At 51.2% G+C, this 136,129-nt stretch overlaps 39 protein-coding genes across 39 annotated transcripts in view; 24 read left to right on the top strand and 15 right to left on the bottom strand.

The window, feature by feature from the left end:
- Positions 1–684: 684 nt before the first annotated feature.
- Positions 685–3,048, top strand: VTN00DRAFT_7389 (uncharacterized protein; the record flags this gene model as incomplete). Its single annotated transcript, XM_069434130.1, has 7 exons — positions 685–826; positions 940–1,121; positions 1,198–1,281; positions 1,838–1,931; positions 2,062–2,067; positions 2,171–2,623; positions 2,717–3,048. 7 exons carry the CDS (start codon positions 685–687, stop codon positions 3,046–3,048), a joined length of 1,293 nt encoding a protein of 430 aa, XP_069287443.1.
- Positions 3,049–4,333: 1,285 nt separating this feature from the next.
- VTN00DRAFT_7390 (uncharacterized protein) lies at positions 4,334–6,245 on the bottom strand (the record flags this gene model as incomplete). The annotated part of the gene is made up of 3 exons (XM_069434132.1): positions 4,334–5,529; positions 5,586–5,850; positions 5,961–6,245. The coding sequence occupies 3 exons, from the start codon at positions 6,243–6,245 to the stop codon at positions 4,334–4,336; spliced, it is 1,746 nt and encodes a 581-aa protein (XP_069287444.1).
- A 2,808-nt stretch (positions 6,246–9,053) lies between these two features.
- On the top strand, positions 9,054–10,642 carry VTN00DRAFT_7391 (uncharacterized protein; the record flags this gene model as incomplete). Its single annotated transcript, XM_069434133.1, has 2 exons — positions 9,054–9,238; positions 9,385–10,642. The coding sequence occupies 2 exons, from the start codon at positions 9,054–9,056 to the stop codon at positions 10,640–10,642; spliced, it is 1,443 nt and encodes a 480-aa protein (XP_069287445.1).
- A 1,397-nt stretch (positions 10,643–12,039) lies between these two features.
- VTN00DRAFT_7392 (uncharacterized protein) lies at positions 12,040–15,105 on the bottom strand (the record flags this gene model as incomplete). The annotated part of the gene is made up of 2 exons (XM_069434134.1): positions 12,040–14,991; positions 15,070–15,105. The coding sequence occupies 2 exons, from the start codon at positions 15,103–15,105 to the stop codon at positions 12,040–12,042; spliced, it is 2,988 nt and encodes a 995-aa protein (XP_069287446.1).
- A 787-nt stretch (positions 15,106–15,892) lies between these two features.
- Positions 15,893–20,345, bottom strand: VTN00DRAFT_7393 (uncharacterized protein; the record flags this gene model as incomplete). The annotated part of the gene is made up of 4 exons (XM_069434135.1): positions 15,893–16,143; positions 16,201–19,855; positions 19,911–20,090; positions 20,169–20,345. The coding sequence occupies 4 exons, from the start codon at positions 20,343–20,345 to the stop codon at positions 15,893–15,895; spliced, it is 4,263 nt and encodes a 1,420-aa protein (XP_069287447.1).
- A 1,129-nt stretch (positions 20,346–21,474) lies between these two features.
- Positions 21,475–23,253, top strand: VTN00DRAFT_7394 (uncharacterized protein; the record flags this gene model as incomplete). Its single annotated transcript, XM_069434136.1, has 4 exons — positions 21,475–21,762; positions 21,810–21,967; positions 22,027–22,564; positions 22,627–23,253. The coding sequence occupies 4 exons, from the start codon at positions 21,475–21,477 to the stop codon at positions 23,251–23,253; spliced, it is 1,611 nt and encodes a 536-aa protein (XP_069287448.1).
- A 796-nt stretch (positions 23,254–24,049) lies between these two features.
- Positions 24,050–25,251, bottom strand: VTN00DRAFT_7395 (uncharacterized protein; the record flags this gene model as incomplete). The annotated part of the gene is made up of 2 exons (XM_069434137.1): positions 24,050–24,719; positions 24,902–25,251. The coding sequence occupies 2 exons, from the start codon at positions 25,249–25,251 to the stop codon at positions 24,050–24,052; spliced, it is 1,020 nt and encodes a 339-aa protein (XP_069287449.1).
- Positions 25,252–26,718: 1,467 nt separating this feature from the next.
- VTN00DRAFT_7396 (uncharacterized protein) lies at positions 26,719–29,291 on the top strand (the record flags this gene model as incomplete). Its single annotated transcript, XM_069434138.1, has 5 exons — positions 26,719–27,053; positions 27,132–27,279; positions 28,309–28,602; positions 28,676–29,040; positions 29,066–29,291. 5 exons carry the CDS (start codon positions 26,719–26,721, stop codon positions 29,289–29,291), a joined length of 1,368 nt encoding a protein of 455 aa, XP_069287450.1.
- A 979-nt stretch (positions 29,292–30,270) lies between these two features.
- Positions 30,271–30,850, top strand: VTN00DRAFT_7397 (uncharacterized protein; the record flags this gene model as incomplete). The annotated part of the gene is made up of 3 exons (XM_069434139.1): positions 30,271–30,435; positions 30,534–30,691; positions 30,784–30,850. 3 exons carry the CDS (start codon positions 30,271–30,273, stop codon positions 30,848–30,850), a joined length of 390 nt encoding a protein of 129 aa, XP_069287451.1.
- Positions 30,851–32,022: 1,172 nt separating this feature from the next.
- On the bottom strand, positions 32,023–33,105 carry VTN00DRAFT_7398 (uncharacterized protein; the record flags this gene model as incomplete). Its single annotated transcript, XM_069434140.1, has 3 exons — positions 32,023–32,287; positions 32,347–32,479; positions 32,529–33,105. The coding sequence occupies 3 exons, from the start codon at positions 33,103–33,105 to the stop codon at positions 32,023–32,025; spliced, it is 975 nt and encodes a 324-aa protein (XP_069287452.1).
- A 356-nt stretch (positions 33,106–33,461) lies between these two features.
- Positions 33,462–35,489, top strand: VTN00DRAFT_7399 (uncharacterized protein; the record flags this gene model as incomplete). Its single annotated transcript, XM_069434141.1, has 6 exons — positions 33,462–33,649; positions 33,722–33,969; positions 34,026–34,120; positions 34,174–34,575; positions 34,636–34,898; positions 34,988–35,489. 6 exons carry the CDS (start codon positions 33,462–33,464, stop codon positions 35,487–35,489), a joined length of 1,698 nt encoding a protein of 565 aa, XP_069287453.1.
- A 740-nt stretch (positions 35,490–36,229) lies between these two features.
- Positions 36,230–38,021, bottom strand: VTN00DRAFT_7400 (uncharacterized protein; the record flags this gene model as incomplete). The annotated part of the gene is made up of 4 exons (XM_069434144.1): positions 36,230–36,824; positions 37,287–37,674; positions 37,789–37,862; positions 37,930–38,021. 4 exons carry the CDS (start codon positions 38,019–38,021, stop codon positions 36,230–36,232), a joined length of 1,149 nt encoding a protein of 382 aa, XP_069287454.1.
- Positions 38,022–39,626: 1,605 nt separating this feature from the next.
- On the bottom strand, positions 39,627–40,876 carry VTN00DRAFT_7401 (uncharacterized protein; the record flags this gene model as incomplete). Its single annotated transcript, XM_069434145.1, has 2 exons — positions 39,627–40,572; positions 40,671–40,876. The coding sequence occupies 2 exons, from the start codon at positions 40,874–40,876 to the stop codon at positions 39,627–39,629; spliced, it is 1,152 nt and encodes a 383-aa protein (XP_069287455.1).
- A 2,921-nt stretch (positions 40,877–43,797) lies between these two features.
- VTN00DRAFT_7402 (uncharacterized protein) lies at positions 43,798–44,976 on the bottom strand (the record flags this gene model as incomplete). The annotated part of the gene is made up of 3 exons (XM_069434146.1): positions 43,798–44,632; positions 44,709–44,825; positions 44,882–44,976. 3 exons carry the CDS (start codon positions 44,974–44,976, stop codon positions 43,798–43,800), a joined length of 1,047 nt encoding a protein of 348 aa, XP_069287456.1.
- Positions 44,977–45,315: 339 nt separating this feature from the next.
- Positions 45,316–46,506, top strand: VTN00DRAFT_7403 (uncharacterized protein; the record flags this gene model as incomplete). The annotated part of the gene is made up of 1 exon (XM_069434147.1): positions 45,316–46,506. One exon carries the CDS (start codon positions 45,316–45,318, stop codon positions 46,504–46,506), a length of 1,191 nt encoding a protein of 396 aa, XP_069287457.1.
- Positions 46,507–47,542: 1,036 nt separating this feature from the next.
- On the top strand, positions 47,543–49,674 carry VTN00DRAFT_7404 (uncharacterized protein; the record flags this gene model as incomplete). The annotated part of the gene is made up of 2 exons (XM_069434148.1): positions 47,543–48,195; positions 48,246–49,674. The coding sequence occupies 2 exons, from the start codon at positions 47,543–47,545 to the stop codon at positions 49,672–49,674; spliced, it is 2,082 nt and encodes a 693-aa protein (XP_069287458.1).
- Positions 49,675–50,551: 877 nt separating this feature from the next.
- Positions 50,552–53,703, top strand: VTN00DRAFT_7405 (uncharacterized protein; the record flags this gene model as incomplete). Its single annotated transcript, XM_069434149.1, has 5 exons — positions 50,552–50,753; positions 50,821–50,972; positions 51,154–52,021; positions 52,076–52,287; positions 52,336–53,703. The coding sequence occupies 5 exons, from the start codon at positions 50,552–50,554 to the stop codon at positions 53,701–53,703; spliced, it is 2,802 nt and encodes a 933-aa protein (XP_069287459.1).
- Positions 53,704–55,390: 1,687 nt separating this feature from the next.
- VTN00DRAFT_7406 (uncharacterized protein) lies at positions 55,391–57,467 on the top strand (the record flags this gene model as incomplete). The annotated part of the gene is made up of 5 exons (XM_069434150.1): positions 55,391–55,488; positions 55,566–55,594; positions 55,672–55,857; positions 55,952–57,049; positions 57,109–57,467. 5 exons carry the CDS (start codon positions 55,391–55,393, stop codon positions 57,465–57,467), a joined length of 1,770 nt encoding a protein of 589 aa, XP_069287460.1.
- Positions 57,468–57,875: 408 nt separating this feature from the next.
- On the top strand, positions 57,876–59,692 carry VTN00DRAFT_7407 (uncharacterized protein; the record flags this gene model as incomplete). The annotated part of the gene is made up of 4 exons (XM_069434151.1): positions 57,876–58,636; positions 58,696–58,900; positions 58,984–59,402; positions 59,488–59,692. 4 exons carry the CDS (start codon positions 57,876–57,878, stop codon positions 59,690–59,692), a joined length of 1,590 nt encoding a protein of 529 aa, XP_069287461.1.
- An 839-nt stretch (positions 59,693–60,531) lies between these two features.
- VTN00DRAFT_7408 (uncharacterized protein) lies at positions 60,532–61,936 on the top strand (the record flags this gene model as incomplete). The annotated part of the gene is made up of 2 exons (XM_069434152.1): positions 60,532–60,846; positions 60,959–61,936. The coding sequence occupies 2 exons, from the start codon at positions 60,532–60,534 to the stop codon at positions 61,934–61,936; spliced, it is 1,293 nt and encodes a 430-aa protein (XP_069287462.1).
- A 1,002-nt stretch (positions 61,937–62,938) lies between these two features.
- On the bottom strand, positions 62,939–64,180 carry VTN00DRAFT_7409 (uncharacterized protein; the record flags this gene model as incomplete). The annotated part of the gene is made up of 1 exon (XM_069434153.1): positions 62,939–64,180. One exon carries the CDS (start codon positions 64,178–64,180, stop codon positions 62,939–62,941), a length of 1,242 nt encoding a protein of 413 aa, XP_069287463.1.
- A 4,944-nt stretch (positions 64,181–69,124) lies between these two features.
- On the bottom strand, positions 69,125–72,095 carry VTN00DRAFT_7410 (uncharacterized protein; the record flags this gene model as incomplete). The annotated part of the gene is made up of 3 exons (XM_069434155.1): positions 69,125–69,294; positions 69,358–71,605; positions 71,664–72,095. The coding sequence occupies 3 exons, from the start codon at positions 72,093–72,095 to the stop codon at positions 69,125–69,127; spliced, it is 2,850 nt and encodes a 949-aa protein (XP_069287464.1).
- A 1,124-nt stretch (positions 72,096–73,219) lies between these two features.
- On the top strand, positions 73,220–74,974 carry VTN00DRAFT_7411 (uncharacterized protein; the record flags this gene model as incomplete). Its single annotated transcript, XM_069434156.1, has 1 exon — positions 73,220–74,974. One exon carries the CDS (start codon positions 73,220–73,222, stop codon positions 74,972–74,974), a length of 1,755 nt encoding a protein of 584 aa, XP_069287465.1.
- A 2,649-nt stretch (positions 74,975–77,623) lies between these two features.
- Positions 77,624–79,698, top strand: VTN00DRAFT_7412 (uncharacterized protein; the record flags this gene model as incomplete). Its single annotated transcript, XM_069434157.1, has 6 exons — positions 77,624–77,787; positions 77,852–77,924; positions 78,042–78,369; positions 78,462–78,645; positions 78,756–78,783; positions 78,868–79,698. The coding sequence occupies 6 exons, from the start codon at positions 77,624–77,626 to the stop codon at positions 79,696–79,698; spliced, it is 1,608 nt and encodes a 535-aa protein (XP_069287466.1).
- Positions 79,699–80,835: 1,137 nt separating this feature from the next.
- VTN00DRAFT_7413 (uncharacterized protein) lies at positions 80,836–81,237 on the bottom strand (the record flags this gene model as incomplete). Its single annotated transcript, XM_069434158.1, has 1 exon — positions 80,836–81,237. The coding sequence occupies one exon, from the start codon at positions 81,235–81,237 to the stop codon at positions 80,836–80,838; it is 402 nt and encodes a 133-aa protein (XP_069287467.1).
- Positions 81,238–87,048: 5,811 nt separating this feature from the next.
- VTN00DRAFT_7414 (uncharacterized protein) lies at positions 87,049–88,170 on the top strand (the record flags this gene model as incomplete). The annotated part of the gene is made up of 4 exons (XM_069434159.1): positions 87,049–87,336; positions 87,399–87,519; positions 87,602–87,958; positions 88,031–88,170. The coding sequence occupies 4 exons, from the start codon at positions 87,049–87,051 to the stop codon at positions 88,168–88,170; spliced, it is 906 nt and encodes a 301-aa protein (XP_069287468.1).
- Positions 88,171–91,156: 2,986 nt separating this feature from the next.
- VTN00DRAFT_7415 (uncharacterized protein) lies at positions 91,157–93,139 on the bottom strand (the record flags this gene model as incomplete). The annotated part of the gene is made up of 5 exons (XM_069434160.1): positions 91,157–91,491; positions 91,547–91,876; positions 91,941–92,320; positions 92,379–92,682; positions 92,743–93,139. 5 exons carry the CDS (start codon positions 93,137–93,139, stop codon positions 91,157–91,159), a joined length of 1,746 nt encoding a protein of 581 aa, XP_069287469.1.
- Positions 93,140–94,173: 1,034 nt separating this feature from the next.
- On the bottom strand, positions 94,174–95,547 carry VTN00DRAFT_7416 (uncharacterized protein; the record flags this gene model as incomplete). Its single annotated transcript, XM_069434161.1, has 1 exon — positions 94,174–95,547. The coding sequence occupies one exon, from the start codon at positions 95,545–95,547 to the stop codon at positions 94,174–94,176; it is 1,374 nt and encodes a 457-aa protein (XP_069287470.1).
- A 4,177-nt stretch (positions 95,548–99,724) lies between these two features.
- On the top strand, positions 99,725–100,559 carry VTN00DRAFT_7417 (uncharacterized protein; the record flags this gene model as incomplete). Its single annotated transcript, XM_069434162.1, has 2 exons — positions 99,725–99,861; positions 99,917–100,559. 2 exons carry the CDS (start codon positions 99,725–99,727, stop codon positions 100,557–100,559), a joined length of 780 nt encoding a protein of 259 aa, XP_069287471.1.
- Positions 100,560–100,607: 48 nt separating this feature from the next.
- On the top strand, positions 100,608–101,186 carry VTN00DRAFT_7418 (uncharacterized protein; the record flags this gene model as incomplete). The annotated part of the gene is made up of 1 exon (XM_069434163.1): positions 100,608–101,186. One exon carries the CDS (start codon positions 100,608–100,610, stop codon positions 101,184–101,186), a length of 579 nt encoding a protein of 192 aa, XP_069287472.1.
- Positions 101,187–103,757: 2,571 nt separating this feature from the next.
- VTN00DRAFT_7419 (uncharacterized protein) lies at positions 103,758–105,173 on the top strand (the record flags this gene model as incomplete). The annotated part of the gene is made up of 1 exon (XM_069434164.1): positions 103,758–105,173. The coding sequence occupies one exon, from the start codon at positions 103,758–103,760 to the stop codon at positions 105,171–105,173; it is 1,416 nt and encodes a 471-aa protein (XP_069287473.1).
- Positions 105,174–107,121: 1,948 nt separating this feature from the next.
- VTN00DRAFT_7420 (uncharacterized protein) lies at positions 107,122–108,001 on the top strand (the record flags this gene model as incomplete). The annotated part of the gene is made up of 3 exons (XM_069434166.1): positions 107,122–107,170; positions 107,243–107,310; positions 107,378–108,001. The coding sequence occupies 3 exons, from the start codon at positions 107,122–107,124 to the stop codon at positions 107,999–108,001; spliced, it is 741 nt and encodes a 246-aa protein (XP_069287474.1).
- Positions 108,002–108,476: 475 nt separating this feature from the next.
- Positions 108,477–109,738, top strand: VTN00DRAFT_7421 (uncharacterized protein; the record flags this gene model as incomplete). The annotated part of the gene is made up of 4 exons (XM_069434167.1): positions 108,477–108,586; positions 108,682–108,781; positions 108,950–109,336; positions 109,427–109,738. 4 exons carry the CDS (start codon positions 108,477–108,479, stop codon positions 109,736–109,738), a joined length of 909 nt encoding a protein of 302 aa, XP_069287475.1.
- A 730-nt stretch (positions 109,739–110,468) lies between these two features.
- On the bottom strand, positions 110,469–110,758 carry VTN00DRAFT_7422 (uncharacterized protein; the record flags this gene model as incomplete). The annotated part of the gene is made up of 2 exons (XM_069434168.1): positions 110,469–110,597; positions 110,654–110,758. The coding sequence occupies 2 exons, from the start codon at positions 110,756–110,758 to the stop codon at positions 110,469–110,471; spliced, it is 234 nt and encodes a 77-aa protein (XP_069287476.1).
- Positions 110,759–110,787: 29 nt separating this feature from the next.
- Positions 110,788–111,941, top strand: VTN00DRAFT_7423 (uncharacterized protein; the record flags this gene model as incomplete). Its single annotated transcript, XM_069434169.1, has 2 exons — positions 110,788–111,492; positions 111,543–111,941. 2 exons carry the CDS (start codon positions 110,788–110,790, stop codon positions 111,939–111,941), a joined length of 1,104 nt encoding a protein of 367 aa, XP_069287477.1.
- Positions 111,942–115,759: 3,818 nt separating this feature from the next.
- On the top strand, positions 115,760–118,433 carry VTN00DRAFT_7424 (uncharacterized protein; the record flags this gene model as incomplete). The annotated part of the gene is made up of 8 exons (XM_069434170.1): positions 115,760–115,859; positions 115,933–116,234; positions 116,310–117,375; positions 117,432–117,520; positions 117,580–117,651; positions 117,717–117,834; positions 117,900–118,047; positions 118,160–118,433. The coding sequence occupies 8 exons, from the start codon at positions 115,760–115,762 to the stop codon at positions 118,431–118,433; spliced, it is 2,169 nt and encodes a 722-aa protein (XP_069287478.1).
- A 1,398-nt stretch (positions 118,434–119,831) lies between these two features.
- Positions 119,832–120,152, bottom strand: VTN00DRAFT_7425 (uncharacterized protein; the record flags this gene model as incomplete). The annotated part of the gene is made up of 1 exon (XM_069434171.1): positions 119,832–120,152. One exon carries the CDS (start codon positions 120,150–120,152, stop codon positions 119,832–119,834), a length of 321 nt encoding a protein of 106 aa, XP_069287479.1.
- A 5,887-nt stretch (positions 120,153–126,039) lies between these two features.
- Positions 126,040–130,750, top strand: VTN00DRAFT_7426 (uncharacterized protein; the record flags this gene model as incomplete). The annotated part of the gene is made up of 2 exons (XM_069434172.1): positions 126,040–128,752; positions 128,811–130,750. 2 exons carry the CDS (start codon positions 126,040–126,042, stop codon positions 130,748–130,750), a joined length of 4,653 nt encoding a protein of 1,550 aa, XP_069287480.1.
- A 957-nt stretch (positions 130,751–131,707) lies between these two features.
- The window catches only part of VTN00DRAFT_7427 (uncharacterized protein), a gene marked incomplete at both ends in the record, with an annotated part of 5,093 nt that continues 671 nt past the window's right edge, over positions 131,708–136,129 (top strand). Inside the window, 2 exons of the mRNA XM_069434173.1 lie at positions 131,708–133,894; positions 133,954–136,129. The exon at positions 133,954–136,129 is cut by the window's right edge and continues 671 nt beyond it. Coding sequence (XP_069287481.1) covers positions 131,708–133,894; positions 133,954–136,129 — 4,363 coding nt within the window. The remainder of the gene's footprint in view (positions 133,895–133,953) is intronic.

The following is a 136,129-nucleotide window of genomic DNA, read 5'->3' on the forward strand; positions in this document are numbered from 1 at the left end:
AGATTGATGAGAAAACTGTTGAGCTGTTGAGCCGTCTACCACCCTAAGTATATCCTTGTTTGTATATAAAGCTGTATAGAGCCGTTGTAGGAATCTAGATAGATACCTAGGTACCTAGTCGGTGTCATTGTCGAGCTATCTACTAAGCACCAATGTACTCCATACTCCGTAATCAGGTGGGGACCCTTAGAAAGCTAGTCCAATTCACCAATTTCTGGAGTTTTCCACACCCACCCAAGGTCCCAAATATAGCTTGTAGCGGTGTAGCCAGCACATCTTTATGCGGCTGCCTACCATGGTCCAATTGACGACATACGGATACTCTGTAGAATGATAGGTAGTACTATGAATTGCACCTGACTGACTTGGTGCTAGTTCCTTCGACTGAGAATTCCCCATATGGTTCCACACATTCCGTACACCTCACAGGCCAGCAAAGAACCTCTCTCCTCTCCACTTGAAGCTCCTCTTAGTCATTCTACCTATAGCACTCCATACCATTGTGGGCGGGGGAGGGAGCGGGCAATTGCGAAGCAACCGACTGATTTCAGATGGGAGCTCTGGAGGTTATATAAAGACCCTCGTTCCATCCCCAGCTCTTTTCAGATCAGACATCGATATCACTGACAAGCTCTCACCTTTTTCTTTAACGGTTTACATTACTACCGCCAAGTTACTTCTAAAATGTCTTTCCACGTCACCTCCGAGCTTGTCCGCATCGAAGTCGACAACAACGGTACTTGGCTGTGCTGCTCTGCTCGGGCTGAGGACGGTGAGATGATTCCCAACCGTTTCAGACTTGACGATGGCATTGGCAACAGTGACGGTGAGACTTGAGACTGCCCATTTATACCTAGCCCTTCTATCTATCCGCTTCGTCCTTTCTCCTCGTCCCTTGTTCTGGAAATCAATACTGAACTATGCATGTGTCGATGACAGGCTTCTTCAGCCGGGAAGAGAGCGAGTTCACTCTCAGTGCCAAACACATCGAGCTCGAGCATCGCCCCGACGGCCCGTGGCTCTGTGCCGATCTGCCTATGAGGGACGGCGGCTACCGCCAGCGTCAGGGTATCAACCTGGCACTTCACATCCGGAACGAGAATGGCCAGCTGTGCTTCATCGTAAGTACCCATATGCTAGCATAGGACTGGATGAAAAAGCTAATTGACTGTTTTTCAATTATCACAGTAAACCAAGCTGTCCGGCACCCAGCGCGTGAAGGACGAGCTGGCTCCGTACAGAAATGCGATTACGGCTGAGTACCTCGGACGGAGAGATGATGTGAGGAAATGATACTCACGGATGTCGCAAATGAGTGGACAGAACCGGTGTCGTTGTTGAAGGGTCTGCTGGTCCTTTCCCTTCGAAGGGATTCATCTTGTGTCTATTATGTGGCTTTGGAATAATATCTTTTAGAGAATCTGTTTCAGTTATTATTCTCTTAATTCCCTTCGCAGCTCTTACACATCAGTTTCAACCTGGTTGAAGCATCGCGCATGAAGTATAAGAATTTAAATTTAAGACTACTCCCCTGTGTAGTGGAAGATCTCTTCCATAAAGAATTGGGGGTATATTGATATGCAATCTGGGTACTCTCACTGGAGCCTAACTACTTCGTACTATAAATCAAATCCAATGTAGTTAGGTACATTAGGTAGATATAGCGTATCTGTTCCTCATCTAATAAGAGATGCGCTTTCTTTTTATCTATCTTATTAAACGACCAGTCACATATTGTAGAAGTCAAGCATTGGTTAAAATCAGGCTACCAACTCTTGTACTCTATCAAAACAGGAACAGACCACTCCTCAGCAGTGTTATCCGCGTTCCAAATTAGGATGTACACATCGTCCTGGTCATCTACTGCTGGCTTCGCCCAGAAGTTCTGCAGCACGGGTCGCACTTCGAGACAACTTTCCAGCCGGGCAAGAGTTATCGGCTGCGGTTGATCAATAATGCAAATGATTTGCAGTTTAAGTTCAGCATAGATAACCATACATGACTGTTATTGCGAATGATCTGGTTCCCATCGTTCCGTATGAGGCTGATGTTCTCATATAGCGATAGGTGAGTTTTTAGTGACAATATCTACCTAGATAGATGTATTTCTTGAATTTAGATACGGAAGGCGCTCGAAAACAGTGTTTATTAACCCGATTTTCTGGTCTAGGTCAACGATACGACGTCATCGTCAACGCAACAGCTTCTCCAGGGAACTACTGGATGCGCGCAATTCCTTGCAGTGAAAACGCCAATGAACACAATATCCGCGGAATCATCCGTTATGATTCAAGCAGCACGGATGACCCTGAAAGTACAGCCTGGGACCAGACTGTTTCAGTCTGTGAGGACGAAAACTTCTCCAGTCTTGTTCCGTACCTGTCTCTGGACGCGGGCGAAGAGGATTATCGGGTATTACTAAACGTAATGCTCAAGACGAATCCATTCAGGTGGTACATAAACGACACGACGATGGCTGTGGAGTGGGACAATCTAACTCTCAAGCAGATCTATCTTAACCAGACAGACTGGGAGTCGAGCGAAGCGGTGTACGAGCTCACCACTGCAAATGAATGGGTGTATGTCATCGTCCACAGCTCTGCGCACCCAATACATTTACACGGTTAGAACCCCATCACCACTTCACTGGAATCGACAAGGTTTTATCCTGGCCTGCAATTAAGACCGATTACTAACATAACTGAACTCAATCTAGGCCATGGCTTCTACGTCCTCGCGTCCGGCAACGGGAACTACTCTGACTCGAGACCTCTCCAAACCAGGAACCTTCCCCGTCGCGACGTCGCCTTGCTGCCAGCAAACGGGCACCTAGTCATCGCCTTCAAGGCGGACAACCCGGGCGCGTGGCTCATGCACTGCCATATCGGATGGCATACCGGACAAGGATTTTCGATCCAGATCGTCGAGCGCGCGGCAGAGTTGAGAAACCTGATTGACTACGATGCGTTGAATCAGACGTGCGCGAATTGGGATGCGTTTACTGCGAAGACGGGGCTAGATGACCCCACGGTGCATTCGGGTGTTTGATGCATCTTGTATATGCGGAGTACCGGTTTGTTTTCAGGATATGCATTTTATAGTAGTTTGAAAGTACAGTATGTAAAGTTCGTTTAGATGTTCAAGGTACACAATTTGTGTGCATGCATGTATTATGGGATAAGTGTTATATATAGACTTAATTATGATACTGTCCTCGAACATCAAAAACACCAGGATTGACCAAGATTACTGAATCTCTCTATGGGACGCACCAGTTCTGTAGATATATCTGATGAAGAAAGGAATGATCCTGGCAAAGGATGTCCTATCTACTCTGTACCCTGCCCTGCCCTGTCCTGATTTACTTATACTTCACGTAGCACGAAGGCCTGGCCTGGCTTCTTTGAAAGTTGGAATCTTCTAGGAAGGTACAGTATATGTGCCTTGCATATTTGGCTGATCCATCTTGCTGGGCCAGCTTGCATACTGTACATGTTTTACCTTACTGCAGTGGCCATATCAGAGACCTTCAAGTGAGTCCAATGGAAGAAACAAGTGTTTTGTGAATTAAGCCATCTGCTTTAGATCACAGATTCGGCTCCATACACAGTAGTTAGTATATACTGCCATGCAGCGGACCTACCTCCTACGCAGACAGATGCAGGAGGCCTCACAGTGTGTCAAACTGTGCGAACCTAGTAATCCGAGGGTATGATGAGGAAAGCTCTGATTATTCGAATCTACCTGACTAACTGACTATTTATTCTCATGGAATGAGGGGTTAAAACCTTCCGAATATGATATATCAAGCGATTCCGAAAGATATGATATATCGATGTGGTATATTGATACAATATAAAAGGGTATTGCAGGGGTCTTCGAGATACCCGGATCGGCGTGTGCTGACTAGGCTGATAGGTTTCTTGGCATACCACTAGGTTATAGTGGTAATATTCGGCTGACACAGTGGTTTATGGTTTGAGAACTGGCGCATCTAAATATAACTACTACCTGCCTACCTAAGGTGACCTAAGGTGTATTATGACTGCTTTTAAGGTCAAAAGATCTAATGCTTTTTTTTTTGTTTGTGATGCAGTTGGTGGTTATTAACATGCTACAAGGGAAAGCCACCAACTTCCACGGAGCAGATTGGGCGTGGTTTAGATACGCTAGGTGCGTTTTAGTGGGGATCAATAACTTCCAAGGTTCATAGATTGCAGGACCCGGATCTAGATCTCCTCCCTGCTCGACCTTAGACCTACCTCACTTAGCAACATATCCCTTCTTCTATTCAAATCCATTTAACACGAATCCACCACCTGCGCCCCCCTGTTTATTTGATCCCATCCACACCATGCTGAACCTCCCTCTTCTTCGTCTTCCGCACCTCCTCCCACCGGCGATACATCGCCTCGATCTTCTCCGCGTAGCACCGCTCCACCTCCTTCCGGATGATCGTCATCTTCACGGTACGTGGGAATGGCTTCGCTGGGTCTGCCAGCATCACCGTCTCCCGCGGGATGCAGATCTCGCCGATACCGTTGGCGTTGACGGCGGTTATCGCCTGGTTGTAGATCTCGTCTAGGAGCTCAGTTTGCGATGATGGAGAGGGGTTATTTGTATTATTCTTATTATTATTGTTGATGCCGTTGTTGTTTTCATCAAGGCAGTGACGGTCGTGCAATTCGATGATGATGAACGGGACATCGCGGCCCTCGCCGCCCGTGTAGACGGATCGCACGCGCGGATGCCGCGCGATGGCGTCTTCGATGTCCGTCGCGCTGAACTTGGCCAGCCAGGACAGCTTCACAAGGTCGTCGCTGCGGCTGTGGAAGATCCAGCGCGTCGTGTTGTCCGCGAAGACCCGCGGCGAGTAGAGCTCGTGGGTCGGTATCGAGTCCCGGTCCCGGAAGACGTTGAAACCGCCCTGAAACAGCTCACTCTCCGGATGGCGGTCGAGGTACAGTTCGTAGAGGTCGTCGGAGCCGGAGACGGGCTCGAAACGGGCCCCGGTCTCGGGGATGAAGTCGAAGGTGTTCCAGGCGGAGGGGTCTGCGGATTGGAAGGACGGTTGGGGCCCTGTCTCGGTGGAACCGATTACGGTGTGCAGGTTGGTGAATCTACTGAGGATGTCGCCGACGGCCTGGTCCAGCTGCGCGCCGGCGAACATGACGAAATCGAGACCCTTGAGGACCGAGAAGGCCGTTTCGTCGTGGGAGAAATCCTCGATCAGTGATGGAGGGGTGAAGAGGCCGGTGACGTGGTTCGCTTGTATTATCTTCACGACGTCTTGAACCTTGAGAGGGAAGACCATGTCGGTGGGGAGGGTGACGATGACGGCGCGGTTGAAAGCTGTGAAGAAGAGAGATGCGATACCGGCAATCCATTGGGGCGGGCAGGTGGTCAGCAAACAGGAATCGAAAATGTGATCGTATGTAAGTCTCTTTGGCCAGTGCCTCTGGGCAAGGTACTCATAAGTGCCCCATATACCTATAAATCCGTTTGTATGATAGATGGGCTTTGGACGGCCTGATGACGTGGTCAGTGCTTAGAATTGGAGTTCGGCGGAGTGGTAATTGCTGTACCTGTCGTTCCAGACGTGTGGATGATGTAGGCTATTTCATCTTTTGTTTCGTCCCACGTCTTGGTATATGGATAATGAGGTGTGCTTTCGTTGTCCATGAAGTGTTCCAGAGACGGGATAGTGATTATCTCTAGCTCGGGCCGTACAGCAACCAATTCCTTTGCCTTCTCGATTTGTTCGTCGGCGGTAATCAAAAGGTTGCATTGCGTTTGATCGAGAAGGCTCAGAGTGCCCTCAACCGTGACCCGACCGTCTGGGATTAAGAGCTTTGAAAGGGGTCAGCATGGATCTTCCGGCATGTTACCAGTCGTTTAATGGAAAACAGGCTCATCTCTGCTTCATAGTCGTCAGTTGATTTGCAAGAAAAGCATCTCACCCGTCGTCCCGTCTTAATGGCCCCTCCAAGAAGAAAGTAATACCGCGCATCGTTCGGGCCCAGATAAGCTATAGTATGAGTCCGTCCAATACAAAGACGCGCATCCAACCAGTACGCCGCCTTGTTGATGGCCCCAGCCAGCTGCTTCCACGTTATAGTCTTGTATCCAGCTGTCTCCCAATCCGAGCCGGCGTATCGGATCAAAATGACCTCGGGAGTCCGTTCCGCGTTCTCGTCGATTACCTTAACCAGGAGTCTGTTGTGATGCCGAGCGTCTTTTGCCATATTGAATGAATTTCGATTATCTAGCCTGCTATTAGAAATTCGCTCCTCTGAATTGAGAACCTGTGATTTGTGTCCCTTCCTACGGACTCACTGTCAGCTTGGCTCTCTTTATATCATAACTGTCGTGCTTGAATTGCAACTCGACAAACAGGGCATTATCAATTCTAGGCAAAAGCGCCACTCTGGAGTGATTAATGTGAACCTCATTAAGGTTGACGTACTCCATGCTTATTCCGTCCATTGGGTCAGTTGCTCACGCTGCGCAGTACGCTGTCAATCAACCCTTAAATGGAATGTACACAACCGGCTGATGTCAGGTAGGAAACAGACTCGACTCCATAAGAGAGGGAATCATGGCGCAGGAGGGGTTGTGTAACTGCGTTAGCGATCCTGAAGTCATTTTACTACCGTGGTAGCACTTGAGTAAGCTTCGAATGTCTAGTGCGATCCGCATAGTGAAGGGCGTCATTCCTAAGTAGTCATGCATGTTGCAGGAATTGAAAGTATATAGACTGTAAGTAAGCTTACGTGAGCTGATATAAACCGAGAACCCTTGTTGTCAACTTTCCTACGTAGGTAGGTAGTTGCATAGGTAGGCATATCCGAAATATCCACGTGGACCTCTCACGTCAGCTTGGAATCCTCATCCTCAGCGTCTAAAAGCTTAATCTTTCAGTCATTTGATCTTCAGTAGAAGGTATGGATACGGAGTTTTTATTTATTATTATTATTATTATTATAATCAAGTTTAACGTCCATACCGAGCCTTTCAGCTATGACGGACCCCGATTCTTGGGCAGAAGCCCCTATTAGTCCCTAATCCCGTCTTTGACCATTCTGAGCCTTTTCCTCGCCCCAGGCCGCCTAGTTGCGTAGGGCTTTTGGGCCTTTATAAGCCCTCCTTGTTGCCAGTATCAGTGTGGGTGTCACCTGCCTACTGCAGGTCACCCTCCCCTATTATCCTTCTCCCTCACGTTCTGCCTCCTCTAGGGCCGCCAGCCCCCATTCGTCGTCCTTCCGTATCCTCTCGGCTGCCCGAGCTGTTTCCCCTAAGGGGCATCCAACCGTCGTGTCTGCTAGGAACTGCAGGATGGCCTTGGTGGCCTTAGGGTCTCCTAGTAGCCTTCCCTCTGGGTGACTCTCAGCCGTTGTTGGCAAAGCCACCCTAGCCTTGGTTAGGGCCCTATAGAGGGCCCTTCGCTGCTTCTGCCGCTCTCTACATTCAAATAGGAGGTGGCAGACAGACTCCTTTGGGGCCTGGCACCCCTGGCGTGCCTCTGAGTCTCGTACCTGGATCTTCTGCAGATAGGTCCCTATAGCTGCGTGACCAGTTTTGAGCTGGTAGTACCGACTGGCAATCGATACGGAGTTTTCGCTGTGGCCATTATCAAATCGCACGGTATTGCCTATCCTTTATCCTTTTCGGGAGCAAGAGTGGTGACGGTCACATCGCACACTGGCATATGCACGTACATGGCGATGATGTACGCATACTGAGAAACCTGGAGATTCTCTATACCTTATATCATTGGTAATGTGATGGCTTATATCAAGCCCCGTTTCGTTGTCAGCTCCTGTTTTTCCGAAGGCCCCTAAAATTACCCAGATAGGTATTAGGGTTCAGATGCAGTGGAGAGGTCAATCCGCTGCAGTTACGTTTCTTCGAGCGCACCTCCATAACTAGCAGGATTCGATAAGTTATACTTGCTACTGCATCAGTTTCTTTAAATTATGTCAGTTTCCCATTCCTAACAGCTACCTAGGCAGGTAGGTATTAGCATTGAACCAACTTACCTAGGTATCTACACCGCCAAAACATCAACCAAGCCGTCAGCTCTCGTCACTGAAACACGACTCCATTGACCTTCCTTTCCAAGTTGCGTAGAACCTTACTGCGTAGGACTGCACTAGCTCACGTGCGCCATAGTCACTCTTTGGAGGACTTGATCTTTCCGCAGGGACGACAACCCAACGGCCTCGAGCGTACAGTATCTCCAGTTTCATCAAACTCGGGAATATTTATTTCTATCATTAATCGTCATCAGACATCCATTTCTTTCTCGTGTTAGGCTTAGAGTATTCCGCAGATAACGCTGGTCCATGGCCCAGAGAACCCGACTAGGCATCTTCCAATGCCATTCTCTGCTCAAATTTCTAGACATCGTTGGCTGCATACCAAAGAACTCAAGACTTGAAAGGGCTTAGCATTGGCATGACGGGCAAATGAGGAATCGTTCGATATGCAAGAAAGGTGGATGGCGCGAACCGGCGGGAAGAGCATTGGGCCATTGGGTTTCTTGAACGAGTACCAGGTATCAGCTCGGCTTCTCATGTTATTCTGCATAGTAAATCGCACTGTGGCATGTAAAATCCCTGGGTCCATGAGAGAGTCGATGGCTAAGCGCAGATCTCGATGCTGGAACACGGCGCTCTAAGCCAGATCACGTGGAGATAAGCGGCCCAACGATAGGCGCGACAAAAGGCGTCTTTTCTCTCCGCCTCACCGGTCCCTTATCATCTTCATCCCTCGCGTCTGTCGCTGCATCGCATATTGGCAGACTCCCATGCACGCCCTTATGGAATACTCCATCCTGCATCTCTATCCCAAGTCTATCTACAAATCCTCCGTGCCCATAGGGTAGCATCCGTTGCCAACTCCCCCGGTCCGACATTTTGTGACAGCGCAGAAACATCGACGCATTCCACGTCCTCCCCCTCCCTCTTGCGGGGTTCTGGGGAGATTTTTTCCTGTATATATTCCTCGCATCTTCTTCGCCAATAGTCGCCTCATAGAGCGCAGTCGCCATCATGCACGACCTTCGTCGCCAGGCCCTCGAGAGCGGCAAGACCATCTCGCGCAAGGCCCAGTCCCGCGAGGCTTCGCGCGCAACCTCTCGCGCAAGCTCTGCGCAGAATTCGCGCCCCTCCTCTCGCAATGCCAGCAGACATGCCTCCGAGGATGATGAGGTCGGAAGTCAGAGCGACACTTGGAGGTGAGCTTTTTTCGTCCTTTTTTCATTTTGCGTTTCTCGGAGTTTGGATAGCCGTTCCGCAAGCTCCAGCTCCCCGGGATGATGTCACTGCCACCCCATGGCCAGAGAAAATTTTGAACATCACAACTGATTGTTTCAACGCGCAGTGCTGCTTCCCTGGATGACTTGGCAGATAATCCAGAGGTAGATAACGAAGAATGGGCACAAGAACTCGGAGACCGCATCCAGGAGCTCCTGGATCGCAAGCGCAGCAGTGTTCAGGGCCGCGAGGAGTCCCTGTCTGCCTACTGCCGCCTCTCGAAATTCCACTATGTCGAGGAGGAGATTAGAAGTAAGATTCAGGATCTGCTGGGTGCTTTCACCCGCAGCATCAAGTACCAGACCAGCGTGCGCGAGACGACGCTCGCCCTGAGGGCGCTCGAGCTCCTTGCCATCACCGCGTACGACAACACCATCTACGAGAATGTCGAGCCGCTGCTCACGCGGACCATTCGAGACTCGACCTCGAACATCGTCAAGGCCGCGGCTATCCACTGTCTTGGCGCATGCACATACTTCGGAGGGGCCGGAGAAGACGGCTTTTTTGACCAGATGAACTTCTTCCTCGACATTGTCGCATCTGACGGCCATTCCATCGACGCGCCCGACGACGCGGGCAGCGTGACTGCAGCCCTGCAGGAATGGGGCTTCCTCGCTACTGAGATCGAGGATCTGGAGAACGAAAGCGAAGATGCAGTCGGCATCTTCATCGACCAGCTCGACAGCGGCGAGTCAAGTGTCCAGATCGCAGCAGGCGAGAACATCGCCCTGCTCTACGAGAAGAGCTACACGCCGCAGGAAGACGACGAAGACGTTGACGAGGAGGAAGACCAGTCCGACCTGGATTCATCTGTTCTGTCGGTCGACGGCGAGGACGGCGACGGCCCACGGCTGGTCAAGCGCTACAACGCCTACCACAACACCCCGGAACTCCTACGCCAGCTCCAATCCCTCGCCACCGTCTCCGGCAAACGCATCAACAAGCGCGACAAGAAGTCCCTGCACACCAACTTCGCCTCCATTCTCACGACGGTCGAGAACCCCCGCCGGGGACCCATGTACAGCACCGCCATCGACCAGGACACCAACCGCCACTACGGCAGCAAGTACACCGTCCGGATCGGCCGCGAAGGCGTCATGAGCATTGATCGCTGGTGGAAGTGGATCCGGCTCGCGGCCCTGCGACGGATCCTCCAGGGCGGCTTCGCGGAGCACTACTACCAGGGCAACCGCGCCGTCCTGAACAGCCTGCCCATCATGATGCGCGAGTCGTCGCAGCAGGCTGATCGTCTGGCCGCCAGGAAGGCTGCCAGGGCGAGAAGCAGCGCTATCAGATGGGGGTCTGAAGAACATGATGAAATATAAATAGACCACACAAGACTAGGCGGGTCGATCTATCTACAGCGTCCGGTGGACGTTTCGACCTACATACATTGACTTGGACGACAATTAGAACGATATACCATATACTGATAAACTGACGGAGGACTTTCAACAAGACGATCATTACAGCATGAACAAATAAGATGGGCAAATGGATAAACAGTTAAATACACCCCTTGGAGTTGGCTGAATCAGTTGTTTTGTTGCACCGTTTCTGTTGATTAGTTTGTTGGTTAGCCTCCTGCTACTTTTATACCGCACACTACCTATGTACGTACTTCACTTCCCAAAACAAAAGAGGCCTCTGTCGTCATCATCATCATCACCACCACTCATGCCCATGCCAGTTTAGTTGCTGAACAGAACAACTGAAATCAGGCAGTGGTAGTGGCACTGGCACTGGCTAATAATCCTCATATTATATGACAGTTTTGTATCTATTGGAAAGAAAGAAAGAATGTCTACACTCCTGAGCAGAGCTGCCGAGTCCTGTACGCACTGTATCCTGTACCCTGCACCTAAATAATAGAATAGAAAAAGGACAGACACACACGCACAAAGACACGCAGAAGTATGTATACATTGCATGTATGTATATAAATTGATTTGATTTGATTTAGATTATATCACACCAGACCAGAATGGAGTTATTCAGAATGGGACTTTTTTTTTTAATTTTTCCCTGCCCTGACATAAATTAGGTAGGTAGTATCGACAAGTTTATATAACTCAAACACAAACAACAACTGCAACACTGGGTTCAGCAAGGTAAGGAAGGCTAGGAAAGTATACATATCAGAACTAAGTATCTGTTATCTTTGTCTTTATCTCTTCCTTCCCCGTCTAGGAATATCTATCTATCTAGTAGACTAGGTAAATATATACTACCAACATTAGGTAGTCAGCTATAAGGCCATCTATGTATGTCTGTACACTATACAGCGTATTAACCACTTTCTCACGTTCTCACACAGCGCAGAACACAGCTAGCACAATACAATGGAATCGATAAATAAACAGCCGCGGTATGCAGTGCAATGGAAATAAAATCCACGCATGCATGCAGGTATGCTATGCGATGAGGCAGGACAGGGACAAGGAAACTACCTAGGTGCCTAACTAATAATCAGACAGATGCTGCTATGCTATGCAATAAATGCAATATGCAATACAAGGAAAATGCGAAAACGAAAGATGCAATGCAGTACAATGTAATAGTTGTATATACAATACACACAGACAGAACAGAGTAGAGGAGAGCACTTATGATGAATAAGGAAGTGAAGCCGCAGCACTTCAAGCTGTGCTGCATACCTCTCCAACTACAGACACCCCGGTTTTGTTTCCTCCAAAAATCAAGATGACAAGTCCAGTGTTACTCATTTAAAGACATTCACCACACCACCCCACTCGCCGCGAGCGCGCTCCTCCCAGTATCCATCCTTGCCCGTCTTCAACCGCCACACGACCTCCTCGCCGTCCGCGGCGCCGTCCCCGACGCGCGTGAACCACCGCGGCTTCCACGTCTCGCCGCGGTCCTCCAACTCGCGACGCCGCGTGCGCTGCTTCTCCTCCAGCTGCACCTTGAGCTCCTCGGCGCGGTCGAGGTCGCCGTCCTCGAGGGCGCGCTGGTCCGGACGCAGACGCGAGTCCGTCGGTGGCAGCTTGCCCTGCTCGATTGGGGTGATCTCGTTCAGGGCCGCGGCGAAGGTGGTCAGGCCGTAGTGTTTGGGGGCGTGGTCGACCAAGGGGCCGGCGGACCAGATAGTCTTGTTGGTGCTGGAGCCGTTCTCGGTCAGCTGGAGCGTGGCGGTCCAGGTGCCGCTCAGGCCGAGCGGGAGTTCGTCGCCGTGCGAGTTGTAGGCTTTGACGGTGACTTCTTCGCTGCGGCCGGAGAACATGCCTCCCGTCTTGAACGTGGTGACGGTCTTCTGGCCCGTCGTCTCGTTCAGGACGGACATCTCGCCCACCGGCTCGACGTACTTTTCTCCCGCGATGATGTTGCGCAGGAACGACGTCGCCGTGCTCCAGCTGTACCGCTCGCCGCTGGGGTGCAGGATCAGCCGGATCTTGCCCTCGGTGATGATCTCCGCCGACTTGCCCCAGAACTTCTGCGTCGGCATGGGTGACTGCGTGATGCTCCAGTCCTTGGTGTCCGCCTGGTACGCCAGCTGCACCGGGCGGTGCGACACCTTCTCCGCGATGAAGCGGAACCCGCGGTCCTCGCGGACCAGCTCGTACGTCTCGCCGAGCATGGGGTTGAACGGCTTGCGGATCGAGCGCTCCTTGACCCGGTTGTTCGACAGCGGGGAGAGCGCAAACGCCGTGACGTAGATCAGACGCTCCAGGCTGTCGGTCGCGCTGGCCGCCTTGTCCAGCAGGGTCGAGTATTCCAGAGTCTCGGCCGCCCTCTGCAACAGAGACAATGGCTCGTTGGACGACACCGGCATCGAGATCTGCGACAGATCCTTGCCGACGTTCTTCCGCAGGAAACCGATCAGGCTGGGCGGCATGACCGTAGGGGGCGGTATGTTCGTCCGGCGCTTCACGGCACTCAGGGGCAGAGGTGTCAAAGACCTGGGTTTGGCAGGGAACAGCGACGAGGAACTGTCGAGCCGCAAGCCATTGCGGCCGAAACTTTCGTCCTCGTCCACCTCGCTGCCGGACTCGTCATCCACGACCTCCTCCTCTTCAGGCTTCCTGGCCTCGTCGTCGCTGTCATGCTGGATGGTCAACAGCGGCGACACCTGGCCTCCGTCCGTGGCATCAAAGAACTCCTGCGACATATCCGACTCCATACTCAGCCGGGACTGGACCGACAGCCGCGCCGACAGCCGTGCGGATTTGTTGTTCCGCCGCTGCTTGCTCTCCGCGATCAGCGCCGAAAACTCCGCAACCACATTGTCTAGGTCGCGGAGCACGGCCATCAGATTTTCGTGGATCTCTTCATGATGATCAGGATGGCTCGCCACGCTTTTCGGTTTTTTCTCGCTCATGATGGATGCGGTATCGCCGCCGGCGGTGGGCGGGGGAACCAGCTGGTCAACGCCATCCCGCTTGGGGGGCGCCCGGGGGTTGGGGTTCTGCCTCCGCTTCCAGAACGAGCGCTTCTCCTTGTGGTCGAAGTAGTCCTCGTTGCCGTTTCCCTCGACGGGACTGGGGTGAGGACTCGGCGAGCGGCCGCGGCGCTCTGCTCCTGGCGTCGTCACGGGGGCCGGGGTGATGTACTTGGGATCAGTGTCCTTGGCCAGCCGGCGTATGGCGTCACGGGTGCCGGACACCTTGCCCACCAGGCTCTCGACCTGGGCCCATTCGCGGTCGTCCGCCGGGGTGCTGAAGCCCCCCTTGTGCGACGTGTGCGTCGGGACGACTTGGAGGTGGTCGGACTGCTGGTCGTCCGCGGGTTGCTGCTGCTGCTGCTGCTGCTTGGAGTTGGACGCCTTCTCGAGCGCCCGTTTCCACGACTCGAAGTCCTGGTCATTGCTCGCCCGCAGATGCCAGATCTCTGCACCGGAGTCGATGGAGATCTCCCGCGTCTCCGCATTGGCGGCCACCGCGGCCAAGGAGAGCGGGATGGCACCACGCAGGGCGGACGAGTTGCGGTCATGGTAGTAGGACAGCGTAGAGGACGTAAAGTCGAGCGAGAAGAACCGCCTCGCCCAGCCCTGGTGACGCTTCCGCCGCCGCTTCTGCAGCACACCGGTATGGACGGTGGTCGGGAAGCTGTTGGCCGACCCCGAGCTCCCGGGAGGCCCTCCTCCCTTCGTGTTCGACCGTCCGCGTGTCGGCTGCCTGGGGAGGGATTCGGTCGAGTCAGCGGCCCCGACGGGCTTAAGGCTGGGCGACCCACGACGGGCGCCTGCTGCACCGCCTCCCCCGGGGTTCATCCCCGCGAGGGCCTGGGAGTGATGGACCTGGTGGCCCGAGTGCGGAGGCATTCCCGTCGGGTAGGTCAGCAGCACGAAGGTGGCGGTCTTGGAGATCTGCTTGGAGAAGGTGTTGTCGAAGACGAGGGCGTAGTCACCCCCCTCGTGGGGCGGGACGTCGTAGGTGCCCTGGGAGATCTTGTCGGCGTCGCATCTCCCGATCCACTGGATGGGCTTGAGCCCGATGGCCTTGAGCTTCTCGATGACGATGGACGCATTCTGGCGCGGGTTGGCCAGGGGGTCTTGTTGCTCTCCGGAGTCAGCGGTGCTGTGGGCGTCGGCGGACTGCTGGGCCCTCTGGCCGGGGTGCTTGAAGATGCCGAAGTTGAGGGAGCGCTTGTGGGGGAGGATGCTCCAGGAGATGGTGTGTTCGGCCTTGACATTGATCCATCGGACGAGATAGGACTGTGGTGAATTGCCTGGTGTCAGCTCTGCTGGCCTTATTCCATGTATCCCTCACCCTCTCTCCCTCAGCGGACGTACTTTGCTATGGACCTCGAGCTCTTCCATGCCCGCCATGGCTGCGGGAGATGAGTCGACGCGGGGCCCGGGAGCGACAGCAAGGAATTGCCGTTGGCCTGGGATTGTGAGTGAGATGGGATGGATGGAGGAGAGAGACAGACGATGTCTATGTATAGGAGGCAGCGCTGGCCAGAGCTGCCGACGGCGTTCGCGTAAGCCGCGCCGAGGCTCCAGCGCCGATCACGACGGCGCAGCCTGTAGTCTCAACCAAGAGGCTGGAGGCAGATCTAGAATGTAGCAAAAGACCATGGAGAGAGATGATGAGGGAAAAGAAAAATAACAAGAAAAAGGAAGAAGAAAAGAAAAGGGGAGAAAAGGTACAGAGATAGGGTGGCGTACGAGGTGAGCTTTTTACCCGATACGGCTTCCACCTGCTTCCGGCCAGGCTTTTCAGTGCGCAACATGCACTACTCAGACCGTTCTCGATAGTTTATGCATTTGTCCTGCTCTTCTCTCTAGACTCTTCTACGTCTACAGATCTAAAGTATATACAGTATGTGTGGCAAGGATACCGGAACACATGCACAACAGACTACAAATCGTAAGAAAGCTATGATATTCCTCAATTACAGATGAAATGCAGGTGTATAGTTCACAGTCATCATGCTCCGCTCCGCTGTATGAAATGATCCGCCAACATGTATCGCAGGTGAAATAAACAAAATCAAAAAAAAAAGAAAAAGAAAATAGTGGAGACAGTATAATAATGAAACAAAGCCCATGCCATGCCCGTGCTGCAACATCCAGAGACAAGCAAGATACAGGCAGGATGAAAAGCACCTCTCTACCGCCGCTTCCCGGCCTGCATGTTCGTAAAGAGCAGCTTGAAGCCGTTGCACAGCGCCCGCATGTCCGGATACGCGTTCCGCTGCAGCTCGTAGCCCTGCGGGATCACCTTGACCGGCCAGCTCTGCAGCGACGCGTTCTGGCCCGCCTTGAAGCACAGGTAGAAGTATCCTGGGTACTTGGGGTTGATGCAGAACGCGTACACCGACCGCTTCGGGTTCGCCTCCGTGTACGTCGTCAACCAGCGCTCTGCCGGCGGTCAGCATGCCGTCAGGACAGGAAGAGAAGAGGAAAAAAAGAACTTACCGGTGTCGCTCTTGCTGCCGCTCTGGTACTTTTCGTGCATCATCATCTCGTCCACCTTCTTGGCCATCGCCTGCACGTGGTTCACAATCAACTCGTCCAGGTCGCTGTACGTGTACTTGCCGCCGATCTTCAGCGTCCGACCGACCGAGAACTCGTTCTCCTTGTCCAGCTCCAGCACGTCGATGTGCTGGTAGATACCGTCGGACACCTTCCAGGTGACGGCCAGATGGTCGGGCCCCTTGGACGACGGCCGGATGACCACATCGCCGCGGCCCTGGCTTCCCAGGAATTCCTCCGCCTGCGCAGAGTTGAACGGCCGGAACAGGGGGTGCTTGATGACACGCATCTGGCGACCGCCAACCTGCGTCTTCTCCTGCATCGACTCCCGGTCCTCCTGCTCCTGGCGCTCGTCCCACTCGCCGCGCATGCGGTCGATGACCTTGCGGTACGGACGGCTCACCTGGTCCTCGCGCAGGGACACGTTGGCGGTAAAGTTCTTCCGGTTCAGGTACAGGACCTTCGCCTGCACCGTCTGATGCAGCGTGTACAGGCTCCGGACCGGGATGTCGTACCGATCCGTCAGCTCCATCTCTGGCACAAAGGCATCGATCCCGCAGTCCAGCTTGCCATCGATGTGGTCGTCCGTGATCCGCTTGATGGAGATGGGGACCACCATGCCTTCCGCAAGGGTGTCGGGGGTTTCGCCCGTGAACATGGTGAAGATGTCGTCCGTGCTGAGGAAGACGAACTGCTTCCGCAGTTCCTCGTAGGGCTGCTGTAGTTCCGCACGGATCGTCTCCAGAGTGGCCCGCTTGCGCTGGTTGAGGTTCTTCTCGAGCTGCTCCGCGTACTCCTCCAGGATGAGATCGTTGACACGATCTTGGGCTTCCTCCTTGAACAGCTTGCGGACGATGGCGCCCGGACCGTTCTCATCCGTCTCAGCCTTGATGTCTTCCTCGTCCAACTCAAGCGCATCTGCCGCCATCTTGCGGCCGATATCGTAGTCTTCAGGGTGAACACGGGTGTTGTCGAGGGGATCCGCGTCGGGATCGGCGTTTTCGAAGTCGATGTACAGGAAGCTGGCGCAGTTGTTCCACACCTTCACGCCCATCGCGGGATATTGAGTATTGACACCCAGCAGCTCAGCCCGGCTGTTCACGACGCCACCATTCAAGTTGACAATCTTCAGCAGGTGTGCAGCCTTCCGAGGGCCCAGCCCACAGACATACGGCAGGAGGTTGGCGGTCGAGGTATCAGTAACCGCCTCGTTGATATCGACACCAACAAGGTTGACCATATCCACCAGAGCAGTCTCCAGCTGTTTCAAGATCAGATCCTGCGAGACGAGCTGCTGGCCGGGCTTGAACTGGATGGAAACAATGTCGCGGCCAAGTGAAGCGTACTCCTTCATAGGACTCTGCAGGTAGTGGGCCAGTGCAACACAGTAATGAGTCAAGGGAGCGAAACCAGGATGCTCGTGCCTTGCCCGCTCACTGTGCTGGTAGAGACGTGCAACCTCGTCGTTGACAATGACGACTTCGAGTCGATCGCTGACTTCCTCGTCGCGGTCATCGGTGTACGGTGCGCCGCGCAGATCCTTCTTGTCCACGAGATCGGTGAGCTGCTTGTAGAGTTTCCGCGTCTCAGGAGAGAACCCGGAGATACCGATGACATCCGGCTTTCGACGCCCGACGAGTTCCACGAAGGCCTCCACATCCTTCCCGTCATTGATATTGCGGTCCTTGTCACCGACGGACAGGTCTGTGAACTTGCCGTTCTCCAGCACGCGTCCGTCCTCTTCCACCCACGCCCAGTGGATTGGCTCTCTGCCGACAATGCCAGAGCCGTTTGACAGAGCCAGGACGCGAGGGACAGTACCGAGAACCATGCCCTTGGGCTTGTAGGGCGCCTGGTCCAGCCGCATCGAGAAGGCTTCCCTGCATTCCTTGGCAACGTGATTCTCGCATTCCTGTCGGATGTTCTCCTTCACACTGCGGCTCATCAATTTCTCCAGCTTCGTGAGCGCCATGTTGAGGACTTCTCGGCGTTCTCGGTTCCAGGCGTCAGCGATTTCACTCTGGTTGTCGGACTCGATGTCCGAGTACAGACGCTGCCGGAAGTTGTCGAAGTTCTGGAAACGGACTTTGACCTCAACCAGGCCCTCCTCCTCGGCCTTCAGCATGCGAAGATACAGTTCCGGCCGGCGAGCGATATCGCTGAGCTGCTGGTTCCGCAGGTATTTGAACTCGTAGTACGGGTGCTGCTCATCGATTCTCTTGAGACCCTTCTCAGTCCGGAAACATTCGACGACTCCGTTCATGTAGTACGCCTGTCGGATCACCTTGCGCATCTTGGGGCTCATGACGAGTTCCTCCGCGAACATGCTCCTGGCGGCTTTCAGCGCATGGGAAGCGTTCGAGAAGTCGGAATCCAGCAACGAGTCTGCCATCTCATCCGGTCGCTCGCTGGGATCTTCGGTGTATTGACGACGTCCCTCCTTCAGGGCGTTCTGAGCAAAAGCGTCCGGAGTGATGCCAAAGGCTCGAACGAGACCATAAACCTTGCCATTCCGGACACGCTCAAAGAACGTCTTCGTCGTAGCCTTTCTCCGGTGAGCTGCCTCTCCGTTGCCGTTGGTCTCCCCGTTCGCCGTCAAAGCCATGTCCTTGAGCTGCGATGCATACTGGAAGTGGATGTAGTCCTGCACGTCCTGGAGCTCTTCCATGGTCACAGCCGCAGGAAGCATCTCCTCAAAGACGCTGTCTTCGATATTGAACATGCTGTGTAGGTTATCGTAGGTCTTCTGGATCGTATTCCGCTTGTCAATCAGAGCCCTGAACTTCAGATCGTAGTCGAAGATATCCCACAGATCGGTCATGTTCAGAAGCTTCTCTGCCTTGATCGAGTATTGAGGGGCGTCAGGGTTGGCTGGGTCAGGCGAGACGGGCACCTTGGCGGCATGGATCACGTAGTCCTTCCGGTGCTGGAAGATGAACGGCACTTCCCAGTCCTCCGTGACCATGAACTCCAGCACCTTGGCAACGGAGCGCTGGAACGGCTCCCGCAGGTCGGGCTCGATCCGCTTCTTCAGCAGCATCAGGTTCGATATCCAGGCGGCTTCCTCCCTGAGCTGCTCGTCCGTGAGAAGGACATGTTTGTATGGTTTGCGCGCCAGCTGGTGTCGCTCGGGTTCGTCGGTGAGACGGATCTCATTGTCCTCCTCCGTCAACATCTTCTCCGCCAGCTGCGACGGCTCGAAGACATCCTTCAGATCGAGGTGCTTCTCCTCGTCCTCGTGCTCTTCTTCCTCCTGCTCCTCCATCTCCAGAGCAAACAGGTACTCGTTGCCGTCTCCGAACGCCATGCGCATGTCCTCCAGGGCGTTCTCATCCAACCCGGCCGCATCTGTGACCCCCAGGCCCGAGATGCCCTTCCGGGCCGGGCGCGCGATCTCCTCGTCTTCGCGTTCTCGCTGGATTTCCTCGTCCGAGAAGACATCCTCTTCGATGAAATCGTCCATCTCATCGTGGATACCGCGCCCCCTCCTGCCATATTCGGCCTCTTCCTCGTCGTCGGACCTGAAGATGTCGTCGATGCCTTGGGAGGTGCCACGGTCACGGTCTTTGTGTCCGCGCTTTAGACGCTTGAACTTGGACTGTAGCAGGATAGTTAGACACAGTAGAATCCTCTGGTCTAGGAATGGGACGTACCTCGGCCGCCACGGGGGGCTGGAAACCCGGGTTGTGTTCCCCGATCAGGTACAGATCCTCCTCGTCGAGGCCTTCGTCCTCGCGCTCACGCTCCTCCCTGCGGCGCTTCCGCTTTTCCCGGCGACGCTCCGCGCGCTCCTCGATCTCTTCATCTTCGTCGACGATGAAGCCTTCGCGAACCTGACAGATTGGCGGTCAGCAAACAGCTCCGGTCGTAAACACCGACGGGGGAGCTTCGGGGGGGGGGAGGCAACTTACAGCTCGGGCAGCCTCCTCGTCATCCTCATCTTCATCCTCGTCCTCCTCGCTCGAATCGACGTAGGGGCCAACCGTGCCAGCACCCTGCTTGATCTCACCGGTCACCTCGTCGAACTCCTCCTCGTTCTCCTCCTCGTCCAGCAAGGCCTCACCTTCGATGAGGTCGTGGGTGCTCATGTTGGCTGCGCGTGGTCACGGACGGAAGCAGGCGCAGGAAACACGGCAAGCCAGGTCGACACAGAGCAAGAAATGATGAAGAGAGAAAGCAGAGACAGAAGTCGGCCGCGTCTCGTCGACAGCAGCTCCAGGTCCAGGGACGAAAAAGCGCGGCTCTCGTGGCGAGGGCGCCAGCCCCGAAGCGGTCTAGAGGTGGCTGGTGCGTGAGGCTGGTGCGGAGCTTTGTTGACGCCTCAGGCAGCATCAGGCAGCTTCTGGTACACCGTCTTGGACAGTCTGACAGCACGAGAATCCAAGACGGACTTAACCCAGAGCCCCACCGCTCATCTCCCGCCAAAGATCTGACACTGCCGAGAAGCGAAGCTCGTCGCGATAAAGCCAGGACAAGTATCGGACGAGACGGAGGCCATGGTGAGACAGCCAGGGCGAGGTGGCACAGGGAGAGAGGACAGAACACAGTCTACGAGCTTCTTTGTTCAGGGGCTAGGATGGACAACATCACGAGTATACCGTACAAAGTAGAGGACCCGATCCAAAAGAACAGAGCTCTGTCGTAAGAACACAAAGAGAGCTGTCTCTCGCTTTCTCCAGGCCGCTAGCACACCGGTGGATACGGCGGAGGTACCGGTACCTGGGCAGCGCGCTGTGTGTGCGTGAAGCCCGCGTACTGGTACTCCGTCCGCTCCCCCGCCAGCAACCCCGTGCTCGCCCACGGTTCACCTCCCGTCTCAGGAACAGGCCGACCTTCTTCTCCTCCAGCTCTCCTCCATCTTCTGCTCGACCTGTTCTCGAGCAGCCCTTCACATTCCTCCAATCCGCCTGGCTCTGCAGTGCCAACAGCCGTCGTCGTCCCCAGCGGCTCTCCCTGGGGCTCTGATTGGCGCTGCCTGTCTTCAGTGCCCAACCCACGAGTCCTGTCCGCTCTCCTCGCGCCGCGCTGCCAAAGGGGCCTGGCGCTGGCCCATCCACGATATCCCGGCCCCGCTGTGCTCTAAGAAAAGCTCACGCCAAAATTGAAGACGCACGGTCAAGGGAGCGGTCTCTTCGTCTCGAGACCTCTTCCTTTCCCATCCTCCTCCCCCTCACCGTTCCTCCTGCACCGTAGATCCGCTCCCCGCAGCTGTCGGTCATGGCGGACGCGTTCAAAGCTCGCACCCTGAAACGCAAGAATGTCAAGGGCCTGGCCCTAAATGCGACCCCCAAGACGGCCTCCAAGCCGTCCGACGGCGATTCCCAGATCCCCGGCGCCCTGGGCAACCTCGACAGTCACCGCACCGACACCCTCGAGATCGGCCTCGAGTTCAAGCTCGACCTCCGCAGTGAAGACCTGATCACGCTGAAGGAGGTGGGTGCGGGAAATGGCGGCACCGTGTCCAAGGTCATGCATGCCTCCACCAAGGTCATCATGGCCAGGAAGGTAATTTGCAATTCTTCGGCCTATCCTCGCCCCTGCTGACGTGACAGATCATCCGGGTGGACGCCAAAGAGAATGTCAGGAAGCAGATCTTGCGTGAGCTTCAGGTGGGCCACGACTGCAACTCCCCGTATATTGTCACCTTCTACGGCGCCTTCCAGAACGAGGCCAGAGATATCGTGCTATGCATGGAATACATGGACTGCGGGTGGGTCTCATGAAACGTGGATATGTCTTTTTGCTTATGGCTGACGAGTGCTCCTGCAGCTCTCTCGACCGCATCTCTAAGGACTTCGGCCCGGTCCGAGTCGACGTGCTGGGCAAGATCACAGAGTCCATTCTGGCCGGTCTGGTCTACCTGTACGAGACGCACCGCATCATGCACCGAGACATCAAGCCCTCGAACGTCCTGGTCAATTCCCGAGGAAATATCAAGCTCTGTGACTTCGGTGTCGCGACGGAGACGGTCAACTCTGTCGCGGACACCTTCGTCGGAACATCGACCTACATGGCGCCAGAGCGTATCCAGGGAGGTGCTTACACTGTCCGATCTGACGTGTGGAGTGTGGGTCTGACGGTCATGGAACTGGCCGTTGGACGTTTCCCGTTCGACGCGAGTGATTCCTCCGCGGGAGATCGAGCGAGTGCTGGCCCGATGGGTATCCTCGACTTGCTTCAGCAGATCGTCCACGAGCCAGCTCCTAAGTTGCCCAAGAGTGACGCTTTCCCTCCGATTCTGCACGAGTTTGTTGCCAAGTGTCTGCTGAAGAAGCCTGAGGAACGACCAACCCCGCGGGAGCTCTACGTAAGAATTCTCCGGCTCTTTCGTGTTAGCAGTGGAAGCGTGGATTCTGACATTTATGATAGGACAAAGATGCTTTCCTGCAAGCGGCGAAGAGAACGCCAGTCGACCTGCAGGAATGGGCCATCAGTATGATGGACAAGTCGAACCGCAAGTCGTATCTCGCACCTCCGCCGCCAAAGTCTCTCAATCGCGATGGTTCGAGCTCATCGCCGAAGCCGCCGCCCAAGCCGCCAACCAGTTCCTCGCACTCGTCACAAGGATCTCAGAGGCCGTCTCACCACACTCCGACCTCCGGTGAAATCCCGCTGAACATCTCAAGTGACATTGCCGGACATGGGCATTACAACTCTCACTCCAAGCCTGCGCCCAACCCAATCATGATGGCAAGATCGCCGCCGCCTCCCTCGCTAGAACATCTTTCTCTCGAGACGAGGGATCCCCACGGCAGTGAAAGGGGCCGTAACCGCCTCTACCCTGGTGACCCGTTTTCGGCAGTCGACTCGCCTTCGCGCCCCGGGCTGGGCCAGCGCTCGACGAGCTCACATAACACGACAACACGATCGCAATTGCAGGCCACTTCGACGCTGCCGATTCGTGCCGCGCCTCCTCCAAACCATCCACCGCCTCCGCCGCCAGTGTCCGCTGGAGGATCTCGGGGAGCCTATCCGAATAAGGTGCGCGGCGAATAGACGAGATATGTTTTCATTTAGCGCGATGCGAAGCTGCAGCGATCGAAAAGATATACATGTGATATATATCACGAGACGATTTCCGGGAAGAGCTTGCATACGTCCTCTTTTGACTTTTGTGATCCAGATGTACGGTTTCCCGCAGTTTTCCATGAGTTCGGTTTGTTGTCGAAATGTCCGATCTGGTCAGTGGTTCATCTCTTCCCTTCTTTTCCCTTTTTCCTTTCGTTTAGTCGCAATTCCCACTATGTCGTGTATATGACCTGTTCTGAGGGATATTTCTTTTCCTTCTAACGATTCCTGCATCGCAAGGCGTCTATCTTTCTATTTCATATTCCCCATGTCTGTGGTCTCCTTTTTCATTTTTTCCCCTATTCTCTTCTCCTCTGGCGACGACCTGATGAACGCGATCCAGCGTGCATGCGTTGATTGATTGATATACTGGCCATCCTGCACGGCTGCCTCACGTCATGTAGCAGGAGGGAAGATGTACCGTAGCATCATGTGACGATGATCGAATACCCTCAATCAATGGCTTGTGGAATAGCAGTATTAGTCTTGATCAGACTTTTGGTAGAGTTAATTGCTGGTTTCGGGAAATTTAAGGATTAAGCTTAAATCCAAGCTTTCTTGTATCCGTGGATGAGGGACGTTATCGGCCCGCTTTCGGAAACATATACATTACCCTAACTACTGTATACGCAACGGTATATACATCCATACATATCCTATTTATCCCATCCAATCACAATCTTATACCATACTATCGACATTTCAATATATATACACCTATTACTCACTCCCCCCAAAAAACCCTCTCCAACCTCTCACACATCAGACTTATCGCCCTCCTCCCCGCCTCCAACACCCCATCCATCGCCAGAAACGGATGCGGCATCCCCTCCATCACCACCAGATCCACATCCTTCACACCTGCGGATTGGAGTTTCCGCGCGTAGGCTTCGCCTTCGTGGCGGAGGACGTCGAGTTCGCCGACCATTATCAACGCGGGGGGCAGTTGACTCCAATGGTTGTGGCTGTCCTCGGCAGGGTAGAGGAGAGGACTAGCGTCCGGATTCGCCCAGTCAGATTCGTTAGGGAGGTAGTGTCGTCTATACCAGAGCATCTTGGCCGCGGGAAGGGCGGGGGTGTGTTCGTAGGTTGAGTAAGAGGGGTTTGCGGCTGTCGTGGCGGTGTTGTCTGTGACGGGGACGGAGAGGAGTTGGATTTGTATATTGATCGGTTTTAGGCCTGGTTCTGATTCTGATGGAGAGGGTAGGTTTTGGTTGTGGAGGAGGGCTTTATGCGTCATGACGGCCGCGAGGTTCCCGCCCGCGGAGGAGCCGCCGATGGCGAGTTTGGTTGGGTTCAGGGAGAGTTTGAGTTGGGTGGATGGGGAGGTTAGCCAGAGGAGGGAGGACCAGGCGTCGTGGACGGCGGCGGGGAAGGGGTTTTCGGGGGCTAGTCTATTTGTCTTGTCAGCTTTTTGGGTATAGATACTAGATTATCTACCTAGGTAGAATATGTATATACGGGTTAAAGAAAAAGGGGGGAATACCTATAATCAACAGTAACAACCACACACCTCCCCCTGACACACAAATGACTACACACCGTATTCTCCGTATCGATATTCCCTAGCACCCACCCCCCGCCATGAAAATATAACATGGCCGGCCATCCCCCCTGTGGCGTGTCTCCCTTGGGAGTGAAGACCCGAACCTTGATATCCGGTCCTTCACTCTCACTCTCACCCGGACTGAACCCTTCGATATGTTTCCGCTGGATGAGTATGTCTTCGACATTCCCAACTTCCAGGACGGGTCCGCCCCCGGGGATCAGGACGCCACCGGTCCGCGAGGCCTCGACGGGCTGGTAGTGCACCTGTTGCTTGTCGATGACGTGTTGGTTGTAGAAGGCGACGTAGTCCGGGTGGAGTTTGGATGCGACGGAGGGGTGGAGGGGGTAGGGGGGTTGGGGTGTCTCTTCCGAGGACATTTTGGATGGATTAAGTTGATTATATCGATATCGATATAGGATGTACTGTACTGTAGTGAACGGTGATAACGAACGACTAGGAGGTAGGTTCTTAGTGAATGTTTCAAAAAACTGAAGCAAAGAAAACACAAGAAAGATGTTCAAGCGCACCTTTTCAGTTCAGTTGACCTGCTGGATTTTCGATGGATATAAATAAGTCTGTAGACAAGTCAGTCTTCTTCCTACTTACTAGTCTAGACTAACCAGCGAGTTCGTCCATCTCAGTCAGCATCATCTTTGCCCCGCTCGTTCTGCGGATCAGACCTCCTGGAGATGCGGGGTGAGATGGTATGATATGATATGGTGATATGATACGGTCCGAGAAGATGCTATTTCGGGAAACCTATCACGATCTATATCGTTAGCTTGAACTTTTTACCATCTCGTTGATAGCGGACTGGCTGCTCGGGTTTGTGCTAAACTAAACCTGCCCGCACCAGACGAGGGATGGGAGATAAGGACCGGAGATTGGACCGTCACATTTCTTGGTCCGAGACGGTTCGTGATCGCTCTCGTTGCGAGGAGATCATCAAAGCTAGGTATTCACCTTGACATCGGTGCTGGCAGATTTGTACACGTTGATAAATGTCTAGATCTAACACCGGACCGGTTATTCTGCTATCTGCCCGCGCATCGCGTCCTGGTCTGCCTGCGATGCCAATACGCTGTCCAGCCCGGCGCCATCGCCCGTTATCTCAAGGAAATCCATCACATCCGTCGAACACGACGCCGTGCGTTCCTCGAATACGTGTCCCGGTTCCAACTGGCTGCACTTGAGGACGTGGTCTTGCCAGATGCGACGCAGTTCCCTGTGCCCTCTCTGCCCGTTCAAGATGGGTTCGCGTGCCGGTTTGATGATGGTGGCTGTGGATATCTCTGCGTCACGGAGAAGCGCATGAGGCAGCATTGGATATCGGTGCATCGTGTCCCTGGACGAGAGGGAGTGGACTGGTGTTCGGTGCAGTTGCAGACTTTCTTCAGGGGGAATGCGTTGCGGTATTTCACCAGCCCGTTGGCCATGTCATCTTCGTGCGACAGGCACAATATAGAGTCTTTCAGTACAGTAGGAAAATGCAATTTTTGATTGTGTGCAGAATATCCTCACCTTATTCACATAGGCTTTTCTGTCTCTCGATGCTTGTGACAACAAGGTGGATGGAATCCACAAGACCTTGACCCATTGCCTCTCCCTCAGTGCTACCGATTCTCACCTTCTAGACCATTACGCGAACTGAACGTATCGGACCATATCATGAAGTCCAGAAACCGAAAAGGCATTCAGAGTATTTGTTCCCCAGATCGCATCTGAGTTTCCCTTTTTGATGCACGGCTCCACATCTAGCGTACCTTGATCCTTCGTAACGACCGAAATATGTTGTCGAAGCGTTGAGACATCAAGACCGGGCAATACCCGGTTTTCGACAGGCAATGATAAACGTCGACGAGAAGAACAGCCACGCGGCGCTTGCATTTGGGATTTTCCTCGTGGTGTATTCCCTAGGTAGTTCAGAGGAGGAGGGGGAGAACCTGTTCTTGGTCGCAGATGATGAGGACCGGTTCCCGCATTTGATCCATTTCTTTCGTGGCGGATGCTCCATGCTCTTCCCTGTCTGGGACAAGCTCGCTGATGGCCCGTTGACTCCATTGGCAGCTCTCTGGAGGGACGATTTGGATAGTGATGTACCACATGAGGATCCTCTGCTTCGGTCTCTGCTATCTGCTATGCCTTCTCCAAAGGATGACTTCAACTCCAACCGTTCTTGGTCAAAATGAGGAGTGGGTAATAGATCGCGACGCCGCTGTCCAGCTCTCAAAAGCCTTTGCATTCGCACGTCATTTAGGCCCATCATTGACGGTCTGGGACGCTTTGAACGCATGGCCGATGAGAGTGTCGCCAGGCTATCTGAGCCTGCTCAGGGAGCATCATCCTGGGGCGTTGCTCCTGGTCGCTTATCAAGCTGTCCTACTGAGGAGATTGGGGTCTTGCTGGTATTTTGATGAGGGTCGGGCTAACAGGCTGCTAGATGGTATTGTTCATCGATTACCTGATGGGAGGTGGCGGGAGTTGGCGCCGAATGGATGACTTTTTGTCTCAAGGATCCCCTCTGCGCAAATATTCTGACATCAATGGTTCGCACGCAGAGGCCATGGACAGGTGCCAACCTATCGGATAGAGCTCTGGCCTGGTAGTCGGAACTGACCGAGATAGATAGACCAGACAAACTCTCCTAAAGTGCTTGGAACACACTCTAAAAAAGAACTTCCTACTTACTTCGGCAACACTAAAGCGAAATCCCCGTCCAGCCTTCTAATGCAACACCGAGATGGCCAAAGCAGCGCAGCTCTCCACCCAACCTGAAAGCGTAGGACTCTATGCCATACATTTTTGTCAAGAATACTTACCTATGTACATGTACCATGGCCTGTTTGGCAAGAGGGACTACGACTAGTTGGTAGGTAGCTACAAAGTATGTACCTATCAAAGTCCACTCCCAGATACCTAGTAATATTCCACGAAGGCAGCAATATTAATGATGTGCTTAAAGGGAACGGCACCGGCGTTTTTAAAGTCCCCCTGCAGGGAGCTTTTCAAATCAGGAAAAGCCATTTGCGATAACACAGCAAATCTAACGTTATGATGGCTTTTAGTCGATGTGAATAAATCCAGAAATGAAAAAGAATGGCACCGTCGATCAAACGAGGAGCATTTATACTAAGAAGTATATATAGCGTTGTCGGTCCTCCCTGCGACAACATATCCAAGTCGTCATGTTTTGCTCTCCAACCCTTATCTACAGCGTCACAAGCAATAGAATAAGCAGGTTTTGTTACGTTTAACGCAGTATATTCTCTTCCTTTTTTTATATTATCGATCTGACATGCACTTCTACAACACCCACGCCGGCTTCCTCTACCGCCAGCTTTTTCTCACACCCCTGAAACCCCCGGCCTCTTTCTCCCTCCGAGGGAAGACTGGTCTAGTGACGGGGTCCAACACCGGGTTGGGCCCAATATCAGGCATGCGCCCAACTCCTCTCCCTCGGCCTCACCCATCTCATCCTTGCCGTCCGAAACGTCGCCAAGAGCGAGTCGGCACGGGAGTCCCTTCTAGCATCTCTCCCAACAGGCTCCAAACGAGATGTGGTAATTGAGGTCTGGGTACTAGACCTGTCCGACTACGCCAGCATCATCGCCTTTGTTGAGAAGCTGAAGAAGAAGCGCTTCGATGATGACATACGACTGGACTTTGCCATCCTCAACGCCGGAGTCGCCAGCTTCGAGTTCTACCGGAATCCGCTGACTTCGAACGAAGTCAGCATCCAGACCAACTGGCTGAGCACCGCTCTTCTGACGCTGCTGCTGTTGCCGTAGCTGGATCAAACAGAAACAAGTTGCTGTTGCCGACGACCCCAATCGTAATAATAATGCCAATGATAATAATTATGCACGCCCTGTCCTGTCGATCGTGGGCAGCGAAACGGCCGCTTGGGCCAAGTTCAAGGAAGCCAAAAACGAGGTCGCAGCGACCACGAGCATCCTCGCGGCGCTGAACGACGAGAAAAACTTCGACATGAGAGACCGATACTACACGTCCAAATTACTCTTGGAGCTGTTTTTTCCTCGAGCTAGTCGACCGTCGTCGTCAGAGATCATCCCCTTCCGAAACCGGGTTCACGATTCTCAACCTAGTCAACCCGGGCTTCTGCTACGGTTCAGAGCTCCACCGCAGGGCAACAGGAACAGTGCTCGGTAAGATCCTGGAAACCGTCAAAAGGATCATCGGACGTTCCGTCCAGGTCGGGGCGAGAACGCTGGTCCATGGTGCGGTGTTGGCGGGTCCGGAGTCGAACGGGAGATATCTGAGCCCCTGCCGCGTTGTGCCTTTTGCGGACTATGCAGAAAGTCGCAAGGGGAAGATCATAAAGAGGGAAGTCTGGGATGCGATGGTTGCCGAGGTAGGGAAAGTCGTAGATATTGGAAAGGTGCTGGCGGAGATCTGAAGATTGTTCGAGGGTCCCGTCGAGTCATGCATCTATGTCTTCTGCAGTGCCTGACTTATGTTAGAACGGAGGGCACCTTAAGGAATCTATATCTCCATTGATGCTTTGTTATGTCTGATCTGTGGTTATTTTGAGCCATTGCTTCTGAATGGCTTGAGAAGTGAGTAACTCATTTTGTCCACCGTAATGCCCCCCAAGGACTAAAGGCACATATTTCAGATTAATTTATACAGTTCGATTATAGAAACTCTTTGCAGCTCTATACCTTTGATCCCTTCCATCTCATTTCATGAACCCACCCCTGTTCCATAGCGTGAATAGTCATATAAATGCCTCGTATATATATGTAGATCATGGGTTAGCCAACTTGGGAGAGGAGCTTGAGCAATGATGGAATTGATCTGACTGATTGCGCTTACGCTCTGAAATCCTCCGTATCACAATCAATATCTTCTTCAAATACATCCTTGATGCCTGCTCAGCCAAACCGTATTTGTACTGGTAACGCGTGTTAAGTACCTAGCAGGGACGGGATGGAAAGCCTCAGGCTCCCTTCCCGTTAGAACTGAGCCACCTGATCTCACTCTGCCTAGGCGCGATAAGACGTTCATGTGGGGTTGAGCGGGAAATGCGTAAAACCTATCTCAGCACTATATCCTTAGTCTGGAATAGCTCTGCCCGCAGATTGGCTGCTGAACATGCCCGCTTATGGTGTGGGATGGGAGACAAAGATCGCGGATTGGACGATCATATGTCGGAGCACGCCGCTGCAGCAACATACTGTGCATACTGAGGTAACCATGTTCAAGATGAAAAATGAGGGGTGATGTGATAGATGCGATGGATGGGTTCTCACTTCTCGTGATTTTAAGACGTCTGTTCTTTCTTCTGTATTTGTGCTGTGCTTTTCTGTGTTTCTCTCGATCAGTATCAGTACCTCGGAGTCTCATAGACATCACGTTGCGTTGCATTATTCACCATGGCCTCTGTAAAAACGCCCGTCCTCACCGAAAAGGCTCCCAAGCCGCTCCCCGGTATCTACAACCAGGCTATCATCGCCAACGGCGTCGTGTACTGCTCCGGTGCGGTTGCAATGGACCCGGAGACGGGAAAATTGATCGAGGGCGATATCAAGGCTCATACGGTATGCTACCTATCATATACCCCTACTTAACCTAGGGTGCCTCCTTGACAGTCATGTACCTGTTGCTTTCGTAGAGTGCAGGCTAATTGTGGAACCAGCACCAATGCATCAAGAACCTGACACACATCCTCGAGGCTGCCGGCTCCAACATTGACAAGGTCGTCAAGGTTAATGTCTTCCTGTCCAACATGGATGACTTTGCCGAGATGAACTCGGTCTATATGCAGTATTGGGGGGATGTCAAGCCGTGTCGGACGTACGTGTCCCCCGAAATCCTGTCTTGAATTCCTATTTCGTATTGAATGTGTACTTTACAGAGGTTGGAGATGCTAATGGATATGATGTCAGGTGCGTTGCGGTCAAGACATTGCCTCTCAACACGGACGTCGAGATCGAGTGCATTGCTGTGCTGTAGATGGGATGGGCATTTTTGTATTGATTAAAACGCACAAAAGTAGTAACGGTTGTGATAAACCTTTCAGAAGGCTACCTGTTGCGTGAGGAAATGATTAGTTCGGCTTTTCAATCAACTTCGCAAGAGTCATATAGGCCTCCTGGAGGAGCTCCCATCTGCATCCCTCAAGGCATTCCATGACGGAGTGCAAAAGCCCCTTTGTGTGATTAGCTACCCTTGGAATGTCATTCGGCTCACACTTCAACATCACAGAACTAAGGTAGCATGGTATAGTGACCAAGGCCGGAGCGCGATGTTATCCTCCGCTGAAAGAGCCATTCAATGTCATGATAGAGTTTTGGGGTATTGGATGAAGGATCGAAAAACAATGAGTTGACATTGTCTTCTGTTAGCAAGTTGACCGTGTCCGTCTGGACATCCACGCCGTAGATCGTTTGCTGGTCTTGGTGGACGGTTGGAGACATGGTTTCAGTGCCCTCAGCTTGATCTTCAATCCTATTATGATGGTTGTTGCTCCTGGAATCCATTTGACTGTCCTGAAGCAGTTGGTCGTCGTCGTTGAGCATCGCGGTCGACCCAGGCATCTGAGTCTGCCAAACATCTTCCACGATGGCAGCGACGACTCCGCCCGAGTTTCGAAACCACATCCCCTTTTCATGCCGCTTCTCGTGCCTCTGGAGCAAATCCTTGCGAACAAACCGCTTTGGACAGCAACCACATTGGTAAACATGTTTGGGGCAATCTGTGACAGTTGGATGAATGAGATGCTTGTTTACATTCAAGTTAGCATCCGGGCGTTGACGTATACGATAACCGATGTCTCGAGAGATGCTCTGATCGAAGGAAGGTCTTTTCACCACCAGCTTCTGTACAAGTGAATCCTTTTGGCATTAGGATGAATCTTACTGCAGTTCCATACAAATGCTCTTGAGTTGTCGGACTATCAAGCATCTAAGCCTCGGGCTCGAGATAGTTATAAACTACCGCTTATCTAATCGCAGAGACATCCATATACCTCTTCCAGAATGCCCTTTGATTTAAGACCTTACTGGGTTGTATTATGTCCCTAAGGTACGGATGTATAACTCCGTCTCTTCTTACGTACATCTAGACGTCCTGATCTAAGGCAAGAACATGCTAACTGCATACGTTTGATCGTCCAGGTGCCTCCTCTACCCCGCAAATTCGTACTTTGGCTGTCCTTTGGCATCTTCGGGCTTGTACATGAATATGTGCCCACCTTCATCATCTGGCTTAGCATCTGCGCTCCGGTCCTTCCCAGTCGCGACGTAGATGATGTTGTGATCTTTTCCACCCCATGTTGTGCAAGCGGGATTCTTTGCTGAGAAAATGATGTCCTTGAGGTGTTTCCCTTCCGGGCTGAATACCATCACTCGATTGGACGCAAACACTGCAATCCACAAGTTACCCTCAGTGCTAAGTTTTGGTATCGGTTAGTTTGATGACTGATTCAAGAGGGACGGGGATCTGCTCACTCGAGGACCATCCCATCAGGCTCCCCGTAGGAGCTCCGACGGTCAATCAGAAGACGCTTGTTGGAGATGTTGCCCGTCTCCAAGTCGAAGTCATAGGCGAAAACCATCATGGCCACGGAATCATTGAAATACACTGGTCTGTCTTAGCTGAAATCGATCCAGATGGTCTTGGGGGTGCCCACTTGTCTTGTTATCTGGACTCCATGCCAGACCATTTCCACAGACAACGCCACCGTCAATCATTAGGTGGAGACTTCCATCCGGATCGTACCTCCACAGTCTCCCTTTCGGCTTTCCATAGCTCTCCGGGAGCTTGTTGGGGCCGTACGCCATTGCCTTCTTGTCAATCTCCGCCAGCCAGAAGCGTCCCTTGGCATCGATACCTCCATCGTTAAAGCGGAGTTCGTCCCGTTGATCAGTCGGAATGATCTCCTTGACCACCTCCAATTTTCCCGTTTGCTCATCGAGGAAACAGACACCTTGGTAGTAGGCCGCGATATAGCTTCCTGGCTTATCCTTCCTGAAGAAGGCCACGGTGACACTGTCTTCGAGTTCCAATACTCGTGCATCTTCGACCGGATCGCCGGTCTCTGGGTCGACTTTCAGGATGTGAAGCTCTGGAGGCTCCGCAAGACAGTCAACCCAGTGGAGAGTCGAGTCACTGGCTCTGTATATTGGGGCCTCGCCGAGGACCATGGGCCCTTTGCGGCAGTAGTACCAGGCCTTTCCGCCGTCGATCGTTTCCAATGGCTGTGTCATGTTGTCTGGTTCCGTGTGTTGGTGATTGTCCGCCCCTCCAAGTTTCCCTGTTACATCCTATTTAATTGCTTTCTACGTTGCAATTGCTAATGCACACTGACATCGTGCAGGGATTCGAAATGTGGAACAGAATGTGCAAAAGTCTCCGGTGTCACAACTCCGAGAGGGGGTGCGGGGGTCTCCGCCCACGCAAGACGAGGGATGCCGCGCAGCATACATTCCGCATTGGCTGCGATAACACGTAAGGGCAACACTACGTGCAAAGATGGATTCAATGTTGGATATAAATGGGCCAGGCCCACAGCTGGTAGCTCCAGAGAGCAAACCTTGTTTGTTCTGGCCGCAGCTAGTCCACTATGTTCTCCAAACTGCATGTAACCGCAGGTAGATCTTGCTCCACTCGCTTCAAGAGTATCTTTACATCGGGGCATGTTCTTCATACTGCTATAAAATTGGAAAGTTCTTCTGCCCTAGTCAACGAGGATCTTCTCCCTTCACCGTCAGAACGACGGACTTGGACGGCATGGGATTTCTTCTCGTACTGGTGAGCTAATTGAAATGTTACGCCCATTATGAACCCACCGAAAATGTATAGGCCGTCCTGACCGTAACATAGGTGGAGTGAGTCCTGGGCAATTGCTACATGGTCGATCGGCTCATCCCTGATTGCACTGGGGGCAACGATCAGAGATGCATTGCTGGTCGTTCTTTTTGCGAACGTGCTATCTTCTGTGGTCATTGTCCTCAATGGCAGGGCAGCCGCTACTTATCATATCGGCTATCCGGTATTGTCCCGAGTGTCTTTTGGGATATATGGACAATTCTTCGTGGTCATCCTTCGAGCTCTGCTCAGCATCATATGGGGTTTGCTTACGCCTTCCTTGAAAGGAGTTCTACTTGTTGATATATTCTCTGCGCAGGGGGCGTACAACTCTACTATGAGGGTCAATTTATCTCCATCTGCCTCCGCTGCATCTTTCCAAGCTGGGGTAGAATTCACAATGTGATTCCAGAGGTTCGACGGACGGCTCCAGACTTTACGGGCGCCGCTGACATATGTAAATCCAGAGCCAACACATCACGACGCAGGGAATGGTCGGCTTCTTCCTTGCATTTATCTTTACTATTCCTCTAATGTTTATCCACACAACTAAGATCCGCCATTTGTTCAGCGTCAAGTCTGTCGTCCTTCCTCTGGCGGGGCTAGGCATCGTGTGTTGGGCAACATCAGCAAATGGAGGTGTCTCTGCTGATGGACTCGTCGACGAGTCTGCGAAAGCATCCACTTCGGTCTTCGCATGGGGGATCATCGCGCAGTTCAATTCCGTCATGGGAGCCAATAGCGCGCTACTTGTCACGGTTCCGGATCTCGCCCGGTATTCGAAGACGAAGCAAGCGCAGTTGTATGGGCAAGCTCTGGGACTGCCACTGTCGCAGACCATTTGTGCTGCATGTGGGATTATTACTACAGTAAGCAAAGAGAAGGGAAAAAAATCGAATTCCGAATACTAAGATCTGATATTTCTCCAGTCAGCAGTCATGAACATGTACGGTGAAGCATACTGGAACGCGTACGACCTCCTGAACAGCATCCTCAACCGATCTTACAGCCCTAAAGCCCGAGCAGGAGTATTCTTCGCCTCTGCCTCGTTTGCATTTGCGGCGCTGGGCACGACGATCGCCTGCAACATCGTCCCTTTCGCTGCAGATATTACCTGCTTGGCTCCTCGATATATCAACATCGTACGCGGGCAGATCATCTGTCTCGTCATCGCATTTGCTATCGTCCCTTGGTAAGTTTCTTTCCTCTCCTTCTCTAGCAATAACCGCTCCTCAATTAGCCCTTGCAACAGACAGACACCCTAACATATTGATCTAACAGGAGAATTGTCGCAACAGCAAATGGCTTTCTCCAATTCCTCAGCGGCTACTCTATTTTTCAAGCCCCCGTCGTCGGAATCATGCTGGCCGACTACTTCCTCATCCGCCGGTGCAACATCAACTTGACAGACCTCTTCAACAGTTCTCCGAGCGGTCGCTACTTCTACCTCAAGGGTGTGAACATGCGGGCTTTCGTTGCATTCGTGATCGGCTTTCTCCTCCCGCTCCCGGGGTTCATCGGTAGCTTTGGCCACAATATCAGTGCGGCTGCTACACAGATGTTTGACCTGGGATGGGTGTTGAGTTTCGTGATGGGTGGAGTTGCGTATCTTGTTATCTGCATGGTCTGGAAAGTCCCGTATTACGACGAGGACAGGAGCGTCGCTTTTGAGGGCAAGGCGGTCGATACTAATAATACTTTGCATGGAGCCGTTGTTATCGATTGTGACGGGAGTGTCGTAAGAACAGAGTGTGCTCTGCCTAGGGAGAATGGGGGCAACTGAGGGGAAGAGTCGGCCACCAAAGAAGGAATGAAGTCCAGTGTTTGATTTGATCGTTCCTACACCATGGGATACTCGAGGGATGTTTTATTTGAGAGATATCCTTTTATTAACCCTATTCTTGGTATAGAACATAATAACAATAATCGATTTAGGTGAGTACCTCTTATAGGGCATGCTATATCTGCTACCAATGACCGCAACTAGATGTCATGACACTTTGCTCTGTGGCCAAGCTCTATAACAATGCATGTTACATAGTACTCTACAATTGTTCTACCAAGCCATCTCTCAGCTGCCGTGGACACATTTTTATGATTTTCTCTGCCATGTCATGTCATATTGCGTCATGTTGCACTTTGTACTGTACGTCCAGCGCAGTTGGCAGCACCAGTGTTAAACAGTTTATTAAAATAATATACTAATTATTCTCATGAAATTTTTCACAGATGCCCTGGGCCGATAAACCGCGGTATCAAAGATGCCTAAGAGGTAGCAGAACCTGGAGAGTTTACCATCCACCCATGGATGGATGGAACATCAAACCCGCACGCACCACGTGCCAGGAATCGACTTACATATTCTTCTTGCTGCAAAATTTGGGTTTTTTTTCCACCTATTTTATTGGCAAAGAATAAAAAAAATGCCCCCGCAACCCCCCGCATGGTCTGGTTCGGGAGACATCTCATGGGCCGTGAGATCTCCGTCCCCGAATACCATAAGCATAACCATGACCGTCACCATCATAAGGAATTAATCAATGACTCCGGCCAAGATAGGATCATGAAGGCAGTGAACAGGAACAGAACTAATATGGAAATAGCAGCAACTACTATGAAAATAACCATGGAGTAATCTGAAGCAGCATCAGCAGAACGCCTAACTGTACCAGTACCTATGTCAACGCGCCTCCACTCCACATGCCTCTTAGATCCCAACGCCTGTAGGAGATCAAACTCATATTGAGACGCGTTGTGCCTCAACTGCATCGGAAAGGGCCTCGACACGATTGTGTTCTTCGTTTTGATCTCCAGACCTGCTTCTCTACTAATCTTCGTGAACTCATGCTCACTCATGTACTGGTTGAATAATGTCTCAAAGTCCCGAAACATTTTTGCCGCAAAGGCGATGCGGATAAGGTCCGCGCCTCTGTCGGGGAAGTTGTGTCGAGTGAGTGAGAGGTAACGCTCAAGTCGGGGCGTGTCGTCTCTGAGTGATAAAACGGTGTCGAATTCGGTACAGGTTTCTTCGAGAGCGTTCATGAAGAGACAGAGACGGGTGGCGTGTACGTTTTGCAATTTGGGTTTCAGGAGGGTGCCGAATGTGTTAAGGGTTTTTCTGGGGCCAAAGTAAGCGCCGTCTGAAATGTTGGAGCCTAGCAAGTAAGTGAATAGGATACTGGTTAGATCGTCGAATTTCAAATGTGAAGGGGCAAAAGCGTAAAATCAGATTGGTTTAGTATGTAGGCAGATATGTACTAGGTATCTCACCTCGATTCTATCAAACAAGTAGGGCCTGACGCCGTCGTTTTTAAAGGCACCAGGTAGTTCAACTGCGTCAAGACAGAAAAGATGAAGGTTGATGGCAATAATGCAAGAGCAGATCCTGGAGGTAGAAGAAGAGGCTCCCGTAGATCTCGTTCTTAGCCGGGGGCTTTGGACGTGACTTCGTCTAGGGGCCAGCCCGCAAGAGGATCAGCCGAGTCGTACATTGGCCAGCGATTGTCTATTATATACAGCGTTCTAAGAATTATGTTTGGTCAAAAAGGAAACACCATTCAGATCAGGGGCTGTGGCTCACGGATTAGGGGTATCGAAGTTTTTCTGACTCGCGCCGAATGGCAGTAGAATCCCATACTCGCGGAACTTCATGGCGCAGACACGCCATCCGGGCTTCTTCTGGTAAAAGGTCCGTTCAAGGTAATCTTTTCGATGCGGTGCCAATACCGTCGACTTGCGAATGCGCTGTGCCTCACCTACTGACAAGCCCTCAGGAACCTTGAGGAACTGGCGAAGACGGCACCATTGTTCTTTTGTGAGAACCAGATGCAGCAATCTGGAACCGAATTTCCATGTCTTCCTGACATGGCGCGTGCTGTCCTCCAGGCTTTCGAACTTTGTGCAAACATCTTCGACAAGAGGCAGGATGTTATCGCGTAGAGAGCGCAGTATTTGCTCCGGAATCAGAGCTGAATACCAAATGTGGATCAATATCGGGGTGGCCTCGCAAGCTCATAGTGCAATGAGACCAGGAGAAGAATCACGTTCCTGGCGAGGACGTCAAAGTCAATGTCATTGACTACAAAATTGCACTGTCCGTGGAAGGTCTCCGGCAGCGAGGCCAGCGTCTTCACGATGTTTCGTATATTCCCTGAGGCTAGAATATGATAATCGGTCAGTCACTCATCTCACATTATTTCACGAGGGGAGGGGGGCTTCTCAACATGCCTGCGAAGAGAACATTCAGGGTTCCGGGAAAGTTGGACCCTTCATTTTGCTCCAGGTTGAGCAGGTTGAGCACGTCCAGGGCTGGCATATTACCCCACAGATACTTGTGCGTTCCATGCCCATGATAGTCCCCTGTAGGAGCAATAAAAGCCGGTTCCCGTCTTTCCACGTACCATGACGGTTTCCACGTAGATCTATTTAGCCGTGACCTGCAATCCTTCTCGTGCTAAAGCCGATGCGCAAGCCGGCAGTCTCTACTGCAGTACTAAGGACATTCTATTAGTAGAGTACATATCAAAACGCAGACTTGGTAATTCAGACAAACAACCCTGAACCAAAAAGCAGTTCGAACACGCCTCTGATGCGTGGTTCGGATAGGATAGTGTTCCATATTTCCCAGTATTCGCGCAGAAATGCTTGGGCAACGAAAAGCGATACATCCTGTTGTTTAACAACCCAACGCTAGTGGGCAAAGGGCTTATTCCTAAGATAGAAAACTGATGGTGTATTACAAGGAACGAAAATCACTAATATGATGGGATACTCGCTGGAAGGCTGATATGTGTGAGATAGAGCCTGAGAGTGCCAGCCTTAGGATCTCTGGAGGCAACGCCTCGAGAGTAGGCGATGGCAGTAACCCCGCGAACAAGCGCAGAGACTGGCACCTTTGCACCTAGAAATCTAGATGGATGTCATGTCAGCGAGGAGGCTCAGTTAAATAAGAATGTTGAAATATACCTAGGAGAGCCATGGCCAGGTGTACTTAAGTATGTGGCTTGCTTCTTTGAACGTTAGTGTTTTCTTCGTCTGCGATGGTGAATTACAGCAACCAGCCAAGACAATTAGCTCTTAAAGCCAGACATGCATTAGGGTAGGACTTCTCGATTCCTGCAAGCTCGCTTTCGCCAGAACATTCGTCGACCTGTCACTTCCCACAGCTATCTCCGTAATCCGTATATCTCATAGGATACATGCTATATCTGCAAATGGCGTGTGATATGATACTGTTTCCTGGTTAACAGGCAGGCGAGGGAACTGGGCCTGTTTGTTGTTAACCGTTGGACCATGAGGTCCCGAGTTCTGTTGCTGGTGAGGTAAGGAAGAGGGGGGGGGGGGGTAGTATGGTTGCTTTTAGTTCACTGAGGGTGGGGGAGGGGGCACCGGAGTTGTCTCTCTTGCGTGAGGTAGGCGTTGTATATCTAACTCCTGCATCAGGTACTCGAGTCATAGATTTATTACTTCCTCGGGTGACATCAGTAGGAGTTTTCCCATAGAAGAGAATGGCTATTCTAATAGAGAACGTTTCAAGAATCAGTGTCTTCAAATTTATGACATTCTCAATATTTATCAATGCTCCTGGAGTCATAAGCTGGTGGTCTCCGGTCTCTGTGCGTGAGAAGGGCTTGCTTATATTCTTCGCTTCTGGCAGTTTGCAAAGTAGTGCGTGCCTAGATAGAGAGGTCTCTTTGTGACTTCAGTTCCATAACAGGATGGAGTGATAGTAAAATAATATTGATTCTTCAGACTTTTGGTTCTCATGATATTTTCAATTCCACTACATACAAGCCAAGAGAAGATTCCATAGACAATTCCACAAAGTAATACACACATGACATCCTTTTATTTTATTCGCCAGGGGTATCTCTATCAATTCCTCAAGAAACCATGTTCGTAATGAGAACAACCGGCCCTCTTACTTCTGCAACACATATTCCAGAATCCGTCTCGCCTTCTCCCCGCCCAAATACTCTCTTCCTACTCGTCTCCTCTCGTCTCCTTCCTCTTCGTCGTCTGCCATTTCCAGGTCCACCTGCAGGCTAGCCTCGTACGCCCGCATGACCATCTCCTCGTCGACTCTGACGCCACCTTCAACGAGCACACGGATGCACTGAGCAAGCCTGGCAATCTCACGCCTTGTCTGGGGTGGGATTTCGTCGTTCTGGCTGGAATAGATGGAGCTGGACACCATCTCCTCCATCCGGGTAATCGAAACGGGTTCTGTCGTGGACGATGCGGCGGCGGTGCCGTCCGCATGCTTCGATATCCAGATATATCCATTAACACCCAGGATGACATCAACGTCGCCGCCTCCGTTGGCCGTGTTCACCGTCCAGACCTGTCTCCGGGAACGGACAACTCCTCCAGCACTTCCCGCTGTCGCAGCAGTAGCACCTCCGGAGCCCACGCCTCCCTTGACCATCGTACTCGACGCCCCGCTTCCTCCGGTTCCAGTGACAGCGAGAAAGACACCGTTCCTCAACTTCCCGTACTTCAGGGATCGTGTATGTAGCGACGCTGACCCGTCTGAATGCACGCTCTGCACCTCTGCAACCACCAGATCACCCTCGCTGAAAAATGTCCGGATCTGAAGCTCATCTGCGCTCGTTCGTCGCCGCAAGATACCGCCAGGCAGGTTGATGGCGGATAGCGGTAGTTGTGCAAGTAGGGGAGCAGCAACGTCAACTTTCCATCGCCGCGACTGGACCTCCACAATACGACCGACGACAAGGTCACCGATCTCTGGTGTGTAACGCGCACGCAGCGGGTGGACTGAGAGGAGCTTGTTGGTCTTGTGTACCGTGCCGGCGACGGTAGCGATGATAGAGTTGGTATACGGGGTGGTGTAGGTGCCATGACCTCTGCATAGTCGTCAGTATTAAATACCTTGAAAGCATAATATGGACTCGCTGCATGAGCCGCTCAAAATGTGAAGGGTAGGACGAGATCTAGAACCCACCTCATCCACTGCGGATCATCCGTCACCACCTCGCCGGGCGTGACGATCCCCGTGCCGCGTTTTCTCCTATCCTCAAAGCGCTGTCGTTTACCGGGGCGTGCAGTCGTCATGTCAACGTCCCCTTCTGAGTCCATAGACTCGATATCCGAGTCTTCCTGGTGGACGTCGGCATCCTGCACGACGGGAGGAAGAATGGTGATTGCCATTGTTGGGGCTCGCGCGACGGAAAACAGTACGGAGTACGGGGAGAGAAAAGAAGACCGGTCACAAAGAAGAAGCAATAATCGCTGGGACCAGCTATCTAGGATCGAGTAAGGCCCGGTCTTCTTGTTCCTGTTCTCTCATCCCACCGAAGAAAGCTTCCCGGAGGATCTGAAAGTTCGGAAGCAAACACAGCAAACACGATATAGAGGAGCACGTGAGTGCTTTTGCCCTACTATGTTATGCATGCAATCGGAGTACGGCACATGTAAGGTATCCTACGGATACTGCAGATGCATCTATTCCTATAGAGGAGTCCTTGCTTATTCATTAGTGTAATCCTGTTCACTTTGCACATGACTTGGTGGCCCCATAAGAACGTGGAAAGAAATCTCCTCGAACGTAATGCAAATATATATCTTGCCAAACTAAGGCTCCAGCGCAATCTTACCTCTAACACACCTATTCCAAGATAACAGATTTTGTTGGATTAACTTGGCTTGTGACAGAGCAGGGATTGTTTCAGTTGCTTTCCCAAAATATTTGCTGCCAGTCAGGATCATAAACCAGTTCTGAAAGGACATTAGCTTCATAGACGTAGATTGATATTGTTGCTTTGATATTGTTGCTACTCAGGATCACACTTACGGATTCACCTTGCTGATATACAAACGGAGCAAATGTCAAGCCAAACAGTCCCTCTGTTCCATTTGGTCGAACAAAGATCGCGGGAAGCCTCCTGATGTCGAGTTGTATCCTGTGTACTCGACTCCGTGACAGTTTGGAGAAGCTTGAGGGGCTTGATGATGGTTCGAAAACATGGAATTGTCGGTAGCCTTTAGTTGGACGAGCCCGATGGCAGATTTCTGGGGATTTGGGTGATTTTTTATGTGACTGAAGCTGACAACCTGTGTTTATTGTCATATGAGCCACAGTCCGAATACAACAGACAATGGTGTCCGTATATTGGTTACACCCTAAGCATTACTCCCACCTCCGCAAACAGCGTAGAAGTTGTCCGGATTAGAATAGGTGTTTATTTATCTGTGTTTTCCATCAGCGAGGAGACGATGCTCCTCTCCAGAGGATCTAGAGCAGGTAAGTCATGGATAAATGAAGAAGAATTTTCAACATACATAAACGGGCAGGTACTTACTATCGGCAGCAAGTCCATGGAAATGCGCAAATGGGAATTCCCACCGCAACGGAGGTAAACAACCAGCTGCTCCAACAGTTCGGGCTGCCCCTCCACTACGGTGAAGGCTTGCTCCGCCGCCACGAGGAGCACTTTGGGACGGCACGAGTCATGCTACTCCATTCGTTCAGGCTGTGTGTCCAGACCCTGCTGAACAAAAGGCAACGCTACCTCTGTTTCTCAGGGTTGGTACATTATAATTCAACAGATCGCAAACGGCTCTTTTAGCGCTTGAGCCACTGAGACTGGAGACGAGCGTTGTGCACATCTTATTTCCAACAGAATGGAACTACAAACAATGTAGGGAGCGCTCTCTGGCTAGGCTAGCATTCTGAACCACAAGGTACAGATCCTCCTCATTTGCAAACTTCACAGCTTTCTGGATCCCCTCAACATCTTATCCCGCACAGCAACGGAATGAATGTGGTACTGACCCCCAATCATCAGCGATACCTTCGTCTACCGATATTTTGATTGTATGTGAGGTCTATTTCCTAGAAAGTCCACGATTCACACCGCCTCTCCACCGCGAATCAACAAAACGTTATCCCATCTCTCCTATCTCCCACAAAATAGCAGTATAAGTGCCCGTATGATTCGTTCTCCAGAAACTGTTGGACCGGTTCTCCCTGGCAATGGAAGACTGCTCCGCGTTGTAGTGCTCAGAGTGACAGTAGACTGCTGCTGGAGGAGATGAGATGCTTGGATCAAATGGCCCCAGACGGAGGCGTTAAGGGGCTTGCCATATGTCGTCATCAGGCAAGCGGTCTCCAGAGGAGCATCGATGTTGGGTTCTGGCGTTTACAAAGGAATGTCTCCTAGAAAAGAAACAGTATAGTCTTTACTGTAGATTGTGACTTTGAGTAACGAGATAGGGATAGGGAGACAATCGTATAAAAAGTAGGAGAAGTATAAACTAAGATTATATGCCTTTCGCCGAATCGTCTAAAACTCTATATGCACGCTTACCTTGAATTAACTTAAAGATATATGTACAATACACATTCACCCAGCCTGGCAGACGCGGTCCCAGAAGACCAGACGGGGTTCGGAGGTCGGCTTGTATCCAAGCCGTCAAGTGTAGATAGATCATCATCATCATCATCATCTAGCTAACAAAGCGCATATTCCCGAAAAAAAAAATCCACGACTCCCACCGCCACTTTTGAAAGATACCTAGGAAATATCTCACTTTCGCGGGCCCAAAATGCGAGAGGCCAGTTAGTTATAGATCTCGGATTCTATTTGCGTTAATTGTGGAGTTGTACTCTGTAGGTTGGGAAGAGCTGGAGCAGTACTAAGAACAGTGCCAAATCTGGGATACGGTAGTCAGGCCGATCTTTACTTTGCTTTAGGTGAGTACGAGCAAGGAGGGATGGTAGTGAGTCGGGGAGGACTTGCGTCTGGTGAACGGAATTCCTCAATGATATAACGACGGATGATAATATGACATATTGGATGATTAATTAAAAATAACATCAAGAGCAGCGTGTTAGAGGAGGGCGAAGGACTTTCAGATCCATTGTTATACATAGTAGATAGAAACTGACATTAACAACTAGTCTATCCATATTTAAACTGGTAATCAATAAAGCATTGAACCTCTCAATTTGAGTACCTAATCCCGCCAGCCCCGCTGACACGTTTAGCCGCCAAATGCATCGCACCGGAAAAACACGAAACTAGATAATACATGTGACGTGATGAAACAAAATGCAAGCCCAATGATCTTCAAGAGCCAGCGCCTGAAGACCTCTTCGACACCCGTCTTCCATTGTAGGTGCCATCTTCCTTCTTCTTCCGCCCTCCGCGGCCACTACCTCCCTTAGGTCTATATCCCGTGTCCTCGTCGCGTTTGCGTTTCCCCCTACTGCTGCCCGGTGTAGGCCCAATGTCCAACAGAATACCGTCCTCGTCATACATATCCTGGACTTCTTCTTTCCGCACCTGAGTCGACGCACGTTTCGAGGAGCGTAGATTCGTCGGTCGGGAGCCTGACTTCTCGGAAGCGAGCTCATTGTCCTGCAGGAAAACCTGCGGCTGGTTCCTGCGGAGCCAGTTGTAAACAGAGACGGGGTTCCGGAGTGCAGCCTCCCGTTCCCGATCTGCAAATGTAGGCTTCTCAGGGGCACGACTGAGCTGCAGCGCCGCCTGCGCATCGCCAAGCTTCGCATCCATGGCCAGGTAGTACTCAGTCTCATGTTCTGGAGTGAGATACCCCAGAGTGGTGTCGAGATCGTCATCAGTGGGCTTCTCTGTAGGTGCGGGCGCCGTGTGTGGCACTTGTAGCAAAGAGGTGTACTGCGTGGCAGGTGCGAAAGCCTTGCTCCGTTTCACAGCTTCCTCTAGACGACGGTAGTCATTAGGGGTGATCTCTCCAGATGCCAGCTCTGCTCTGGCTTCTTTCAAAGCTGCCTTCGCTGACGCGACGTCGTACGAAGCCGGGGTTATTTCTTCGTCAGATGAGCGTAGTGCAGTAGGTTCTCCCGGGACGCTCAGGTCGTATCGGAGATGTGGAGGAACGTGAAGGCTCTCGTTGAATTCGAGAAGTACCTCGAGAAGTTGACTGCAGAGCGATAGCACATCAGCAATTTTGCCGCGTCGAAGGAGAAAAAACAAAAGAAGCTTCAAAAGCCACCTACTCATTCTGCTCCTGTATCCTCTTCGACAAGTCCTGTATGCGCAGTTCCTCGCGGATGAGCGCTTCGCTGTCTCTCATAGCCTTTTCGAAGCTTATTTTCATCTTCGCGTACTTCTTTCTGGTAGAAAAATGTCAGTGCCAAGCCGTGAGTAAATACTCGCAGCATGCGCTTACTTGAACGACTTGTACGACTGCTTTGCAGGGGCAGCCGCCGGCGCATCAGGCAAGCTCCCATTCATGGATTGCGACTCATCATACTCCTGCGCCATCGTGAGGGAAGGGCGGTATAAGAGAAGGTGATGAGGATGGCGGGTTGCAGGAGGTAGATGAAGCACGGAGGAGAGCTGAAGCCCAGAGGCTGAGAAAGGTGAGGCTGCGGTCCTCGACTTCGAGTCGCGGCACGTCAGTTGAAGGTCCGGCCCCGATGGAACAAAGGACGCCCGGCTTGCACCCGCACGCGCTTCCGGCCGCCGTAAAAAGTTTCGTCCCCACGCTGAAGAGCTCGAGTTCTTCCGCTCTCCAAGGCGAACATTCACCCATACAATTGACCTCGGGTTTGAATTAATTGCTGGCTTTGCTACATTGCCAGCAGCATATCCACTCGCAAAATGGCTGGCCTCAACGAAGAAAATCACAAAAAGCGCAAACTGCAAGACGTCGAGGAAATCGAGATCGACGTCTCTGCACCGGAACCGCCCTCCAAGAAAGCTCTCCGCAAAGCAAAGAAGAAGCAAAAAGCCGTTGAAGAACAAAAGGAAACCTCTGCAGAACCTCAAGCGCAAACTTCCGACACCCAGTCAAAGCCTGCGAAGAAGAAACGCTCTGACTACGGGATCTGGATCGGAAACTTACCGTTCTCCGTAACCAAAGCTGACCTCCGCAAGTTCCTCACAAGCAATTGCTCTTTCGGCGACAACATGATTACTCGAGTCCATCTCCCGACTGGACCGGGGAAGAACGGAAAGGCTCAGAACAGGGGATTCGCTTACATCGACTTAGCAGACAGCAAGGCTGTGCAGGAGGCGATAGGACTCAGCGAGCAGCTCCTCTCCGGCCGTCCTGTGCTTATCAAAGACGCGAAGAACTTTGACGGTAGGCCGGAAAAGCACCAGGAGGAAGGCGAGACGTCCAATACTGCGGCTGCGGCCGGTAAACCCCCCTCGAGGCGCATATTCATCGGCAATTTGGGCTTTGACGCAACGAAAGAGCTCCTTGAAGAGCATTTTGCACGCTGCGGAGCCATTGCGAATGTACATGTTGCGACATTTGAGGACTCTGGAAAGTGTAAAGGCTACGCTTGGGTTGAGTTTGAGGAGCAAGAAGCCGCCGAAGCGGCTGTGAAGGGCTTCGTAATGGTCAAGGAGGACGAAGAGGAGGAAGAGCAGGAAGAGGATTCCTCCGATGACGAGAGTTCTGGGTCTGACTACGAAGATCGTGGGCCAACCAAAGCCAAACAGCCCAAATTGAAGAGGGTATGGGTCAATCGGTTCCTCGGCCGGAAGCTGAGGATGGAATTTGCGGAAGACCCAGCGACTAGGTACAAAAAGCGCTTCGGGAAGGAAGGAAAAGGCAAGAACAACAGTTCTCAGGAAGAAGCGGTGGTCGAAGCCGAACAGGGCGAAGTAAATGGCGGTGTCGATGGAGACACTGGCGCACAAAAGGCTCGCGCGAAAAAGGAGAAGGGCTCTAAGAAAGCCAAGAAGGAGACGGAGTCGCATTCAAGGTACTCCAAGGAGACTGTACAGAGGCTCACTGGTGCGATCGTCGAGTCACAAGGCAAGAAGACTACGTTTGACTGAGAAACTGTATTTCCCCCCAACGCTGTAGCAGCAACGCTTTACAATGCGGCCTGAAAATATCTTGCCCGAGTCATTGTATGGTGCCGACTGCAAAGAATTCTCGAAAGGCTCTCTGACCTCCACCAGTTACCCTGAAAAGTGTGTTTCACGATAGGATGTCACTTTTTTGAACAACTTGGGTGTTCTGTCGTCTGTTGTTATGCTGAACGCCGATCATGATACCCTGCTATGTGTGGCGCTAAGACGGCCTGAAAGATGGCTGTGCACGCCTGCTAGCAATCTTGAATATTCTTTACCGGCATGAGTAGTGTACATTTTTCTTTATCGGCTGCAGCTGCGTGGCATCAATGCAGAATATATATATAGCTTGATGGATACCCCGAGATGTGGCTGCTATTTGACGGAGATAATCCTACCTAATGCTAGCGTAGATCCCCCAGAGGATATAGAGTTAGTAATCGTAGCAGTCCGCCACAGTGCAGGTTCGGCCCTGTGCGCCTCTGCCAGCAACTGTACTGCGGCATGACAAAAATATTTGTAGGGAAAACACGACAACTCTCTGCTGGAGCATACCTCCTCTGCCTGACGCATTTCTCCTCGTGCATCGCTGCGGCGTTGACCGCCGTCCATGCTGTGAGCTCGAATGGGGAACACGAGCACACTAATCCCGATCGGGGAGGCTGACATCTCGGTCTGGCTGGGAGATGTCATGCCTCATGCTCAAACTTCAAATCTCTAACTCAACCTCGACTTTCCCCTGCACCATCTGCCCTCTCCCTCGACGTGCAGCTCCTCTCGCAGCTCTTCCTCTATCTGGCCATTGTTGATAAAAGAAGATCTTGGCTGATCAGCTTCATTCCCTCGTGGGATCTCCATCCATTCCTCCATCCGCCCTCTCTGTCCATCCACACCCGTGGACTTCCTGCAGCCTTTCCGTGGTTGGTGCGCGTGCGTGTTGACGCTTTCGACGCACGCCAGGGCTGTTTACCATCGATTCCTGTCCTCAACAGGGCGCTACCTGTCCCACACCGTTTAGATGGCTCCTCACCGTCGACACCACATCGGCACCAGCCGACGGAGAAGGCGTGAAGATGAAGGCGAGGACGAAGGCTCGATCGACGGAGCGCTCGAAGACGACTCGCTGAGCGAAGGCTCCGTGGTCAGCAACCAGGACGATGACGATGCGGACGGGGAGGGCAGCGATGCGAGCGAGGATGACACCTCCGTCTCCCCGCAGGCTGACGGGAGCAATGGCCAGGTCAACGGTCGTGTTCATGAGGCGGAGGCGCAGCCGGAGGGCAGGTCCGCTTCGCCGGGGAAGCGACCCTTTGCGTCGACCATGTCCGACACAGAGGCGATGATGAACGGGTTGAAACTCTCGGACCGGGCGAGTGAGGTGGCGGAGATACACTTTGACGACATGAAGGAGGAGCCTGACAGCCAGGCGGGCAGGACGCCGTCGGCGCCTCCGCCTACGGAATCCAAGAGGGAAACCTTTGCTGAGAGAAAACGTCGGGAGCACGAGGAGTATATCAAGGAGCGGGACGAGAATCCAGCCTTTGTTCCCACGCGCGGTGGATTCTTTCTTCACGATAAGCGTTCGACGGAGCCAGATACGAATGGCTACAGGCCGTCCACCAAGCCGAAGTCGAGACCGTATGGCCTCATCGTGGACGGTAACGTGGGAAGGTATGTGACTTCTATGACCTTGGTATCGTTCTTCTGCTCACATTCTCTAGACGTCCTCCCAAGCCGGATGCTAGTGAAGGACAGTGGACGCACGACCTGCACGAGACAGTCGCTCGAGACGAGCCATCAACCTCCAAGTCTCCAGCTGCGGCATCGAATCCTACCGCGCCCAATTCCTCCAAGCCTGTTCCCACCGCTCCTAGGTCCTCGCCGCCAAATAGGTCCTTTTCCAGTACCGTCTTGATTGGAAATGTGCCTGTGGTGGTATTCCTGCCGGGGATGGCCAACCCGATCCCTTATTCTGCGGTTCCAAAGAAACAACACACACGCCTACCTCAGCATCGGCCGCCCCTGCGCCGAGATAAGCCAGTACGGATATCTCTGCCAGGACAGCCCCCTCGATACATTTTCCCCTCGACGGAGCGGTCCTTCATATTTATCCCCCGAGCACTTCGGCCGAACCAGCAAGCCTTCCGTGGCAGAGGGCGTGGCGGCTTCTATGGTAGCCGGAGGCCGAGTCTCTATGCTCCCGGGACATACTCTCCCAGCGTAGCGATGAGTCGAAGGTCCTCGTTGGGACGGGCCGCGTCTCGGGAAGGGGTCAATTCGCCAGCCGGGTCGGTCCTATCGAGACAGACAATGGTTCCGACAGAGAATGGAAAACCAGTTGTCCGTCTGCCACCCCCAGCTCGACCACCTGGTGGTTTCCAGACGACGAATGCCGGCCCCAATGCCGCTCCAGCCAGCGTCCCTCCACCTCAACCATATCCCCAACCTCAGAATCCCACCTACCGGGAGAGCCGGCCTGCTCCCATTCCCATGCATCAGCCCCGTCCTCAAAAGACGGTTTCTGTCGCCGACATCGAGAGTCCTGCCAGTTTCCCCTTCAACCCCCCTCAGCCGCAGCAAGAGCAGCCGTTCCACCAGCAGGTCCCGGTGCCTGTCAACGGATTGGTGTACGGTCCGGACGGCTCTGCCTTCCATCCTCATGCTCGCCACACTTCCCACCCTAGCCAAGCGTCGGGCACACCTCTATCGCATATCCCGGAGCGTGCGATCCACGCACAGCCGTTCCAGCCGTACGGTTTCCAGCAGCCTCACGGGTTTTACCCTGCTCCCGCCTATCCCCCGGGAACGGTGTTCTACCCCGTCTCTGGGGCGGAATATCCACCGTACAGCGCGCCTGTTGCTCCTGGCGGTGCTGCACCACCGTTCGTACCACCGGGGCAGCAAGTTCCGTACGTCATGCCTGCTCCTCCAACGACGGCCGAGCAGCCCGCGCAGCCTGGCACTGTGGCGCACGAGTCGGGCGGGACAGTCTACTACTACGACACCACGCAGATGTACCCCAACCCATCCTTCCCGGTGCCTGCTCCGGCGGCCGGCGGTGTTGTGGGCATGGGTGGGATGATGACGCCTCCGGGCACGACCTACTACTACCCACAACCCCAGGGGGGTGTATATTACACGACGCAGTGAGAGGCTTGCTGGCGTCTTCTCTTCGCTTTTCTTCGCTGCTTTCTTTTTTTTTCCTTCGTGGAGAAGCTATATCTTTGCCATATTTTTATGACTCTGTTTGTCTTTTTCTGCTTCTGGGCTTTTCTTTTCCTTTTTTTTCGTGCCCGCATTTTATTTCGCTTTTCTGCCTTTGTTTTCTTCCGTTGCACGTTCTGGGGCTGCTTCTCTTCCCTGCGGCTTGTGCATCTCTACGTGTGTTAGATTAGGCTCCTTATGCATCTCAGCGGTTTTCCTTCATCTCCTGCTCTCTCTCTGTAGGGTGTTTTCCCCGATTTGCATGGGGAGTCACCCGGCCTTCCCTTTATCTCGTTTCTACGCGTGATGTTTGCATGGGGGTCACCTTGACTGGAGACCCTTACCCTCCCTCTTCCCTGCGCCTTAGTCCTTCTCAGCCTTCCCGTCCCGTGGTCCTTGATGACAGTGTTCACGGCGAACCGTTTTCTTCTCTTCCCTTTTCGATGCGTGGCAAGGTTTTATGTTCTTCCTTATTTTCTCCGGCCATTCTTTCGAATGCGACATGGACGAGTGAATGTACGCTGCAGGTAGGCATAAAATAAAAGTAATTATGCTGCATGTATCTACTGGGGATGAACAAATGTACGGCGTAGGTTGTTGTGGCGTGATGTGAAGCTTTACAGTTGGCGGTTAACTCCGGCCCAGGCCCAGACCCGTAGATGTCTGTGTTGGCGGAAGATCGTCCTGATCGTCTCTTATCGCCGTCTCCGGAGCTCAGCCCCGGACCCTGTGCACACTAGGCCCGAGCCAGCTAGCGGCCTGAAAGGCGGTCGGGACCTGCTGGTGAGGTAGGGTCACGAGCGAGTGCAGAAAGTGACGGCGGATGACCTCCAGGCAGCCCTTGAGACTCCCCCGGAGCCTCTCGTCTCTACCTCATCCTCCATTCTCCCCTCACCTCGCTCTTCTTCATCCCCATCCCCATCCTCGTTCCCATTCTTCCTTCCACCTATCATCTCTGTATCCATCTACCAATCATCTGTCCGTTAGTGTGCGTCTGCGTGCACCTGGGTGTGCCGCTCGTTCTGGTGAGCTGCCCTTATCTACTGAGCTCATCTCCGCGCCTTTGACTGACCGCTCCTACAACCTCAAAAGACACCACCCCTTATACCATGGCTGCACCAGCACCTCCAACCAGCCCTGTTGGCCCAGATACTTTGATCACCGTCAAGGTCCTCTACAATGACACCAATAGGCGTTTCAAGATCCCCTTGAAAGACCTGGGAGCTCGTGTTCTGCCGTACAAGGTATGTCCGTCCCGAAGCTCCGACCGGAGCTCCAGACCGCGTTATCATCGTTCTCCCACAGATCCAGTATACATGATACGTCCAGATACGCATGGGCATTGTCATCAGGGCGCTCCTATTTTCCTCTCAATTTACCTAGATCCAGTTATATTATAGATGCTGATCATCATTGTCGTGGTAGCTCCGTCAACTCCTCGCCATCCCTCCTGATGTCAACGTCATCTTCGAACGCTATTCCGACAGCGTCGCCTCCTACGTCCACCTCGACAGCGAAAACCCTGCTGTTTACAAACAACTCTACCGTGCCGCAAAGGCCAAGCTCAAGCTTCGCATCAAGGTCGTCGTTGTCAATCCGCCCCGTGCGGAGGAGCCTGCGGCTGCACCCGCGCCTACCGCTGGAGAGGAGGCCGAGATCCAGCAGCAGACTTCGTCGAGGCACAGCTACCTTGACACCGTCCTGAGCTCTCCGCTGCCACCTGCACCGGCTGAGAAACAGCCCACTTTTTCTCTGAGCTCGAATCTGAATCTCACCAATGATTCTACCGAGGTGACCGAAGCTGGCAACCAGGTCGCACAGTCGTCACATGTCGGCACCATCCCTCCGCAACCCCGCTACCGGGTATTCACCCTCGGGCAGGACACCCGGAGCCATCCGGTGCTTGTTTCTCCTGATGAGGCCCCCTGTGGATCGTTCCTCATCGACTGCAACCACTGTGGCCGGTCCATTCCCAACGAGCACTACCACTGCAGCATCTGTGACGATGGTGACTACGATCTGTGCCCGGATTGCCTCGACTCGGGCGTTTCCTGCCCCGGCGCTGACCACTGGTTGATCAAGCGCTTCATTATTGACGGCGTTGTGAGCACCAGCACCACTGAGACTGTTGCTCCTCGGAAAATCCAGTCCCAGGACGAGAAGCAGGAAGAGAAGACTCCTGAGGCTCTCCCTGCCGCAGTTTCGGAGACAACTCCTGCTCCCAAGCCTCTCCCCGCTCCATCTGAAGCGGGAGTGAAGGTGAACGAGCGCACATGCAATGCGTGCTTCAGAGGTACTGACCGTTTCCTACCGCAATGCTGTTCATCAGATACTAACCTCTTGGCAGAGTTTGATGAGGCCAAGATGGTCACTTGCACCGACTGCGAGGACTATGATCTGTGCCTGGCGTGCCTCCTCAAGGATGGACACGGTCACCATCCTGCTCACTCCTTCTCTCTCATCCAAGATCGCACATTCTGCCTGAAGAGTCTGGTGCTGTCTCGCTGCCGTCCCGGCCGCCATCATCACCACGCTGCCATCTGTGATGGATGTGACAAGGTAAGATCTCTCCTCAACCAATCTGGAACCTGTGCTGACTGCTTTCAGCGCATCGTGGGTGTCCGTCACAAATGCCTGACATGCCCAGACTGGGACTACTGCTGGGAGTGTATCGAGGGTGCACCCCAGAGTCATCCGGGCCATCGGTTCGTCCCTATCTATGAAGCGATCGCGGAGCAGCCCGTGCGCCAGGAGACTCACTATGGCATTTTCTGTGATGGTCCTCTCTGCAAGAACAAGCCATCGGCCACCTACATCACTGGTGACCGCTACAAGTGTGCAGTCTGCCATGACACCGACTTCTGTGCCAATTGCGAGGCCCTGCCAACTAACCCACACAACCGCACTCACCCTCTGATCAAGTTTAAGACGCCGGTTCGCAATGTCTCTGTCAGCACATATGGTGACAGTGGCAATGGTGCGGTGCTGATCATGGGTGACCGCCCCAAGCAGACGACTGCTCTGCAGAAGACCGCATCGGCTGCCAATAGTGCTCCCGCTCCTACTCCTGCCAATATCGAGGAGAAGGAGACCGAGGAGGCTAAGCCAGAAAACCAGCCTGAAAAGGCTGTTACAAAGGAGGTTGAAAAGGAGACTGAAGATGAGACTCCTAAGGAGGAGCCTGAGTTTGCTACTTCGGGAGAGGAGATCAAATCCGACCTTGTGGCCGCTTCAGCTCAGGTCTCTGGCTACCAGGCTTTCTTCATTCGCGATACCATTCGTGATGGCTCCAAGCTTCCACCAAACAAGGTTGTCCAGCAGACCTGGACTCTGTACAACCCTGGACCCCTTCCCTGGCCTGCGGGCAGCAATGTCCGCTTCGTTGGCGGAGATTCGATGTTCAATGTCGACACCGACCGACCGTCCAGCCTTACCGATATCACGTCTGCCATGGAGAGCAACGAGTTGTCGGCTCCTTTGCTGCCAGGACAGAATGCCGACTTCACTGTGACTCTGAAGACGCCCCAGCGTGAGGGCACCGCCATTTCATACTGGCGTTTGAAGCTTCCCGATGGCACGCCCTTCGGGCACAAGTTGTGGTGTGATATTCAAGTGCGGGCTGATGCTCCCCAGCCTGCTGTTGCTGAGGCGGCTGAAGCCAAGGAGGTCAAGGAGGTCAAGGAAGAGACTCAACAGAACTCTGAGGTCAAGAAGGAGCCTGAGCTCACAGAGAGCGATATGATCTTCCCTAAGCTGGACAAGGAGTCTCCAGTTACAAGCACTCATGAATCCATGCCGGCTGCCCCTACTGCGCCGTCTCTGGCAAACACCGATGAGCGCGATATTCTAGAGGACGTCGAGAGTCTGACTCTTGAGGATGACGACACCGAGGGTGGATTCTTGACTGATGACGAATATGACATCCTTGATGCCAGCGATCAGGAATTCCTCGACGCGAGGCAGTCTGAGAAATAATTTACTATCCGTATCTTCTAACGTAAAAAGCACATCTGCTACGGTGGTACCGGGAGGGGGGTTCGATTTCTGCGCAATTGGCGAGACTGTCCCGGAGGGGCTTGGTGATTCAGAGACAGCGATGGGGGAGTGTCCTGCTGTCAAAGAAGGAATGATTGGGATTGATATCTAAAACTTGCTAGCACGAAAGCTCCTTGGCGTCTTATTGTATTGATTTTTCTACTGCTCTGCATGACGGAAGTGCCTGCGCGCCAACATCCAGCTGTCTGGCTGCGTCTGGTGGTTGCTCACTTTTTCCAGTCTCGGTTGCAAGTTGCTATTTGTTATGTCCCGAGGGATGGCGAAAATTTTGAGTGAAACGGGTAACAGGGCGATGAACTGGCGATGGATATCTCTCTTTGATTTTGGGTTACAATTCACGGACATGTTCGCTCCCTTCGACTACATGCTTGCTTGAGATGGGCTTCTTGCTCCACGGCCCATGGCCCATGGCTTAATGTGCACTTTCCCCTCTGTGCTTTCTTTTGTGTGATTGTAGTTTTCTCTCGTACGATATCTGCTATGCAATGGTGGTATCTATCTATCTAGGAACCTGATCTTTCTCCGCGATTGTACGGTTCCCAGTAAGATGCGTAGATCAGGCAGCGTATGAGGGCGGTCATTGGAAAAGGTTCATCAGCTTAGCGGGTACCTGCTCTATCAGCCTAGATATGTATATGTATATGTAGGTACCCAGCTAAGGCATCTATGCCACGAAGGACATATGCAGATGGTGAAGTTAACAGTGCCGGCACCATCCCATCATCCTAGCTAAAGCAGGCACATACCTAACGTACTAATCAAGATGCTGAAATTGAATCCGGGTACATGGACTGGAGCCGATAGGGTATAGACCAGTAAAGGTAAACAGTGTCCAACCACAAAAGAGGTACCTAGGTACTCGAGTCGTGTGGAATGTCCTCGAGGAACGGTTCGGTTCGTTCGGCTGGCCGGCAGACATTTCCACGCGAGGTCAAGCGAGCATGCATCTCTCTTTGAGAGGACATGGTCATGACATGCAAGGATGCTGCTCCAGGCTATTGTAGATCCGTCCTGACCGGGCCATCTTCCAATAGGTAGGAGTCTCTGTGGGCCTGCGTGACGCTGCTTCTGTCTGCTGTTGATATTGTTAGGGGGGGGGGGGGGGGGGTCGTATGCAGAACTGCCTAGGTGCAGGAGGGAGAGCTGCACAGTTAATGGGTCTTGTGATATCGATGTGGAGGGAGATACCCCCGGGGATAGATGTCTCTAAGCTTTAGGGCCCGGACTCTCTCTCTCTTCCCCGCAAAACCCCAGACTAGGCGCGTGGTCTTTGTCTCCATCTTACCTATGGTCTCGTGGTTACCTATCATGTACGACGGACGCATCTCCGCTCGACTACAATTGCCTGGGTCTATCCCTCCCCGCAGGCAGGGGGCATCTCCCTGTCGTGCTCTTCTTCATCTGCAAGGCCAGCTTATGAATCCCTGGACCTGGCCCATCTTTCCTTGCCCTCAACAGCAATCGAGAGCGTTGATCAGTTGAAATCGATAACGGTCACGGAAATTGCAGACGAAAGATTCAATGTGCTATCTACCTATCTGATTGATGATCTTCATGAAGTAGACGCGTCTAACCGGCCTGGTCCGACAAGGAAGCGCTTGCAGATATGGGGAGTGCTGCTCGTACGAGGGCCGAAACTATCAATTCCACCAAGTCCAAGCCTTGCGCTCTGGTTGTCAAGACGCGCCGCACTAGGACCGGATGGTATGCTTTTCCTTGTACATGATATACACCGTTTCTATAAATCATCTAAGTGGCTAACTTCTGATACTATGTTACAGCTTGACCTGCCGTGATAGACATGTGAAATGTAAGCTCCTCCTCTCCAAACCTCAATCTTGATTCAAGTTCATACTTTTTGACCTAAGGCTGGATCAATACTCGTAGGCGACGAAGGCGCGCCAATCTGCGAAAGATGTCGAAAGGTAGGCAGGGAATGCGTACGGGGGTGGAACGTCAAATTCGTCCACGGCGTGAGAACCGCCCGGGAGACTGTCAACGACGAATGGGACGGATCGGCGGATTACCTGTTCGACGCGAGGCAGAAGTGGGTGCCGATAAGGTCGGTGAATTGTATGTGTTCCGTGAATACTTCTTTTATATAAGAAAATGAGCCGGGAAAAGAGGGCTCGAAGCAGGCTATTCGCTGACGATTACTATATATCAGTGACCTTTGTGGATGAGACGAACGGGACGAGGTCATCGTATACCAGGCCCAATGTCTCCTCGCCTGCAGAATCGTCGTTTATATCACCCATACAGAGCCCGAATGCCCGCCATCCTAGCTCCCCTTCCGCGGTCGGTCCGCCCGGGCACCAGCAGGGAAGTTCCTCCCCGCGTTCTCATGTCGTTACCACCCATCGGGACGACCTGCCACCCCCTGGGGCCTCGTTTCACGGTCCATATCTGTCACACAATATAATACAAAGCGTAGTGGACCATTCTCTTGACCTCCTTGGGAACGCAGCAGGTGGAGAGGAGCTGTCCTCAACACCCCCTGAGACCGTCTTCCATGAACAAGGAAAGCTCTCTTCCGAGGAGGAGACGTATCTGCTCCACCACTTTATCAGAGATAGGGCTCCGCTCCTGGACATATGCGATCCGCATCAACATTTTGCACGATTGGTGCCGGAATTGGCGCTCAAATCCCCCCTCCTTTTCAATGCTGTTCTTGCAGTCTCCGCTCATCATCTGTCTCGGACAGCAGGTTATGACCCGATGATGGCGGAGATGTACCATGAACGGTGCGTCGAGATACTCATCCCGCTGCTCAATGACATGTCTCTTGTCTCAGATGAAGTGGTCGCAGCAACGGTACTCCTGAGATACTACGAACAGATGTCCTCCGCAGTCACAGGGTTTGATTGCGAACGGCATCTGACTGGCACCAGTGCGTTTATGAATTCTGAGAGCACATGTGCCACGACAGGGGGCTTACGGCAGGCGTCCTTTTGGATCTTTGTCCGCCAGGATCTCGACGTCGCGCTGAGCCAGCAACGGCCGCTCAGGCTGAACCTCGAGGCGTACGCGGTGGAGATGGATCTTGATATACCAAGTGACGACTGGGGTTGGGCGAATCGGATCGTCTGGATAACGGCGGAAGTTGTTGCTTTCTCGTTTGGTTGGGACAAGCCACGGATGAAGTATGAGGAGCTCAGGATCAAGACAGAGGCATGGATGCATCGCAAGCCTGAGTCCTTGCGTCCGTTGTGTGTCGGTAGGGGGTCTGCGTTCCCGACTGTGTACTACAGTCAACCGTGTCATGGTAAGCAGAATACCCGTTTCTCAGAATTTGAAATAGGCCCTGACCTTAGAAATTCCAAGCGATCGGTATGCAATACTACCATATTACCACGATCCTCCTGGCACTCGTCGACAGCCAACGGCTGAAGATCGGGTTTGGCCATAAGGAGTCTCGTCGACAGCTTCAGCAAGAGATAGCGCATCATGCAGGCCTTTTGTTCGGGACATGCACCACTGTAGATGACCCTGGAACTCGAATCACAGCTTGTAATGCGCTATCGGTGTGTGCTCCGTGGTTGACGGACCGAGCCCAGCAGGAGAGCCTTATCGCGATGCTGAGAGGCCTAGAACGGGACGTCGCGTGGCCTACCAGGAGGATCGCTCTTGGGGCAATGGCCGAGTGGAATTGGACCGAAGAGCAGAGACGTCGGTTTTTGTGAGCCGGAATCACGGGCTTCAGTGCAGTTGCAGCTTCAATGTTTCCAAAACGGGCAATCTCACTCGGGGGAAGTTGTAAGAGAGCATACGAATCGGGATAGGGCTGCCAAGCCGGCATACGAACAGACAGCAAGCCTCGTGTACAACTTCCTACCAGATATCATGGCTGGACAGGTATCGTGGCCATCCTGCTGACCTGTACATGGGGGATCTCCGGTCGAACGTTGTGGCCATCAATTCGGAAATCGGGATAGTAACGTGGTCCAGGAGGTCTCGATCAAGTATATCCCTGGACAAAAGCGGACAAACAGCTGGTGAAACTGGAAGTCCATAAAAGAAATCAATATACCCATGACTGGTTTCAATGACTGCGTCTAGCAGTGTTTCTTCTTTTTCTTCCTCAAGTCGAGATGATGTATCTTTTGTTGGCAGCTGCAGGCGTCGTGTTCTTCTTTGGCATTGCTCGTCCACTCTTTATTTACTTTAAGGACGAGAAAGACCTTCATCGATTTCCCAGTCCCTCCATCGCTGGTATCAGCAACTGGTGGCTAGCCTACTGCCAATACCATACAAGCCGGTCAAGATGTGTCCACGAGGCCCATCAACGGCTGGGCAAAGTAGTGCGCATCCAGCCTAATCACCTCTCGTTCACCGACCCCAGGGCCATCATCGATATATACTCCTTTCGCTCGGGCATGCTGAAGGACGAATTCTACGAGACCTTCTCGGGCGAGGACTTCAACAAAGTCAACGAACACAGCATCGTCAACACCCGAGACCGGGTTGATCACGGACGCAAGCGCAAATTCATCGCCGCGGCCTTTGCCCAGAAGAACATCGTACAGACCGACCCGATCGTGCACGCTGTGGTTCTGAAGCTCGTCCGCGCGCTGGACAACTTCTGCAAACTCGGTCCTCCGACGTACCCCGATGGCCCTAAACCGGGCTTCATCAACCTCTACAAATGGATCAACCTCTTCACTTACGACGCTATAGGGGAGATCGCGTTTGGGAAGAGTTTTGGGTTTCTGGACATGGGAGATGACATCGCTACGGCAGAGACTGGGGACGGCAAGCGGTATAAGTGCCATGTCATTCCTACGTTTCAGGGCAGCTCTTACTACGATACTTTGATTGCGTCTTGGTCTCCGTTGATTGATCGACTGAAGAAGTATATCCTCCTCTCCCTTGGAGAATCGCATAGAGAAACACTTGCTAATGGAAAGATAGGCTCACCTGGTTCTTGCAGGGCAACAAGAACGGCGGGATGTTCATGGATGTCGTGAACTACAAGGTTCGAGAGCGTCTAAGGAACGGCAAGCCAGACGCGTACCGGGATCTGTTTGAAAACCTGATGACAGATAGGAATGGAGAGATAAATCTCGACTACAGTGAGATCCTTCGAGAGTCGAATATCTTCATTGCTGCGGGTAATGTATGTTGGCAGTGCTGCCATAGGCTGACGCTAGATGTACATATTTCCGGACAGTTTAAAGCTGACAACTGCCCTCATTATAGGACACCTCCGCAACAGGCATGACCAACGCCATGTACCTCCTGATCAGCAACCCCCGCGTGACAGCCAAGCTCCGCGAGGAACTCGAGCCCGTCATGGCCGCCATCGTCGCCAACGGCGAGAGCGACGGCGCCTTCCACTACGACCAGGTCAAAGACCTGAAATACCTCAAAGCCTGCATCGACGAAGCGCTCCGACGCCGTCCGCCCGTCTCCATGGGCCTGTCCCGCGAAGTACCCAAGGGCGGCGCCACCATCGCGGGCCACTTCATCCAGGAAGGCGTCTCCGTCTCGGTCCCGTCGTTCTCTGTCCACCATGATCCGGAGATATTTCCCGATCCGTATGAATATAAACCTGAACGGTGGTTGGAGATGGAAGGGGAGGAGAAGAGGAGGGCGTTGGATAGTTTTATCCCTTTTTCGTAGGTCCCTCCTGAATCTTGAAATCGCCCAGATCAACTTGAAGCGAGTAGATAGGCAACTAACGTGATAATAACGATAATATAGAACCGGTCCCCGCGCCTGCATCGGTCGAAACCTGGCGTACTTTGAGCAGCAGATTCTCATATCGACCCTTGTGCACCGGTATGATTTCGAGATGGTCGCGCCGGACTATGTGCTGCCGACGGTGGAGCGGTTGAATGCGAATCCGGGACAGTTTTGGGTGAGGGTTCGCCGTAGGCGGGCTGTGCCTCCGTCGGTTTCTGCTTGACTTGAGCTGGTAGCTGAGGTCTAATCTGAATGGCTATGATTCGGATGATGAACTGGCTTTTTATTTAGATATATTCACATCTATCTTCGTCTATTTGACGTTTCTGTTCTTCTGAATACAAATCCATATATACTACTAACTATTAGCTATCCCGTATTAATTGAATCATTAGACTCTGTTCCAAACAGAGGCTTCTTGTTGGCTGTCCTTCCATCAAGTTGCATAGATGTCTTGGATTTGATGCCTTATTGCCTGAGTCTTCGGCCTCGGCTCGGAGTTATGCTGCGAGCTCCGTACAAAGAGGACGTCCTATCGACAACAACATCATCCTGTTTCTTTTGCCTTTCCTCTCCTTATTTGTTTTTCTGCTTTTCCGGCGCATCTGCAGCAGGTCACATTGATGCCGTCGATCAGATCGATAAAGTTCCCTCGTGACGATCGCGTGTACCTAGGTGAGTAACCATGGGTGCCGTTCGAGAAGGACACACAAGCTAAAAGACGACCCACCGCCAGAGAGATCTGTGATGCATCAACCAACGCGCTGACCGCCATCGCTGTGGAACCCAGACAGATCGAGGCCATAGGACTACTCGAGCTGCGATCGCCGGTTAACTCGTCGTGCCGCTCGTCTCCGCGCGTGCCTTTCAGCTGAGCTCCAAGCTTTGAGCTCTCAGACTCGCCGGCAACAAACACCTCGGCCTGCACATGCTTTCTTGATACCCCACAAACAGGTCGATCGGAGGGGGAATTCTTGTATGATTTAATTCCTGTGTTCGATGGTCCACGTTCTTTTCTTTTTTACAACTCTCTTGGATCCCCAGTAGCCGTCCGCAATCGCCATGGGTTCCTCTCACAGATGGGTCGGCCTCGCCTTTTTGGCCGCCCTGATTGCGCTGGCCTACGAGCCGCTACATCACCGTCTGAAGGTGCTTGGAGCGCTGCGGGAGCCGGCCAGCATGGAGGTCGCGGAGAGCGACTTTGTCACCATCGAGGATACCATGCAATGCGAGGACCTGCATCACTACGCGCTCACCAACACGCTGTTTACCGCATGCGAGGACTCCATCACGCCGCGCTTCTCGTGGTTCCCTCCGCTGGCTAACTTTAAGACCCCGTCCTACGGACAGGGCTCGATTCATGTTATTGATCCTAAGGTGTGTAGAATGCGGAGATTCCTGAAATCAGTCGATTGAAGCTACACAAGAAAAGGACACCTGTCTCCCGGCACGACAAGGAAAGACGACATGCTAAGACTTGTAACCCCAGACATTCAAATCGCAGAGACTGGCCCTGGAGAACTTCTCCGGCCCTTTGATCACCCACGGGATCGATGTCATCCCCGATCCCGACGCGCCTGAGACGGCCGTGTACATCTTCGTCGTCAACCATCTGCCGAACCCAGAATTCTGGAACGAGGGTAAAAAGGACGCCCCCAAGGCCCGCTCCCAGGTCGAGCTCTTTCACCATGTCCTGGGCTCCAGCGCGGCCACGCATGTGCGCTCCATCTGGCACCCGCTGATCACCACCCCCAACGACATCTACGCGGAGAGCCCGCGCTCGTTCTACGTCACCAACGACCACTACTACCGCGAGGGTCTGCTCCGCCAGGTCGAGGACATCGTCACGGAAGCCAAGTGGTCCACCACCATCCACATGCAGATCTCCGATCTGCAGGCCAAGGGGTCCGACGCCGGCCTCACTGCCTCCGTCGCCCTGACCGGCATCCAGACCAACAACGGCATCGGCCGCGGTGCCTCTCCGGACGAGATCCTCGTCACGAGCTCCCAGTCCGGCCTGCTCTACCTCCTCGAGCCCTCGGCCAAGGAGAGCAAGAACGAGAACGACAAGACCCTCAAACCGCTCGAGGCCGTCTACCTCAACTCCACCATCGACAACCCGTTCTACTACTCGGACCCGTACCGCACAGGCACGGGCCCCGAGAACGACGCCAGCGGATACCTCCTCTCCGGACTTTCTAGGGCTGTCGACGTCCCGCATACCCACACCGACCCGGCCGCCAAGGACGGAGTCTTGGTGTGGCATGTGCAGCTCGGCAGGAACCCAGCCGTGAGGCGGTGGGAGACGCGGCTCCTGTTCGAGGACGATGGGAGTCGGATCCGCTCCGCCAGTGGGGCGGTCATCGTTCCTATCAACCCGGCGTCGGAGGGGGGCAAGAAGAAGGGGTGGTTGTTCGTCACGGGATATTTGGCGGAGAGTATGGTTGCCGTCAAGGTTGACCTGTAGGTAGACTGGTCCAGTCGGCTACTATATTGTCGGATGTGGATATGGATGTGATGGGATCAGTTTGGGTGGATTTATATCATGAGCAATCAATCTTTGGGATCTATGGGTTGTCTTCTATCTATCTACCTCTAGATGCCTAGCTAAGATACGTATAGTATAGTATGGTATGATACGAAGATTTATGTCACTATGTCACTATGTGTTTTTTTTTCCGCAGTTGATATGCACCACCTCGGAGAGTACTACTGTACGGAAATAGTGCATGTCTAGTGCATGATGTTTTCGGTACCGAAAACTATGTAACTGTGAGTAGGTAGGTAGGTAGATAGCTAAGGTATAGATATAAATATAGAGCTACTCCGCGACCGGACTTGTATGCATGTATGTACATGTACTGCAAATTAGACTCATTGTCCATCTACGGGAGTCCACTTATGTAGTAGGTGCCAATGTTTAGGTGGTTTTTTTAGATTGAATCATTTATTCATCTTATAATATAATATAATATAATTATCCTTTACATCACCTTGGTGGTTGGGTAACCGTCAAGCTCTTGAGGTTTTTTTTTTTTCTTTTTCTTCGGATTTGTTCTATGTGTCCATAGACATAGATAGATAGATAGATAGAGCAGGTATAGAAAGAAAGGAAAGGGATCTATCTAGGTAGATGTTCCTGAAGAAACCTAACCTGTGCAGATAGACTGGGGTTCAGAGTTCGTATCTACAGGAATGTCCGGACAGTGTACATATCGAGTTGCCTGATCAGATAGGTCTCCTTCTCCTTTCCCCCCCCCTACGGTATTATATTAGATCAGATCAAATCAGACAATCTATATCTATTTCTGGGCCACGGTGTGATATATAGCAAGGGCCGTTCTAATATCGTACAAGTATAAAACGAAGAGAAAACATGAAAAAAGGCCCGCCATTTTGCAAAATCCTAAACCCAAACGAAGTCGACACCGAATTAAACCGACCCCGTCCATTTTTATCGTGTATTTGTTTATTTATTCTTTTTAGCAATCGTAGTAAACCCCCTCCTCGCAAGCCACCTCTCCAACCACCTCCTCTCCTCCCTCTCCGCGCCCCATCCGTCCCCCATCCCCGCCGCAACACCCACCCCGCCACGCTCGTCCACCGCGATCCGCACCTCGTCCGCACTCATGGCCCCGACGCCCCCGCCGCGCACGATCAACCGGTCATCCAGATCCAGGTACTCGGCCCACCGGCGCAGCCGGGGCCTGTAGAGCAGCGGGACGAGGAAACTCGGCTGGAGATGGGACCGCGCGAGGCCGAAGACGGCACATGCGCGGAGGACCTGTTCTGCGGACAAGGATCCAGGGGATGATGATCGCACGAGGTTGATATCTGCATACTGCCCCGCGAGCAGGTCCATCTCCGTATCGGAACCGGGCGGAATAGGCGTCACGGATCCCAGGGCGGCCTGGTGCGCTGCTAGCGCGGCGTGCCTGCGCTCCGCGCGGGACAGACGGTCCTTGGAGATCTGTTTCGGTACCCGGCAGGTATAGGGGGTGATGGCGTTGCCCAACGCGAGGACCACCAGCGGCGTCATTTCTCCGCAGATGAGCAGGATGAGTGCGAAGGGGATCAGGCGGCGCATGTCGTAGGCGGCGCGGCGGATGAGTTGGAAGTCGGCGCGGGTGAGGTTGAGGGTGTCGATTGCTGTGTCGAAGGCGGTGCCGGAGCCGGTCGTTTTTGAGGAGGATGGTTTCGCGGGAGGAACAGACGAAGGGAGGTAGGTGGGCAGACCCAGGGAGCGTCGCAGCGGGAGGGAGGCGCGGTAGTTGTTGTACACGTTCTTGAGGCCCGTCTTGTAGAAGGAGAGGTAGGCCCGGCCGACGGCGACGTAGCGCTTCAGTCGGACGGCCGCGGAGGCATTGGGCGCTGCTGGAGGAGGGATATCGAGGTCCGCGGGGAGCGTGCTCGGGGGAGGGTTCACCGCGTCGGCGGGGAGAGGGGAGGCTGCTGTCGACGAGGTCGACGGGCTCGCGGAGCGGGTGGCAGGCTGCGCGGCGGTCGGGGGCCGCTTGTGCTTGCTGGACGAGGAGGCATATCGTCTGATGATTTCTGCAGACACAGTCCGCGTCTGTGTCGAGTCGACTCTGAGGACGAGAATGCCATTACCCTGCTGCCGTGAGGAGAACGAGGCCTGCGCGACGAGCGGCGGAGCGTGGAGACGCGCGGCGGAAACGGCGCCGCGGCCGCAGAGGACGGCGGAGATCATCGATGCATATGAATACCGGAGCAATTGAGAGAGAGATAACTGTATCTCCTGGTCAGGAGGCGGGAGACGTGCCGTTGACGTGAAGCTCCGCGGTTTCATCTGGAGATCTGGACTTTTTCGAGGCAAACAGCGCAAACAGCCGTCATTGTCCATGACATCGTCTCAACGTCGTCGGCGGAAGCCGAATTGAATAGCTGCATGGAAATCAGGAAGAGAGGTATCTCAGCAGTTAGTGTATTCAATTGCATGTTAGTCTCATGGAAAAGTATAGGTGCATACAAAACCACGTTATGAGCCTTGTGCGTTGTTTATGTATTTTATATTCTATCCGCGAATCTATATCCGGAGGTCTAGCATCATACGCCACCGGATCACTACACACTACTAGGTACTGCATTTTGCAATGTTGCGGTACAAAAAAAAAATCATAATACATAATCTGATAGATGACAATAGAATCTTGAAATGAGGTTACTTGATTTCATCAAGCAACTGAATTGCACATATCGATATTGAGATCTTCCTCTTTGAAGTCCCATTAGCGACTATTGGTAATGGTTACCCATCTAGATCCTAACCCTGGATACCTAAATCTGTAATATATCTAGCGTTTCCATGTTGTCCCAACTGTAAATCGACAATGGCAACCGCTAATCATCATTTGTCTCCCCTTTCCCAGACCAACACTTAAACTTAGATACTTAGCTACCTTATTCCTAGGCAAGCCAAGACGTACTGTAAGTACTGCCCTCCTGGATACAGGCCAGGCATCATCTGTCTCTCCGACAGGTTTGGCACATTCTGCGGCACATTCTTCCTCTGGGCATACCGATAGGAGGTATCCGGCGCTTGTGTAGAGTCTCCAGGATCAGGAAGGTATGATTTCGGCAACAGAAGACTCGCCGCAGTGACCTGCCCTCGAAACTTTATATAAAGGCTGTAGTGTATCGTCGTCAAGCTGCCCAAATTGACCTGGGACTCTGGTTTTAACGTGTCTCCTTCACGGAACAGGTCGACCAAGATTGGGTGTTTCTCCAACACTGGCTCACCCGGAAGACTTGTCGTGCCTCTGCGTCGCTCTGCAACTATGGCATGATCTTGGGCATTGATCCCTGGCTTCTTGCAGCCTTGGTCTCCATATGTTGTAACTGGCCTTTACTGAAGTCAGTACAATCTTTTTCATAGTGACTCCTTATTTGGAAGAATATTACATACACACAGATACAACAAAATAGTTCCCTTGGATCGACAACAATAACTCGACGCACATTGCTGTAAACTCCATAACTTGTGTCATCGATCGCGGTTACAGTCCCAGCACCACTATAACCATTGCCGTTGCCCACAGGTTCCGACCAGAATACACGGATCAAAAGCCCTGGCCTGAAGCAATGAGCTTGTTTGGATCGGTCCACATAACCAGCAAAGCTGGAAGCTAGAAGTAAGTAGTGGTCAGCTGACAGGCAAGCACATGTGAGAAGGTCTCTATCTTGATATGTAGGGAATATCTGTGATGCACGTCGAGATCCTTGGTCTCTCTGCCAGTTTTGATTCCATTCTGGCAATGGACTGTCATCAGATAAGAAAACGCCGCATGCTTACGAAGTAATTAGAGAGCTTAGACACAGTAGAGTAGCGACATGTCCTTCGACCATATACGGTACGAAGGCAGGATTTATACTGCTATTCCGCGTACGTCGAGCCTCTCTTGGCCCTAGGGGCTCCCCGTCCCTCGAGCTGAGCATATGTGACATGTCGGCCATTCAGCTCAAGTGGCTCCCCAAGGCGATGAAGCAGCGACCCCTGCACGCGGCAGTGCTAAGATACGGGCATATTGCAGGGCGTCCCAGCGGGCTGGCAGCACCGCCAGTAGTCGGGCAATTCGCAAGGCTGTCACTAGCGTCAGCTACCTGGTACGCACGTTCAATTGATCTGCACCGTGGGGCTTTCCATACGACTTTCTCCGTAGCATGCTGTCGCAGCATGAAGTAGTGCCTAAGAGAGTAGGTCCTTGAGATATCGACAATATTCAAACAACCGGTTCAATGGATACCAGGAGGAAATTAAAGAGATAATCCACTCGTTCGCGTTATATTACCAGGTCCTCTAGGATACCGCGGAGGAGAATCAGGATGATAAGATGGAATGGAATGGAGAGGACGAAGAGTTTAATGGATATCCACCCGATCGGGCGCATAATATCAGAATAGGCAGGTATCTACCTCCATTCGCCTCCCATAATGGACAGCGCCCAGCACGAAATCTTCTTCCGCAGCTAGACGACATGCAGGGTGAGGATAAATACTACAAGCCTGCCTAACGTCAAGTTTCATGGGGAGGGACATTCTTCGCGCGTTCGAGGTATTTCCCGACTCCTTTAGAGTGCTGATAATTGCTGTCTTGGATGTAAATACTACTAACCACCTGATTCTGAAGCTACCAACCTATATCAAAAGCAAGAGAGCATACATGAGGCGAATTGGCATCGATAATCTGACTTTTCCCCCCTAACTCTAGACTCCGCGATAACACCAGCTCACGGCGTGAATATCGCAATACCGCATCGCCAGACCAGTAATCTAGATCTTCAGGCCTCTTTAACGCTGCAGCATATGCAAAGGTCATGCAGCCAAGAGACAAGAGGCGCTCCCATGCGACGAGGCTCAATTTAGAGCGGAGAGAGAGAGCGGAGAACACACCACAGAGACGCGCTCAATGCGAAATCGAGGATTTTCATGATCCTTACGGCGCCAGGAGATTTTCACAGCCTGATCATTACATACCTACACTACTATACCATGTCTTTTGGCACCCCCATGTCCAAGCCCACCTTTCCGCTTTTGCTGTATTTTGATTTGAACTGGCTCTTCCCCGAGCTCTGTGACCTATCATACATAATGTCTGGGTAGTGAGTAGGTACCCTCCAATAACTTCAAAATCACATGGGTACAGAATCGCAATCCACCAAGATCCTAGGTGGTAGGGGGGCTTAAAATCTCTCCTGAAGAATACCATGTTCTTCTATTCCATTCCCGCTTTTGCTTGTACCTAGATAATCCTTAAAATGGACGGAGAACTGTCCAGAGGCTTTACCTAGGTACCTCGATTCGAAATAGAAAAATATGATCCTGAGTCGCTTCAGAAATTTGAGAAGCCCGCGGAAGCATTGCACGGGGCAATCGGGGGGTGATGAGTGGCAGTTCAACTGACGATAGGTACGTACTTGTAGCGATAAAAGCTATAGAATCTTAACACTTATAACAATATAGTTTGGCCGAATTAAATACACTTTGGGTTATTCTATGGGACTAGATTCTAAGGAAGAAGACTTAACACCCGCCTCCCCCCTTACCCTAACCGCTGCCCTATCTACCTACCACTCACTGTTGTAGCAACCCATCCACAACACTACAAAATTCCCCCCCTCCCCCGCTCTATGTAGGTAGTAAGCAACTTAAACCTATCCCTGTTTCTGGAACACCAGCACTCTAGTATCCCAAACACCCAGATAACCACCTACAAAATTCCTCCTCCCGCGTAAAATGTCAGTTCAGTTAGTACCTATTTATTTATTTATTTATTTATCTCTGCAGAAGGCAATCAATGATCACACTAACTATCCTATAGTCTGCCTGAGTGAGTTAGTTAGGTACCTACCTAGGTATGCATGTAAAGACCACACAGATTAACGAATGAACACTTTTTTAAAGCTTCTCTCGATCGTACTACTGAGTACAGTGCATTCTTCGGAGCAACGCCGCGTCCCATCCCTGAAGAGTTGAGTTGAGTTGAGCTGCTTGGACCATTGAGTCGAGTAGTCGCGTTGATGTCCTCGTGATCCCTTGGTGTGGTGTGTGGTGTGGTATTGAGAAGAAATGAATATGAATAAATGTCTTGTCAATTGCAACTGGTGACAGTGACAGTGAGTGAAGGTTGTCAACAGGTTTGGAGGATCCTGCAGATAGTCTGGTGAACTCCTAGATACCTGGTACCTCTCTCTATTGCCAATGAAAAAGATTGTTATTATTTGCAAGGTTACCTAGGTATATACATGGAGAAGAAAAAAAAGCATAGTTACATACCAACAAGATCTTCCTCAACAAAAGTTAGGTAGGTAGTTACCCAAGTTAATCCGCATTTGTAAGCAGTAGCAAGCAGCAGCCGCCCCGAGTGAGTGAAAATATCTACACTTGCCAAATGGCACGCCATGGAGGGACCGACGGATTGAAAACATTAAAACGAGGATGTAAGAAAGGACATTATCCTTATCATAACCATAATCGAATAAACATCTCTTTTCCCCCAACATCCTTCAAGATAGAAACACTTATATGATTATCGCGCTCTACAACATCAAGCAAAATAAATGCTGAAACTGAACTGAAACCAACAAATCAAAAAAGAGAGTACAAGTGGGAACACATCACATCACATAACGCTACGCGCGATTCTCATCTAGGACCTCTCTCCCATAGATACCATCCATATAGATATAGTACAATACACACATATGCACAGGTCAAACAAACACCTCTATAAGTCTATGTCTATGTCTACTTTCCTCTAAAAAAATTAACAATACTGTGAGTGTATTATGTCTATGTAATAAAATCAATAATGCAGGAAGCTGGAAGGAAAGGAAAAGGTAAGTAAACGGCGACCCGTTCTGTCACCGGATCCGCGCGTTGAAAACTCTCGGACTTGGGCGCCACCAAGAAGGTCAACAGGCTAACCAACGAAGCAACGAACACAACACGTTCATGCTATTGACATTGTCGAATATCAACTCCGCGTGTATAAGAACCCACCTGTTTTGCGTGCATGCTACCTGACCGCTCTATATCTGTACTCCATAAATACTGGAACAAAAAAACTCGTCTCGCATTCAGATACACGACACATCCGTAAACGGATAGAAAAAAAAGACGCTAAACCGACAGGCCTCTAGTACTCCTGAGAACAAGAGCTGCTGTTCAACATTGCGATCGTAGCAATGACATCCGCAGGCTCCAATAGGTGCCAGCTCGCTAGAGTCTGCTTCGAGCTCGCACCGACGGTGACCGAGAAGACGTGCTCAGGCGGGAGGTCAGAATTACGGAGGGCGCGGAACATATCTGAAGACGATCAGTACCACTGTCATACGATGGAAATGGAATAGGTATCGACAAAGGACTCACCTTCATCCGTGAAATCATCTCCCAAGCACAGGATGAACTCCGGCGCCTGGCCCGGGCCTGTACCGTATTCATTGACAAGTCGGGTGGCAATAAAACCCTTGTTGACAAATGTCGGCCTGACCTCGAGATTCGCTTTCCCGCTCATGACCTCCACATCCCATTTCTTCCCTACCGTCTCCTCGAGGTGCTTCCTACACTCTTTAGCCTGGAACGCACCGTACTCAGGGTCCGCGCGACGATAATGCCATGTGAGGGCGACACGCTTTCGTTCGACAAACGAGCCTTGCGTCCGTTCCGTAAAGTGCTGGAAAATATCCATCACTTCCTTCTGCCACCCCATGTCCGTCCGCTCCGCCAGGTTCTCCCAGTCGTCAGAACGCGGCTTGCGGATGAAGCAACCGTGCTCAGCACTGAGTCCAAGCTCCGGGATATGGCCCATCCACTCATCAAGGAAGGCCTGATCCCGTCCACTGATAATCCAAACCGCGTTCCTGGGGTCTGCTGCCAAAGTCTTGATCGTTCGTAGCACCCGGTCGGACGGGATGGCCGCCTGCGGGTCTTTGACAATAGGTGTCAGTGTGCCGTCATAATCGAACATGAATAATCTCTTTCGAGCTTTCTTGTATTGCCTGAGCAACTTCGCCCTGTCTAACGCTGGAGTAGCGATAGACTGGTCAAAAGACGAGAGGTTCGTCAGCAAGCGGTTAACAAACTGCTTGGACCAGGTTGAAACGGTGTTCGTGGTGACATGTTTGTAGAGCTTCAGATGTTGCGCGGACTTCTCCTCGGGTGTCATGGTCAACGCCTGGTTGATAGCTGCAGCAACACCTCCCAGATCCCACGGGTTGATGTGGATAGCACTGGGTAGCGTCCCTGCGGTTCCAGAGAATTCGGAGAGGATCAAGGGGCTATGGTTACTCTGCTGGCAGACAATGTACTCTAGACTGGTCGTGTTCATGCCGTCTCGAACACTGGTGATCAGGCCAACATCGGCAACTCTGAGCAGGGCGAAATACTCCTGCTTGGAGAGATACTGCGGGTAGTACTGGACGGGGGCAAAGCTTAACGACCCGTAATGGCCGTTGATGGTGGCTACGAGATTCGATATCTGGCTGGCGATCTTGGTGTCGGGATCTTCCTTCTCCTCCTCGACACTTGTCGGGCTCGTCACCTGGATGAGGACGACCTTCTCCCGCCATTCGGGGTACCGCTCCAGGAACACCTCGAACGCCTGCAGCTTCTGGGCCACTCCACGAACGCTGTCCAATCGATCGCGCCCAACGATGATCTTCTTCCCAGCATACAGCTTTCTGATGCCCTCCACCGCCTTTTCGATATCTGGTGAGCCAAAAGCGGCTTTGTGGACCGCCTGCGCATCGATTCCGATGGGGAAGACATCAACTGCGACATGCGCTCCGTAGGCGTCCACGCCCGCGGAATTGGAGTCAAAGCCCAGCACCCGAGTGCAGCAAGAGGAGAAGTGTCGGGAGTAGGAGAATGTCTGGAAACCTATCATGTTCGCACCGAGGACACCCGTGAGAACCTCCTTTCTCTTAGCGAGACAACGCATAAACTCGCTGCTGGGGAACGGAGCATGCAGGAAGAAACCAATGTAGACGTTCGGAATTCGCTGTCTCAACAAGCTGGGCAGCAGAAACAGATGATAGTCATGAACCCAGACGATATCGCCCTCTTGGTATGTCTGCGCGATGCGCTCCGCAAAGAGACGATTCAGTCGAACATAATCGGCCCACCATTTCCGCTCCGATCTGCCGTCTGTCGGGCCATGCTGCTTGTAGTGCAGCAGAGGATACAGTTCGCGCTCCGCATAACGCCTCCATCTTCCTTGATCCTTCAGCAGGACCTCCTCTTGAGGCTCCTCCGACTCATCAAACAACCACACCGGATGTATTTTACCGTACTTGCTCGATTGAAGCTGAGATTCGAGCCGGTCTCGCTCCTCCTTAGTCACGCTTATTCCCTCTACGATCGGATTTGTAGGCGGCTTCTGATGAGCATCAACCGGGACCGGTGCTGCTGCCTTGTTCAGTGGAAGCGAAGAGCCATTGGGAACGGCTGCAACATTCCCGCTGGCGTTCACAGAGATTGGCTGCAGGGGTAGTTTCACGTCTTGCGGTTCGACCTCACCGGTCCATCCAACCAGGATATGGTCCCATGTGGTTTCGGAGGACGCGAGGTATGAGAACGAGTCAAAGAGGGCAGACGTTCCCGGACGTGGTTTGAGTTCCTTAGGAGAGAGGTCAGTTCTGAAGTCAACCCGAAACAGACACGAGGGTAGACAATACCCAATCGGAACCAGACCGGTAGCCAAGCTTGTACGGTATGCAGAACGCGGCGCTGATGATCCTGCCCGACAGATGCAACCCCGGATGAGCGGTCCGCGGGTCTACCTCCGGCGAGATGGGCGACATGCCTCCGACGAGACTCAAGCGGCGCAGAAGTTCCACACCGGACGTCGCTCCTCCCGCCGCCTCTGCAGGAGTGGAGGGAGACTTTCCCGGGTTGGGGCTGGGGTTGTCTTTGCTTCCCGGAATCTTGTTGAAGTATGAGGGAGCATCGCTCGCTGTCTGGTGCTGCTTGTCGACATCCAGGCTGGGAGTCGCGTTGGAAGCTTTCTCGTAGGCTCCCTCTCCCATTGTCTTCAGCCCCGGCCCGACGATGACCGGGTTAGGCTGGTCATCGGGCACCTTTCCGGGACTCTCTTCGGAGGACGACATGGTTGGAAGGAAAGGCGCAGACGGGAAGTGAGAGGAAGGATAGCTGCTTGGACACCGAAGGAACGTCAGCAAATAATAAATTCGGTTTCTGACAGGTCAATTGCCCAGTCCCAGGCACAATGATGCAATGTCTCAGGCGGAAAAAGGAGGCGACGGGCATGTACCTTAGAAGGAGTTGTCTGAATCAGGGGGGGGACAAGCCGGATGCACGGGGACCGACAAGAACAGGTACGGCTACCTGCTGGCAGCGCAAGCCATGGAGACGTCGGTTCAGGGCAGGTTCAGAGGACAGGATAACCGGTGACCTCGCGAGAGTAGCAGCAACCGCGACGCTGACTCTGGCGGAGGGAGGAGGGGAGCAGGCGAGAGCAGCGCAGAAAAACAGACGACGCAGGCGACGACGGATGCTTATCTCGACGGGCGGCGGGACTCGTCTGGCCGGGCCTCGAGCAGGGAGCAGATGCGCGAGGGATGCTGGTGGCTTCTAGAAATAGCAGAGGCGAGGACGATGGGAAGCAGGTCGAGGCCCGGCGAAACTGGCGGGACGGGGACCAGGGTGGGTTTAAGGCGGAGATGGCCCAACGCAGCGCCTCAGCGACTCTCGCAATGTCAGCGCCGGTACGGGATGAGATCCCACAGGTGCGCGCGCGGAGATGTGTCCACGGAACCTCAACCCCACCACGTTCAGGACGTCATCATCGTAGAGATGGCATAGGATGGACCTTAGTCAGGATCTTAGTCAGGGAGGAGAGTGTCGCAGCGCAGGAAGAAAGCGGCCGAAGATACACACAGAAGGACAGCGAACAGCGCGGAACCGCTTCGAGGCGCTTCTGGCGTCGCGCCGGTCGCTGTGGCGTGTGGTCACGTGGCCGCATGTGAAGATCAGATGACGCGCCCAACCCTAATCGCGGTCATGTGATTCCATCGCTGCTCGTCGGCCAGAAGAGTCATCTGCGTCTGTCCTATCACCGACCTTGGCGCCGTTCTGTCTACAGATCGGGCACGGTCTCGAGATCGGGCAGCAACACTTTATCTCTGACTTCTTTTTTTTTTTTTTTTACTTCCCTTTCCCCGAGCTCTGACACATCGCGCGCTCCCCACGTTGTCCGAAGAACTTGCGGCATATGTCCAGCTTGGGTCTGGTGCCCCAGCCCAGCACGTCCCCCCTCCACCCACGATGTCTGCGACTTGCTGATTGCACTGCCATCCGCCATGGCGCCCCGTGGTGTCGTCCTCTCCACGATCGCTCCCATCGGATAGTAGCCACCCGGTCATTCAATGCCTCTGTTCCCCGCGCCAAGGACTATATCCGTCCGAACAGCCTGCAAAAGACCCTGGAGGTCCAGAGGGCTGCGAACAGGTCTGCCCTGCTCCGCAAGGTGGCCTATGACGACCTCAGCGCATACGTCTTTCGGCCGGACCTTCCTCCGGAGAATTTTGCCGACCATGAGAAACTATCCGCGTCAGAACATCGACCCCGCGAGCCGGTTGGTTCTTCGAAAGAATCCCGGCATTGGGGGTCAGAAGACTCAGCACAACCGCAGGGACGGTCTTCGATAAGAGAGAAAGTGTCGCGGATTCGCTCCGTGGGGGGCTCGCGAGAGTCATCCGCCAGAGAGGTCTCTCTTGGGCCGGAGAAACGAAGCGGAGAGCTCCATTGGGATGTGAATGAGAAAGAGCACCGGCCGCAGCAGAGCCCGTGGCTGGACCATGTCCGCCCGTTGGGCAGGATCACGGACGGTCTTGCTCGGCTGGACGCAGAGATCAGGGCGTTGGAGAGATACCTGACGCCAACGCGCGAGGAGCAGGCCAGCGTTGACCAGGTTATCGAGAGCGTGTCGACCATGCTCGCGAGAGTCGTGCCGCATCCTCCCCGAGTCATTGGCTCCTGGGGGACCGGGATGGCGCTTAGTCATTCCGATCTGGACTTCATCCTCCCTGTCAATGACCCCGTGGACGATCCGGTGCGCAAGCCCAGCCCTATGAGGCCGGAGATGGTCCAGGCGTATCGAAAGACGCTGCGGGGCGTGGATGGCCTGCTTCGGGAGAGTCCCTTGTTTAAGGACCAGGTCGACGCGCTCGATGGGCGTACTCCCGCGGTCACAGCAGTGCACGATGCCACTGGTTTGCGGTTGCAGTTCTATTGCGGCGAAGGGCCACCGTCCTCGATTGAGTACGTCAAGGACTACCAGGCCGAATACCCCGCCCTGCGGCCGCTGTACATTGCTACACGGATGATGCTGGAAGTCCGCGGTGTCTTTGGCCCTCGTAATTCCTCGATCTCATCTTATGGTCTCCTTATGCTCATCGTGGCATCGCTGAAGATGAACCACGGGCGGTTCCTGCGACCAGACAACCTGGGCGAGCACCTCCTCGAGATCCTGCATACCTACGGGAAGGTCGTAGATTGGAGAAAGACCGGTGTGTCTGTTGATCCGCCGGGCTTCTTCCACTTATCAACCATCAAAAGTGCCGAGAGCAGCATCAAATCGCAGGATCCCGATTTCGGGGAGGAGGAAGAGCCCGCATACCTCCGCGGCCAGCGAGCCCTTCTCAACTCGAAGCGGACGGCGGCCGTGAAGCGCAACTTCCCCGCTGCCGGGGCGGTGTGCGTCCAGGACCCGACCAACTACATGAACGACGTCGGTAAATCGTGTGTCCGACCTGCGCAGCTCCAGGACACCTTTACTACCGCACACGAGCGGCTGCGTGGCGCCATCGCGGCGTGGGATGAGAGTGCGGCGGGCACCAGCGACAGTCTCCTTGCGCACGCGCTGAAGGCAAATTTCGATGACTTTGAGCAGTTGCGAAGCCAAATCATGTATCCGTCTTGGACGGATGCAGAGTTGAAGAGTCAGAGGAGGGGGGTGGGCCCATAAAGCCTTTTCGCCGGTCGCAACCCCGCCGTGGGAGTATGCCTCCCTTGCAAGTATCTTTCGACACTGTATTACTGTATTTGATTTACTTCGGGAACTACCGGGTCTGGCGTTTACGATATCCATCTCCGGGCGCCCCTGACCTTTATGATGTTTTTGACGACTTGACATGACATATATAGAGCATGGCTTGTACATTATCTTGTCATGGACATCTATCTGATGTTGCCCCTCGAAGGCAGTGTTATCTATCCATTGTAAAAATAGTGTACCTTACACTATGAAAAACCATCTCAAAAGACGATAGATCCGTGTCTCAATATACCCAACCCAAAAAAAAACCGCTTCTAATTCATATTTTCAAGTTTCCTGGGATGAATGGACCGGTCAGTTGCCTAGATAGGTAGACTACACTAGATTAAAATATAAGGTTGGAGCAAATTAAGTACTGTTAGGAAGGAATTGGTTGGGTCTGCGAAGGCGCGCTTTGGCTCGGTGTGTTCATCGATTCGGGTGAACGAACGTCTTCCTTACGGACGTATCTTATCCTATAAAGATCCCGTGCCCTTCCAGGGGATCTTTGATTATTTTAGATATCACAAGCATGGATGAATCGTAGTATGAACCTTTTTTTAGTCCTCCACCACGTCTATATAACATTTGAATGTAGTTCTTTTGGGTTCAAGATTTCTAGTCTTCCCCGCTGACACCTGGCTTCACCTCAACCACCACAACGGTAGAATTTACCCAGGTGTCCCTGTCAACAGTGGATTCGACAGGTGCTTCTACTCGGATAACTCTGTTTTCAGAGCGAAGCAAGACGTCAATGAATCGCACACATGCGCATTATCGGTTGCCGTCACCGGTTCCTTCTTGATAGACCCATCCGTCTCCCTCCAGGTGATGAGGTGATGAACAACATTTCCGATTCCATCATGGTACGCACTTACTATGGAGGAGGAGAAGGAGGCACTCCATACACGTACCTGGGTATCCCTCCCCATTCTCCGTCTCTGGCCAAGAGAGACTACACCGCCACGACGTACGGCGCGCAGACTCGATGCGAGCTCATCTCTAACAAATGTCACCTGCAGAACGAAGCCGCGATCCCGGTCTTCAACTGCTCGAGAAAATAAATAAATAAATATAAAACGACTATATTAATAAAGGATACTAGGTAAAGTTCACCAGAAACTCTATATTTCAGTCATCGTGATCCACTGGACCTGGAAATAACAGATAACATGATCAAGGTATATTAAATTAGGCCATACGGCACTCCATTAGTACATAGTATGAATTAAGCTTTTTCGTCAGCCGAATATTACCACTATAACCTAGTGGTATGCTAGAAACCTATCAGCCTAGTCAGCACACGCCGATCCGGGTATCTCGAAGACCCCTGCAATACCCTTTTATATTGTATCAATATACCACATCGATATATCATATCTTTCGGAATCGCTTGATATATCCATATTTGGAAGGTCCGAAGCCACTAATTCCATGAGATAAATAGTTAGTTAGGTAGATTCGAATAATCAGAGCTTTCATCATCATACCTTCAGACTACTAGGTTCGCGCAGTCTGACATTTTTCTTCTCTCTTGCCGTTTAGATCGTTTGTACAGTAGACTGTTGGAAAGTTTATTATTCTGTTGAGCAGGCACAGCCTACCACCTAACTGACTAACCTTGTATGATTTGAAGCTGGCTACTTTCCATCTTCGGGAAATCTACTTACCTAGTACCTAGTAAGTACTTACTTTTGCTGGCACCGATTCACTAATATTCTGGTTTTAAGATTATCGACACGATTTTTTTCGTCCCTAGGTATTGAATCGGCTGTAGGTTTATTTTGTTTATTTATAGTTAAATTAGATACACTGCTCTACCAAAACTTTTCGCACCCACCCCCTTCCACCTGTCTATCTAGGTATCTAAGCAATTTACCTTGCTTTGCTGTTTTTCGCTAAGTATGTTTTTGATCCGGGCCAGCTTTTTTTAAGGGTCCGTCCGTTACCTGTCCTATCCTAGCACGTCACTTAATCGATGACTCCCGGATAACTTCACATGCATGTGGTTATAGAGTAGCTAGCAATCTACCATGCTAATAGAGACTGGGGAGGGGGAGGGGGCGGTGCAGAAAGTTTTGCCAACGTGGTGTAGGTAGATAGGTAAGCGTATAATGTAACTGGTTTTTAGGACTTTCTAGTCATTTATAGGCGTTATTTATCGTTTGCTACTTTACTTGTCAGATCAGTCATCATCTATCTGTAGGCGGGATTCGAGGTCGGAACCGGTCGGACGGGTGGGTAGCATTTAGTCGTGAAGAGGGAGGGGAGGGGAAGAGGTTGAAGAATATGGGGTACCGTGCGGAGTAGTGTGATTATTTAAATCTTGCCTGACCACTGCCGTGACTCACCTTGCATATATGTATGTGCGGTGGCGGTCGGAACTGCATACCTAAGTTCCCGGTTAGGTAAGTTTGGTCGTCAACTTGGAACGAACCGCTGGGGTAGGGATTGGGTCTAGGGAGGCGTTGGGTACACAAGGGTGGGAGGGACTACTTTAAGTCGAGGTTGCAGGTAGTTTTCTTTTCCTTCGATGATAGTTGACCAGAATATCTAATCTAGTCCCTATCTACATATACAATGGAACTTCCTGACTCTGCCGTCATCGGCAATACAGCTCCTGTCCTATTTCCACTTGCGTTCTTCTCCTTCTGTCTGTGGATCTTGACCGGTGCAGTCTATCGTCTCTGGTTCAGTCCGATTTCTCACTTTCCTGGACCGAAGATCGCGGCGTTGACGTGGTGGTGAGTTCTAGACTTGGTGTCATAAATAATAAAAGAAGAGAGAAGCAAATTGACTGCCTACAAGGTATGAATTCTACCACGATGCGATTCGTGGAGGACAGTATATTTGGGAGATTGAGAAGATGCATCGGCGTTATGTAGGTACCTTCCCTCTCTCTCAAGCTACGAACTTACGTTTTTCTTTTCTTTTTTTTTCCTACAAAATCATTCATTCAGGTATATATACTGATCAAGCAACGATGAACCAAAAAAAGGGCCCCATCATCCGCATCAACCCCGAAGAACTCCACGTCTCAGACCCAGACTTCTACACCGTCCTCTACTCATCCAACAGGCGCAACAAGACCGTCCAGTACAGCAAGCAGTTCGGCACCCCCGACGCGTCCATCGGGACGATCGACCATTCCGTCCATCGCGTGCGCAGGGCCGCCCTGAACCCGTTCTTCTCCAAGGCGAGTGTGTATCGCCTTGAACCGGTCATTCAGGAGAAGGTGGATGAGATGTTGGCGAGGTTGGAGGGATTCCGGAAGAATCGTGGGGAGGTGATACCGTTGACGCTTATGTTTTCGGCTTTTACGAATGGTGAGGTGTATAAATATAGATCGATAGTCTGCCTTCTTTTTGTGTTTACGGGTGGCTGGGTGGCTGACATCTTTCTGTTATGATTCCTGCAGATATCGTCATGGAGTACTCCTTCGCGCGATGTGATCACCGTCTCCAGCATCCGGAGTTCGACCCCGTGTTCCACCGCGTGTCGCTTGCTGCCCGTGACATGAATCATTGGTCGAAGCACATGAATTGGATTTTTAGATTGACTCAGTCGGTTCCGCCGTGGATGGCAAGGTTTCTGGATGAGAAGTAAGTCCTGATGACTAGAAGAGATGAATGTTCGCTCGGAGGACTTTATTATAAATCGTTGCCGATTACACATTTGATAATTATGGATTCATGTGCTGATGCCTTTTAAGAATGGCAAAGCTCATTGCATTTCAAGCGGTACGTACTTAGTTACCTCTTAGGGCAAGCCAGTTATTGGCACACTGCTGAGAATCAATACTATCAACCACTTTGTATATATAGGAAATGGGCCGGCAGATAAAGAACATCCAAAACGGACAGAACAAACACCACGAAACGGCCTCCCACAGAACCATCTTCCACGACATGCTCGAGAGCAACCTCCTTCCTGACTCCGACAAGCAGCTCAGCAGAATGGCGCAGGAAGGCCAAGTAGTGGTGGGAGCCGGCACGGAGACGACCAGCTGGACGCTCTCTGTGGGGATGTTCTACATCCTTTCCAATCCGTCGATCCGGAGCCGTCTGGAGGAGGAGCTGGAACAGAATCAGTTTCCAGACTTAGATCCTCGTCAACGCAGACCCCTAAAACTGGTCGACCTGGAACGTCTGCCGTACCTGACGGCCTGTATCCAGGAGTCCCTTCGACTCTCCTACGGCGTGACGTCCCGACTTGCGCGCATCGCTCCGGATCAGGCCTTGTCTTTGAAGCTAGATGATGGCGATAGCCATGGTCATGAAATCCAAATCCCCCCGGGCGTCCCAGTCTCCATGACTTCCGTCCTGCTGCACCGAGACCCCAAGATCTTTCCCTGCCCGGAGGAGTTCCGTCCGGAGCGCTGGCTCGAGAATCCCCGGCTCGATCGCTACCTGGTCGCGTTCACGAAGGGCACCCGGCAGTGCCTTGGTATCAATCTGGCGTATGCGGAGCTGTACATGGGGCTGGGTGGGATTTTTCGCTGGTTTGGTCGTGCTGGTCGTGCTGGCCAGCAAGGAGGTAATACGTCTGAACTGGTTCTTTATGAAACTAGCCATGAAGATGTGGAGACTGTGGCGGATATGTTTCTTCCTGGGGTTAGGAAAGGGAGTAAGGGTGTTAGGGCTGTCTTTAGGTGAAATGGGTTTCTGCTCGAATCGTGCGACTGTTGCACAATGAGAGAGAGTGTGTGTATGTATAGCACAGTGGTGGCTCACCCTCAGCATCTCAGCCGTAGGGTGTCTACAGAATAGGCGAGTCCCCCCACGAGGAGACTAGTTTTCTAATTCTCGCCCACACGAACTATCTGATTGATGCTAGTAGTGCCTCGCCACGCCGTGTTAATGACTCACTCTCTCCGTTGCTTGAATGTTAACATGCCTTTTTAAGGGCGTTCCCCTTGATAATCATTCTAAAAGCTCTGACAGTTTAACCTATCACAGGTAGAACCAATTCCGGAATATCAATTTTCTTCTACCCAGGATCTGGATGACTATATATATATATATATCCTCGTAAGGTAGACGAGAAATTCCGGCATAGCACTGTGCGCGTTTTTCATTGCTACAATAAGGCTAGATCTCAGTCTTTCTCGCTTCTATAGCTTATCCACTCCTTTTCAGCATCCTCTCTGGCATCGAATCCAAAAAGCCAGTGCTGGAAAACAGGATCGTCAAGCATATTGGGATAGCCAACCGAAGGCGGTATATCTTCGACGAATCGCCGATCCCTTTTAACCTGCAATGGACCATCCGGCATTTGCCAAATATCACCCGCCTCCTTACTTGCTTTCAGAATCCGGTCTGTCCGAGGCCGTCGAGCCGAATCGCATAGTCGTAGGACATCGGGGATTTGTATTGGAGTCTGTGCTTTGGCTAGTAGCGTTGAAAGCAGTGACGCAGACTCGAAGCCAATCGCGGCTCCTTGTGATCTGGGATTGTTGTGAGCTGGGACTCTAAAGCTAACACTATTGGATGAGATGGGATGGGATGGCTCACTACTTACAAGTACGGAAGACAAGCATGTGCAGCATCCCCTATCAGTACAAACTTTCCACCCTGAGTGGGCCCACGATAGTGACGGTAGCTCGTTGTCCATCTCAAGTAGCATCCATTTTTGGAACTCATGCGCAACTTCCAGCAAGTCCCCAATCTGAGGATCCCAGTCGCTGAAGAGAGACCTCAGGTCCACCACATCCGCAGGCCGTGGCCCGAGAAATACCTCGTCGTTGTCATGACCCGTGGTGGGACGAGTCAGAACAACGTTGAAGGCACCTTTCAGTAGGTAGCGCCAGACCTTCGGGCCCCAACCAAGTGTGGATATTTGGGAGCGACAGGAGATTGATTGTCCAGCAGCGAGTTCTTTTGCATGGATTCAGGGTCGATGACGATACGATTCACAATGGTGCCGGTTGGTCTCAAAAAATGTCTATTAGGTCGCTGCTGTAAGAGGGCTGCCCGACACATGGATTGTGCTCCGTCCGCTCCAATGACCAGATTGGCCTTGAGCTGCTCCTCACTGTTAGCTTGTCGAATGACCGCGTCGGGGAAATCCGTCGCTTCGGCATCGATCTTTGCTCCTAGAACGATACGAGCCCCTTGTGCTTCTGCCTCCTCATACAGTGTCCTTCGCAGGTCTGCTCGAATGGATGACCGGATGCGGGAAACCGTACGTATCATGTAATAAAGGGGTCAAGGTTCATGTTTCTAAGGACCTCTCCGTCCCTCTACGATTGAATAATGATTCCACAAGGCTGAATCGCTATGGCCTGGACTCGGTCGAGAATGCCAATCTCGGCTAGCACTCTGCATGAATTGGCTGGTAGCTGGATGCCTGCACCGACCTGGTTGATCTGACTGTATCTGCATTATTGAAGATATGGAAACTTTGATAGGTCAAAGAAGGGGGATTGACATTTCGCAATTCAGCATTCCGCGCCAGGGACTGTCACGCTATAGCCCGCTTTGCAAAGTAAGATGGCCGATGCGAGGCCGACCAAGCCTGCACCTACAATAACGATATGAAAATCGGGCTTGAAGTTGGCAGTCTGATGATTGTGTTAAACTAGTATGGACTATGATCGTGTTGGTTTTAATTGCTATCTGGGGCCATGGAACGAAGGAGGGGAAGATGATGCCTGTCAGCGTACAAGGTCGCCAGATCTTTTGGCGCCTTTTTCAGGCCACCTACGTTGTTGCTTTTTCTATATTTTGATCCAGGCTAGCTTTGTCTAGGGTCTGTGACCTATCATACCAATTGCCTGAGTACCGTCAAAATCACGTGGGTTTAGAATAGAAATTTGCGAAGCCGATAGAGAGCAATGGATGGATGATGGAAGATATGATATGATATAGAAGTGTATGTTGAGGCTGGATATGATATAGAGAGTACACGACCGGCGCAGCCACCTTACGTGGCGACATGATAACACCATATATGTACCAGGAAACTAACTGCTCTCCCGTGGACGCCTTGAACTATTTCACCCGATGTATGTCTAAAACCGTTTACCACTGTGCGCGTCTTGTCTACTGAGGATGCTTTCTATAGAATCTTTGGTGGCCTGATCGGCCGACGAAGGGATGGTAGAGATCATGCTGGCCGATACAAGAGACCAATACGTCCGGACAAGGCGCTTCCATCGATGGTTGCAGTCATCGATTGCTTCATTTTACTTCTCTCGATGAGATTCTCTGCTAATGTTGGGCAGAGCATATGTATCGCGACTATGTCTTCGTGTTTTATAGGCTCTCCTCCGAGCAAGCTATGCGTTCTCTGCTTCTCAGGCTCTGCTAGCCAGCTATCCTTGATAAAAGCTCCCTCGAGGAGTCTAATATCGGCGAGATGTACAAGAACGGTATCACTGTCTCGCTGGCAATCTTCAAAAGCCCAGACATCTCTCCCTTCAGCAGCAACATCAGCTGTCGAGCACCCACCATATCAACCTTCGTAGAAGGGCATTCTCTCCGTCATACCATCCTCCTGGGTTCCATATGGCGAATTGATGTGCATCGAGAAACCAGGCGGTCTCTATGCCTTCTACTTCCCCTACCTGATCGGCCTGAGCTACGCCGCTTGCATTGCCCAGCCTATCATCCCGCCCTCTCTTCTCCTGTCTGCAAGCGCGAATATTCTCATCTGGAACGTCTTCCTGCGCGGGGCCGCTTGCACCATCAACGACAATTTCGACCGTGAGTATGTTCGACAGGTTGCCCGCTGCCGCCTGCGTCCCATCGCCCGAGGCGCCGTTACCCCTACACAGGGACATATATTCTACGCCGGCTTAACGGCTGTTGGGTAAATATCTGAAGAATCTTGTGAACGAGAAGAAGAAGCGTTGTGAGGAGAGGACGGAAGACGAAAATATGGAATATGGCGGTTTGACTATATAAGATGTGGTTTCGGAGATGCACTGTGTAGAGAGGGTAGCGTATATACATAGAAAATAGAAATCCTTGAGCTCTCCGGAAAAGTATCAGGACGAGTAAATCCTAATATGTATAGAATAGAATAGGCCTTCTTCTGCCCAATGCCTTCAGTGGAGAATGAGGATTATGTATTAATAACGTTTGAGACATTCCATGTTTTTTTATTACCTGCTATCCTCATAAGCAAAGGTCCTTTTTGCTTCTCACCATCTTCAGGAACTGTTAAGCTTATACATATCAGTAGCTCATGCATTGATGTATTGCTCTCGTTATGCTTGCTTATCTTATCTTACATCCGTAGGTAGGCAAATTCACTTTCCAGGAACACAGGAACTTGAGATGCACCGTACCACATAGACAGGGACAAGGGGGAAAGATTACCCATAGTATGAGCATAATTGCTAACTTCCTGTATACATATAAGCTCGAGTTTATCTTCAGTCTAGGGATCTGCTATGCTATTTTATGTTATGTAAAACCTGCATGGACAATCTGTGCTGTGTTGTGTTGGGCTTGGATATCACCGTGCGCGGCCTTCTCGGCCGATAGGGATGGTATGGTTCTGCTTCACAGCCAGATCAGCGCCAGACACACCATTGCTGTTTCCACCTAGGCATAAACACTACTTTATGTTGAGACTGACTGACTGACTGTCTGTCTGTCTGCTTTATCCGGTTGGTAGTATTTAAAGAGGTACTTGAGATGCATAATGATCTACAGAGTAATAGAGTACCACTGTGTCTTCTATCATGTGAACATAGACAACAAAAATATGCACTCTATGACTGCATAAGCGTTCTTTGGGTAGTTAACTATGTGCTGTACTTAGTCATCTAATCTGAAGATAGACTGATTGACAAGGACAAAATGAATAGGAATATTAGGACTTCGAGAAGTATGGAGATGGAATAGTCGTGAAACTTCTAAGAATCTATCTCCGTCGCTGAAAGTGCGTTCCAGTTAGAATTAGCATAAATTCTTATAGGATACATGCTATCTATATCTCGGTACCAATGGGCAACTAGATGTCTCGATACTTTTTGTGGCCGAGCGGTTTACCTGTGAGATAAATCCCAGATAAGGGAAATGATAGATGTATGCACAATACTATGATTACACTTATACATGGTGCAGGTCTCTGCAAGATCAATCTTACCTCCCGAATAGGTATGTGCAGATTCAAATGCTACAAGAATTAGGACGAGTTGGGCAAAAAAGAAAATAACCAAAGCAGGTGCCCAGAAATAGGAAGTACAGCGTATTCATCTCATGATCAAGAGACCAAATTAGTCCCTAGCTAAACTGACCGCAGCTACGGAGTACACAGCTCCGTACGCCGTTCAAAGCTGATCTGCCGCTGTCCACATAATGTGGAGGCTCGGCCATGGTAAACGGCAGGGAGTTGTTGGGACGGTTGGTTCGAGGTCAGTGATATCTGCTCCGTCCCTGCACTTTGCCTCTGCGCATCTTTCAAGACTTTAGGACTCAGCTGGTGAGAACCCTAGTTCTGCATAGGAAGCGTGACTTGTTATAATGTGCGCGCCTGTTCACCTGCTGACACTAGTTTAGGTTAGGCAGACGGTACGTACCCTGCAAGCTAGCAAGACGCCAAATCGTAACAAGCCTTTGTGGGTGGGCAGTTGTCTGCAGTAAAGAGGAGCCGTATGGCGTGGTGGCTTCCCAGTAGTCGTTGCGAAGTGGCGGTTAAGGCATGAAGGGGGTAGATTTCAGCCGGAAGAGCAGGTCAAGGCCCCTGAAAATAGTAGTTCGACATGAGTGTCGGTGTTTGGTAGGTAGTAGTCACCAGGGCATCAACTCTAATAGACAAACATGCCGCGAGGCAGATACTTACTGTGTTTACTGCTTGGTGCGGTGAAGAGTCGATCAGGAGCGATGCCAACACGTCCCGCCCCGACGCGGGCCTCCGCACCCCATAACCCCATAACTCCTGATCTCACCAACTTCACCTAGCAACCAGCCAAAACACGCCGCCAGCCTGGCGCAAGAACAAGACTTTTACGCCCAGAAGCCATCCCCGCCTCCATCCTTCTTTGCATCAATGTGGCTTGCGTTTTCGGCAAGGAGTGGACGCGCTGGCGGCAATGGCGTAGGCGCCAGGCGTGCCAGTCACTTGCAGCCTTGCCACGAGCATGCGTTGTGTTGAGCATGACTGCAGAAAGCAGGCTCTGCAGGATCGTGTAGTCGGGTACTCTTCACAGATAAACGTTATGCGATCGTTGTTAATTGGAATCAAGATCCCTATGTTTGCGGTATGCTCCTACCTGTTAGCGTACAGAACATCCAATATGCTTTCTGCACACGTTGCAGGAAATCGAATGCAAAAACTAGGATGAAAATAGAACCCTCGATATCTCAGCCAGTTCCCTATTGTGTTGGATCGTTTCCTGTTTCTATTTGCTGGCCAGCTTGGGACCAATGATGGCTCATGACCAACGCACCTACAGTAGGTAGGTAAGTAGCCCACACGTGAGGACTGGGCAAGGGATGGGCTGACAATTGCTAGTTGTTTTTTGCCAATCTTACTGTTCAACATCCTGGACGAGGAGCCTAAACCGGTCTGGAGCAGATGCAGGACGGGGGAACCGTGAACGTAACCTTACTACTTTAGCGCCATGTCACTCCCTGCTGAATCTTCATGGAGAGTCCATCTGTTCAGCACTGAAAACAAGGCCGCTCCTCATCCAGCATCCGCTCTAGCAAGGGTCAGCAGCTTGTTTCTCCTGCTGATTGGAATCAGCGATCTAGCTTACCTTCCCCACAGTGGCACAGTACAAGCTTACGAGCTAGAACGATCCTCAGTGACGCTGCACGGAGACGCGGCACGGAGATAGCAGTTGCTCTATCTCCTCAACACACTTACCGCAGTCTTAATGTCAGGATTATCACGCCAGCTCAGTTGACTCACATGGCCAGATATGACTTTGAGTTGAAGCTCAGCTCAACCGCCACGACGTAGTAGCTCACTGGTTAGTTTATTCATGGGGTAATAAATATTGTAAGTATTTCTTTCAACTGGAGAAACTTCCTGATCCCGGAAACTCATGGATATGATGATAATTAGGTGTCACGCACTGATATTTGTTCTAGAGTCTAATGCGGTTTCTCATACAGCCTGGAAAGTAAATATCACCTCACACAGCATCGAGGAACATACCTGTAAGGCGACCTTCAGCTCGATAGATAAGATACCGTGGTTACGGGGCATAGTACGCCCGTCATACCACGTTTAATAGTTCAACCACCTGCTCTGCCCGGCCATGCTCGTAATCCTGCTCGCTCAGTCCCATTTGAGATTGTCCAAACGCTACCTTGTACACAGTAAGAATACTGCGTACTCCACACACTACTTTGCTAGCGCGGGAGGCCGAACTGACCCATCCGTGCGACCCCCTGGGGCTCTGGAATGTCTGTTGTACCCCAACTTCCCAGTTAGTTTCCTCACAGGTAAGAGCTAGTCCTATCTGAGTAGGTGTGGACATTTGGCGCGGCCTCCATCTCAGTGCTCCATACGACTGCATACCCAAGCTTCGATTAAGCTAGGTAACTAAATAAATAGACGGAAGGAAAGAGTGTCTCCTCATGCGGGGATTGTCACCCCTATTGCTTCTCCATGCTCCATACTATGTCCTTCCTGACAGACTTAGCGAAGAGTTCCCCACAGCCCGGGAGTTCGGTATACTCCGTACGCATATAAACAAACGTTCTTCATTTGGAGTGGCCCAGACCTTACTCCAGGATTCCCCCGCGTGAGGCTTTCCAGGAACAGACGTTTGATCGTTGCGCTCGGGGACCGAGATCCCATATTATTTCTTGGCCCGGTAGCGGAGGTAAGATGACTTCGAGTCAATTCGATTCAGGTCTACATATTGACTGGTCTTAGAGCAGAATTCTCCATCGCCCTCCTATCCGAGGCTGTGGAAACCCACTGGATCTCGTATTTCTATTTTTCGATCAAGCCACGCCAATATTGCCAAGCTTTTTTTTATTCTAGTCACCTATACCGCCACGCTGCGTACGATTCATCCTACACACCTCAAAAACATGGGGACAATCAATATCAATTCCTACACGCCAGCTCAGACCATCGAGCTGGTGTCCCGGGCGGGGGTTAAAAAGGGCCTGATGAGGCCCGAGAAGGTCTTCCTCAGCGGCGTCTCCGCCGGATGTCTACTGTCATTCGCGGCCGCGACGTCGCTCAGCACGATGACCGCACCGTGGTTTCAGGAAAACGCGCCCGGTCTGATCAAGACGATTGGTGCACTCGTGTTCCCGTATGGTTTGGTGTTGATCTTGTTGACGGGTGCGGACCTCTGCACAGGGACTTTTATGGTATGAGACGACACGTCCAATCGGAAACACGCACGAGACCGGAGATAATAATATGCTTCCAGTACACCACAGTTGCTGTCCTTCATCGTCGACTCTCTCTGGTGCGGATGCTCCTGCATTGGTTCCTCACGTTTTGGGGTAATCTTGCTGGGTCATTATTCGTGACGGCAATCATCTTTAAGTGTATGTTGCCCATGCTGTAAATCGTCGTACCGTATATACATCGCGATCGGCCTGCAATACTAATGGGATGAACCCTGCCCAGACGGCGCCGTCTTCGACGCAGAACCATTCAAATCCGAAGTGATCGCCTTCGTGACCAAGAAGCAAGTCACCCCGACCTTCCACCAGATCTTCCTGCGCGGCATCGGCTGCAACTGGCTCGTCTGCCTCGCCTGCTTCCTCGCCATGCAGGGCCGCGATCTGACCTCCAAAGTGGTCGGAATGTGGTGGCCCATCTTTGCCTTCGTGTCTCTGGGCCTGGACCACGTCGTCGCCAACATGTGTTTCATCCCGCTCGGCATCTTCCAGGGCACGCCGGGTCTGAGTGTCGGGATGTATGTCTGGAAGGGCATCATTCCTGCTGGGCTGGGGAATATTGTTGGTGGGGCGCTGTTTTGTGGTGAGTAACTAACTACTGTCTCTATCCAAACCTCCCTGTAGTGACCCTGGATGCGGTGCTAAATGTGTAAAGGCGGATACTACTGGTTCATGTACCTGAACGGAGCAGACCCCATCGCAATAGACGATGAGGTCTTCGACGTTGAAGACGCCCAGCCGGCCCGCGTTACCTTTGGGCTGGGGTCGAAGAAGGATGAGGAGAACGTCCAATGAAACGAACGAACGAAAATCAACAAAAGAGTAAAATTTTGCAGTTTGGGCTATTCAACTAGCATCTGATAGGCAGGCATTGTTCGAGTTAGTTATGTCAGTATGTACTTTGTAATTGTTCATGTTTGAAGCGAAACGCAGGAATGTGATGGGAATTTTTCTTCAAGCATAGTATCGCTTCCGCTATCATGTAATTTAAATGCTTTTAGTACTCCGTACTTGTTAATAATATATTGATTCCCCTATAAGACCAGGCCCACTTCAAAGAGAAAGAAACCAAGCAAGCAAGGAGGCGCAGATTACCTACATCCCTAGCGCTGCAGACTAAAAAGCTTCGTTATGCAGCTTTCGGCGCCACTGTATATGTAGGACCTCGTATTTGGAAGGATCGGAAGATTAGTTTAGCTAAGTAAGGAATACGAGGATTGAGGCTCATCTCGTATTCTTGACTTGTATACGTGCCGAATATGTACCTACCTATATATAACCTGCGACAATATCCCCAGACAGTTGGGTAAAAGAAGAAAGAAAGAGTCCGTTCGAAAAATCCAGTCGCTTCATTCCGGATACACGATTAAGCGAATCGTATCAGGAAAACGAAAAGGGACTAACGTACGTACTGTAGTAGGTAGAGCTGCTGCAGAACTCCAATCCAATCCAAGGAAAGGTGGTGCGGTAGGTATTAGATGACTTACCTGCAGCATCTGTGTAAAATGTGTTCTGAATTTCTGTTATTTAATGAAGATTATATTCCGTGACTTTGGATTTGTTGCGTATAATTGAGTTGAGGGTGTTGCATCAACGTGGGTCATCACCAGGTCTGGAAGATGGCTTTATGTATGTATGTATCCGACAGACCAACAGTGAATTGAAGTATTTTACATAGATTATGTCCGGTTTAGAGGTGTTGATTTAGTCATTCCCCCTCAAAACAAATCCTTCTAACAACGTCGTCTTCTCATGTAATTCGGCACGGATATTCTTTACGTTTAGATGTCCGATACCAGCATGGTCGTAATGGGGACTCTACCGCCATTCACATCTTCTTCGTCCCCAAGGCCGCAATTAAGCTCGACAGTAGACGGCAACATTGCATTAATAGCAGTCTCAGCTGTTGATTATGGTGCCGTGCACTTCACGTCCAAAGAATGATGTTACTATCCGGTTCTCTTCTCCTCCGCACTCCATCAACGCTACTGTTTAGTCTCTGTTTTACATTGTAGAACCAAGCCAGGAATTTACACCACTGAGGAACTTGTCTTCGAGGCCGTTTATATAGACCCATACGGGATAGATATCCAGCTAGAGCAGGTTACCGTGAAGTTTTTATATGACGTCTATTTACCTGTTCATAGAAGTCTGGCAAGTTGATCTTCTGTCTAGCTTCAAACATCGAATGTTATCGAGGCGGTATCTTAAGAGGCATGCTGACGAGCCTTGTTAAGATGTTAGGCATTTCGATTCAGTCCACATGCATTTTAGACATTCCAGTGTACTCAACAATTGAGAATAGAAACAGTCATTTACGTACCTAATTGCTCAGATTTGGATTGGATTGCAATGCGGGTACACAACCATTATCTGGCATTTATTTTCCATTACGAGGTCGCGATCGGCATATCCTGTTCGGGCTCAGATAGATGGCAGCAAAGATCCCGCGTCATATCCTTAATCCGGTGGGTAGGAATTGGTCTATTTATGTACTGTACATACATACTAGCCAGCTTGTTCCAGGGATTTGAGCTACGGAGCAAGGAGAGCATTGAAACATAGCCGGCTGGCTTGCTTCGGGATTCAAGCGGATTTATTTTCCTTACTAAACGACATGTTCTGAATGGACATGTACAGTAAGTAAGCGCAGTACACCAAACGAAAACAAAGTGCAATAGAAAGCATTATCAAGTGGACATTCCCGGATTTCCAGCAAGGCACACACATCGTAAACACTATACCACGCAGTATACTGCAGCCTATTTACCCAAGTTACCCCATATACTCCGTTCCGTTCCAAACCAATCACCATCCCACCCTCCAACCCCGACCCCGACCCCGGACAACTCGCCGGGGCGCCCCACAACCCCGGATTTCTGGCCGAACGGGGCCGCCCCCGCCCCCGGAATTTAGAAGACAGCTAGCTACCCCATAATCTGTAATTAAACTGGACTTGGCTGCGGAGATGGTGAAATGAATCCGTGTGTATGGCGTGTGGCGTATGTACGGTTTTGTAATTTGGCGGTTAATTGGGGTGTAATACGGGACGGAACCGGAGCTTGGGGAGCGTAAGTAGGAATGAGTTGGCAGTGTTATTATCGACGTATCTCACAAACTTGAATATGGATTATGTAAATCGAGTTTGTGTGTTTTTGTCCTTTTCTTATCAAACTGATAATTCGTAAGTGGTCTACCCATTGCTCAATCTTGGAGCCAAGACTGTATCCCAACAGAGACACACGCACTCAAACATATGAGGTACTTACTCAACAGGTACTATCTGCTACCTAGGAACTCTGCAACTTTGAAATCGGTCGATTGGTTAACTAACAGAATCAGAAACTGAATCTTGATCGCCAATTTATTTGTTACTGCGTATTCTTATCTGGTATTATTATGCAAGTTCGGACCGAGAACCCGATCGTGCGGGGTAAGGATTTGATACGGTATGATAAAATATGACATGAGATAGAGCCCATTTTTGCGTCGTCAGGTAGGATGAGATATGCAAGAGTTAGTATATAAGCTGAAGAGGCTAATTGGTTAGGATAGATAGAAAGTATGGTGTTGAAGTCGGTTGCAATAGAATGAGCTTTATATTTGTATCCGGGTCGAGTCAATGGAAGGATTTTGCGTAGTATATAACAAACTGGTCTAGATAGATCTAGTTTATCTTTGAAACGCTGCATACAACGCTGGTCTATCGATCACGATATCCTGTCTGTATATATCCAAACCAACAGGATAGGCAAATAGCAATATCATCGTCGTCAACTTTTCAATAACCTAGTCCCCTCGCAGCCAGGAAATTGCCCCATTCCTTCACCAGATTCTTCTTGATCTTCCCATTTCCAGTAATTGGGAACGTCTTTTCGACCCCGTCATCTCCGCACCAGAACACGTATTGCGGCACCTTCTGTCTGGCTAATCGCTCCCTCACCCAACCCCGAACCTCGTCCGTGCTGGGCCGCTTTGTGTTTGGTTTCTGCTCCAGGAATGCTCCTACCACTTCACCGTATCGGTCGTCCTTGATGCCTACTACGACCGCTGAATGGATCGCAGGGTGTTGGGCTAGGTGGTTTTCGATCTCGACGGGGAAGATGTTCTCGCCGCCTGGTGCATATTGTTAGCAACAGATAGGTGAAACTATATTGATTTAAGTACTCACCTCGAATAATAAGATCCTTGATCCGACCAGTGATATGGCAGTACCCGTCTTCATCGAACACCGCTTCATCGCCGGTATACATCCATAACGTCCCATTCTCATCCCGAATCATGACCTCGTCTGTCTTTTGCTTGTTCTTCCAGTATCCCTTTTGCAAACAGTACCCAGTCACGCATAGTTCGCCTCTTTTTCCGATTGGGACGATATTCCCTTTGGGGTCGACGATCTTGGCAGTGGTATGTGGTAGGATCCGTCCGACTGTGGTTCTGCGCTTGTCTACTGGGTCTTTGATGGCCGTCATGAAACTTGTGGGAGAGGTTTCCGTCATTCCTATGTTTGCAGAAATTAACATCAATGATAGCGGAAACAAAGCTACCGGAGGGGAAGAACGTACCGTAATTGTTCAGAAGATGTCGAATCTTGAACTCCCTCTCGACGTCCTTGATGAGCTGTGGAGGTACCGGCGACCCAGCCGCAATGCCCGTTCTAAGCCTCGCGTCTCCAAAATTTTTGGGTTTTGGAAGACGCAGCTCAGCGAGGAACATCGTGGGAACGCCATGCAAAGCGGTACACCGTTCATTGGCGACAGTCTCAAGAACTTCCTGCGCGTTGAAGGCTTCCGAAGGCATAATAAAACAGCTGCCATGAGTGAGACAAGCAAGCATGCCAAGTACCAAGCAGAATATGTGGAAGATAGGGGGAGGACTGCAGAGGCGGTCTTCTTCTGTCAGTTCCATGTTGTCTCCGATAAAGCGCCCGTTGTTTAAAAGACCACTGATTGTTGACTTGGTTAGTCATTTGTACACTCATACTGACTGTACCACGGACTTACTAATGTGTCAACATTGCAGCCTTGGGGTTCCCAGTTGTACCACTGGTAAATTGTAGGTTGCAGACGGTGTCAGGGGGAAAGCGACCATCTACCTGTCCAAGCTCGTAGTCCGAAACCTGAAACTTCTCGAGGGCGTCTTCATAGTACTTCATGCATTCTGGGTTTATCCTGGGGGTTTCTTTCAACAGGATTATCTGTTGCAGGGTTGAAAAGGCCTTGCGAGTGGTTTTGTTGCGGAAGAGTTCGATGATATCGTCATTGTTTTTGGCGCCGATTGTATGTGATATGAACAAGACCTTGGGCTCTATACCGCAATAATAGTCAACTATACACATCCAAAATATTAAATTCCTTGTGGGCACACCTGTATGATTTATCGCGTACTCAAACTCCGGCTTCGTGTATGTGTTGTTCACAAGCACCAGAATGGCACCAATGCGCGTCGTCGCGAAGAAGACCTCGACGTACTGCTGGCAATTGCCCGCCATAATGGCAACAGTATCTCCAGGGCGGACACCTAGCCCAAGGAGAGCTTTGGCCACGATCTTGCTACGTCGATTGAGCTCCGCGTAGGACAGTCTTGCACCGGTCCATGAGCATACCACCGCCTCCCTGTCGCCATACTTCGCAGCCTGCTGTTCAATGAAGTCTTTGAGTGTGATCTCCCACAGAGGAGGGTCGCGGGTGCCTTGAACGGCCGACAGCTGCTTCGTCGGTAGCCGAAAGTGGCTGATGATCTGCTGTAACCTGCTCTGAGCCATGGCGATGTGTTTTGTCCTTTGCCGAGGGTATACCTAAACGGTGAACTCGAAGACCGGAGATGTGCTTCCCACCCCAGGGGGTTGGATGTGCCTCAATTTATCTTCCTGTGGATTTCTCTATGATATCCTGGACAAGCAGACACTACGACGATAGCTCGTGCATTTGTTAGGACGGTATGCAGTGCGTTTCGGATGTTGGTTCGTTTGGATACGATACGATACATATCCCTCTGTAATTTGGTCTCTGTATTTCCGTGACACAACTAGGTTCTTCGGACATCACTCCGAAGTTTAAAGTTCATCCCTCTATCACATCGTACTGCTTATTATTCGATTGTGGCCGGTGATTTAAAATAATTGGTCTGGTTCGATCGTAGAAGAGGTACATCTAGAAATCGCGCAGCTAAAAGGATACAGCAGCACTGGATCCCTATTCGACATCAGTTGAAGTCCATGGATTGTTGAAACAAAGGCCTGGCAGTTACCGCGACGATATCCAATGCCTAAATACGGGGTCCCTTAAACGGACCTTTAGCTTCTGCTTTTCACTCTGGACCGTTCGGGTCGTCCTACACTGTGCTTTGCTTTCGGAGGCTGATCCATGATTTCATGAAAAGAACCACATGATGTCCACAGTCGTCAGCCCAGCGCAAATTCGGTGAACACGATTATATTTTCGTGTACATCGAAGTTTGAAGCTTGTCTGCCGTCGTCCTCTCCAGATGACCGAAATTGGACCATTAGCAGGAGTGTAATACCCTAGCATTTATGATTCATCAGATGCGAATGCTTTAGAAGTCGACGTCACATCACAGACGAATATAATATTCCTGATTCTAGCATGGTCTAGCGTTGAAACTGCTGGTGAGTCACCTACCACTCGATCTAGCGAGTAAAACTAGATCGATTTGCTCTATACAATATGCATTTTCTCCTGGAGACCCTGAATTTGAAGCTTCAACATAGCAGCCATGACCTTCAACATAATATTGCTAATCTAAATTTGATCAAAGCATATCCAACCACGCTCATTCTCATATCCCTGCTAGCTCATCCACAGCAGCCGCAACAAAACTCAACGCATCATACTTTGCATACTCTCTCTTCAACTGCAAGCACCGTTCCCTCCGCACAGGATCGGCCAGAATCTGAGACACAGCATCCCTAATCTGGCCAGGCTCCGGTCTCTGACATGCAAGATTTATTGCCGCCCCTGCCCACGCGGCCCGGGCGTTTGTCTCGGGCTTGTCAGCGGCCATTCCGGCAAGGACCATGGGAACGCCGTGGGAGAGGGCCTGCTGCACTGTGCCAAAGCCGCCGTTGGACACCAAGATGGCCGCATGTTGGAAGAGAATATCAAAGGGGATGAACTGGGCCAGTTTGACATTGGCGGGGATATCTATGTCAGGGTAGTCCTCGATGGTTGATGATTTGACGAGGGTTACGACGGCAGTGATATCTAGATCCTTGAGTCCTTCGATGGCTGGTAGGATTAGTTCAGAGGGGTCATTGTGTGCAGAACCTTGGGTGATCACAACTATGGGCCTCTTCTTGTCTTCAGGGGCGTGGATGACTTCGTCCCACCATTCTGGAAATGTCGCGTCCTTTCCTACTTTGCTGCCCACGGAAGGCAGAGCTCCTATAAACCTCAGCCCTTCAGGCAGATCACTGCGTGGGTACTCGAGCTCTGGGATCGACATCTGCAGGAAGAGGTCGCAGCAGCGCGGGAGCTCATCGAAGAACTGACGGCGCGATTTTCTCTCGTCGACCGGAACACCTGTCGACCGGAGAGCATCTGTCCACAGCTTCTGGATCGGCGCGGAAGCGAGATTGGCTTGCTCCTGCAAGGCACGATTTCTGACGCGACCGGCCTCAGACGAGTCCGGGGGTAGACCCATGCCGAATGGAGCTGTATCGACGCTCTCCTGTATGAGGGGGCTGATCCCGATCTTAATGAAGCCGTTTGGTCGGTGACAACCTGGGGCTCCCAGGAGAATTGGTGCCGCGGCAGCGAAACTAGTATCGTCGATGTATATCACCGTTCTGTCGTCTCCTTCCGTCTCTTTGATCTCCTTCAAGAGCTTTTGGAGGCACTCGTACTGATCCTTGATCGGGCTAATAAACCAGGTGTCCAGGTCCCAGATAGTGCGCTCCATACCGAGCGGCATGCTTTTGTAGAATGGATACTGCTCATGGCATCTCTCGATGTCGAAATCGGCACGGCCCTTGAGTGGTACAAACCGAGCACCGATGCTCTCGACCTCTTTCTGAAAAACGCTACCGGTCAGGAAGGAGACAGGATATCCGCGTTTCACAAGGTCAGCACCGATGACTATGAGCTTCTCTGCGTGGCCGAAGGCGGGGACGACACCGATGATAACATGCGGTTTTTGGTGCTGGTCTTCCATGCTGTATTTTCGAAGATGGGTGAACGTATATCTCAGTTGAGCAAAACCATGCACTATATCAATAATTGAGTGTACGACAGGATATGGCCCTATAATCCCAGGGCCCAGCTGGGTCAATCCTCGTGTCGATGTTGAGAAAACAGTAGTTCAGCTGCAACGACAATCGAGGACCAGCTGGCTGTAAATGGTGCTGGGGGCGATACGCCGGCGTCAAGCAAGAGAAGATATAGCGAAAGGTATCAAATAGATTGATAAAGTATTGGACGGTCCGCTGATTCCTTTCTCCTAGGGATCAGTCCTCCTTATATAGATTTATCTACTAGGCCTTCACGGCCAACGTGGGGTCCCGAGGATGCCCGAAGCTTGCAGGCAAAGAATATAGCTGTCGGAAAATAAGCACTGATCAGGGTGTCATCGCACCTTTTCAGTTGATAATAGCAAGCAAAGAGCTCTGACCGATGTTGCAAAGCTGCATAGTGCCGCCTATGACACTGGCCCAAGTTCCAACATCACCAGATTTCAGGCCCCCTGCCGCAACCCAGCTACAAAATTACCTTCCAACCTTGAATATGTGCTAAGCGAGTAGCACTTCTGACGAAAATAAACTCCTAAAGCTGGGATGCGCTCTTCGTATGATGTCCCATTAGGTGAGAAATTAGTGCGGGGATGTCAAACTACCAAACCATCCTAAATAATGCATTACTTTTCTTAAGCCGTGATTTGTAATAAATGAATAAGAAACCTAGTATAATAAGTGAATATCTCACTTAATTCTGATGTTGATTCAAACAGATATACCAAGTACTTAGAGAGAAGGGGATCTCTAAGCCTCACTGTCACGGTGTGGCTCCTAGGGAGCATTCTAGGAGCCAAACCGCTGCGCTACTGGCAAAAGACTAGGATACGAAGCCAACGGCTTCGTACTGCTCTCGCTTATATAGCTTCTTGCCACGCCGTCACGCTCGCAGCCGCCAATTTCGGGAACAACAGAGGCTAGTAATCGCAACCTGAACAGCAGAATTCTAGTGTCCCGGACTGCTCCATCCCTCTCCCAACACTTTAGGCTTGTTGAGAGGAGTTCTGAGGTTATCTATGCTGCATAATCATGATTATTATTGGTAATATTAATATTAACTCAAGCAAACGAGTTAATATATCTCCCAGCATATTCCACGTATGTAGTAACAGTAGGTGCTCTCCATATAAGGAACTAAAACAAATCTAACTTGAGTGGACTAAACCCTTTAGCCCCCTCTGAACTGCTTAAATAGAACAAATTCAGAAAGAACACTGTGAATATGACCTTAACAAGAACAAGAGGAAGAATGTATTTAGAATGTTAGAATGTCACAACAACCAATGAGTGGATTTAAACAGGCGAAGGCGAAGATTACCTAAGCTTGTGGGATAGCAGAGCTAAAAAAAAAAAAATACAGCGTCCCTCTTGTAGACAGAAAATTCTAAACCACTGGAGATGATTTGTACGTAACTGGAACATGGCCACATCATTTTTCGCCCACCACCTATGCTCTCTCCTGTTTCAACAGATCGTATTCTCTCCATTTTTCACAAGAACCTTGAGGCTGAACAGAATTGTAATCGCCCCAATGTGCCGCTCTAAGGACGACAAGTGAAGGGCCATCTGTGCTCTGGACATTCACGACGATCCTGCCACCGTCAATCAGAGTTGAGATTCGCAGGAACGTGGATAGAAAGGCTATCTTCTGACTTTCTAGCGAATATCGTATGGAATGGCCCCCGTTTCTGGAGCATAATCACATCTTCCAGGTGAAGCAGAATTGCTAGCAGTGCCTGGGAGTCAACGTTTGATCAAGGAACTGGAACTCCTTAGAGACTTTGAGACACAATTCTTGTCAAAGAGAATCAAGGAGATTGAAGCGTTGACAGATGCCCACCAAATTGCCTTTTCATGTCTCTGGGCTCTCTTTTCACCTGGAGAGTTGGTATTGCTTCAGAATACCCTCAGTGTTAGGAACCCAATTTTATCATGCGCGATTCTGAGACGATACAAAGTTACCTAAGACTCGAGCAACACGACGCTTTGGAATATCACCGTTACATACACGGGTTTAGATGGGTTGAAGCCAAGAGAGATTATTGAAACGCACAGTTTCCATGCACGAAATAATGGACATTACCGATCTTCCTGTCTATCCAATGAAATTCTACCGAAAGAGGGAAGCTGTGCGCAAATATTCGGTCCATGGGGGGAAGCGGTACATAATCCTCTGCGAAAGGGTTCGACCATTGGACTGAAAAGAGCTGGGGCTCATCGCGAACATCATGGCCATTCTGGATGCCTTCTAAACCTCGCTAACGAGAACGGTGTTGTTATTTTGATCCTCCCACAACGCATGTGAGAGTCCACTCAAACCACTCTCGAGTTCCTGTAGGACAGGGTAACTAGCAGTGGCTTACTTCCAGATTTCAAGATGATTCATACTAGACCCAGAGGGCGTGGTGCAATATTTTCCACATTTTAAAGATGATTATGTCACTGAAAACGAGTCACCAGAGGAAATTGACCAATATTGTTCCCTGCACAGTTCTGGAACTTCAGATACAATCAAGTGCTACAAAGCCTTTTCATTATTGGAAATCAAACTTCATGTTCCAGAGATTCCACATATCCCAGAGGATAAACTGATTGCTTGTCCTGCATGAATTGAAGGATACTCCCTAGCCAACAAAAGATGGGGGTATGTCCTTGACGACATTGATGAGATACAATGGGAGAACAATTACTTTGACAAGCTTCAGAAAAGCATAAGCAAGTGATCAAGAACCTTGTGTCGACACAACGATCCTGTTCAAGTGAATTCAGTGATATTATCCCAGGTAAAGGGCGGGGGATCGTATTCCTGTTGTACGGCCCTCCTGGGAGTAGTAAAGCCATAACAGCAGGTACGAAAAGAGACGTAACTCACAATTCAATGTGGTGTTGGCTGACAGAATTTTGACTATGTCCAGAAAGCGTGGCAGAGTGTCTGCATTGTCCATTGTACTATGTCATTAGTGGTGAGCTGGGCAACGAAGTGAACCAGGTTGAAGAGCGGCTTGAAAATATTTTTAAGCTGATTGCCAGATGGAATGCTGTGATGTCACTTGTCGAAGCAGACACATTCACGACTAAAAGAAGTGAAGACGACTTCGGACTGAATGCAATAGTTTCAGGTTTGTAGTTCCGCCACAAGCCCAGTTATGCTCCGTTCTGATGGAAAGGTAATGATCAGTTTTCCTCCGTCTACTCGAATATCAAGCTGGAATTCTGTTCCTCACAAGGAACAGAGTTAGTGACTTTGACGCTGCTTTTGCTTCTCGAATCCATATTCGGATACCATATTGCAGTCCGGGGCTGGAGCAAAAGGCTCTCATCTGGAGCCAATTGGCGCAGAAGCTCGACCATAATTTGTCACAAGAGGACTTTGAACACCTTGCCAGCCATTAAACCAGTGGTCGAGAAGTGACGAATATTCTGAGGACAGCCTCTATATGCGAAGGGTGCGGAACCACCGAAGAAAGGCGACCTCAGCGATATCGAGGCCGTCCTTCCGTATGTCACTGGCGATTTCTCCTCTGGAGACGTAAATAAGCTTAGTACGGATTTATTCTGCGTTGAAATCTAATAGATACCTAGTATATGGGGTTGCGATTTTGTATTCTACTGTTTTTGTGAGCTTATTTGGTTCTGCGAGAAGTGCTAGCGGCGATTCTCAGAGGCAGCAGCAAAACTCCCAACCAGCATTGACCAGAATCCTACCGTGGGCGCATCAAGCAATCTTTCCACGATACACTGCAGTAGTTTTACATTAGAACCCAGTGTTCAGCTCTGAGCGAACGGAGTCAATATAACTGCACCTAATTGCCACATCTTGCCATTCTATAGCCACACCCTATAGTCTGTAGCGAATTAGTTGGCGAGGGGCTTTATAACAGAATGGCGAGGTGTGTTACTAGGTTGGCCTTTTATACAGTAGTGTAGGTTGGGTAGGTAGTTAGCATCTCCTGTATTCCAGACATCCTCTGTATGTAGGTTGCACGCGTCAACAACTTCACTTAAAAGAGTTGATCGCATCCTACCTCACATTGAGGCAATTTCTGTCCAGCACGCTATCAGACCCCTGGTACTCAGCTTGGTCATTTCTTTGCCGCGGCCATGGGGAAGAAGAATCTGTCATATTTCAGCAAGATGATGAAAGCTGTCAAGGAGAAGGCCAATCAAAAGTTGTCCAAGGAGACACGGATGGTATTCAACAGAGTGTACAAGAGCTTTGTCGCCCTCACCTCCATTGTGTGAGTCTCATCTCTCTGTGGAAATGGTGTAGAAAGCGCTAATTCACCATCTCAGCGCCCAGGGTATGCAGATATGGCAGGCCGTGACGTATCTTTTGAATTGGGATAATCTTAGTCCGGTTGACCGGGCCAAGGGCGTTTTGCAGGTCGTGGAAGCCGCATTGCAGATGATTGGCGACATCGTCTCTGTCTACAGAGTCATTAAAAACTACGCGCTGGATGATCTCAAACTACAGCAGACGTGTGGAAAGTGGAATTTGCGAATCGGGGGCTCTAAGCCCAAGGCCGTCCTTAAGGTCGATGCAATCGAGGAGAAGGTGCTGAATAGCGAGGGCTTAGCTCAAGTCAACAGCGAGGCGAAAGGGGCCCCTATCGAGACCCAAGTCGGCGAAGTTACTTCACAAGCCACGGTCGAAGAGATGGCCACACGCTTCAAAGCTTCCAAAGCCAGGGCGGGGTTCCTCAGCGCGGTCGTTGTCTTGGCCAACATGGCTGTGGTCGTCGGGCTCTGGTTCCAGATCGAAAGAGAATGGGGAACTGAGAAGACGGGGATTATCGTCCTGGACATTGTCAGCATGGCTGCTGTCACCGTTCAGGTGTTCGTGCAAGTGTCTGAGATCGGCTTGGCTCTCATGGGCATTGAGAGGTGGTGGTTCCCGTTGTTGATGCCGTCGTGGCGTTCGTGGGCATCGTCTTGATGGTTGCGCAGTACGTTTCAGGCAGTCCGGACAGCAGAACAGACCGAAATGCTGATGACATGTGCCGGGCTCTTTATTCACCGTTCTCCCCCACCGGATCCCGTCAAAAAATATATCAAGGAGGTCACTCCCGGCTTCGTGAAGGACATACCAACGCGTCCCCAGACCCAACTCACCTACAAGATTCCCTCGACGGCACCTGTCAAAGGAACCTCTCAAATCGTCATTGACATCACGGATGAGACGGAAAAGAAGCTAAAGATCGATAGCTTCCACATCACGATTCCCGCCGGAACGGATGCGAGCGACCTGTTCAGCCGACCGGAGACCGATCCCCCCGAGAATCTGATCAAATGCACTGTTTCCGACGAGACGCGGTTCAAGGTCCGAGTGTCTTTGTCTTCGACTGCAGAGAATCACATGCTTCTCTTCCAGGTGTATGCCGTCGAGAAGGGCCAACCTTTCGACCAGTTGAAGATCACCTGTACTGGAACCGCCAACGAGGTTCCCGGGAAAGCCAACATCTCCATCACGGAGATCTTGCACCAAGACGATGACGAGGAATCGGATGAAGCTCAAACTGATCGGGTCAAGCACGCGGAGGTGGAGAAGGAGAAGGATGACTAAGTCAGCCTTTTGTCTCAAGCGACACAAGAAGGACCGTGTGATATCTTGCTATAAATGGGATTATATCCGTGGTACTGGCAGAATCACCGTTTGCAGCGAGACCATCACGTTTCATAGTATTAGAGGAGGCAGGTATTTGAATATAGCAAGAAAGGTAAAGAGAAACGAATGAACATGTTAGTAACAGCCATGTTGAGAGGAAGAAACAGAATGGATGATAGCGTTAGGAGGAGGTCGATCAGAAGTGATAAAGGCACATAAAGGTTGTGCAGTCTTTCGATAATGAGAAGGAGAGATTGATTAGGGAGTTTCTGAAAGTTGACATTGCCCTTATAATAATGTGCTGGTTAGTGCACTTGAACTACACCAGCACTCAAGTCGCTCTCTTGTTGCTTTCCAGGCGATCCTTCTGAAAGGAGGAAAGAGGGTTGAAAAAAAACATAAAAACATACAACAGCAGGGATTCGCTGGTGGTCACCCACCCAACTACTAACCTGCCGGCGTGTGGCTTGAGTACGGCTGAGCGGACGGGAAGCCCTATTCTCCACACCCTGTGGTCGTATGTGCTGTCTTAGTAGTTTGAATGGTTGATAAGTGAGGGATCTTCTGAAGATGAGAAATTGCAGTCGGTTTGTTTTAGCCATGAATAATGCGAGGTTGGTGATTCCGTGATTCGTAAATTATGATTTTTTTTCTGACCACTACAGTGCCAGCTATCTTGCCGCGATCCAGGTAATATGGATTCTGCAATCCCCCTCCCTTAGCTGTTGAGTTCCAATTAATGTGGATCCATATTGTCTTTCCAGCGTTGAACAATATCGAATTATCGATAAGATCACGCATGTGTGCACCATGTGCAGCTGTCCGAAAAGAGATGATCGTCCGGCCGTTATGTTCGCTTGGTAGCATTGGGACTGATTGGGTTCTCCAGAACAAGACAACAAGAATCCGCGTATCTGCCGACTATACCGCATGTCCATGATATGAAATGTGGATACCATCCTATCCATTCCATTATCATATCAGTTTTTTCTCCGAGGCTAACCGAGAAGCGTGTAGATCGCAATGCAAGTTCCACGGGGAATCTCCGGCCTATCTAATGCGTAGATGGACATATATCAAGATCAGATACATATATAAAAAAAATAACGGGTTTGCTATCCTGCTTATTCTTTTATCGGTGGCCAGGAGATATGGAAGAAAACTCTCGCACAGAATGTGCAGATACAACCGTCCCCAAGCTGCATAGAAGATTGGGCTTTCCGCGGAAGGGAAGCGTGGGCGGTGAGCGGAGAGAAGCCGTGAGTCACGGGCCGCGGCAAAAGACGTGCATGAGACGGCCCCGCTCCACATAAAGAATCCAGCGAACAACAGCTGCAGCTCTGCATCGCTGTTCTCCCCGGAGTCATGCCGGTCGTCCTCGTGGCTGCCAGGTCCTGGATGCTTCGAGAATTCTAGGCTCGTTGCTTTTCCTTGCCTATCTTTCTGTGTGCCCTTTTGCAAGGAACGACATCTCAGGACGTAGTAAACAGGCGCTGGCCGCTGACACAGTACCCCACCGCAGAAATATGGGGTCTTTTCTCGCTTGGCGGGGTTTGGGGGACAAGGCCCGGTCCCCTATCTCGAATCCTCGATTCCTGTTTTCACAGTAATTATAACCAGACAGGTGCAAATCGACAGGGGTATTTCCTGCATGATGTATAGCACATGTCCTAAACTACCGCTTGGTCGGGAAACCGGATATCGGAAGAGCAACACTGCACTGATCGACCTGGCCGTTGGCCGCTTGGTGGTCTGGCTTCGGTGCTTGTTTTCCATCTCCAGTGCCGGGTCTGACGCTCGGGTAAACAGACTTATCGTTTGTCGGTTTTCTCAACGAGATCTCCGTGGGCTTTTCGGCTGGTTCCGCTTATCAAGACGAAAAAAAAAATCTTTTGTGTCGTAAACGGCTCAGTTGGCCTGGTTTTCATGTTTCCTCTTATATAAATGCCTGCGAGGAATTCGTGAACGTGTGAGCAGATACCGCTCACAGTCGACCTCGTTTATTATCTGACCCAAAATTTCTTTTTCAATGCCCCACAAGTCGCTTTCTGCTATCTAATCCGTACTGTGTTATTCAACTCGGGCCGTTCCCGTGGGTAGCGGACTGAGGCGTGAGTCAACTAGGCTCTGTACCAAAGCAGATAGAATAGTTCGGTACGCAGGGTGTCTGTCCCTTTCTTTTCACGCCTTCATTATTTCCATTCAATTTCTTCTGTCCTTGTCTGTGTTGCGCATACATTGCCGTAGCATATGTTGATTTGTCATCTGCGATCCTGTCGATGCTGACATCCCGCCCTTTTATCGACAGGAAGGTCTCCCCATAATTTATTCACGGGCCCGGAATTTCTGAGAGCAGCTGTGTCCGTTTGACTCTTTCCATCAGATATCCTTAGTGGGACAACGGAGCTCTCTACTTAATATTCCATTTTCATGGTGTTTAATAATTGATACGATAAACGGAACGGTTGAGTAGCTCTATCTTGTAGAGAAATTTTGAAGGACAACAATATACCCAGTTCCTGAAAGAAAATGACTGCCGAGAAGGAAGTCCCGGACCAGAGTCACCCCACCAGTGACAGGACCTCATCACTGTCCCTGGACCGCGATGACGAAGAATCGCGGATTGGTGACGAAGTCGAAGGCACCAAGAACGCCCTTTCAAAGGCTCCCACAAATGCTAGCCAGGGAGGTGCATTGGCAAGAACAATATCGCTAGTCCGCACCAGGGAATCTGGACGAGATCCGGGTCCGCCTCCAGACGGGGGCATTAAAGCCTGGACACAGGCAGGGCTAGCCCACCTGGTCATCTTCAACACATGGGGTTATATCAACAGCTTTGGCGTTTTCCAGTCCTACTACACGGAGACCCTGGGGCACCCGCCCTCAGACATATCATGGGTTGGCAGCATCCAGATTTTCCTCCTCTTCTTTATCGGGACATTCTCGGGGCGCGCGACAGATGCAGGCTTTTTCAAGTTCACCTGGACCGTGGGTGCAGTACTTGAAATTTTCTGCATCTTTATGACGTCCCTGTGCACGAAGTACTGGCAGCTTTTCCTGGCCCAGGGGCTTGGAATGGGCATCGGATGCGGGCTGATGTTCTGTCCCACGCTAGCGCTGCTGCCAACCTACTTTACCAAGAAGCGTGCCTTTGCATTCGCCGTCGCTGCTACTGGTTCAGCAACCGGTGGCCTCGTCTTTCCTGCCGTTGTCATGCGGCTCCTGCCCCGCGCCGGGTTTGCATGGACGATGCGGACGCTGGGGTTCATCACGCTGGGTTCTCAAATCCCTAGCTTCTTCTTCCTGAGACAGCGACTCCCACCTCGCAAGACCGGTCCGCTTGTCGAGTGGGCTGCCTTCAAGGAACTGCCATATACTCTCTTCGCGCTTGGCATGTTTCTCAACTTCTGGGGTCTGTATGTCGGGTTCTTCTATATCAGTAGCTTCGCGCGGGGCATCATCGGGGTTTCACAGTCGACCTCCATGGATCTGCTTATGGTCATGAACGGACTTGGAACGGTCGGTCGACTCATTCCGAATTATTTTGCGGATTTTTGCACGGGGCCGCTGAATATGCTCCTTCCGTTCAGCTTTGCCAGCGGTATAATTGCGTATGGCTGGGCCGGCGTCACAAGCCTCGCAGGGCTATACGTGTTCGCTGTAATATACGGCTTTTTCGCCGCCGGAATTCAGTCCCTCTTCCCCGCGACGTTGAGCACCCTTACCTCAGACTTGAAAAAGGTCGGCGTTAGAATGGGAATGGTATTGAGTGTTCTCAGCATCGCGGCTCTCACGGGATCTCCCATCGCGGGAGCCTTAGTTCAAAAGGGAGAGGGTGATTACCTGTACGCGCAGATGTTCATGGGCAGCGCAATGATCGCAGGCACCATGACGCTGACAGGCGCGAGAGTTGCCAAGCTAGGATGGGGCGTGGCCAGAGGATAAGAACGAAAGAAAAGGAGCTATCATTTCATTAACATGATATTGTTGTGACGTCTGGGCTGGCAGATAATAGAATCGAATCAGAACGACACTGGACTGGAGTTGGGAGATCTCTTCAGAGCATTCAGACTCAGGATATTGCATGAATTGGATTGATCTACTCCAGAGAGATGGTAAATAGAAAAATAGTACATAATAAAATATACGACATTAGTGCAGACTTGGGGCCAATTAGGAAACTTAATCTGAGTAGTAAATTCGCTCAGGGACTTGGAAGATGACGCGGTCTAAAGGCGCCGTGCAGGTGTGGGAATCAAGTATTCCATTTCTCACCTACTGCAGAATTTTTTGGTCAAGTGTTTCGTTGTTGCATCAGTATCCGTCAGGAAATTATCAAACCTGGGTTCTTTGGCTCGTCATGTTGGTAATCACAGACTTAAATGCCAGCGTAAAAACTAATTGGTGTAGTGAGGATCCTCTGTGTTAAGATGTTTGCCAGCATTCCCCGTCGATCAGGCCTGACAAATACAGTCTCGTAGTAGTCCTGGGATCGCTGACTGACGCAAAACCTTTGTTCTCATCCTTAGAACAGAGAATGAAGAAAGCTGCGAGAGAGAAAACAGTCATACATGCTCCATGGTTGCGAAGTAGCTGCGGATTGTTGAGCGAGGCAAAAGAAACGGCCATTCGACACGAAATGGCCAAAGGGAAGGACGCTCCCTTAGTTTAAAGAATTTGGCAGATTGCAGGCGTTATGCGCTCACCAGTAAAGGTCGTAAGCTAGGTGGAAATGTGTGCAGTTTCCAGATCATCCCAGGTAAACGGTTGCTGCTTTCGACCTGTCAACTGAAGTTAGACTTATCTGTTGTAATAGAAGTTTATAATCTGGCATTGTAAGAGAATATATAGATAATTAGAGAAATTAGAAACTGTACAAGACCACTAGAATGCAAGAATGCAACACATATTTAAAAAATCGTCGGTCTCATGTATGGGCAGCTCCACAGAATGACGAAAACGGTGTTTCAAATAGAAAGTAGCACATACAAATGATAAGAGAATCCCACGAGCAACATATGACTCACCGTCAATAAGAAAGAATAAAGTAGATGATCGTTCTTTTGGATCATGGTACTGGCCTTTCCAGCGCTGAGCTATCGAAAACGACCATCTCCACCATCAAGTTAAGTTTGGAATTTGTAACATCAATGCAGAGTCCTAGTTAGCCAGGTTCCTGCCTGGGTTTCAGGCACTGTAAACGCGCAGGTCGCGTCATGCCGCATGGCTAGGAGCAGGCGTAGCGAGGTTAAGGCATGCTTTTAGAGAACAGCAGGCTTAACCCCGCGAGTTTCAGCGCACGCAACCGCCAAAAATAGTTGGATGGGTTCCAGGGAACGTCAGTGGCGTGCAACAAATCGGGATAAAGGATCTCGATAGCAAACGGGGTGTGTCGTCCTGGTCGATCGCTGGCTGAGAGAACAATGCGGGGCGAGGTTCTCTGGCCACCGAGACGAGGGGCATCTTGACCGCCGCTCGCCATGTCCCGCCCCGCCGCCGCCCTGGAACGGTGAACCCCTCCGGCGGTGGCTCGTGACTCGACGTGTCAACCCGTCCGATCTCTCTACAGCATCAACTACATCTGGAGCTGCTGCTGGGCTGTTCTGTCTCTCTTTCTTCATTCTCTGTGGCACGGATACTCGTCTTTCCCGTGCTGTCCTTCTTTTAACCATTCCTCCTCTTGTCGCATTCCTAGAACCCTACGAATACCCCACAACACGCGACTCGCGGACTCTTCCCCTGGTGGATAGTACAGCTTTAGACGGGAGCTCGAACCATTGAGCTGCCGCCCATTTCAAAGCACAGAGAACAGGTACCACGCCGCGCTGTCTGCAACAGAAGTCCCATTGCATTGCTAACATCATTTCGTTTCCTGGCAGACTTTTTTCACACTATGGCTCCCCGCGGTCGTGGCGGCAAGTTCTCAAAGCCATCTAGAGGAGGTATGTTGAACGGAAAGAGAACAATAGCCGCTTTTCCATAACGAGAATTGTGCTTCTGACGCTGATTTGCAGGTGGCAAGCACTACAGCCGTGACATCGTCCCACTCGACAAGGATGGCAATCCAGTGAGCATGTGGCGGGTACGTTTCCCATGCCTGCAGCGCATCTACCTCCAGACAATTGCTAACTTTGGGTCTAATTCTACAGGATCCCGTGGACGAGGTGCCTTCAGAATCAGAGGAGGAAGAGGAGTCTGGATCGTCGGAGGAGGAATCTTCAGAAGATGAGGCAGGGCCCTCCCACGAGCCACAACAGGAAATGACCCGTGAGCAGCGTCGCGCTGCCGCGAAGGCCCGAAAGGAGGCCGCCATCGCGAAGAAACGCCAGCAAGCCGCACAGCCCGGCGACCTACCACCGTCGGAGTCCGAGGAAGAGGAAGAGGACGATGATCTGCCTGCGAACCCAAACCATACGGCCAAGTCGCGCTCGCAGGCTGCAAAGGGGCCAGCTGCTGAACCTAACGGCGCCTCCAAGAACGGAGACCTCTCACAGCTCACGCGTCGTGAGCGTGAAGCCATCGAGGCGCAGCAGGCACGGGAGCGCTACATGAAACTCCATGCGGAGGGTAAGACGGAGGAAGCTCGTGCCGATCTTGCACGGTTAGCTATTATCCGTGAGCGCCGCGAGGCTGAGAGGGCACGGAAGCAGGCTGAGAAGGAAGAAAAGGAAGCGCTTGCGAAGGAGCGCGCCGAGGCCCGCGAGAGGGAAAAGAAGTTGCGCGAGGCTGCCTTGGGCAAGGGAGCCAAGAAAGGCGCGCCAAAGAAGAAGTGAGAGGACTAGCTGCTAGTAGATATTTCTGAAGTCGATTGGATAGTAGGTAATTTTGGGTTTTGAATTGGGCTGGACTTTTACCATGGCGTGGTGTCCTGTCCTTCTGTCTGGGATGGGCAGGTAGATAGGTACGGTTTGGATATCATGTTGAATATCACTTCTTTTTTGCCTTGCCTGTGCATGCATACATATCCTAATACTCCTTCTGTAGTGTTCTCCGTAGAGAGTGTTGGAAGCCGAGTAGTGACGTCTTTGTTTACAGTCATTTTAGGGCTGACCGTCGGCGACGGGCGACTGGCCCACCGAAGCTAGCCGGAAATGACATACGCCCAGCTGGGCTGGAATCGAGGCACGCAACCTCATCGGCCAGAGTATCGACTCCGGTAGAACTGATAAGCCTATCCTTCCCCCAACCATATGAACCTTTCCTCCCCGGCTCCCTAGACCGGACCGGCTTTACACCTCGTCGCCGGCGATGAACCCTCACATTAACGTTCCCCGACAACATGGCGGCCCTGCGAGCTTCGGCGGCACCACCCCGTCGAGCCGGGGATCCACGATACGAATGCCACGGTTCTTCAAGAGGTGCGCAGCAGACCAGACATCCAGAGCGCGCATGGTGTTAGAAATTGAGAGGGTCATGGTGGACTTGCTGCTGACCGGTGTCGCATGGCTGCTAGGCTATTCAAGTTCCCGCAGATGGACTTCGAGATGGCCATTTGGGAGATGACATCGCTACTGTTCGCTCCAAAGAAAGTCTTCAAGTCTATGTACTATCATGTAAGTCTTCTCTTAACATAATAGTCTGCAGACCATAGATTATATTAGATATGCTGACGGTATGGCCCCGTCTTCAGAAACGTATGCGGTTCCCCAACCCATCCGCCTAATTGCCTTCCATTTGTACAACACCCGACCCTATTCGTCAATACCATGCATGCATGATAGAAAGTTTCGATTCGCAAGTTAACAAGTTCTCTCCTTACCCGATACGCAGAAACCAAAAACACCTGGCACCGTCCCGACCCGTCCTTCACCTACCTCCTCTCCTTCTTCCTCCTCCTGACGGCCCTGGCATGGGGGGTCGCATACACGCCGTCCTTCGGCGCCATCGTCCGCCTCTCCCTCCTATTCGTGTTCGTACATTTCATTGGGTCCTCGCTGCTCATTTCCACGATCGCGTATTTCCTCGTTGGACGGATATTCGGGCCTAACGGGGTCGCTGCGTCTCTGACGGGGCTGAGAGGGACGAGGGGTCGAAGGAGAGGGGCGGCGACAGGGCTGTTCATGCAGCCGGGAGAGAAGGAGCAGGTCGAATTCGGGTACTGTTTTGATGTAAGTGCAGCATATTAACCCCCTCTCCCCTCATCTAATCTAAACTCCTCCGTCGTGTTTCCCTTGGGTCCTAACGCAAAACGCGCACAGGTCTCCAACCGCGCCTTCTTCCCCCTCTACCTGCACCTCTACGTGCTACAATTCCTCCTCCTCCCGCTCCTCACGCGCTCCCCCACCAACTTCTTCGCCACCTTCCTCGGAAACACGCTCTACCTCTCCGCCCTGACCTACTACACCTACATCACCTTCCTGGGGTACAACGCGCTCCCCTTCCTCCACAACACGGAGCTGCTCCTGGTTCCGATCCTGGTCTTCGCCGTACTGTGGCTGGTGAGTCTGATTGCGGGGTGGGGCGTCGTGATGCATGGGAGCGCGGTGGAGGGGTTGTTTTGGGGGATTTGATTTGAAGTTCTGATTTCTGATAGGAAAGGAAAGAAAGAAAATAAAGAAATGGTAGTAAGTTATCGATTGATCGTATTATTCATATCATTTATTCAAGAATAATCTTGGATAAAGGGAGAAAAATAAAGAAAAGATGCAGGTGCACATCAACAGAAAATAAAACGAAAAACAAGAAATTATTTGAGCTTTTTTTTCTATTCCATCGATCTTTGTTGCAGGTCAAGAAAGAAAGAAAGTTATAGTTCTGTTATGCTATGCTATGCTGTGCTAAGCGACTTTAGGGACTTTGTTTCATTAGGTCATTATAAATAATAATGTTCATACACATACATAGATCAATATCAATATCACGATTCCATTGCTCCTGTCTGATCTGAGATATTTATTTCTGACCTAAAGAAGGAAGGAAGCAAATGCGTCTGAATTATAGGTTATGGTTAGCTTTCGCGCTATATCAATTATTAATAGGTAGCTATCTCATCTATCTATCTCCCTAACCTACGGTACCTGCCCAAGGTATGGATACTGCGCAGCAGCACGCCCCCTCAGGGAGTACTCGTATAACGAAGCACCAGAAGATCTAGGAAGTATTGGCGTGAGTTGTTGCAGGGACTCGAGTGCCCAATCCTGGTTTGAAAAATGTGTTGTATCCTGACGGGATGAGAAGTAGTAGAAGGAAGGATACCATTGGCCGGCGCTTCAAATACCCCATTTTCGGTATAGGCGCTGCTCAACGTTGTTCGCCGGTTGGACGGTTCCATCTCGAGTTCTCGAGAGCATCTCCACCGCGGGCGTAGTATTGTTGCGTCAAAGATGGAGAGAAGAGCATTTGGTAATTCAGAATTACCATTCCAAGTGGCTGTCCAGAGATGAGGTCAGCTGCACTCGTTTCAACATGTGTATAAATAGACGTACAATACCTCCTTCAACCTTATCAGATGCAACCCGTCTGGCAAGTTGTCGATTCTTCTTGATATACTCCAATCTCGTAAATCCTTTAACGGTGATAAATCCTGCCATCCGTGTTTCTGCACTGCAGATAAAGCATCATGGATCCCCCTGCTGCAATCGAAAGCACTGCTACGACGGAGCCTTTCGCCCCCGCAGTCCCGTCGAAGATGATGACACCAGTCCAGTTCGACCCAGCGAAACATCTTTCCTATTCTCCACCGTCAAGTATTCTCAAGATGGAAGACCTGGGCCTCTCCTCTACGGCTCTCTCATCGGTTGCTTCCACCGAACCTTTCCCTCTCCTTTCCTATGAAGCAGTCCTGCAGCATCGGCGAGAACTCTTCACTCCTGATGTCCTTGATAACTGTCTCCATCGCACCCGACCAGGCTCTGTTCAGCTCCGGGGCATGGCTCCCCGCTATTCCCCTTTCATTCACCAGTTTTGGCACTCGCCAGAGGTCTTGAAGATCATCAGCGAGAATGCCGGCGTCGACTTGGTCCCTGCGATGGACTATGAGATCTGCCACACCAATGTCCAGCTCAGTCCGGATGGTATTGCTGGAGTGAGAGCAACACCGGTGGAGCCTCCTGCTGCCACTGAAGACGCGATCGCGCAGTTTGAGAAGGATAAGCGCAAACCCCAGGCTGTGACTGATCAGACTAAACCAATCATCGAATGGCACAAGGACTCACACCCTTTCGTCTGCGTTGTCATGCTGTCCGACGCCAGACACATGGTTGGTGGAGAGACAGAGCTTCAGAAGGCCGATGGAACGACAGTGAAGGTCAAATCTCCGCAAATGGTAGGTCAATCAGTACCGGGCAACGGAAAGTGCACGCTGATCATAAATAGGGCTGCGCTGTGATACTTCAGGGGCGTTACATTACCCACACCGCAGCGCCGGCCACGAACATGCCCGAGCGTGTCACCATCGTCACTTCATTCCGACCCAGAGATCCTACACTTCTGGACGAAACGACAAACGCGAATGTCAGGAACAAATCCCATCTGACCGAGCTCTATTACCAGTGGACCACATACCGGCTTGATGTGCTGGCGGAGCGTGCGCGAATTGCCGCCGAGGCTTTGAGAGAAAGGTATGAGGAGAATGTCAAGAAAACAGATAAGGAAGGCAAGAAGGGACTGTGTCGTGTTGAGACGGTTAATGTTGCAAAGATGGAGAAGTGGGCCAATGAGCAAATCACCTACTTAAATCAGACGCTTTACGAGATGAGGCCTCTCGGACAGTAGGTAACTGGCTGAGTTGTGTAGTTGTGTAATGAGAGAGTACCCATTCCTCGAGCAAAGATTCCGCGAAATTGAAGATAATGCTGATGCTATCCAAGCAATATCACATCTGCCGCAGATCTAGACATGTAATCATCGGCATTAATCGCCATTTCCTGGTCAAACTTCATCCAGTGTTCCACCAAGAGTTCTTGGACACGCCTAAAATGTCTCATCTGGAATCGTCTTTCTAAACATCGAAGGCGGAATAGGACGTACTCTCTTTCCGCAACATTTTCTCGAGTGAGCTCCTTGGAAACGATTCCAATAGGCCATAGGAGGGCGCTCTCAAACACCGAGCCCTCAGGTAGCTGTCGGATTAGTTGAACAGCCCATGGAGCGAGGATCCCAATCTGGGATTCATGAGCATCCATATTCCCTGAGGAAACCTCGCCTCTCTTTTCGCTTCTGCAAAATGCTTGCATTCGATAAACTCTCGCCGCGACGCGATACAGTTCAGAAATTATTTTTCGCTCTTCCCACTTGCTAATTCCACTTGAATCACAGTGTGGACGTTCTGTGACGAAAGAGATGCCGCCCCAAGGACGTCTGTCATCAAAATTTTCACCGTCTGCTCCACTGAGGGGGAAACTCGGAAGCCAATCTACTCTTCCGTCCCAAGCAGCAATCTCAGCATCCGTGACTGTTCTATCTCCTGCACTGATTCGTGCTATGAGATGAGGATAGTAATAGCGACCGTCATCCTGTCCAGCTTCATAAACTGATCGGGAAGAAAGAAAACCTGGAAAAGAAGCGGTATCTATTGAAGGACCCCCGATTCGCAGGTAGAAATCTGAAAGTGGAGATGTTTGTAGTGATTTAGATCGTACAAGGTCGTTGTATAAAAAGAGATTATATAGGAATCGAAACTCTCCAATAGCTGCCCCGCTGGAGCCATTTCCCATGTGACGAAAGTAGTGAGAGAAGAGCCGAGCAAGGAATTCAAGGTGGGGTATCCAGTTTTCCTTTCCTTCACCGGCAATTTTCTCGTATAAGAGCAACAGGACACAGATTGTCAAAAGGAATAGCAGATCTTCCTCATTCATAGTCTCCAGATTGTCGCTGCTCGTGGCTTGAGCGTTGAATAGAGGCGTCTCAGCTGGTCCAAACTGATTCTGTGTGCTATGCTTCATCAACAGCTTTCGACAACCTCTCAGTGCGCGCTGTCTTAACTTGAGTGTCGCTTCTTCCATGCTGAACCCACGATCTTTCCAGGTCTGAGCTCCACTTAACGCGAGTAGTGAGTCAAGAACTAGACGGTTTTGCATGGATAATGGTAGTAGCACTGATAAGAAAGGATTTGTTGGACCACAGAAGGTAGGGTAGGTCCTCGAAAATCGTCGTATGTAATGGTCAAGCAACAGAGACTCGGTCGCATCAAGAGTGTTGGGATACCCCGATAAATAACGCCACTGGACCATCTTTCCTGATAATGACTGCGCGCGGCTCTCATTGCTCTCCAGGCGGAAATATGAGTGATCTTCAAGTCGAGTACGCTCAATGGCAGCGGTCTCCTCAACATCATCCGCTCCCAAATCCGTCATGCCTGTCGCGGTGCTCGACAGCTTCAGCTGTTTCCTTTTATATGCTGGAGGTCCTCGTCTCCTCATTCCATCTCGCCTGACATCGTCTTCCCATACAAGTCTGGTCTGGTACTCACATACCAGGCCTAACCGAGTGCAGTTCCCGCATGGAAAAAGTTCTGCTATCGCACTTTTTCTTCCTGCTTTGAGGTTGGCATCGTCAGAGTACACACAATGGGAAAATAACATACCGTGTCCTACATGTCCAGCAACCATCTCGGGTGCGACTCCTCCGTTGCACCTGCTTCCCCATCATCGTCCGTGGACATCTTGCGATCAGCATCTATCGTACTGATATACTTCACCGTGAAGATCTTGGAATCAAAATGACCAAAAAATATAAAGCAGTTGGAATAGTGGGCATAACTTAGCAGCTGCCTCTTTAAAGATCCACGGTGTATAAGCCCAATCCATTAATATATGCGGGGGAGTTTCCACTTTTGGCATACCTTCCCGCCTTCGCCATCCCACGCTTTACTGGGCAATCTCTCGGCACCACGCGAATCAACCAAACACACAGAAAGGGTTCACGGTCTCGGTTTCATATTCATACGACCTACATAATAAGTAAGTACCTGATGGGATTTTAACATCGGGATGCTGATACTCTCTCAGACTACGCGGGTCCGTAATTTGCGATCGAGATTCCATGAGACGGATCAGGCAGCGCATTTATGAGGGGTGTGTCCTTCAGGATAGATGCCAATCATTTCAATGCCGCCATCCTGGAGGTTTCCGAACTTCAGATATAAAACAGTTCCTATAATTTCAGATTTGGCAGAAATTCCTTTCCCCGGACAGTTTCACAGGTGACCGATTTCTACTGTAGGCAGGGTATAATAAAGTTGCCGCCAGCCATCTCAACCCCGAATAGAAATAACAAAAGAAAAAGGCCCATTCTTCATTTCTCTACTAATATGCATGGCATGCATTCCTTGTCACTACATTAACCCTCCCAGGCATTTAGTTGACGGAGTAAATAAATTTGTGCTGCTCCACTACTCTCCTAAAACTCCAACATCTCAGGCTGCTCAGCCACACTCAGTTCCAGGGTCCAGAATGGACTACTGAGGTATTAAACCGCAACAGGTATCCTTGGCCCGCAATCAAACGGGATGACGCGTTCTTTTTAACAGAGAAAAAGGGTCAGGACACAAACAGAAACCGCTCACGGCGGCTTAAAAAGCTGGCCCTTCATGGGTTTTTGGACACTTTAATGGAGATTCCAGACGCCGGAACATGAGCAGTGAAACGGAATGCAGAGACTAGTCCCGGAAAATAATTCCTCGGCTATGGAAGACGATAAACACTCTTTGGAGGGAAATCATAGGTGACAATGGCGGTGTATCCTTTTCCCAGGAACCATATAAAAGGACCATAACGTGCAGATACTCCCCACCGCGGTAGCAGGTCAAATGCCCCGGGAAGACCTCGATCGCGCCATGATCAGGGAAAGCAAAGCCAACCAGAACTAAGGATAACACGGATTAAGCTGCACAAGCTTTCGGAGCGATCCACGAAAGGGTCCATGCGCCAGCTGGTCAAAACGTGCGCCGAAGCCTTCGATCATGAGATCCATCAGGCCAATGAGGCCCCTTTCCAGTGCATATTAAACGGCACAAGCTTTTTTTATGAGGTCCTGGTCGAAGATCCGAGCGTCAAGATGAGGGAATTAAAAAAATTTACCCTTAGCGTGCTAGTACTACACCGACTTCAGGCACTCAGGACTATAAAAAAACAAGCACGTAGCATCGCACTGTGGCCTTCCTGCTTTCCCATTTCCCTTGGGATTACCTCGTATTTATTACATCAAGACACCATATCCACGCTCTTCTCCGGCTTCAACCGCCTTCTACATATTTTTTTTCTAGATACCACTGATTACGAGGCTGAGGTCTCGTAATCGTCAACTCTGGCGACCACTACGGTTCACGCTCGATCCGCTGGCACTTGTGTGCCGGCGAATGAACGGCTGCAACAGACTCGACCTCCCTAGGAGGCCATCTGTATAAGCATTCCGTGCGAACGGCTGATTGCGGGATCATCTCGGGCACGAGAGGTTAACTATCGAACATCCACGGATATGGGAGTTCCAGGTTAGCCGTCGAAATTCCGACTGATTTCCTCCTTGCATATACGACAGTGCTAGATAATTCCGTTTTCCGTTGATGTTTGTCCATATAGATATGCAAATTCGCCATGTTTCGCCAGGCATTCCTTCCATCTCTCCTTTCGTCTTTGGTCCCCCGCAAGTCAAGATATCCTAGCCAAGTGCCTGATCTGGAATGGGGCTTCTCAGGTAAGGGTCTCTCCAACTGGGTCTTTCTATCATGCTTATCAAAATTCTAACCGTGGTGCAAAACAATGGGCAGCCAACGAGTCTCCGGGTGACTGGCGAAACGTGCTTCTTGGACATGATGGATCCCCCGAAACGTCTCTCAGACTGCTTGCTAGCCTCCCATCGGACGCAGCCCTCGCCCAGCTGAACTCCGACATCAGTGGCCTCACCGAGAGCGAGGCTGCGTCTCGATTGGCAGTTACTGGACCAAACGTATTGTCGTCCAAGAAGCCAACAAGGTGGTGGCAGCTGATATTTATCGTGCTGCCCAATCCTTTCAATATCTTGTTGGCCATACTTGCCATTATTAGCGCGGCAACTCCACCGTCGGATTGGGTAGGTTGACTGATGTTCTGTCTATTCTCAATGCGTAACCTGAAAAGCAGACTGGCTAATAATACGATAACGTAGTCTACGTTCGTGATCCTGATCGTTATGATTGTCATCTCGTGTGTGGTGCGATTCTGGCAAGAGTATCGTAGCGCTGTTGCAGTGGTCAAGCTTCAGAATTCTGTGAGGATGGATGTCAGAGTCCGCCGCCAGAAGACCGTCTTGGAGCCGATTATGAAGACCGGTACTTTCACGAAAGATGAAATCACCGTTTCCCACCACCTGAACTGCGAGGGCAATTCCGATCAGCGTGTCCTTGAGGTCGCCTACGTCAATGCAGTGAACCAAGACGGGAAGAAAAACGGCGTTGATGCTGCCATTATAGCCGCGGGGACTTCCTTGTCGATCGCTACCTACGAGAAGATTGCTGAGATTTCCTTCACCTTCGAAAGGCGCCGTTCAAGCTGCATTGTCCGAAGCCCCGAAGGTAAGGTCGTCCTGATGTGCAAGGGCGCTTATGAAGAAGTATCAGCCCTTTGCTCTCGCATCTATATTGGAGGAAAGACCACGACCTTCGATACAGAGCAACGGCAGGCGCTATCTCAGCAATGTTCTCGCCTCAACTCTGAGGGCTATCGAGTTCTCCTCACTGCTACAAAGGAACTCAGACTCCCAGATCTCGACGACAGCGAACTGATGGAAGAGCTCGAGTCGAACATGACAATCGAAGGCATTCTCACGTTCCTGGATCCGCCAAAGGAGGATGCCGCCATTTCTATTGGACAGCTGCAGGATCTGGGAGTGGACGTCAGAATCCTTACGGGAGATAGCTTGGGGACTGCGCTCAAGATCTGTCAGACTCTGAATATCATCCAGAATGTCGACAGTGATGACCGACAAGCTATCACCGGTCCTGAACTGGCAAGGCTCGACGGAACAGAAGAGTTTGCCGACGTTGTGAAGACCTGCAAACTGTTCGCGAAGTTGACGCCGAACCAGAAGAGTCAGGTGGTTGAGACACTGAGGGGATCCAGTAATTGTGTGGGAATGCTCGGTGATGGCATCAATGACTGTGTGGCTCTCAGGGCTGCGGATGTTGGGATCTCCGTCGACTCGGCCGTCACCGTTGCCAAGGACTGCGCAGACGGTAAGCTACTGTCATGTTATCTGTATTGAAGATGTCTTTGTACTGACAGGCCTCAGTGATCCTCACTGAGAAAGCTTTGGACATCATTGTGGATTGTGTCTCTACCGGCCGGGTAACCCATGGAAATACCATCAAATACATCAAGGTCTGTACTACCCGACGGGATCGGTTCCTATGATGGATAAACGCTGATTCACATTCTAGATGGTCGCCTCTTCGAACTTTGGAAATGTGTTCAGTATCCTCATTGCAAGTGCCTGGCTTCCCTTTGAGCCGGTAAGTGCAAGTTCTTCTTGGCTCTATGGGTGAGAAATAAAGTTGACGAGTTACCCCATCTACAGATGACCGGTCTCCAGATTCTGATTCAAAACCTGCTCTACGATATTAGCCAGATTTCACTGCCTTGGGACCGAGTCGACGAGGACTACCTTAAAGTCCCCAGACGATGGAACGCCTTCGGTTAGACAATAGCTGCTACCCTGGATTATTATTATACACTGTAAGAGAACTGACCAACATACCAGATCTCGTGCGTTTCATCGTCGTATTCGGCCCGACCAGCTCGACAATAGACATGTGCACCTTCTGCCTGGGCTGGTTCTATTACGGCATCCGAACGGCCAACAGTCCTGTAGCCGTATCCCTGTTTCACACACACTGGTTCCTTGAAGGGTTAGTCTAGTCTAGTCCATGTCCCTCCATTCACCGTAATATTCCATTCCTTTTCCCCTTCCTTCCCGAGACTGGCTGCTGACCCTGACCTTTGTTTTCCAATCCAATCCAGCCTCCTCACCCAAACCATAATCGTGCACCTCCTCCGAACGGCCAAGATCCCCGTCCTCCAGAGCCGCGCGGCGCGTGTCCTCGTCACCTCGACCTGCACTATCATGGCCGTCGGATTCGTCTTGCCGTATATCCCGTCGTTGAGACATGCGCTCGGGTTCGTCCGGCCGGCGGACTCGTTCATCGGATTCCTGGCTGCGGAGCTGGCTCTGTATTGTCTCGAGGTGCAGCTTTTGAAGATGGTGTATATCAGGATCTTCAAGACGTGGCTTTAGAATGTTGGAATATAAATAGGAGAGAGAAAGCGTAAGTAGCAGAATGGCATGGGAATGGAATTGAAGAAAGGAAGAGGAGGTTTTTATTTTAGCATGATGATGGATCACCGTTCTTTCAACAAGACGGTGAAGGGGGGGAAGGGGAGAAAGTCCGTATTAGCATCAGCATCCCAGGCGATTTCTTTTTTGTTCAGTGTCGATTTCGAGTGATTGAATATAAACTCCCCCATCTGTAGACATATCTACATTATGTACTGAGCAAATTGTTTTAGATAGGAAAAGAAAACTGGCTATTAAAGCCGATATCCTTTATACAATACGCATGTAACTCCACCTGCCATACAGACTACGGTACGCTGATATTAGACTGAAAGACAACTATTTATATAGGATAAATGCACAACTTTACCCAGGTTCCAGTTTAGGGATCACGGTTTCCGCAACGGATATCTGTCCCATTACCCATGCACAGAAGTTTCCTTGTACAATACACTAAATGGAAACGTACTCGGAAGCATTGGTTCCATTCTCTTCGTAAAGTTTTAGGAAATTCAAGTAGTATCTATAGACTTTGACAAATACACGCACGGTGTCCCTTTCAATCTTTCACCTCGTCTTTCCTCCGCTAAATACCGACCACTGCGCCAATCATGGAGTTTGTTCAGAATTTCGGCAGATATTACAGGAAACGAATTGATTGTTGCAGGAAACGTTCCTTGTCGATAATATACCTCAGAAATCACATGAATTGAGTATATTCATATCCTTTGCACGAACACAACGAAGTTATATAGACTAGTCCAGAATCAATATGCAGAAAACTCCCAAGAAAACGAAGCACACGCTGAAAGTCACCCACGAAAACAAGATCCGGTCATTGGATCTATTTATCTTCGTAAAAAAAGGGATTTCAAAATATCGCGCTTCCGAACCTTTTCTCTTCTGTTACTGAGCGTAACGAATCGGCAACCGTGTTCTTTCTTTGCCAACGAGCGTAACAGATCAGCAGCCCTGAGGGTATTTTCATGATCCGGACCCAAGGTCTCTTCAAAGCCAGTTAAGGCGCGTTGATACATGGCCTCTGCCTCATTCAACTTTCCTTGCTCCTGGTAGAGACATCCCAGATTAAGGACATTTTCCAGAATACTTTCATCATCTGGGGCATGTTGAAACATTTCATCTTCCTCATTCGGTCTTTCTTGATCCCAGTAGATATTTGTCAGATCACAGCCAGTGCCCAGGGTATGCTGATGATCTGGGCCCAGTGCCTTCCCATAGCCTGTCCAGACGCATCGATACATTTCCTCTGCCTCATTCAGCCTTCCTTGGTTCTGGTATACATCTCACAGATGATAAAAAGTGAATAGAGTCTTCATATGATCTGGACCTAAGGTCTTCTCAAAGCCAGTCAGGATACATGGCCTCAGCCTCCTTCAGTCTTCCTTGTGTCTCATAGAGATTTCCCAAGTCAATGACAATCTCCAGTGCATAGGAGTAGTCAGGACCTATGGTATTCTTTAAGCCGGTGAGTGCACGCTGATAGCACTCCTCGGCCGTCTTTAGCTTGCCCTGGCTCATGTAGACATCCCCTAGATGGCCAACACTCCGTAGTGTAAACGTATGATTAGATCCTAGCACCTTCTCTTTTGCTGCTATTGTAAGTTGGTACAATGTCTCTGCTTCCTTCAATTTCCCCTGGCGATTGTAGATGTCACCCATTATGCATTGTGATGAATGTTGAAATGTTGTCCATTTCAGGTGACTTTTGCTTAACAGTAAGTACATGTTGATGGACTGCCTCTGCCTCCTCTAGTCTATTCCGAGATGAACGGTCCAAGAGCTTGGACCAAATGTTGTCATTGTCTGGACTTCTAAGGCCGCATTTCAACAGTTCGTACCAAATGTCATTATTGTCGAAGAAAGAAAGAAGCTGCAATGGTTTTGCTGCTGATTCATTTCTCTTCCGTATCTCGTTGAAAGAGATCATCCATGTAGTAACCGTGTCTCCATTGGAGTAGTGACGTTGTGGCATTGATGTTGACTGAATATCGCACCATGATTGCTCATAGTGCCACAGATACTTTTCGAAACTCATGCCAGTATGGCGGATAAAGAATCCCGCCATGGCAATTGCTAGCGGAAGCCCATCCAGTCGATGGGCGAGATTGTCAATACCTACTAAGTGCGTGAGCACCAGTTCACAATAAAAAAGGACTAGGAGAATCATCTCACCTACATCTACTACAGTACTTTCTCTTGATGATCCCATTTCCGTCCTCGCACTATTTCTAAGGAGTTGGATTGCATCATCTTTGCCCAGCTTTTGGACGGGGTGAGATCTCCCAAACTCAGCAAGCCGTGAAAGCCGAGTGGTGATAATGATAGAGCCGTGATCCGCTGATGGAAAAGATTTCCTGATATCATATGCCCCTGCATCCGCACTGTCTCATGTGGTGTAGTTGTCAATGTTGTCAAATATTAGTAACCATTTGGAGTCTTCTGTCGCAAGCAAATCAACGAATTCCTTTGCCTTTCGTTCAACCTCTTTATCATCCTTAGGCTCATCAGTCTCTTCAAATCCCGAGAGTCTTGACAAAATCCAGCTCAGTTTCACGCCCAATAAAGTCATGGACAGCAACGGCGGGCACGTCGGATTTCATTGCTAATATTCACGATGCAATTGTTAACTTAGAATAATCCATCTACATTCATGTGCTATGTACAATGTCTGGTTATGGAAACTCACCACTCTGCAACAGAGCATCGCGGGCTGACAGTGTCTTCTTTGTCTGGGTCACTGAAGTAACAGACAGAATCTCTTTAGCATAAGCTGCAGCTGTCGCGGCTGCATATTCTTGCCACTGCTTATTCTTATGCGAATCAGAATAGTCAGATTCCTCGAATGACAAAACAGGGGAAAATATCCATTAGCCCCGCTGCTTCCATCTCAGAACAATAATGCCAAGCTTTTGTGCTAGTTGGTCTCTTGTCTTTCCATGCTTCATTACCTGATTCCCAGATGCGACCAGACCATAGTGAATTTTGTATCATCAGTTAGCCGGCTTGGTCGAGCTATCAGTCTGCTTTTGTCACAGTGTTGACATGTATCCTCTAGTTCTATGTGGTCATAGTCTGCTTCGAAGCGTTGATCCAGTTGTTCGGCCCTGATGCGTGAGATGATGATTTTTGGGAATTTTGTCATCGTCTCAGAAAGGAATTCTGGGATCCAAGTTGGTTCCATCAAATGGTTTGATTGTAATTTCGCAGATGCCGTTAAGAGTACTTGAGGAGGCTTATTGAGCGCTCCAGTTCGCTGAAATTGGCCATCATTAATTGTCTTGCCGTAGTCATATTGCACTACGCCCCCAAAGGCGCCGCTTGGCTGGCTGACCACAACATCTCCCAGTCGGATATCGGCTTTGGTAGGTACACCACCCCCAATCCCTACCACCAACCCAAACCGAATTGCAGGGAATGAAGATAGCATATATGTGGCTACTGTAGCAGCTGATATGGTACCATAGACACCAGATGGCAAACATGCAATAACCACATTATGGCCACAAATTTCTCCAACAGTATAGGTGTTGTGATCGTGTGGTGGCTGCGATAATCCAGGGTGGGTCTTGTCAAGCATGGCCTTCGCAGCAGCCATATCCAGTGGCAGAGCGCAGATCCATCCGACAGTATAGTCGTCATGTGAGAGGTTTTTTTTCGGGCGGCAGACATTTCGAGAAATTTTAGTGTCACGGACAATTCGGGGGAGCTTTTAGATGCGGGCTGGTGTTGAAGTGCAATCTTTACCGCTTGGGAAGAATGTCATCAAGAGCTGGAGGCCTAATCAATGTAGATCGATTGATGTATCTTCAAGAAGGATGTTTTTGAGAAATGCTGTCAAGATGTTGGCAGTGTGATGTGTTAGATGGTGGGAAGGCAAGGCTGAAAAGCAAAAGACGCGAAATGCAAGGCTGTGGTATCTTTAGTGCTGGCAATGAAGGCATCAATGCTGATCATTGATGGCCTTATTGGATTTGACGAAGATGAGAAGATGCGATCCAACGGCGGAATACCATCTCCAGGGGATCCAAGTTGGCACTTGAGAGGTAGATATCATGTCTAAAGTTGATGATAAGTACAAGCATGCCAAAGTGAAAGGACCGCGTCGACGTCAAAGGAGGATGAGGGGCAGGGTGTAAAGTAGAATCCTGGGGCGTGCAGACTCCTGTAGGTTCCTTAAGCGAGTATTTTCGTAACAAAAGCAGCAGCAGCTCACAGCCATCACCAAGCAGGCAAGAGGGCAACGCATTTTCAATAGAAAGAACCTACGGGGCTTAGTTTCTTCGCTTTTGTCGCTTTTCTTGTTCGTATACAACTCCATACTCGTATCTGTGTTTAGGTCGTTCCTGGTTGCAGCTTAGACTGTAAGTGCACACTGTATGCAATCAAGTATAGTCCAAAATAACTTGGAAATATTCACAGTAAATGCCACTTATTCAAATCCTTTCTTTTCGGGTCATTATAGAGCAGAGACGGAGATAAACCGTTAAGTATAGAAGGAAAATGGCCGCGTTACTCCAGACTACTAGGAATTACAACAAACTTTGGTTCACCTACCCAGAGCCCTTTACGCTTACATGGGCAGACCCATATCCACATGGATCCAGTCCCAAGGCAATAGATCGGTACCTAAAACCCAGGAGGTTTCAGTTCCGGTGTGGTGGTTCGGGGTGCCTATCGGGGTTGATGCTATAATAATTATCATCGTTATTATTATCCCGAACTCATAGGAAATTACAATCTATCAATATCCATGCACCGTTAATATAGCATCCTGTTTTTATACTCCGGCTTAAATCTGACACTCCTATGATCTTAAGGGTCGTCGATAACATAGCGGTTTAGTTATTGATTTACGTACATACTATACAGGTGTATGATGAAGCTGTCTATTTAAACCATCAAACAATGTTCGCGCGTGCTGTACGTGTGTATATCTTAGGATTCATAATAATTAGCAGAAGAAACGCTGGATGGAATTCCATACAGCAAGAGTTGCCAGGTAGCGTAAGGACTTATGATTTATGGAAGAATCCCTCCGTACATAATCTGCCAATAGACGCATATATAACGTAACCTAATCAAGGCGTCAAAACGCCACAGCTAGAGCTAGACCGTCCTAATGCGAATTCTACTACACGCTGATGGTCGGGATGGTATTGATATAAGCACCTTCTCGCCAAGAGTATGCGATGTCTAGGTTAAATTAGAATACTCATTTGGTAGTACTGCATGGAATTCGAAATCTCCGAGTCTTGCAACCCTTGTGTTACTTCGTACTGTACATACAGTGCCTACATACATACAGCTACAGGCTTACGGCGTAGTACACAGTATTTTGGCAAACAATAAGGACCGCATGGATGCTGAAAAGACGCCATAAATAGAGGTGAAAGTCCCTGATTAGCAAACTCAACTTCATCGATGCAGTAATCTCATTTATCAAACAGGTTAGTTCAGCTTGCTGACAGCTGAGGGACTCTTTCTTGCAAGACTTGAGTCTTGGCCGGTTGATTGGTTGAGAGCGTGACATCGACTTTGTGTGCCTTTTCGAAGACCCATATTATTATTGCCATTCAGGCTTCGGTTCGGGTTAATAATTAACTTTCATGCACTCAAAACTCGGATGCAACTCTGCTCGGATAGGTATCTCGGGATGGAATCCATATGCAATGAGTTGGGATACTTGGTGCACAGGCCAGGCCCTTGTCGGGGCTGAGCCGCTGGAGAGATGAAGTATCGTCGGGATCCGAACGAACCAAGCCAACAACTTGAGTAGAACTACATGCTCAATTCAGCCATGATGCGTTAGTTAGTCACCTACGTAATGGGAAGAGAGGGACCTTATTTGTTAATCATGTTCTGGTATCCTGTTTCCAGACAGCTACCTGCTGGCAAGACCCCTTGTTGAGCCATTCGATGTCGGTCTGTTCCGATTAGGACAGGCTTAGAAATATCAATCGGAGTAGCACTGGAAACTCTACGCAGCGGGGTAGGCCCACTAGGCGCTACTTTTCTCTAATTCATCTTAAACCATAAAGATTTGGAGGGGAAAGGCATCTCGTTCCACTAGCGACCTCAGCCTCTCAAGCTATTAGTCTTTCAGCGGCTCAGCCTCACGTTAGGCCGCAAACTGAGATACTACGCAATGAGACGACATGTCAAGAGCAGGTGTGCTGGATGGAGGGTAGGCTTCCAAACTCCTGCATCGTGCGTTGAGGGGTAGTCAAAACTGGCGAGCACATATCAAGAGAGCGCACCATCCAATAGCCCAGCTCAAGAACGCAAGGAGCGCGGACAAAGTACCCGAAAGCCCTGCAGACTAGTAGTATTCTGAAATTTTAAATTAAAAAAGCGCACTTAGGGATCGCCGTGTCATTGATAGCTCGAGTATCATCTGACAGCGTGAGAGACGTTCTTGGTGATATCAATGTTGTGCTAGACGGAGAGTTAGTTGTATTTAGGAGACGGTGATCGCTGCAACCTGGTACACTCCAGGTTCCTGTGGAACTTCTGTCTCCACCGGGGGGCAAACCCCGCGCGCCACGCTCGCTCTTTGTATGGTAGGACCGTAGAGGGCGTGTATCGGGATCATCGAGATAAACCTGACTGCATACTGTCAACGAAGACGATAACCATGCTCTGTTCTCCGCACATGTACACTCACGCAGGATGCAGAAAAGGAGAAATTCCCATTCCTTCCTAGAGAAAAGAGACAAAGTCCATGGCTGGTGGGTTGCGAGGTGGTCCATGCGCCGTCTCTCACGCGATGATCGTCCGATCCACGCGCATGTCGTTGACAAGTCCACTCTCCTGGATGGCAATCCCAGCAGCAGGCTATAGTATGACTAGGCGTAAGATCTTCGAACACAACCGGCTGGCTGGGATGGAGAGGGAGGATGGAAGATGTGAGCAGTCGGGCGAGGGCGGGCGGTCGGAGCGCTGACAGGCGGGCGGTCGGACCGTCTTGGCTTCTGGGAGCCCCTGAACAGCAACGTGGATGCGTTCCCCTTGCGCCCCGATCGTCTTGTCCTCGACGCTCCATCAAGTCTAAGCACGCTTAGTGGCGTCTCTGGTCTGCTATTTCGGCCTCGTCGTGTCATCTTAGAACGCCCCAAGAAGCCCGGAAGCCCCAGAACGACGTCCCGGTTTCAAAAGTTGCCGGCTGCAGCCTCCGTGCTCAACGTCTCCGTCTGCTCTCCACGTCCTGCTTCTCGCTCACCACGGGTCAATTGGCCCTACACAGCCTTGTCGTCGATATTCACAACGCTCGTCGACTTCTGTCTACGACTTTAAAATCCATCCGGCCATGCGATGACCCGTGCGATCTTTACGCCCTCAGTGTTTGTCCAATCCTAGCTCGAGCACCTTCAGCATCCCTCAACGAGCTCCTACCGGACTTGCCGGCGATTGTGCTGGTCACAGTCCGTCCTCTCTCGGGGAAAAAACACATATGCAGTGGATTTGAGTTTGAATGGCAGTGTTTCCTAGATTCCTGCGTCATATTCGAGGTTTCCACAATACCTAATCTCCGCCTTTCGTCGACGCCATGGTCTTCGAGAGCTCCCAGCGGTCGTCCAAGAACCGAAATACACAATCGACCAACCCAAAGATATCCCAACAGCAGCAGCATGATTCTTACACGAACGATTCTCCTCCTCGAACCCCTCCCTCCCAGGGTGGCCAGCGCAAATCCTCAAATGCGGAACTTACCCTGCAGCCCCCCACGCGGGAGACCTTCCTCGACGACATAACCCCGACGGACAATACCAAGGGTAACGATTCCGGAAGCGAACCTGATCCTCATGATCTTTCCCTCTCCCCGAAGCATATCACGCGGACTTCGGTCGTGGATAACATGCTCCTGTCCCTGGACCAATTCGCCGCGGCCCGTTCATCGTTCCTCGACGACTCTCGCCTCTTTGGCTCTACATCGGATTCCGATTCATACAATAACGGTTTTCGGTACTCCACGCAGGGTCGGAGCCGAGGCCATACATTCTCATCGTCTCTATCATCTGATGCCGACTTCCAGCCCGAGGAGAATCCGGGTCACTACTCCGGTCGGTCAACCAGAGGACACCGGAGTAACAGCAGTTCCAACTTCCAGCCCTTGCACCGGATCAATAGTGCTGGCGGCAATGATGGACTAGGTACTCGGAACAGGATCTATGATTCTCAGCCGGCTTCAGGCCCTGGGACGTCTCACGGGGCCCGCTCATTCTTTGGACGAAGAGGTAGCAAAAGCAGTACCTCCTCCAGCGACGACTTTGGGCAGATGATTGCGGGCAGTCGAGCTGGTACAGGAGTTGAGAGGAGGTCAGCCAGCTTCGACTACGGTTCCAGAGCTTCCTTTTTCCCTTTCTCGGACCCAATGGCTGCTCAGGGCATGTTGCCCGACGACATAGATGCAGCCCCCATGCCAACCGTGCCCGCAGGACCGCGAAAGCATTCCGACAGTGACTACCCAGGAGTGCAGAATTTTCCACCACCGACGACTCCAGCCTTGTCTCGTAAAAACAGCAATAAATCTGCCAAAAGTACACAGACTAAGAAAGGTCGTCCGGAGACCTTGGGAACTGCAAGTGTCAGGGGTAACGACAATGACTCCAAGAATTTACGGGAAAGTGGTCGCAATCTTCCACCACCCATGCCATCGTACGCCTCTGACCCGTCTGCACCCAGCCCAACCATATCATTCAACAAGCCACTCTTACCCACGATGGACTCACCACCTACTACTAAGGAGCGTCCTGGCTTTTTCCGGCGTGTGTTTGGGTCTTCAAAGAACTCGTCGCCAGCACATACTGATTACCAAACCATGGGCGAATCGCCGTACACGCGGGTGGATGAACACAATACGGCTATTGCAACCCCGAAGCCATGGAAGCAGGCACCGAAACAAAGCCCTGCAGGGAGCGGTACTCCAACCCGCGACAGCCTGCCTGTCGTGAACAAGAAGCCTTCCTTCTTCCGTCGGCGGAAGAAGTCAGTTGCCGATCATGTCCCCCCTCCCATTATGCTCCCTCAACAGTCGGGCGGCTTGAGGCCCTTGGACCAGTTCAGGCCGGAACCGAGCCCAGTGACCAGTCTAAGGAGTGTTATGAAGCCCTACCTTGGGAGCGCCATGTCACCACTCTTCCCTCCTGACTCTAAGGAATATCGAAGCTTTACCGCTGACGAGGCAAACGACAATATACGAAGTGGTGAACGAGCGCAGGATCTCCCCACTTCGCCTGCTGAAGAGTCCTCGGTTGGCTCACCTCAACAACAGAGGAGGGAAAGTGGCCTGGCCATAAATGATGTGCTAAGACCGAAGTACAATCTTAATCTTAATGCAGGCTCAAAGGATCATGAGGACTCATTCCTCGCGGATAGCAGTGGGAACGAGGATCCTAGCAGCAAATCGAGCAATAAACTTTCTACCGCTCGTTTGTCCATCGACAAGTCTCGACGACCGAAGACCAGTCCAGAGGCTCCTGGCCACATGCAAAAGATGTCGTTGGATGAAGCTCAGGAGTTATTCATCAACAGCGATCTCCCACACGGGACAAATAAGAGCCACTCTAGGACAGGTCTTTCATCTGGTTCTTTACGCCTGCCATCACATGAGAAGGAGAAATCCTCTCCATCGCCGCCCGTTGCGGACAGCAAGCTTCGGAGGGGCTCGGCTCCTGCTGAATCTTCCACGGAGAGGCTCCCTCTGAAGAGCAAAGTGGAACGGGAAGGAAACGGCTGGCTTGATTTGGCCTCATCTGAAGAGCACCTGGATGAGTCCAGCAAGGCATCCACATCCCTGCCAATTGAAGGTGTCCCTGAGTCCCCCAAGGCTTCTAATTCGGATGTGTCACACTATCGCACTGCATCTACCACTCCTATAATTCCTGATGAGGAACTCAAATCGAAACAGAACACGGATTCAAGCGAGACTGCAGAGGCCAATATTGACTCTGCCAATGATGAGGCTGATGACGGACCAAGTGAGGAAGATAGGGAACAGGCTCGCAAAATCTTTGAGCGTGAAATCCTGTTCGTAGGCAAAGAACCGGCTGCTGCCTGGCTTGGCAATCCTGATTGCGCTAAGGTCCGGAAGGCCTATATGGAGTTCTTTGACTGGTCTAATATGAACATCCTCGCGGCCATGCGAAGCCTCTGCACCCGGATTGCACTGAAGGGCGAGACGCAGCAAGTTGACAGAGTCCTGGATGCCTTCTCGAAAAGGTGGTGCGAATGCAATCCGAACCATGGTTTCAAAGCTACGGGTAAGCAAATCCGCATAAACTCAGTTTTCTTTTCTCCTCTCCTTCTAACCGTTGCTAGATGTCGTCCATACGATCTGTTACTCTCTCCTTCTGTTGAACACCGATCTTCATCTTGCAGACATCGAGCAGAAGATGACGAAGAATCAATTTGTCCGGAATACAATGCCTACGATCCACAGAGTAGCCGCTGATGCAGCCCCGGACGCTTTTGAGACTGTCCGGACTAGCAAATCTAAGTTCCCGGTCAATATTTCTGATACAGCTCTCTCTCGAACGTTTGCCATGGGCGACTCTGGACATGGCTCGGCGGAACCGGGTCACTCCAACAGGATGTCACTCAAACCGCCAGAGCGACCTCATTTGGGCAGAGCCGTTACCGATTCCGATGGCGATTCTGGACCACTGGTCAACACACCTTTCCATGGAACGATGAGGGCATGGGAAGCGCAAGTTGAAACAGTGCTCAAAAATTTCTACAATTCGATCCAGAAGGAAAGACTCCCGCTGTACGATGCTGCGGGCGAAAGTGAAGAATCCAACCACCCGTCCAACCAACATCTGGGTTATGGGCTTCGCAGGACCCCCAGCACGCTCAGTAAGAGCGGTTCTGACGTCTATCCGCGAGGCCGCTCTGCTGACTCTCGCTATGCGACTGCCCGCTACTCATCCAAGCCGCGTTCGCGGGCCAGACTTTATCCTGGTTCTAATGTGGCTATAGCGTCCAGCCGTACCAGTCTGGACGAAGGGTCTCCTATTTGGAGCCCCTCCGCGTCAAGCACGTGGAGCAAACACTCGTTGGGGAAGACGCTGACCTCGATGTCTGTAGATTCCTTCGGTTCGGAATATGGACGGGGTGATTACCAGCAATCTATTGGCTTTGCCAACGCCTTAAGTCAGGCCATCATTCGTGAGGATTCTGCGTCCATAATGAGCGGGGAGGAGCCGGCTCGGAACGCGCCTCTCCTTGACGATGAGATGCTGGAACTTGCTGGGCCACCTTGGGCCAAGGAAGGCAGTTTGAAGCATAAGCACCACCTCGACGCTGTCGATAAGAGAGCGAAAGATCGCAATTGGAGCGAGTGCTTTGCTGTCATCCAACAGGGCTGGATGCGCCTCTTCTCCTTCAACTCGTCCAAGTCAGGGCGGCAGAAAAAGCAGCGTCAGAACGGCGGTATCGTGGTTGGAGGAGGTAACTGGACGGAGAATGCGGAAGAGATATGGAAGTTTCTACTTCGGCAGACCATCGCCAGTACTCTCCCACCGCCTGGGTACTCCAAGTCCAGGCCGCATGTGTTCGCTCTCAGCCTACCAACGGGTGCCGTACACCTATTCCAGGCGGGTACCGCAGAGGTCGTGAAGGAATGGGTCTCAACGGCAAACTATTGGAGTGCAAGACTGTCCAAGGAGCCGCTCATAGGGGGTGTCAGCAACATTGAATACGGCTGGAGCGATGCAGTCATCAACAATGCTTTGGTTCATACTGAGTCCAGATCTCCGCCTTCGTCAGCCGGGGCGGCGCGGCCCAGTATTCAAAGCTCCATTAGGAGTTCAATAGACCAGGGAGGTGCAGTGAGACCCCAACTCCCGGCGGACAGGGTGGTGATCAGCGACTGGACTCCACCTCAGCAAAGCATGGTGGCCTCAAACCTTCCGGAGGCTGAACAGCTCCAGGCACTCAGAAACTACGTTAAAAGCGTGGAGACTGAGTTGCAGAAGCACAATGATCTCAGACCGGCCATGGTCCTTGCCTTCTCTCCGCGGCACCCTAACGCGGCGAAGGCAATGGCGAACTGGGAGCGCAAATCGTCGTACCTTCTGCGGGAAATCGTCAAATTCCGCACATACATCGATGCCTTGCAAGGGGCACAGAACCAGAAGGAGAAAATCTATGCCTCACGAGATGACAATGACAACAACAACAACAACAATAATAATAACGACCAATCTGCTGAAGATCCTCCGGTCGAAAAAGAGCGTGCTGCAAGTGTCTCCGTCTAGTGGCGGGGGATAATGCTCTCTATGATCACGACCCTACTTTTTCGACTACGCCGCATATCGATCCCATTAATAATCCCGGAGAGTCCACACTGGTGGACACAAGTTACCACAGCGGTAGCGAAATGCTTTTCGGATCGCTACAATACCCGCTCCGTACATATTTTCTGTGTTGGGGAATGTCGAGCGTTTTCAACAAATCCCTTAGCATCACTGTGCACTGTTCTATACTCAGACCTTTTTTGTATGTACATGGTTTCAGCGCATCACGGCGTCTCCCCCTTTACTTGCGTGGTCCCATTCCTGAAAAGCCATTCTCGAATTTCATTCACCTGTGTCTGATATACTGCCGGTTCGCGTTCCGACGACCCCAGGCTTCAAGTTTGTTACTTTCTCCTTTGATGCCTTTTCTTCCAACCTGATGAAAACATCTGACGGATATCATGGTGGTTTTTATGTACTATACGGCGTACCAGGCTAATAGATGCTAAATGAATTTGTAATATTCCGGTTTGACGTTGACAGATAGCCATGAGGGCATTTTGCATGGGGTGATTATAACGGACCTGGTGCTCCCGCATGCAGTACGGTGTAGACAGACGATGTAAATACGGCGCAAAGCCGCGTGGCATTTGGTGGAACCCGGCGACGGGGCCGTGTGAGTTGTCCGGGTCGCGGTGCCGGGGCTGTGGGCATAAGCAGGGGCGTGATTGGGCGTCTCCTGCCAGGGCGGGCGCGAGCCAGTGGGCGAGCACGACTGGACCAGGAACGCCAGCAGAGCCGCCCTACTGTGCAACATCATCTACCGCAGCGCGTTCTGGACAATGAGCAGACGTGCTCAATCCTCAGTCACCGAGTCCGAGCAGCCCGCACGGGACCGACACTGCTAAGGCTGCAAGCCCGAACCATCAGGCGCAAAGTGCTGACGCTAACGCCCGCGGACGCTCAGGCTGGATCCGCATGCGGAGAAAGACTAAACGGCGCCTAGGCTCAGTAGGAGCTGCCTCCGTCACCTTGTCGACTGACCAAGAACAGCCCAGCCCTGCGGCGCCAGAGTCACCATCGAACGAGGAGGATCCTGACGACGGCCCGTTCGAGACTGCGGCTCTGGAAACGACAGATATTATTGCACCTGGCCCTGTTCCATCCCGTGTGCCTGACGGCTTCGACACGGAGAGCGGGAACGACCTTTCCTCGCCTGGCGACGACAGAAGAAAGATGGCGGGGGACGACGGGCTGGGGGAGCACAACAACAACAACAGCAACAGCAATAGCAACAACTACCACAACAATGATAGCTACGAGAGCACGAAAGAGGAAGGGACACAATTGACGGCGGTGAAGATGGGCGGTGACCCTTTGCCCACCATCCAGGAGTCACACCACCACGAACATCACGAGGATAACTCCTCCGTATCGCTTCCTCCACCCGATCGCGACGAGAGCAGTTTCCTCCCTCCTCCATCCAGTGAAGAAGACAACGATAACGATCACGATCACGACCGACATAACAACCAGACCCTCATCGAGGAGAAGGAGATGCGGAGGAAGCTGATGGACATGGAGTCGAGCTTCCTGCCGGAGCCTTCGACGATCGGGATCGACGCGGAGGGTCCTAATACAGGTGCGGACGATACGTATCTGGTCGGTGTGGCCCCGGGCGAGAACCAGACGGACGGGTCGCAGGTGTCGCCTTTCACACGGAATGATACATCTAAGGCGCCAGCCGCAAACCAGGAGCAGCGCCTACAGACACCTCCCGAGAACCAAGCGAATAATACGGTTATGGACCCGGATGCCACGCCGGCTGTTCACCATGATCAGGAAGAGGGTAATACTTCGTCGTTGGAGACAATTTCTTCATCACCTACGGCGGCCGCAGCAGCCAGAACCGTTTCCAGGGTGCTATCTACGTCGTCGAAATCTACTAATACTAACGAACGGCCACAAGAGCAGGAGAACGACAGATCTTCTCGCTTAGGTGTGGATGACGGTAGAACGCTAGCGCGGAGTGTGTCACCCGCTCAGTCGGACTCTAGGTTATTCCATGAACACGCTGGTGAAGGAGATATTACTATCAGCAGCTCAGGATCCCTCGCGGAGAAAAGGAAGAGGCCCAAGTACCTGAACAGCCGGCAATCGAGCCATCGCTTCTCCGCCTCCTCCGTCGCCAGCGACAACACCGATGCTACGCATATGACGCTTGGGGCGGATTATGCGCTTCAGTCCGGGGGTGCTGTTCCCGGCCATGGAGATAGCACCAGAAGACAGGATTTGGCCAGAACGATCAGCTTGGGTAGCATGGCATCGGGCATATCCGGGTACAGCGACGAAAACCTGCTTGAGAAGCGGAACAACAGTAGCGGAACCACCGAAACCGGCCTACATACCCTCGACGAGGAGGGAGGAGGAGCCTCTCAATCACGCCCAACAACGTCATCGCAAAAAGTAGCAAAGTTGGAGGAAGCAGCGCCGGTGACGCCCAAGGCGAAACCCCCTGGAGATGCACCTTTCCCGACGGACAGCGCTATTGCAGAACATGTCAGAGACATACAGGTTCCTGGCACCATTGCGCGGCAGTTCCGTGACAGCCATGGCCAAGGAGTGTCTCCTGAGAAGCATCCGGGAGCACCTACGCCTGGCTTCGGAAGGAGTGGCAGGAGTATGACCCTCAAGGAGCAGAGCAGTACGATTGATCGTTTGTCGAAGGAAAACTTCGATTTGAAGATGAGGATCCACTTTCTCAACGAGGCACTAAACAAGCGCTCCGAGGAAGGCATCAAGGAGATGATATCCGAAAATGTCGAGCTCAAGTCGGATAAGTTAAAGCTGCAGAAAGATAACCAGCATCTGAGAAGAAAAGTTCGTGACCTGGAGAAACAGCTCAAGGATCGTGAGCAGCCGTCGGACAAGGAGTCCATTGTCAATAATGATCCTGAAGGCTCCGACGACGAAGATCGCCATCCACCAGACGAAGAAGAACTCCTCTACCTCAGGGAGAGGATGGAGCAATACGAAGTGGAGATAGAGCGGCTGAGATCGGAGAGCATTGCAAGAGAAAGCGAGAAGAGGAGACTCGCGGAGATGGTCAAGGCGCTGGGAGATGGCAGGCCAATTGGTTCTGAGGCGGGTGCCAGAGAGGAGAGGGTAAGTCTGCGGCTTTTACGTTCCTTTTTCGCTGCTACGGTGCTTATGCTACATTACAGGATATGTGGAAGGACATGCTCGATGCGGAGACTGCTGCCCGTGAGCAGGCGGAAGAGGAGAACAGGAGACTCAGAGATGAGATTCTGCAGATGAAGACTGAAATGGGTTCAGGTCGCGCAGGACGACGCGGCCGGTTGGGTTCTGCTTTCTCACATTCGACGGCTTCCGAACCACATTTCGACCGGACGGCCATTGGCAGCTCCTCGAGCAACACTCTTGTGGAATTGGAGCTTCTGAAACAAGAGAACGCGGAGCTGCGACGAGAAGTCAGCGCTCAGACTTCCATGCTTACGTCTCGAAACCGTGAAAAGGAGCGGCTTTACCAGGAAATTGAGGAACTGAAGCTCGGCCAGCGCCGTGATGGCAGCCGGTCCGTCGCCGGTGACAGTATTTTCGAACGCTCAGCGTCCCGCGCCCATTCTCCTTCTCGCGTCAGCGACGGAATGAGAGGTTCGACGAACGACACAGAGCGTGAGAATCTGGAGATTAAAAACGGGGAGCTGCGTGACCAGGTATCTGCTCTGAAACTGGAGAACCATAATATCAGGGCTCAGCTTGACGAGTACATGAGCGAACTGGAGACCCTCGACAAGGCATACCAAGCCGACGTTGAGCAGGCTGAGGAGGAGATACAGACACTGTCGCAGGAACGTGACCATGCTTTCCAGGTTGCCGAGGAGCGCGAGATTGCCCTGCAGGAGCTGAAAGCGGAAGCCCAGGCGGAAATAGACGCCCTTGGAGAGGAGCTAGATCAGAAGATCGAGGAGTGCCAGCACCTGCAAGCGCAACTGAGGAGCCAAGAGGAGAATCTCAATGCATTGCAGGCGGAGATGCGCTCCGCAAGTGAGGGCATAATCAGGCTCGAGGAAGATGCACAGAGCAACCTGCAGAAGTACAAGTCTGTGCAGCAGGAACTGGATGACGCCAATAGAGAAATTGAGTCGCTGGAGAAGAGCCTCTTCGAGGCGAACAACAAGGTCCAGAGACTCACCGTTCAGCTGGAGTCGAGCCAGAACGAGATCGCGTTCCTCCGCGAAGAGCAGGATGGCGATAAGATCAAGATTGGTGATTTGGAATCCGAGCTGAAGACGACTCACATGAATCTCCAGAGCGAGAAGGAAAAGACCAGGGAGCTGGAGCACCGTCTCGCTGAAGAGAGACACCAGCGAGAGGTTGTCGGAAGCAAGGAGAAACAGGAGGTCCAGCGGATGATGAACGAGTTGAACCGGGAGGCTACTGCCGCCAAGGAGGAGGTCAGGAAGCTTAAGAAGAACCTCTCTGCTAGGGAGATTGAGGCAACGACTTGGAAGGAGCGGCTCACTGAGCTGGAGGATGGTCTCCGTGAGGCCCTTGGTGATCTGAATGGCACCAGATCTAGTCTCCTGAACAACATTGTGAAGCTCCAGAAGGAGCTGGAGTCGACTGCGCTGGAGCTTGAAAGCACCCGGTCAAAGCTCGACGAGCGGGAATCGCTCTTGAAGAACCGGGAAGCTCTCCTGGAGAGTCATGGATTGGAATCTCGCAAGCTGGCTGACCTCCTGGAGCGTGAACGACAGGCTCGCCGTGCTGACAAGCACTCGTTTGAGCAGGCCCTCAAGTCCCACCAGCAGGCGTCACGGACTTTGACGCAAAATAACTCGCGGATTTCAGACCTCGAGGCTGCCAGGAACCAGGATCGCAAGCGGTACGGGAACCTTGAGCAGCAGTACAAGGACCAGCTCAGCGAGCGGAATGCGATGTTCCTCACTATCTGGAAGCGTCTGTCAGCCATGTGCGGTCCTGATTGGGCGCACTCGAATAGTCTGATCAACGGCAACCTGCCCAGCCAGGAGGTTATCGGCAATATTCTCTTCTGGCCTGGGTTCAGCCGCAACCTTCTCCTAGCAGTTAAGACTGTGGAGAACCTGATCGCTGGTTTCAAGTCTCGCATCAAGGCTGTTGAACGTGATCTGACCAAGCAGTATCAGACTCTCGAGCACAACCTTAGTCTAAAGCTCAAGAGGCTTGACCGTCTGGAAGAAGCGGTAAAGAATCTGCGGACCAACCAGCACAAGAGAACCTCCTCTTCCCTCACCTCATCACCGGAGATCGCCAAGCTCAGAGGCGAGAACAGGCTTCTGAAAGCAGAACTCAACTTGCTTCAGTCGAACTCGAGAGCTCGTGTCTCAGCATCCG

Source organism: Thermoascus crustaceus, assembly GCF_041956765.1.
Source record: "Thermoascus crustaceus strain CBS 181.67 unplaced genomic scaffold VTN00scaffold_4, whole genome shotgun sequence".
NCBI classification, from domain to species: Eukaryota; Fungi; Ascomycota; class Eurotiomycetes; order Eurotiales; family Thermoascaceae; genus Thermoascus; species Thermoascus crustaceus.